General features: G+C 33.1%; 15 protein-coding genes, 5 long non-coding RNA genes and 2 other non-coding genes across 46 annotated transcripts; 11 read left to right on the top strand and 11 right to left on the bottom strand.

Moving 5' to 3' along the window:
* Window positions 1-4,671: 4,671 nt before the first annotated feature.
* Window positions 4,672-8,410, top strand: LOC108227601 (probable serine/threonine-protein kinase CST). The gene is made up of 6 exons (XM_017402842.2): window positions 4,672-4,953; window positions 5,091-5,422; window positions 6,880-7,015; window positions 7,128-7,264; window positions 7,350-7,473; window positions 7,785-8,410. The coding sequence occupies exons 1-6, from the start codon at window positions 4,887-4,889 to the stop codon at window positions 8,129-8,131; spliced, it is 1,143 nt and encodes a 380-aa protein (XP_017258331.1). The 5' UTR covers window positions 4,672-4,886; the 3' UTR covers window positions 8,132-8,410.
* A 1,547-nt stretch (window positions 8,411-9,957) lies between these two features.
* Window positions 9,958-14,867, bottom strand: LOC108227600 (protein NLP5). Of its 2 annotated transcripts, none has more exons than XM_017402840.2 (5): window positions 14,726-14,867; window positions 13,464-14,402; window positions 12,525-12,572; window positions 11,466-12,390; window positions 9,958-11,349 (listed from the first exon to the last, which is right to left on the bottom strand). In XM_017402840.2, the coding sequence occupies exons 2-5, from the start codon at window positions 14,337-14,339 to the stop codon at window positions 10,472-10,474; spliced, it is 2,727 nt and encodes a 908-aa protein (XP_017258329.1). In that variant the 5' UTR covers window positions 14,340-14,402; window positions 14,726-14,867; the 3' UTR covers window positions 9,958-10,471. The 2 variants fall into 2 exon arrangements, with proteins under 2 accessions (XP_017258329.1, XP_017258330.1); XM_017402841.2 differs by lacking the exon at window positions 14,726-14,867 and adding an exon at window positions 14,480-14,618.
* An 8,130-nt stretch (window positions 14,868-22,997) lies between these two features.
* Window positions 22,998-29,487, top strand: LOC108227841 (uncharacterized). 11 transcript variants are annotated; one of them, XR_010284056.1, is made up of 7 exons: window positions 22,999-23,266; window positions 23,459-23,604; window positions 25,311-25,462; window positions 26,165-26,491; window positions 27,184-27,606; window positions 27,702-27,805; window positions 29,125-29,486. It is a non-coding gene; the product is annotated as an uncharacterized LOC108227841 (long non-coding RNA). The 11 variants fall into 11 exon arrangements; XR_010284054.1 differs by lacking the exon at window positions 29,125-29,486 and adding an exon at window positions 27,884-28,273; XR_001808114.2 differs by lacking the exon at window positions 29,125-29,486 and having other exon boundaries at window positions 23,003-23,266; window positions 27,184-27,355; window positions 27,546-27,606; window positions 27,702-27,849.
* A 1,220-nt stretch (window positions 29,488-30,707) lies between these two features.
* Window positions 30,708-34,812, top strand: LOC108227839 (NADH dehydrogenase [ubiquinone] iron-sulfur protein 8, mitochondrial). Its single transcript, XM_017403204.2, has 8 exons — window positions 30,708-30,867; window positions 32,312-32,408; window positions 32,865-32,918; window positions 33,029-33,120; window positions 33,389-33,502; window positions 34,105-34,172; window positions 34,249-34,360; window positions 34,444-34,812. The coding sequence occupies exons 1-8, from the start codon at window positions 30,811-30,813 to the stop codon at window positions 34,537-34,539; spliced, it is 690 nt and encodes a 229-aa protein (XP_017258693.1). The 5' UTR covers window positions 30,708-30,810; the 3' UTR covers window positions 34,540-34,812.
* A 1,881-nt stretch (window positions 34,813-36,693) lies between these two features.
* LOC108227063 (uncharacterized) lies at window positions 36,694-39,008 on the bottom strand. Its single transcript, XR_010284838.1, has 3 exons — window positions 38,419-39,008; window positions 37,825-37,888; window positions 36,694-37,529 (listed from the first exon to the last, which is right to left on the bottom strand). It is a non-coding gene; the product is annotated as an uncharacterized LOC108227063 (long non-coding RNA).
* A 3,927-nt stretch (window positions 39,009-42,935) lies between these two features.
* On the top strand, window positions 42,936-45,486 carry LOC108225361 (uncharacterized). Of its 3 annotated transcripts, none has more exons than XM_017400206.2 (4): window positions 42,936-43,063; window positions 44,569-44,670; window positions 44,773-44,897; window positions 45,005-45,486. In XM_017400206.2, the coding sequence occupies exons 2-4, from the start codon at window positions 44,592-44,594 to the stop codon at window positions 45,236-45,238; spliced, it is 438 nt and encodes a 145-aa protein (XP_017255695.1). In that variant the 5' UTR covers window positions 42,936-43,063; window positions 44,569-44,591; the 3' UTR covers window positions 45,239-45,486. The 3 variants fall into 3 exon arrangements, with proteins under 3 accessions (XP_017255695.1, XP_017255693.1, XP_017255694.1); XM_017400204.2 differs by having other exon boundaries at window positions 44,569-44,676; XM_017400205.2 differs by having other exon boundaries at window positions 42,947-43,055; window positions 44,569-44,676.
* A 1,898-nt stretch (window positions 45,487-47,384) lies between these two features.
* On the top strand, window positions 47,385-50,952 carry LOC108225173 (AP-3 complex subunit sigma). The gene is made up of 7 exons (XM_017399992.2): window positions 47,385-47,546; window positions 47,639-47,681; window positions 47,818-47,879; window positions 48,397-48,493; window positions 49,859-49,929; window positions 50,376-50,467; window positions 50,556-50,952. The coding sequence occupies exons 1-7, from the start codon at window positions 47,478-47,480 to the stop codon at window positions 50,620-50,622; spliced, it is 501 nt and encodes a 166-aa protein (XP_017255481.1). The 5' UTR covers window positions 47,385-47,477; the 3' UTR covers window positions 50,623-50,952.
* Window positions 50,953-51,123: 171 nt separating this feature from the next.
* Window positions 51,124-51,195, top strand: TRNAQ-CUG (transfer RNA glutamine (anticodon CUG)). The gene has a single exon. It is a non-coding gene; the product is annotated as a tRNA-Gln (tRNA).
* Window positions 51,196-53,761: 2,566 nt separating this feature from the next.
* LOC108225477 (probable LRR receptor-like serine/threonine-protein kinase At2g16250) lies at window positions 53,762-60,183 on the bottom strand. Its single transcript, XM_017400345.2, has 4 exons — window positions 57,880-60,183; window positions 56,408-56,536; window positions 55,003-55,028; window positions 53,762-54,699 (listed from the first exon to the last, which is right to left on the bottom strand). Exons 1-4 carry the CDS (start codon window positions 59,820-59,822, stop codon window positions 54,098-54,100), a joined length of 2,700 nt encoding a protein of 899 aa, XP_017255834.1. The 5' UTR covers window positions 59,823-60,183; the 3' UTR covers window positions 53,762-54,097.
* Window positions 60,184-62,524: 2,341 nt separating this feature from the next.
* Window positions 62,525-69,426, bottom strand: LOC108192813 (uncharacterized). Its single transcript, XR_010284112.1, has 3 exons — window positions 69,189-69,426; window positions 68,324-68,642; window positions 62,525-63,971 (listed from the first exon to the last, which is right to left on the bottom strand). It is a non-coding gene; the product is annotated as an uncharacterized LOC108192813 (long non-coding RNA).
* Window positions 67,548-69,112, top strand: LOC108192815 (protein RADIALIS-like 1). Of its 2 annotated transcripts, none has more exons than XM_017359308.2 (2): window positions 67,548-67,981; window positions 68,727-69,112. In XM_017359308.2, the coding sequence occupies exons 1-2, from the start codon at window positions 67,741-67,743 to the stop codon at window positions 68,729-68,731; spliced, it is 246 nt and encodes an 81-aa protein (XP_017214797.1). In that variant the 5' UTR covers window positions 67,548-67,740; the 3' UTR covers window positions 68,732-69,112. The 2 variants fall into 2 exon arrangements, with proteins under 2 accessions (XP_017214797.1, XP_017214799.1); XM_017359310.2 differs by having other exon boundaries at window positions 67,549-67,969; window positions 68,727-69,091.
* Window positions 69,427-74,319: 4,893 nt separating the features above from the next.
* On the bottom strand, window positions 74,320-76,131 carry LOC108192814 (protein RADIALIS-like 4). Its single transcript, XM_064078944.1, has 2 exons — window positions 74,902-76,131; window positions 74,320-74,535 (listed from the first exon to the last, which is right to left on the bottom strand). The coding sequence occupies exons 1-2, from the start codon at window positions 75,171-75,173 to the stop codon at window positions 74,505-74,507; spliced, it is 303 nt and encodes a 100-aa protein (XP_063935014.1). The 5' UTR covers window positions 75,174-76,131; the 3' UTR covers window positions 74,320-74,504.
* Window positions 76,132-77,026: 895 nt separating this feature from the next.
* On the top strand, window positions 77,027-89,836 carry LOC135147354 (uncharacterized). 6 transcript variants are annotated; one of them, XR_010284906.1, is made up of 3 exons: window positions 77,049-77,563; window positions 78,340-80,509; window positions 89,555-89,836. It is a non-coding gene; the product is annotated as an uncharacterized LOC135147354 (long non-coding RNA). The 6 variants fall into 6 exon arrangements; XR_010284904.1 differs by having other exon boundaries at window positions 77,049-78,239; XR_010284905.1 differs by having other exon boundaries at window positions 77,058-78,514; window positions 79,475-80,509.
* A 6,316-nt stretch (window positions 89,837-96,152) lies between these two features.
* Window positions 96,153-98,829, top strand: LOC108225162 (transcription factor bHLH63). 2 transcript variants are annotated; one of them, XM_017399979.2, is made up of 6 exons: window positions 96,153-97,044; window positions 97,125-97,259; window positions 97,360-97,431; window positions 97,519-97,725; window positions 97,813-97,915; window positions 98,531-98,829. In XM_017399979.2, exons 1-6 carry the CDS (start codon window positions 96,490-96,492, stop codon window positions 98,566-98,568), a joined length of 1,110 nt encoding a protein of 369 aa, XP_017255468.1. In that variant the 5' UTR covers window positions 96,153-96,489; the 3' UTR covers window positions 98,569-98,829. The 2 variants fall into 2 exon arrangements, with proteins under 2 accessions (XP_017255468.1, XP_063934946.1); XM_064078876.1 differs by lacking the exon at window positions 97,360-97,431 and having other exon boundaries at window positions 96,353-97,044; window positions 98,531-98,776.
* Window positions 98,830-99,993: 1,164 nt separating this feature from the next.
* LOC108225371 (uncharacterized protein C167.05) lies at window positions 99,994-102,906 on the bottom strand. The gene is made up of 4 exons (XM_017400217.2): window positions 102,562-102,906; window positions 102,265-102,344; window positions 100,535-100,653; window positions 99,994-100,463 (listed from the first exon to the last, which is right to left on the bottom strand). Exons 1-4 carry the CDS (start codon window positions 102,788-102,790, stop codon window positions 100,373-100,375), a joined length of 519 nt encoding a protein of 172 aa, XP_017255706.1. The 5' UTR covers window positions 102,791-102,906; the 3' UTR covers window positions 99,994-100,372.
* Window positions 102,907-107,663: 4,757 nt separating this feature from the next.
* On the bottom strand, window positions 107,664-108,595 carry LOC108226717 (uncharacterized). Of its 2 annotated transcripts, none has more exons than XR_001807701.2 (2): window positions 108,283-108,595; window positions 107,664-107,968 (listed from the first exon to the last, which is right to left on the bottom strand). It is a non-coding gene; the product is annotated as an uncharacterized LOC108226717 (long non-coding RNA). The 2 variants fall into 2 exon arrangements; XR_001807700.2 differs by having other exon boundaries at window positions 108,377-108,595.
* On the bottom strand, window positions 108,247-108,325 carry LOC135147460 (small nucleolar RNA U30). The gene has a single exon (XR_010285034.1). It is a non-coding gene; the product is annotated as a small nucleolar RNA U30 (small nucleolar RNA).
* Window positions 108,596-109,375: 780 nt separating the features above from the next.
* On the top strand, window positions 109,376-111,960 carry LOC108226789 (putative pectinesterase 11). Its single transcript, XM_017401784.2, has 5 exons — window positions 109,376-110,368; window positions 110,455-110,614; window positions 110,694-110,882; window positions 111,121-111,356; window positions 111,611-111,960. The coding sequence occupies exons 1-5, from the start codon at window positions 110,205-110,207 to the stop codon at window positions 111,813-111,815; spliced, it is 954 nt and encodes a 317-aa protein (XP_017257273.1). The 5' UTR covers window positions 109,376-110,204; the 3' UTR covers window positions 111,816-111,960.
* Window positions 111,961-112,635: 675 nt separating this feature from the next.
* Window positions 112,636-115,954, top strand: LOC108227575 (probable pinoresinol-lariciresinol reductase 3). Its single transcript, XM_017402796.2, has 5 exons — window positions 112,636-112,921; window positions 112,992-113,126; window positions 113,262-113,499; window positions 113,686-113,889; window positions 115,526-115,954. The coding sequence occupies exons 1-5, from the start codon at window positions 112,718-112,720 to the stop codon at window positions 115,690-115,692; spliced, it is 948 nt and encodes a 315-aa protein (XP_017258285.1). The 5' UTR covers window positions 112,636-112,717; the 3' UTR covers window positions 115,693-115,954.
* Window positions 115,955-117,142: 1,188 nt separating this feature from the next.
* Window positions 117,143-120,170, bottom strand: LOC108227576 (protein RER1B). Of its 3 annotated transcripts, none has more exons than XM_017402797.2 (4): window positions 120,015-120,170; window positions 119,152-119,520; window positions 117,480-117,660; window positions 117,143-117,372 (listed from the first exon to the last, which is right to left on the bottom strand). In XM_017402797.2, the coding sequence occupies exons 2-4, from the start codon at window positions 119,499-119,501 to the stop codon at window positions 117,316-117,318; spliced, it is 588 nt and encodes a 195-aa protein (XP_017258286.1). In that variant the 5' UTR covers window positions 119,502-119,520; window positions 120,015-120,170; the 3' UTR covers window positions 117,143-117,315. The 3 variants fall into 3 exon arrangements, with proteins under 3 accessions (XP_017258286.1, XP_017258288.1, XP_017258287.1); XM_017402799.2 differs by having other exon boundaries at window positions 119,152-119,531; window positions 120,015-120,148; XM_017402798.2 differs by having other exon boundaries at window positions 119,152-119,554; window positions 120,015-120,124.
* A 203-nt stretch (window positions 120,171-120,373) lies between these two features.
* LOC108227574 (SNF1-related protein kinase regulatory subunit gamma-1-like) lies at window positions 120,374-123,281 on the bottom strand. Of its 2 annotated transcripts, XM_064079939.1 has the most exons (8): window positions 123,017-123,281; window positions 122,583-122,705; window positions 122,218-122,270; window positions 122,020-122,127; window positions 121,771-121,929; window positions 121,402-121,484; window positions 121,131-121,316; window positions 120,374-120,996 (listed from the first exon to the last, which is right to left on the bottom strand). In XM_064079939.1, the coding sequence occupies exons 1-8, from the start codon at window positions 123,231-123,233 to the stop codon at window positions 120,528-120,530; spliced, it is 1,398 nt and encodes a 465-aa protein (XP_063936009.1). In that variant the 5' UTR covers window positions 123,234-123,281; the 3' UTR covers window positions 120,374-120,527. The 2 variants fall into 2 exon arrangements, with proteins under 2 accessions (XP_063936009.1, XP_017258283.1); XM_017402794.2 differs by lacking the exons at window positions 122,218-122,270; window positions 122,583-122,705.
* Window positions 123,282-124,978: 1,697 nt separating this feature from the next.
* Window positions 124,979-129,080, bottom strand: LOC108224616 (glucose-1-phosphate adenylyltransferase large subunit 1). Its single transcript, XM_064080386.1, has 14 exons — window positions 128,680-129,080; window positions 128,470-128,592; window positions 128,162-128,332; window positions 127,743-127,835; window positions 127,518-127,601; window positions 127,385-127,440; window positions 127,064-127,157; window positions 126,523-126,708; window positions 126,311-126,391; window positions 126,115-126,201; window positions 125,936-126,040; window positions 125,736-125,842; window positions 125,581-125,641; window positions 124,979-125,464 (listed from the first exon to the last, which is right to left on the bottom strand). The coding sequence occupies exons 1-14, from the start codon at window positions 128,845-128,847 to the stop codon at window positions 125,363-125,365; spliced, it is 1,518 nt and encodes a 505-aa protein (XP_063936456.1). The 5' UTR covers window positions 128,848-129,080; the 3' UTR covers window positions 124,979-125,362.
* Between the last annotated feature and the right edge of the window lie 12,275 nt (window positions 129,081-141,355).

Genomic DNA, 141,355 nt, shown 5'->3' with positions numbered 1-141,355 from the left:
CTTACAGCCAAATGTAACATACTATTTGATTTTTTTATAGATTATATATATAATTATTTAAATAATCAGTTCGTTCGATTTTTTTCTGTTCGGTTTTAACCAATAACTGGAACCGAACCATAAGCCCGGCTCGATTTTTTAATAGTCACAGAAGTTACACGTCCTTTCTAGAGTGTAGAAGTTGTAAGTCTAAACCTTTGCAATTAAATTAGGTGGGATAAAGGTCTTATCCCATGATGATTACTTCAAGTATACCACTTGAAGCCTTCATATTCCATGTAAAATCCGAATAAATCCAAGTGATTTGTATATATGTATTAATTATCTCCATATCCATGATATTTATCTTAATTGAATAGACAAATACCAGTGAATAAACTCTTAATCCTTCTTTAATTATTGCTCCTAAAATATAGGTATAAGAGTTCGAGCAGGAGTCTGTCAGTCTAGCGGCAGTAACCCTATAGTTGAAGTCTTGACAGTTGTAATGTAGACTTTACATATTGGCAGCCCCTATTACAAATAACCTCTTGTCCCTTTTAATGCATCCAAATAAAGCCCCATCCATACAGAAGCCTTCCCAGGGTCTTTATTACCAACATGCAACTCTCAAAAGGAAGTTTTAGCAATCGTAAATTAGGGTTTCGCATAATGAAAACCGCAACTGAGGGGTAACCCCCGTAATGCTTTCAGATGAAATGCTAACCACATTGAAGCCTTCACAAGGCCTTCATTGCAGGCTTGAAGCCCTTCATATGCATCCTCCAGAATTCACCCTTCTAGTGTTGAAACCCTAAATCCTTCACCAAACACTCCAACCAAGCCCAAGTAAGATAATGAGCTATTAAATAAGTTCATAGGAATTTTATAGCACAACAACTACCCCATTTCCTTGAAGTGTTGAATACAAGAGAAACCTAATCAGTCGTAGCCCACCCTACTCATGCGTACGCCTTCCATTTGTGCAAACCATCTAACCCAGAAATTTACATGGGCGTATCCTGTGTTAGAAACAAGAATATACTAGGTAAATAGTGCACCCATCTTAAATTAATTTACATATCTACCTCTATTTATTATCATGAAAATCTGTACAAATGAACCCTAGATGTTCACCCCAGGCTTCCCTTATCAGGGATGTAGCCGTCGAAGCCTAGCAATCCTAAGGGGTGTTTGTTCTGGACTTAAAGACCCGGCTTCTTGATCTATACGTTGCAAGCACTTATTTGTACTGTTTGTGTAAAAAGTCAAAACATACTTATAAGAAGTTGAGAATACTATAACATAAATCTATTATAAATAATTTAACACTCAAATTTGAAGAAAAAAGTTTATTTTTGAAACTGATTCCACAATAGAATAATTCTGGATGATTATTATTTTGTTATAAAATCATGTTGAGATATGCATAATTTTAGATGATTTTTGGAATAAAAAAATTGTATAACTTGTTTTCAATTTAATAATCAAAATGTGTAATTATATTATAAAAAATAATATATATATATATATATATATATATATATATATTATGTATATATTTTTAGTGGTATTCTATGTAACTTCATATAAAAGGGTATGTGATGGAGTGCTACTCTATATGTATGTGTGTAATTACTTTAAGAGTGATTGACACTTTGCACCCTTTATGTTTAGACGCTTTTTCGATTTGGTCTCAAACAATTTTTTTTTGGCAGTATGCACCCTAAAGTTTGAAAGCGCTTCGCTTTGCACCCCTTTGACAACTCTCCATTTAATTGACCGTTAAAGTTAACAGATGTGGGGTTTTCATTTTGCACCCCGCAATTTTAATTTTTTTTCTTGAGTATTTTGAATTATTTTTTTATTATATTAATATTTTTTCATGAGTCATTGATATAATTTTGTTACTGTTATATTAATATAATTATTGTTATATTAATATTAAATTTGTTATACTAACTAGATCTTTCTAATGTCAAACTTCCACCGTCGTATATAAATAAATGGAATAGAGACTGAAAAATAATCAAGAGATCAATGTACTACAAAGACAGACCCAGCTGCACGAGGACATAAAGTTATTAACACACTTAAGGATGAGCAGATGAGAAACAAAGAAGTAAAGAAGCTGGAACATGTACTCAATACTTATACGGTTTTTCATTAGTTTCTTATTTGTTTGATTAATTTGGACCTCTTTCCTACTTGCATTGATTAGGTAAATTTGTCCTATGTACTGTAATTCTAATTATAATGGTAGTTAATTGGAGATTGCATAGCGACTTTTTCTGCCACACAGTTCGTATGTATCAAGTGTTTGACCTAATTAGTTGAGCTTCAGTAAGCTAGCCTCATTAAACGTTTTTCTGAGTAAAATATAGTGATCCAAACATGTGCATCTCGTTATATATATGATACTTTCTTTCAACAATATCCTGCAACTTTTTTTTGGTGGTGCTGATGTTTGGATATTCCATCTCCATGGCTTCTGCATACTCAGATTTATATTCCGGTAGTTCTTTAAGTGTGGATGACATATTTTATTCATCAACAAAATACACTAATATTGTGCTGAAGTACAATTTATGAAAGGAACTTCTATACGCAATTGCTAATGCATAATAGTCTTTCTTGTTCTATTGTCTGATTTTTCTGATTTTGGAGGTTGTAAATCCCTTATATTTTTCAGTGCTACTACTCTAATGCTGCTATAGCTAATGGATACTTCAGTGTTTTGGCCGAAGTCTACATGCATCAAGAGATACCGAAGTGTGAAATTCAGAGGCTATTGAGCCTTATCCTCTACAAAGTGATGGATCCATCTAGATAAATTCATGATGATGCCCTTTAGATGCTTAAAACATTTTCCGACCAGGAATGGGTTGAGGAGGGCATCGAGGGTTCGGGAAGTTATCGAGCTGCTGTTGTTGGTAACCTTCCTGACTCGTACCAACAGTTCCAATACAAACTTTCATGCAAACTCGCAAAAGATCATCCTGATCTGAGCCAGCTTCTTTGTGAGGAGATCATACAAAGACAACTTGATGCTGTTGATATAATTGCACAACATCAAGTTTTAACATGCATGGCTCCCTGGATGGAGTGAAAGGTTATTGAAAAGCCTTTACTATATGACTAGGGATGGCAACGGGTCGGGTCGGGTCGGGTTTTTTGAGATCCAGACCCGATCCATTATATTTTGGGTCGGTTCGGGTTCGGGTCCGGATCTGGAAAATGAAGATCCAGATCCGATCCGTCGGGTTTTTTCGGGTTTCGGTTCGGGTTCGGGTCTAATTCGGGTATTTAAAAAATAAAATTAATTAAATATTAAAAAGTATATATATCCATAAAAAAAAATGTGATGATTGATTTTTTTAAAATTTAGGAACATAAAAAGGGTTTTACAAGTTTCATCTAATACAATAAACACGTGAAACATGTTAACTTAACTGTATACAATCATTCAACTTATCATTTATATTTTATATTTTTATTATATTTAGATTTTTAATGCACGATAACTGAGAAAAATATTGATGAAATGAATATAAATTAAGTAAAATTTTAATATTCATACCTAATAATCCATAATATTTCAATACGTACACTTTACATTAAACACATAATATATATATATATATATATATATATATATATATATATAATATTTTGTATCGGGTTTTTATCGGGTTTCGGGTTCGGATCGGGTTTATATCGGGTTTCGGGTTTCGGGTCGGGTCTCGGTTCGGAATACCTGAGATCCAGATCCAGATCCAAACTCTTTCGGGTCTAAAAATAAGATCCAGATCCAAAAAAATCGGGTTCGGGTAGACCCAATCGGATCGGAACGGGTCGGGTATCCATCGGGTCGGGTAAAACTGCCATCCCTATATATGACATGGCGACATGGTGACCAGTTTCCAGATGAAATTGAGAAGCTTTGGAGCACCCTAAATATTAATATAATAAAAAAATATTTCAAAATACTCATGAAAAAAAATTAAAATTGTGGGGTGCAAAGTGAAAACTCCACATCTATTAACTTTAACGGTCAATTAAATGAAGAGTGGTCAAAAAGGTGCAAAGCGAAGCGCTTTTCAAACTTTAGGGTGCATACTGCCAAAAAAAATTGTTAGAGACCAAATTGAAAAAGCACCTAAACATAAGGGGTGCAAAGTGTCAATCACTTGTACTTTAATAATCGGTTCGTTTCGATTTTTTTCTAATTTGGTTTTAACCAAAAACCAGAACCAAACCCATGGTTTTTAATTTTCGGTTGCGGCTCTATTTTTTTCAGTTTGATTTTAATCGGTTTATACAAGTTTTGGTTCGATTTTGATTTTTTTCGGTTGTTTCTCCACCCTAGCTCGTACTATCCAAATTCCAACTAGGGGTGAGCATTCGGTCGGTTCGGTCCAAAATCGGACCGAACCCAATAGACCGACTCATCGAGGACCGAAATTCTAATTTTTTCCGAACGGAAATTCTATTATGGACCGAACCGGACTGAATCCTGATAATTTGGCCTGGTCGGTTCGGTCTGATTTTGCTCACCCCCTATCCAACAAATGACTTTGTCGCCGGGAAAGAGAAAATAAGCAAGGAAGAAACATTAATAATAGAAAAAGTCAAAAGAGCGGACCGAGCAATCCTTTGTTTAAAACATAAGAGTGAATTTCATGCATCACAAAGTGTGTGATCTTTTCACACGCAAACCACAAAAACCATTTCTCCCATTCTTTCCTCTGCTACTTGTTCCCAGAAACCTCGTGTATCCCCACAAAACAAAACAATCCATATTTTTCACTTAAAAGACCAACATAAACTCCAGAAAAAAGGCAGTTATTCCAACCCCTGGAGCTAGCTGCTCTCTCTAGTCAGAAGCTACATATATATAGAGAGAGATGGGCAACTGCTTTCCAACTCCAGTAACTAGTTTCTCCGCGGCCTACAAGCTTCGCACTGCATCAGGTAATTAACTAAACCATAAGCTGAGCACGATTGGATATCCCAAGTGGTGGGTTTATCCTCTGTTGTCCCAGGACACCCGGCCCAAAGCTGTTATTCATGCATCAACTTAACAGTAATACTTTAATGTGTATGTTCAGTTTCCAATGCTAAAGCTCAAGAGCGAGGCAAGGCAACGAGTCCACCCAACAAACAAGATGATGATACTGATGCTGATATTTTCCCGGGTCAAGTAGTAGACAGCACAGGCATGATTGTGAGGCCGAATTTGAAGATGTATAATTTGGGGGAACTGAAGAGTGCAACCAGGCACTTCAGACCTGATAGTGTGGTCGGAGAGGGTGGTTTCGGCCGGGTTTTTAAGGGTTGGGTTGACCCGACGACCTTAGCTCCGTCTAGGGTTGGTGTTGGCATGCTGGTTGCCGTAAAGAGATCCAGTCCAGACAGTGAACAAGGCCTCAAGGAGTGGCAGGTATGTTTTTTTCTCTTAGCTTTTCTCAGTATTCCTGAGCACCGGTACATGTGTAAACTAAGCGTTCAGGTACGCCTAGCTAACCCGTATTTTGGTTCGCAAGTCAAAATAAATTAACAAGTCAAGTCAAGCATTTAGTGGCGAGGTCAGACTATTGGACAAAAATATATGCGTAACATGAATTGAACTGTATTTATGCTTGACCAAGGCTGATTACTACATACTGTAAACTATGGCTCACGAGTCAGAGATGCACAAAAGATCTCGGGGCCGATCCAGACCGACCTGACCAAAAAAATTTGGATTTTTTTAAAACCAGATCGGGCCGGGTTTTTCCAAAAATACTAGGCCTGGTTTAGTTATAAAAAGTTGGGATTTTTCAAAAATCCGGATTTTTTTGAAAATACTAGACCTGTTTAAGGCCTTTGGACCGGGCCGGGCTAGACCGGGTTTTTTTTTATCGAGTTTTTCAGATTTTTTTTCAGATCAATCGGATTCAGATTTCAGATTTTTTGAACTTATCTCTAATCACGACTACGATGGTTCGTGCATTCTTATTTGTCACTCGCCCTGTATTTAGTTGAGTCTGGGAATTTTGAGGTGTGTTTTAAAGTATATACTGTATAATTTTTTGATTACTTTCTTATCTGATTTATATAAATTTTAAGTTTTCATATCTTGAGGTGTTTGTAAAATATAAAGAAAAGGTATCAAATTTAAATTGCATTAATTATGAATAAAAATTGTAATCAAAATTTAAATTCATAAAATTATAATTCAAAACAATAACTTTAATATTCAATTAAAATATATACACATTAGTTTTGGAGCCAGAATATCGAATAAAAACATGAAAATAATGTACTTTAAGATAAAATTCAAGTTTTTGTTTAAGAAATAAAATTTGAAAGATAGATTCTAGGAGTATATAATACGGGTAAATTGGGTGAGTAATTGTTCGCGTCTCTTTCCGACACAAATGATTTGTGAGAAAATAAAATTTGGAATTGATTGGAAGCAAAAGCAAGTGTTGACTAGTTTAGCTGGGCAGACTTTGTCCACGGGTAAAGAAATCTTTACGGTTTAATCCTCACAATGTCCTACCTGCCCGTCATAGACTCCCCTCATGTTCCAGAAGTTTCTTTACGTTATTTTTTAACACATATTTTGAGTTTTTTACAAAATATAGTTTCATAATATTTTTTTTAAAATTTTTTCTCCAAATAAAAGTTTGACGTTTAAACTTTTATTAATAAAATTAAATAAAAATTTTGAAATTATATTTTATAGAAGTCTAAGGATACGTGTAAGTAAACGTAAACAACCTGCTGGAACGGAGGGAGTATATAATAATCATCACTGACGACTTGAATTGTACTACTTGGAAACATTAGCAGCATTCATCTATGTGAATGATGCATGCATTGTAATCAGTACGTGAATCTGATTATGTGCAGGCAGAGGTGAAATTCTTGGGAAAGTTTAGTCATCCCAATCTTGTGAAACTCTTGGGATATTGCTGGGAAGACAAAGAGTTTCTGCTTGTGTATGAATACATGCAGAAAGGAAGCTTAGAAAGTCACTTGTTCAGGAGTAAGCAGATATCTAGCTAGCTAGCTCATATATAATCCTATTCTTCTTCAAGTGGAAAACTATGAATTTCTTCTGCAAGAATCTGCAGTGTTTCTGATATTTATATACACAGATGGTGCAGAACAACTTTCGTGGAAAACAAGGCTTAAAATAGTGATAGGAGCCGCTAGAGGCCTTGCTTTTCTTCACACAACTGAGAAACAAGTCATTTATCGCGATTTTAAAACAGCCAATATCCTTCTGGACGGGGTCAGTATCCCTTTATCCTGCCTCCTGGATTCTTGAATTATTCATTTTTAAGTCTATATTTATAATTTACTATGCAATATTGCAGGATTTCAATGCCAAGTTATCAGATTTTGGATTGGCTAAATTAGGACCGATAAATGGTAATTCTCATGTTACAACAGGAATTGTAGGTACTTATGGTTATGCTGCTCCTGAGTACATGGCTACAGGTATGTACAAATTTGCACTTATCTGTGTTTGAACATCAGAGCCCGAAAATAATTATTTACTTTGTGCCCGTTTGTTTAAGAGAAGCAGAAGCTGCTTCTAGCTTCTGCTTTTCTTAACCCGTTGATGTAAATAAGTAGAAGTACTTTTAAGAAGTTGAGAATGCTAGCTTTTCTCCTAGAACTCCTACTTTTTTTCCAAACACTTTATTGACTTATTTACATCTCACTTCTAATCCACTGTTTTACTTTAATCAAAAAGCCACTTTTTTTAAGCTTGCCCAAACGGTCTCTTTGTTTCAACAACTTGACAGGTCATTTATATTTAAGGAGCGACGTTTATGGTTTTGGAGTTGTATTGCTGGAAATACTGACAGGACGACGAGTAGTTGATATGAATCGTCCTCACAGGGAAAACAATTTAGTTGAATGGGCCAGACCGTATCTCCAAAAGAAGAGTACATTAAGGAGGATTATGGATCCCAAACTGGAACACAGATATCCACTTAAGGCTGCTTTTGAGGCAGCAACGCTTACACTGAAATGCCTTGAATCTGATCCCAAAAATCGACCATTCATCAATCATGTATTGAACACTCTTGAACAGATCAATACCATCGATATGTCTCCTAAGGAGGCAAAAACCAGCAATGTACTATAATCAATGTCGAGACTCCGATGGTGATCAATATGGGAGTAATTTATATGGAAACGTCGGTGCAGCTAGCTGGTAGCCGCGCTCTGGGTAACAGGACACCCCCGGTTAAGTCAAATTGGTAGTAAGAAGATGCAGGGGTGGTTTCAGACAATATATGCTCTTGGAAATTTATTTGATTTCACGTGTGTATGTAACAATTACAATACATATCTATTTTTCGTATTCTTGTAATTGTAACAATGTTCTCTTCTCTAAGAAGCCAAGCCATTCTGTTGTGGTATTATTTCAGCCTACCAGTATTATTGGCTTCTTGCACAAAGAAGACCATCTCCAACCATTATACTATTTTGGCATAAAAATTATATTTAAATTATTCACAAAATGTACTCCAACCAGCTTCTATTTTATATATATATATATATATATATATATATATATATTTTGTTTGTTATTACATATTTGTCGTGACTGTGAGCGGATTACTCTGTGATTTATCCTCTGAGTTATATAGCGATCACTCGTCACAGTGTAAGTGGGGCAATTGTCATTTCAATAACGGTCTTGTACAAATCTTGACGACTCAACTGATTATTTACTTGTTCTGTATTGTTGTAAAGCGACAGTGACAGGTGCGCCCTTCTTTTCTTTCTCCTACATCACAGCATCCACTACACCATATATGATTTTCAGCAACACCTAAATATGATTTTCAGCAACACCTGAAAAAATGTGTTCAAAAGCCAAAAAAACTGTTGCTAAAAGAAAAAAAAATTAGCTGACATGTCTTGTTAATATAATATAACTGCTATTATCCATGTCATATTTACTATTTTATCCATCAATTTGTACCACCATAATCCAATGAAAACAAAGTTCTGTCCAAACACATTCAACACATCAAGGCGAGTATCATGGTCCATGGAACCTCAACTGTGACCTCTCTGAGCAATTGAGAATTATCATCTCATTTTCTGAGAGTGTTGGCCAGATTATTTCACAAAAATTCCTTGTTGCTGGTTTATCTGCTACAGAATGTTTAGATCAAACAGAAAGCTCTTCATCCGTTTCTTTTGATAAGTAACTTTAGCTGTGATCTTCTTGCAAAAGTTGTTCCATATTGAGTGGGTAGCAGCATAAATGAAGTTTGTGCGGTGTATATGTGAGATGGCAATAGCTTAGGGTTGTCTCCTATCAAAGCTGCGCTCCTTTTTTTCCTGGCACATTTTCCTGTTTCCCGAGTAGCAACAAATCTGGTACAGATTCAAGTACATATTCGTCCACTGACGTTCAAGAAACAGCATGCAATAATGTCAAGGATTTCCATGGGACCAGCAATCATCACGTTCAGAAGTTTGACCAGACATATATAGCGGCAGTTTCGGGTAACGGATCGTGTTCGTGTCAGCAATCGGGTCGATTTCGGGTCAAGCTAAAATCACTTAAAATTGAATAAAACTGAAAATTGAAATTATTAGAAACGAAATTCTAATTTCAGGTCATGTGGGTCCATTTCGTGTCAAAACGGGTGATTTTCGAGTCACTTTCGGGTTTTGTCTCAGTAAATCGGGTTACGAGTTCGGGTCGTGTCTGATATTACCAGCCCCTACGTCCTATTTAGTTTTCACTGTTTGACACGCGTTTTGATACTTCTATAACAGAGGGAGTAACCATAGCAACAAAATAATTAGTTTTTAGAATTACCCATAGCAACAAAATAATTACTTTTTAGAATGAGTCCACGTAGTCACGCTAGAAAAACTTAACATAATGTAATTTAACAAATTTAGACCCAGAATGACTTTGAAACATGACATTAAACATGGAACAGATTTAGGTAATTGATGATATCATATGTCTATTTTTGAACTATAACCAAAACTACAGTAGTATATTTTACAAGACCACAAGGACACTTTGCTTTTCACATTGGCAAAAGTTCTAGTCCATCTAATTTCCTCATGTTTACATATTAATAAAAGTATGTTTATTACAATAAACAGAAGTTGCAGCTGCTCTGATTCACAGCATCCTTCAGTTTTCTTGGTTTATATTTACATAAACCATGCATTTAGAGCTGCTTAAGCAAGAGACCCCAATCTGCCAACAATTTATTGCACATTTTGGAGCAATTGTGCCACAGGATTCATTATCATGAAGTACCCCTGATGGCTTCCTTGGGCCTTTACATCACAATATTATCATACCATTTTAGATGTTCCTCAGCTCCAATCCACTTGCCATGAGTGTTCCTCCGCAACATGAAAGGCTGAAAGCCATTTATCAAGAGCCTGAGCGAGAAAGTCTGGGATGAAACTCCATAACATTACCAACGCACAGGGACAATCACAATTGACTACTACCATAAGAGCTTCCTAGGTGTTGTGTAGGATTTTGATGGAGTGAGAGCTTGATCGTTTGGCTATGAGCTGACTCGCATACCTCACGACATTCCTCTAGATCGTCATCACATGTTAATAATACCCACTCGGAATCATCATCCAAGTACTTGAGATGGAACCCAGTTCTGTCATCAATGCAAAACCGCTTTGTAATTTCCACCAGTAAGTCATCGTATGTCATGGAATTCAACATGCGGAACCGGATTTTTTCTTCCCCATACGTTACTTTTACTCTACTTGTACTATCCCCTTCTGGAATATTTTCCCCAATGTCATTTGGCAACCTTGAAGGAGATTCAGTTCTTGGCTGTCGAATAAGATTTTTGTAACTCTGGGATCTTGAAAGGACCTTTGGCACATCATGAGTGGAGGCATGCAAGTGTACTGCACTTGTAGCCCTCTTCAGAATCCCCTCACCAGGATTACACCCCACTTGATCTTCATTATTAAGTCCATTTAGATTGCAAGGTTGAGCTTGCGTCCCACTTGAGTAGCAATGACTTGAATTTGAACTCTGGCTGCAAGAAGAGGGTGGTGATTTGGATGCAACAGCTTCTGGGCTCAAAGCGCTACCCTCATTCTGACTACTATTACCTATTGGCTTCGAAGCTGTAAGTAGGATATGTTTCGACGAATTTGGGGATGCTAGTTCTGGGAAGTTGGAGTAAAAGGATTTAATTTGAAAACCACCAGAGGCACCTTGAACGGAATCAATCACACCTTGGATTTTTTGTAGGGAGTGACCAACCTTTTTGATCTTCCTAGAAGGCCAACGCGTTATCCCGTGTTGCCTGCATATCCTTTTTAAGGTAGTAGGACAAACTGCAAATGAAAAATACAAAGAGGAATGGAAACTAGACCTGTCAGCAAATGTTCTAGGAATTACAGAAAATGTTTAAACCCTTTAAAATTATGTAAAGAAGTAAATCATAACATACCACCAAGACTTTTTGCAGCATCTTTCAAGCTGCCAGCAAAATATTGCCTAAGCATATCCAATGTGATATTTTTATCCGTCTTGCCACGTCTTTTTTCTCCTGTCTTTCCAACACTTGAGTAACTACCTCGACCAGAAGCACAGAGATCTTGATTGAAGGTGACATGTCCGTCCGCAGAAATCTGTTGGTACTGGCTTGGACTTGAGGCACTTTCCGTCAACTCCCTTGGTTTACTCTCCTGCATCTCCATGTTACTGGATGTCCTAAATGATACTTCATGAGAAGATTTTGCTGAGTTTTCGACTTCTGCAATTTCCTGCTTGCCGAGTCTATCTGCTGAAGGGACCACTGCCTTACCAGCACGCATTAGCGTTTCTTCGTGCAACTCTGTGTCAGTAACAATCCGTAAACTATGACAAACCTTCTGAATAACAATGGAGAGTGCATTGAGTAGTATCTTCTGATCCTCTGGATCCCTGCAATTTACGGGTAAAAAAAACTCCAGAACAAAGTCAGATGTGCCAGTGTATATGCTCCGGAGGCGTATAGCTACAGCAGCACACAATCCGAACATCCTCGCATGGTGTGAAAGAGGGTATTCCGTCTTGCTATCAGAGGTTACATCTGGAGAAAAACTTGGTTGGTTACTCATGAATGCTTTTCCAACCACACCTTGACCTCTCAACAAGTGGTGCTCAGAGCAAGCTTCATGAAAACCTCTGATAGAGGGTTCCGCTATATAGCATGCAGAATCCAAGGTAGAAACACAATTTATTATGTTCTCATCAGAGTGGCGACAACCCTCTTTTCCCTGTTGAACACATGGGATCCATGTCTGAGCTAAAGGCAATCTATTGGTCTCACAAGTGCATCTTAGAACCTCCATAATCTCTGGTAGTGCAGATTGGTAGGAGCCATTGCATATCTGGTATCCATTACAGTATACATCTAATTATTTGCTAAATACAGTATACATATATTCAAGTACTCATAAAAAATACATTTGAAACTTAACCTATTTTACCAAAAATAATCAACAGTTTATGAAAACATGTTTACCTTCATACTGTGAGTGGAAGCCACTTCAGAACCCCGAAGATCAACAGCCTATGGAATAAAAATAAGATTATTTTAGAAACTCCTAAGCAATATGACTTCTCGTTGATTTACTGCTTGCGCGTCATATAGTAAGCATACTGTACACTCTTGTCAGACTCTTGTGAATTGTGCAGTTGTGCGAAGTCTAATTACCAACTGTTCAAGTATTAATGCAACCCATTTAAAAGCTTACATGAAAGTATGATAAGAGATAAGCAAACACTGTTCTATGCATCATGTTGCACCAACCCTGAAGCTGATTAACAGCTCCAATCATAAGAGGCCAACTTTTACAGGAAACAGTTGCATACCATAAATGAAATAAAGCAGGTATTTCATTTATGTTATATGATTTATATTGATGGTGATCTTAGAATCAATATAAAGTAAGCTTCAGTGCAAGGAAGGGAGAATAATAAAAGTGAAGTTCTTCTAAAGTAAAATTTTCAGATTAATTGATGACTTTGTACAGCTCGCTAGATTTGCCAAAAAGCAAGAAGATAGGAAAAGCACAGAAATTCATTTAGTAGCACACAGCAAAATTGGGATGATTAGAGCCAATTGCTTTTGGTCACATATTCAGTAATTTCTAGTTCAGCTGAGAGCTGCTGCTCAACAGCTATACATAAACAACTGAAAAAAAAATCATCACAAAAGCATAAAACCTAGTATTCGATTTCTTGGACCACATAAGCTTAATCGTTGTAATGCTTGTCAATTAAAACTGAACGGTGCAGATAACAAAAGACAAAAGTACCAAACATTAGATCCAAGTTAAGAATATAAAAAAATAAGATAAGATCAACTGTATTTCACTCAAAAAGACACATAAATATACATGGACTGATGGACATGACTGCAAACTAGAAAGAATACCTAGCAGCGAGCTAAAAAATATACCTTTAGAGCTTCACAAACACTTTCGAGTTCTGGTTTATAGTTGATCTTTTGAGAAGTTGTAACGATCTCAATAACACCTAAGCAAGTACCTTGTTCAAAAACTGGAACTGCAAGTGTTCCACGGACATCATACTGTTGAGCATGACGAACTCGTTGATACTCTTCCCTTTTATAAAATCGAACATCAGGAGTCCACTCAGGAACCTTACCCATGAAAACTCGACTAGGCATCCCTTCGACCTCTTTAGAGTCATGCTCAGCAGAAAATTGATACTTGACAGAAATGGCTCTGTAATTTGCAAGCCTTGGGCTGTTACTGTCAAGTGAGAAAGGTTGACCACAAGTACTCAAAACACGTCTACCGCCTCTATCAATAGGTACCCATAATTGGAGGAGGACATCTGTATCTCTTGTTGAGCTTTTAAAATACTCGAGTGCTCGGACGACTCTGTCCATGACAGACATTGCTCGACCATGAATAGGCCGAGGTCCAATCCACAAATTACTGCCAAGTTGAGAGCCTTCAACCGAATAATTTCCGATATGAGATGTAGAAGTGAGCATATCATTGCCAAGACCCTGAATTTGGTTTGGTGGCTGACTAATCGACAAATTCCCGGGATAAGATGATCTTTGCCTCTCCTCTTGGCTATCCTTGGGTACCGAGGTCCAATTAAAATCACCATTGTAATTCTCCATAGAACTCCAAAGAAACGAAGGGTCAAAAGGAGGAGGACTCTGATTGAAGAATTCAGATCCATCATTCGCCTCCAACCAACACCCATCAAAGAGTAGTTCATCTAAATCCAAATCCATAACCGGATCCGGAGAAGTATACAACATGTTATTGTTTGGCGGAAAAGAAGCATCTCCCATAAGTCGAAAATCACCAATTACAAAGCTTAGCCAAGCACAAAATCGTTCACCTCAAAACAAAATCTGCCAAATTACAACATCTCCATAAGAATAATAAAATCTAAAATAAAATCAACAAGTACAACTTTATTCAAACATACATCATCATCACCATCTTTTGCAGTACAAATCCACAAACAGTTTAAGAATAGTAGAAAAGAATCAAAGCTTTTGGTGGTGCCAGATTAAATGAATAATAAAAAAGATATGAATAGAGATTCCCAAATAAGGTCAAACCCATCCAGCTGCTTTAGATGGAGAATCTTTAAAGAAATGACTGACGGAAATAGATAGATATAATAATAAGAAAGCAGAGATAATAAACAAACACAATCTACAGTAGCAACCTCAGGAAAGCTTGAAAACAAGGAGCAGAGGCGGAGAAGATTACACAACCAGTAGCACAAGAAAGAAACGAGGCGAGTGAGTGAAGATTCTTGGATATTCCATCACACAGTTTCTATAAATTACCCAAAACTAGTTTCACATAATTACCGGGGCGGATATGTTCCTTTCAATTAAAAATTGATACTCCTCAATCACACTCAATGTTGAGGTTCCTCCAGTTACAACTTCTTAAAATGAGAACACGAGAACTTACTTAATTTATCATATTTTGACTAATCTAAACATCAAATTAGTAGGTACCCAATATAAAGAGTGTATATAAAACTAGTCTCTCCCTAACTAGTCAAAAAAAAATTCAAAAAAAAACGTCCACGGCCACGTCATCACTGATTTTTTTTTTTTTTCGGCTAGCTAGGTGGAGACCTTAATTATATACATTTTTTGTGAAGGTGCCCCTGGCGGGGCCCTTCAAATGAATGAGATATTGATAAATTAGAAAAGTTCTCACGGTTCTCATTTTAAGAAAATTCTCATTTGAGCAAGTGCCCGATTAGATATATATTAGTTACTGTATTTTTCGGCACGTTTTTCACACTCATTTAAATAATATTTTTTTATTTTTTTCTCTGAATAAAAATTTGATACTTAAATTTTTATTAAAAAAAAAATTTAGAAAAAAGTTCTACAACTATACTTTATAGGATTCTCAAAATGACGGAGAGAGTATCATGATACATTTTAGTATTATTATAAAATATAATTTGATAAAAATTCTCAAAAAGATTTTATTTTTAACAACGAAATGAATTTTGAACTTTTGTTAAAAAAAATTAAAATTCTTTCAAAAAAAATTAAAATAAATTACAATACTCTATTTATATATATATATATCTTAAAATACGTGTCGAGTAATATAAAATACCCGCAAAAGAATGAAAATGACAAAATGAGTAGTCATTTTTTGGTTTTGTCACTTTATCACATGTTTAAGAAAATATATTTTATACATTAGTTTTTCATTTTTCTATAAATAAAAATTATTTATTTTATTATTATTTATAAAAATATTTATAAATTATTATTTTCACTTGTGTAAAGAGTCAAATTTATTTTTTATTTGAGATCGACAAAACAATATATATTTGTTATGAATTTTGTATTGAGATGATAATTGTTTTTATTAGAATATCTCATTTCAATGTCCCATCTTCAGGAAAATTCATTTTAAACATTTAAATTATCATAGATATTACATGCTAAAATTTGATAAAAACCTAACAGAATTTTAATCACAAAATCAAATATCCTACATGTGCTTTATATAATAAAAACAAATCACAATTACAAACGGAGAAACATATTAATCCCATATAATGATTTTTAGTATTTGCTTGACACCGCAATTTTAATTTGATCTTAAATTTTGTCTTGTATTTAATTTTTAGTGATCAAATCAAGAAAATTCATGTATATCGTCTGGGGTTAATATTTTCGATCATATATGTCTAATACTAATTTATTAGGAAAAAACTTTTCAAATTATGTTAATTTTTTCTTGAATTAACATGTCTAAATCTAATCTATTAGGAGAAAACTTTTAAATTATGTCCGTTTCTATTTTTTAAATTTGACTAGATCATATTTATGGTATTTTTTAATGAATTTTAGTAAGGATCAAATAATGAGTCGAGATATTTTCATGAGAAGAGTGCTAATTTTAACAAATATATTAGTCATTGTTAAATTATGATCATGTTTGGATGAGTTTAAAATTGTGAGGTATAATTTAATGTAGTAAATTGAGAGTTTAAAATGTCTGTTAAGATATTTTTGACTTAATAATGAATTATGTGTTATTAACATTATAATAATGACTTATAAATAACTCATAATTTATAAATAATTTTTATCAGAAAAAAAAATTTAAAAAAATTAGATTACTGAGAAAAATTCAAACTTAACTTGAAATTCTAAGTGAGTTTATGATTTAGTTCTCAATTTTTTTTTTGAAAATGATTTGGTTCTGAATTGACTTAATACCAAAATAGATATTTTCATCTTAAATTCAGAAATACATTCTTTAATCCGCTTAACTTAAAGTTGTGCCAATGAGGTACTTTTCTAATTTTTTTTATTAGACGTTTTGATTCTTGACAAAAATATGTAAGTGGGTTGACTCGATATTAAAAATTATAACTTTTGGTTGATTCTTTTTGTGAATTAAAATTTTGATTATAAATTTCTATTTAGAAAAAGTTAAAAAAATAAATATTTTTAATATCTGTTCAAAATATTTAAAAATAAATACCAAAAATCAAAGTGTGAAACTGGAAAAACAGATGAAATAATTTCCAAAACCAATTACGTAGACAAAGGGCAAGTCAGACATATCATAATACTCCTACTACTAATATTCTGTGATTCTGTTATACTTTGGTATCCTATTATAAGGCCTAGTGTTTGTTGAGAAGATTCCCTCTTACCAGTCTTAGGACCCACCACCAACCATAAGTTATCCAGCTGTAAAGTCAAACGTCAGATACATCGCCTTATTTTCATTATTTTATGTCATTTTGGACGTTATTCATTTATGTGGATGTGAATTTTGAATACTCTGGTTTCATTAATATTAATATTAGGAGAATAATCCTTTACCGAGTCTTATTTTACTACAAACTTCAAATCTAACTAAATTTTAAAACTCATATCACTAATATTTACACTTCCCTCTCCATCTTCCCCACCATCTTCATCTTCACTTCTACCTCCAGCCACTTCCACTTCTGCTGTCGCTTCTTCCTCCACCATCGACTCCTTCATCTCCACCATTGCCTCCTCCGTCTCCTTCATCTCCACCGCTACTTTTCAATTGTAACCCCAGTTGTCTTCTACAATTCCGGCGACTACGCCGCTTGAAACCACAGCCTCTTCACGTTGTCTCCCTCCTCCTTCATCTCAGCCACCCACCTCCTCTGCTACCCCGCCCCATCCCCTCCATGCTATCGCTCTTCCATGTCCATCTCCTTCGCTATCTTCACCTTCGTTATTACCACCATAATCAATAACAAAGCACAAATCTGAATCGATAACAAGCACAAATATGGAGGTTTCACTAATTTTTACAACACAAATCACTAAATTCTAAAGTGAATATCTCTAAATTGTACCGATAATATCACTAACTTGTATTGATTTTTAGTTTTTATTTAAGTATTGGTTTATTTTTGATCACATGCTATATATATCAAATTATGTTTATAATCATTTTTATTGGATGATCTGTGTGTATAAAAGATTTTTTATTATTAATATGAATGGAATCTATTGTATAATTACCAATTAAAATTTGAGAATAAAATTGAAAATAAAATTTGAATACCTATCAATTTCCAACGAGGAACCACAAAACATCTCATTATTAAAAACCCTCCGCTAGAGTAATTAATACATACTCTATCAGTCCTCTCCAATTACTTATATAAAGAATTTGACACACATATTTTAAAATTTGTATGAAATATAATTTCATTAAATATTCTAAATCATTTTTTCTTATATAAAATTTGATATTTAAATTTTTATAAAAAAATAAATTTTAAAATAAGTTATAAACTTTTAGATACACTTTAAAAAGCATGTCAAATAACGGGAAAAAATTATAAAGAAATAGGTAGGACACAAGAAATACTATAAATAAAAAATAATGAGATTATATAAAAGAATCGACTCGAAAAAGACATTTTCCTTTTATATAATTTTAATCATATTCTTGTGTTAACTATATTTGGCTAACCTCGAAACACACGTAGTAAGATTTCAAATCATCAAATTATCATATAATATATTCTACTTATAATAATTTGAAAACATATTAATTTTAAAATAGATGATCAATCAATAAAGTCAGGTAATATTTAAAATTATAACTTACAAACCCAATAATATTATCATATCATTTATAATATTTTTAAAAATATCAACATATTATTTTTAAAATAGAATAATCAATTAACAAAATTCAGTCATTTTAACATTATTTTTCTAATTTTTTTTTTTTTGACAAAATGCAAATTCACTCCATTAAATTAGAACAAGTCTAGTCGGGATAGATCCCCAACTGACAATGCAATCAGGTTAATAAACAATAAAACGAGCTAAACAAATAGCCGCATTGTTTCCAGACTGCTTAACACAATGAATCCAATGATTCTTGAAATTGAAAATGAATACAAAGGCTTCTCGAGTAATCCGGCCTACATCAATCCCGAAAATGGTAGCTTCTTTCTAATTTAGTAGTCAAATACTTGTACAAAGTTTCCAGTGTGACGTGGTACTTCGTTCAACCACGTTCTTGAAGCCGTGTACAAACGGTGTGCTAATGTAATAGTCTAATACATCGTAGAATATTAAATCTAAGGTGAAAATTTTCGCAAACGTCACCTGTTCCAAATGGTCCGTGTCGTGTAGTGTACTTTCGTGTCGTGTATTTTCACGTTTCGTGTACTTGAAAGTAAAACCCATATCCGACCCGTTTCGGATCCGTGTACCTAATCTCAAACCCATATCGTTTCGAAACGTGTCGTGTACTTTTCGTGTAGTTTTCGTGTACATTCAATATAAATATAATAATTAAATTTAATTAAAATATTATTAAAATGTACATTTTTATATATTATATAATTAAATATATACATTATTTATGTATTATATAATGAAATATATATTAAATCTTTATATATGTATACAATTGTGCACAAATTTGTACATGTATATATATTACATATATAAATATATATACTTTTACATTAAAATATACTTATTTTTTTAAAAATGTATTTATATCGTGTACATTCGTGTACTTTCGTGTATATGAAATAAAAACCCGAACCCGACACTAAACTCAACGTGTATTTTCGTGTTCGTGTACTTTCGTGTTCGTGTACCGAATATTGAAAACCAAACCCGAACTTTTCGTGTCGTGTTCGTGTCGTGTTTTCGTGTCATGTACCAAACTGCCAGGTCTAGTCTGAACCGAAACTTGGGTTGATAATAATTTCATTTTCTTAAAGCTGAATTGCGATTGATTTAAAGATGATCATCGTGTTGGGTACGACAAAATTTATATTTCAATCCGAAATTTTATATATACTTAAATTCGAAAAATATTCAAAAATGAATACTCGAATCTAATGGATTTTAGATCGGATTCAGATATAGCTGCAATCTGATTTTTTTTTACTAGATATCAAAAACCCAAACCCGGAATCAGAAAATATTTATTACTCCCTCCGTTCCACAATACATGTCACTTTGACTTTTTTCACGTAATTTGAGGTGTAAATAAAACACATGTCTATATATTATTTTTCAAATTTTCTTTTTTATAAATAAAAATATGGACGTTATACTTTTATTCAGAAAAAGAAAATTTGAAAAATAATGTATAAAAGTATGTTTTATTTGCACATGAAATTACGTGCAAAAAGTCAAAGCGACATGTATTTTGGGACGGAAAAAGTATTATAAATTATAAATATTGCAAGCATTCGAAATTGAGCACCAAGTAGAGATGAATTTTAATATTTCAACTTCAACCATTATATCTCAATACCAGTTTGATTTATATATGTATAACAAATATTTTATTAATTAACCCAAATAACGATATTTATCCCTATAAAATATTTTATTCAACATATCACCCTTTAAATTATAATATAATTGAATTGTATCATTCGTCAATTTTTATCTTAAAGATAAATACATGTTTTAAAAAATTATAAAATAATATGTATATTATATAATGTCTGGTATATTATATAATATATAAGTATATTATATATAATTTAATATAATGTGTAATATATAAAGTGTTATATATAATTATATATGTGTGTGTGGGGAAAATATTATATATTCGGGATTCTTCCGGGTTTGAGGTTCGGCTCGGGTTTCGGGTTTCGGATCGGGTCTTAGATCGGATATCTGTCGGATCGGATTATTTTGTCATCCCTACATTGATTAGTTCTTATTTTTTTTACCGATTGATATAATCGAATTCTCAAAGTGATAACCAAATCATCGGTTATACATAAACTATCCCCATATTTTCAAGTATTTTTTTTTGTGAATAAAAGTGTTGATATAATATTTTTATTCAGAAAAATAAAATTACAAAAATAATATTTTTAACTATATAGTCAAAACACTTTAAGATGCGTGTCAAAAATCAAACGACAGATATTTAAGAACGGGGGAGTATCGTTCTAGAGTTAAGTTATGGAGTAGACAAAAATATTGGAGTATTGGAGTACGAGTTATACTTTTTAGTTTAATCAAAAATAATATCTTTAATTATCCAAATTTTTATGTAATTAATCATTTATAAGTTGTCTTAAACAAAATTATCAATTAATCAATAATATTTTTCAAACTTTAACAAGTATTAAATTCATATTTTGCGTATTAGTTATATTGCAGAACACAATGTTCTCTGATTTATAAAAAAAAATTGTTTTACGTTTTGATTGCAATATTTATATTGCAGAACATAATCCGCAGATTGCCAAATGTTTGCAAAATATTGCAGGACAAAAAAATTAAATTTAGATAACTAGATTATATTTTTTCAATTCTCTACTTCAATACTCCAATGTTTTTTGTCTACTCCATAAAATTTAACTCTATGGTTCTATATATTTGAGAAGTTGCAGCATCAGACTTTAACTTCTTGAACTTTGAGGACAAAGGTGTTGTATCCTCATATCATCATCTTTAGATTCTGAAATTTTGGCAACAAACCTCCTCCGTTCTAGTTGTGGAGGCTTCTTCTTGGAAGGAGAGCTTTTGCTAGATCCATCTTGTTGCTCCTTTTGTTTAGGTTTTCTAGGGGGAATCCTTAGTCCCGATGACCTTGAATGTCATCAAACTTTGCTGATTTCTTAACTTTGGCAACTAATGCTTTTTTAGAAGCACTAGAGTCTGGAGGTGGTAACTATTTTTGTCAGTGTTTGAGGTGTGGTATTTGGATTAGCTGCAAAGGGTTTCTCATCAACATTTGTCTGTAGCATAGTATCTGATGGAGAAGTACACAGTAGGCAAAACTCTTGTCAGAACTTATCTCACCTCTGTAGGTATTCTTAGATCCCTAAAAAAAGCTTTCTTGAAATCCTTAAAAATAAAGTTCTTGAAGGCTCTCTCATGCAGCTAAAATGTTTTAATTTTCTCATCATAAAAAAAAAAAAGCAACTTTAGGACAATAATATTTCAATATAAGCTGACAGAAATGAAAATTATAAACTACTGCCTATTCTCTGACAGCCTACACCAAAATCAAATTTTTAGTCAAATATAAGAGGGTACCCAATTTGTTGTGACATTATAGGCAGAGCATCAAAATAATTAGTACATTTGTTTGAGAATGCTCTTGTGATGCAATCAAAATAAAAATTTCATTCACTATGCAAGGATTGTCTTTTTAATTGTCCGAGTTTGTTCAATGGGCCTTCATACCGAATGGATGCCCTGAAATTACATATATGTGCATCTCCAATGATAATAGTGTAGTCATGAAATTTCACTACAGGGGATGATATAGAAGAATGAGACCTCTGCGAAGAATCTCGGTCCAAGACTACAATAAATTGAGACCTGTTTACACCAAATTGAAGAACACTGAAGGATTCTCAAATGTGGCTAGATCAGAGACCTGCAACAAATTTGCAGAAATTCAAATAAGCTAATATTCATCTGATTTTCTGCCATTGAAACTCAAGTCTTCCCAATACTGGTAAAACCATTCACCTCCGGCCATTTTGGCTAATGAAATTCAGAGATGAATAAGGAACAAGAACATTCTTCAGGATGGAAGCTCATACCAAAAAGGATGATATAGTCACATGGGTTGAACATAGAAAAGTTGTAACTATTTTTGAAGGTAAGCTATAAAAAGACTTGTTCATATATTGAAGAACTCAAAGTCTACTATTTCTAGCAAAGCAACCAGGAAACCATGCTTTCTGTCACAAAAAACAAATATTTTCCTAAAATGTGGGTACAAAGAATGGAGTATGAAGATGATGCTATAGACTAAAATAGAAAATAGCTAGTCTCTTAAATATAAATTTATGTATTGTATTTCATTGAAATGTATCATTAATCTATTATATATATAATGCTGCAACATGGGGTTCCGTTAAGGTTCTGTGAGCCAATTTATTCCAGGTCAGCTTCTGTTATAACTCTGTTACTATTTTCTTTTTCTTTTTCAATTTTTATCCAAGTCCGTCCGTTACTATTTTCGTTACAGGCTTACAGCTGATCGGCGAGGCTGTAGAAAAACCTCAAAACACACGTCTCTCTCAATAGCATTATCGTCTCTCACCACTCTAAAACCCTTCCCGTCACCGCCCTCTCCGGCCAGCTTAAACTCCCTCCCACCGCCACTATGTTCATCGATGAATACGTATCCAATCATTTCGTGACTCTTAAATCTCTGCCACACCCTCGGGTTACAGTCACTAAACAAGCCCTTACTTTACGTAAGTTCAAAGCTTTGATTTTTAATTCACCCCAGCAGAAATTGGATTCTGCTAATAGACTTGTCAAGCTTTTGATGTTGACAAAAAGAAACAGTCTTCCTTTGTTTGTTATCGATAATTTGAAATTTTATTTGGGCCTGCCTTTTAATTATGTTCTTGATTTCATTCCTGATCTTCCTGATTATTATTCAGGTTGTTAGTATGGAGAATTTTGGGTTTGAAGCAAGCTCCTCTGGTTCATCTCAATGAGGAATTGCTTGTCAAGAATAAACATTCTTGAGGAATTGCTTGCCAAGTAGTTCTAGAAATAAGAACATATTGGATAAGCCATTACCAAGGTATTATTTTTCTTTATTCTTTGATTTAAAATTTGGTGGTGGATTTGATTGGTTTCATTGGCATATGTACTCAAGCAACTGTGGTTAAATGATTTGTTTGTTAATTTCTACATGATTGTTTTGCATGTTATTTTATTCCCTCTTTTAGAGGTTAGCTTTGTGTAATATATGCTGAATACTGACTGTTTAATCTTGCTCACTTGGGGAATGGAAAACTAAACTTTTCCACCTGATGTTGGGGTACTCCACATTTTTTCAGTTTTGGCTGTTCATTTAACTTAAAAGTTTCATAGCTCCTAAAGACACCTGAACACCCTTTTGGCGTATAATTTCTATTGACGAGCACCTCCTTAGTTTGGCTTCAGCAGCTGAATTTGAGGGAAACTCAATGTGTATGGATAGCAAAAAAGAATAATGGTCAAGTATCGAGGGAGAAACATATAGAAAAATTAACGAAAAGTTCATGGATTATCTGATTATGAATTAGGAACCCTTAATTTAATACTACTATGTTCCAGAAAGTTTATATTTTAATTGTCAGCTATATGGTCATGGTTCAGTCAACGTAGGTCTGATAAGGAGGTGGGCAGGTTTAGTTTCTTTTGGGTTTTGGAGCACTTGGCTTCAGATTATATTAGGAAGGCAAGCATATGAATTTTAAAGGTGAAGAAAAAAATGGAATTAAGACACAACTAAGTATTTGTAGTACCGGAATTGACTTTTTAGTACCACAAGAAGAGATTTATATTCTAATTGATTATCGTATGAGGCAATGGAACATTTAAAGCATTATTTTCAGATTTTGTCAGGAAACATGAAAACAATATGCGGATTGATAGTATTCAGTAGAGAAAGAGATTGGTAGAGAAAGTGAAATGTATATTTATACATAATTCAATGCAATTATAAGAAGTATTTTAAGCCTCTATTTCTGGAGCAAAATGATAAATTTTCGCCCAAGTAACTATGAACTTGATGTCATTGTATAGACATTAGTCTCATCATGTTTTATTTTTGACGGTATTTGATAATTTCTATTGTGGCACTTTTCAAAAATTTGAGTTGATATTATATAAAGTGTGGAATTTTTGTGTGGTTATTGATATGCGTCCTTGTCATGTTCTGTCCCTTAAATTTGGCTTGGTGACTTGCTTATTTTTCAGAAATTTCTTGGCGACAATCTAGGCTTTTGTTAGCATCTGATCAAATTCAGTTACAATGCATATTTACAATAGGTATAGGAAATGGAGCATAAGCTAAACTGAGTTATCTTATCAGTTCAACTCAAGAATGTACTATTCCTCCTGAAGTTACAATTGAGGGGAAATACTATATTAAACTTGTTGCTTAGTTAGTGGGGCTTGTGCACATCTGAGAATAACTCTTTTTAAAAATACATTAATGTTTGTGAAAGATATAAGGATATTTTTCTAGCATAGATTCCTGTAGTAATGTTTTTAGGTAGTTTGAGTACTACTATTTGAGGCTTCCGTCAATTTGTTTATTGGACTAGAATTTTTCATATATAAACTTTTGAAGTAACTTTGTAGCGGGGGTCTAATATTTTCCAATGATCCTGACACATTAGATGTCACGGAGGTATAATAGCCGGACAACAATCTTCTCACGGATTGTTTCCTTTACTCATTCAATATTCAAAACTTGACTGCAAGCTAAGTTTCCAACTGTGCATGTTGTTTTGCCAGTAAATTTGAATATTAACATCCATGGGATTCTTATTAAATCTGTCTGACTCGTTTACGGGAGCAAGGGATGGTGGAGGGAGAACAAGTAGCTCTTGTGCAGAGTGGTAAACAACCCATCTGGCGATAACAGTCCACCCACAATATCCAGATCGGTACTATATCTTGTTCCAAATTTAACTTTTCTTCAAGTACCCCATTCTTTTATATACAGATTTAATTTTTCAACCTAACTTTACACAAGGATCCCACAATTTTCAGTTTTTGGCGTGGTGGCAATATTTATAGCCCCATCTATCTCTTCTTCTATATTTACAACAAACTAAGGCATTGTTCTATTTTATTACAAGACTTACAAGATATTAAACACCATTGGAGTGGTGATTTTAGTTTTGTTCTACAATATAGATATACAACAAAATATAGCACACCATTGAACTTGCTGTTAAGGTTCCCTTCTTTAGTCTGCTTCCTGTTTAGTGGGTTCTGGCACTCGTATTAATAATGCTTCTTTTAACATAATGTTACACTATAGTTAGTGATATATATTTTATTCATTTTAAAATCTTTTTGTTCCCTTCAGCATTGTTTCATTTCCATCCTTAGATTCATTGTATCCATTTTTTGCAATCATGTACTCATCTTGAGGTAATATGGTAATGCATTACTTTTTAAATGCCTTTTCTAAAATCACCTATAATTAGTTATTATGTTCTATTTGTTTTAATGCTTATGTTTCACTTTCATGTTGTTTTTTATTTTCTACCTTAACTTCTTTTCTTAATATTGTATACATTGTGTTGCTGGTATTTGGAATTTACATATGCATTATTTTCTAAAAAAATTATTTGATTCAGAAATATCTCAGGAACTGATCGGTATTGTGGACATAATATTACACGATTTCATGATGCTATATTGAGAAAGGTTTTAAAAGGGGAGAAGTATCTAAAACTCTACAGCTATCGCTATTTGATTGATGGATTTGCTTCTGGTTACCCCCCTGCACGTGAAATCTGAATGGGCAGTCTGCATGGTTCTTTAGGTTACTAGGGACTTCTCATCTGGTTCATGCAACAGAAAGCTTATTGGCGCTCGCCATTTTGCTGCATCTACTATAACACGAGGAATATTCAATGCTACTCAGGATTATGCTTCACCTTTGATGGTGATGGCCATGGAACGTGAGTAATTTCATTTTCTGGAAAAAATATTTTAAATTAAGCTGGTGTTGCTATATGATTCTCAGTCTGTCTGCTGGTTACTGTTTTTATAGTTAATTTATCGTTCTTGTTTGTTCCCTTGACTAGGATTACATTTGATAACATAATTATAACCTAACTAATGCAAATAAAATTTCAAAAAAATAAACCAAGAATATTATATTACAAACTAGAAAGGATCAGATCTGGTGGCACCTGTGAATCAACTTTGCATATGAAATTTTGTCTCACTAGATAACAAATTGATGGTTTTTTTTACGCCACACGGGGCATGGTATCTTAGTATTAGTATTTAGTGTGTGTTAGAATTCTATTTATCAATTTATTGACACCCATTAGCTGACATTGGCTCCGTGCCCTCAGTATAGTTCCTGGCATATGATCATAGAAATGTTAAGATGTTGTCTGTATGCTTGTTTGAATATGCAGAAATCTGGAGTCTGTTGTGCGATTTTGTTTTGTGTTCGTTCAAACTTATATTCATTACTGTCGTGGTAATTTTGTTGTAATTTGAAGCTATGCCTCTTGTGAAATGTATAGAATGTGTATTATGATCATTTGTGCTTCTTTTGTTACTGTTAAGCATACATTCTGGTACTATATTATATTTCTGATTTTTATCTTTAGTTGGTTGATGGTTTCTATAAATCTAGGTATGGATAGAGCTAATCTGTCCTAAAACACAGAAAGGCCGACAAGGAGGGTATGATAACAAAAACCTCTATAATTTTGGGACTTGGAGATTCTGAGGATGAGCTTAAGGAAGCCATTGCTGACTTGAGGGCTATAGATGCTGATATTTTAACTCTTGGGAAGCACTTACAAGTGAGTTAACATGCAAATTCTTTGGCACATTGCTTTTGTCATTCCACAGTTTCTAGCCATTTAGTCACATTTGTGTTCGGGGGCATTACAAATATACTGAATATAGGTTTGCAGAAGAGTTTACAACCGAGTATAGATTTGTGTGTGACTAATATGGCTTATATCCTTACAATTGAGTATCCGTTCTCAGAAATTCTCAAGGCAAACAGAGTCGAATCTAGAACCTGGGACAACAGAGGATGAACCCTTAAGTAATTATCTATATTTTAGTAGTATTCAAGCCCAATTTGGGTCAGTTCTTTCAGTATGCAATAGTTTATCGAATTCTAATCTTTTTATTCTGTAGGTTGTTGCAGAAGTGTGCGGCACTTATGTTGTATTATTTTCCGGGTGTGAATTGATCAAAGGGGTATAATTACTTAATCAAGTCATGAAGACTAACTGTAATGTGTATGATTTCTTCTGCTTCTCATATATTTGTCACTTTCCTTCCATCAGTCACTATAGTAACGTTTGTAATCTTAGCAGGTTGAATTTGTCATATTCATTATAATCAAGTAGAGCCGGCCAAACGGGCGGTTTGGCTCGGCCCGAACCGGCTCGAACCGACATTTAGCCCGTATTTTCACGTGCTGGTTCGAACCGGCACGAACCGGCACGAACCGGCCCGAACCGAGGTTTAACGACGAGCCGGTTACGGTTCACATATCTTCGATTCGCGAACCGTCACAAACCGGCCCGCCAAAACTGGTAAAATCCGCCCGAACCGTCTGGAACCGTGACCCGCGAAAGCCCGCTCGAACCGTTTGGAACCCGCGTGAACCGCGGTTCACGAACCGTGTAAACCTGTGATATTTAAACACATATTTTAATCAAATATTTAAACATGCTAATCTAGTGCCATTATGAATAAATTATTAACTTGATATATTTATTTTAAAAAAATATCATAACTAAATATCTAAATATATATTTTTTTTTCGAAACTGATCTAAATATACTTTTTTAATCCACTTAAGAATCTAAATTTATAACATTTTAATATTTTCTTTTAACTTTTTAATATGCTTATAGTTATATTATAAAAATGAAAATATTTTAAAATTAAAAATTTAGCAACTCACCATCATTTAACTGCTTAATTTTTTTAAAAACATAAACATATACTAATTTGTAAGGCATATAAGTCTGCATCATAAAAAATATTGTTTTTAAATATAAAATTGGGGACTATCAAATAAATTAATATTATATCACAAAAAGGATAATAACCACATAAGAGAATAGAGAATAATGAAAATAAAAAGGGGATATAGAAAAAGAAGAAGGAATGACTCAATGGGAATGCATGACACCTGTAAGGGCTAGTGCCAACCCGCGTGAACCGCGGTTCACGAACCGTGTAAACCTTGGACTGTTTTTAAATATAAAATTGGGGACTATCTCTCTTGCTTTATCACACTCTTGGACTGTCCAGATGTCCAGTGTCCAGTGTCCACTGAACCGTTCGAACCGCAAACCGTTGAACCGCGAACCGCCCGGAACCGTGTGACCGCATAACCCGTCAAATCCGCCAAACCGTATAACACGGTTCCGGTTACCTTCTACACCAGCCCGGCCCGGACCGGACCGGACCGCCAGTCTTGCCATGCCGGTTACGGTTCCAACAGGGACGGTTCGAAACCTGTTTGAACCGGCACGAACCGGCACGGCCCGCCCGTTTGGCCGGGTCTATAATCAAGTTTTGTTGATGTATGTATTCCTGACAGGAAAAAAAAGGGAAGAAGGAAAGTTTTGTTGATGGATTTTGGAAAATGATGAGACTGTTATAAAATTGCAACAAATTTTAGCACGTGTAATTTATATCCCCACATCTGATTCCTAATAAATCTTAGAAATTCTACTTTTAAGTAGCTATTTATTTTTTGTTCATCGTTTTAAGATCTCTTGTGCTTCTCACTTACGGCACTTTTCCAAAATCTACATTCATCATTGGTGCGCATCGTTAAAGATTATGAGTTTTCTAGCAGTGCAACACGATCAAAGTATTTTCTCACATGTTATACAAATTTATAATATATCAATTTAGAACTTGCCCGTGCCTTGCACGGGCTATAAAGCTAGTTACAGTAGTAATACAAATGCAACCCAGAACTCTTGAAAAGAAAATCCGTAAAGGTTAGCACTTCAAATTTGTTAGCTGCCAAGTAATTTTACTCAAAAAGTTAGATGGAGAAAAACAATCCAGCTCAAATTTTGAAAAGCCTCTTGTTTCTACATTTCTGTTTATGTAATTTATAATTCTTATTTTTCATTACATCCTTTGTTGAAAAAGTTGAAAATTTTATAGATAGTATTCAACTCACTTCTGCAATCTAACCTCATTGTTTGAATTGTTAAATAAAAAGACTTCATTCAAAACTTTTGTATTCTATAACATAAAAAATAACAAGTAAAAATCCATTGATACACACACAAACACACACATATTTAAAATCATTTAAAATAAAATAATTTGTTTATATAAGTTCTAATTTGTAATATATATTTTTGAATAATATATATAATATAATATAAATTATAATTTTAAGATATTTTATAATGTGGCCACAAAGAGCGGATTATTATTTCTTTGAGATATTATTGACAAAACCTCTCAAAACAGAGGTGAGGTATGAGTGAGCAAAATGAAATATTCAATCTGGTTACTAATAGTTCAGTTGTAATTTTCACATACTTTGTATTGTTCAAGGTGTAATTGTTTTGTTGCTGTGTACCCAGTTTGTGAAATAAGGGAACTAGTTAGCTAGTGAAGAGTATACTTGAGAAATATAGGTCTTGGAGAGAGTTCAGGAGTTTCGGCAAGCTGATAACAAGAACAAGGGTTGAAAGGAGATATTATTGAATCTATATTAATAATATAATCTATTACCAGTTGGCAGGGGATCAGGGCGTAGACCAATATGATTAGGGGTTGAAACTGGCTGAAATTCTTGGTGTTGATAACTTACTGTTTATATCTGTTTTGTATTACATATGCATTGTTAGCTAAGTGACAGTATATTTTGAATCTTAACATCAAGCTATACGTGACAGTTTAATTATTAATATTTAAAATTCGAGTATATTAGATATAACACCTATTCACCCGGTATAATTTCAAGTTTTCGAATATCGTACCCACTCCAAATGGTGACATGGAGGTGTAGTTTTAAAATTAGAGATGCTGATTATTATGTATTAATTGAACTAAAAATTTTGTATGTATTAATGATATTATTTAAATTATTTAATTATTTAATAGTTTAACTCTACATTAAATCTGATTTTAATTGAGGATTAACAGGCCCAACAGGGATTTTTAGAACCATGGGTGGGGGTATAAACAGCGAGTGAGTTGTGTCTAGGCGAGACGAGTTTTTATATCCAAAACGCAGAGAAATAAAATCCGAGAAATGGCCGCTGCCATCTTAGCTCGTAGGTCTCTCGCTGCTCTTCGTTCTCGCCAGCTTGTAAGTCCCTTTCTTCAGTATCTGTTTTTCTATATATCTCTTTCTGTATTACTAGCGAATTATTCTGTCCGGATGGATCATGAAATCGGATCCGATCCTTTAAATCCAGGATCCCTAAATTTTCTCTTTAGGGTTTTATTACCAATTATAATTTGACCCAATTATATGATGCCACGTCCAGGGTCAGGGCTGGGATAGAGCTAAATTGTGCTATGATTTCTGTATTAGGTTTTCCGTTATTGTTCATGGAGCGATTTTTAGTTTTACCTGAAGAAATTATGACTAATGAGTCTATGTGTTCCGGTTAACTAAATGTTACTTTGAGTGAGATTTTTAGTGATTTTCGAGTGCTTATTGGTTTTGTTTGTATATATTCTTTCCCACTTTGTAACCTTAAGAATTAAACTGTTTATGAAGAACAAGCATTCTTTTGCTACCCAAGAGTTATAGTCATTACTCATTAGTCATTACTGACATATTGTGTCAAGCTTTTAGTGACGGGTTTTCGCTTCTCATCGACATTCCTAAAAGATTAGGTTACCTGTTATGGAAAATGCTCTCCAAAATTTGAAGACCTTGTCCCCTCCAACCTTTAGATGTCTGCTTTGTATCACAAATGAAAATGGATGTGTATAATATGTCTGGTCGGGTGTTTACATTTGTAAGTGCTGGGCCGCTCAACCTCTTTTGAGGCCCATAGGCAACCTCAAAAAATGTACCTTTATATATAAATTCTTGAAACAAATCGTATTGAATTATAATTCTTGGAAGAAAGGGTGTCTTGGAAGTATTTTTATTTTTCAGCACAAATTCTATTGTCCTTTTTCAAAGTAATATATGTGTGTGGGTGTGTATTTAAGATAGTTATAAAGTTAGTTCAATTATAATTTATGAAGTAAAATTATGAGGCCCTTGTGTGAATGAAACCTAGTCGAAGGCCGACTTGGCCTTGTAAATGAGCTGGCGCTTCATAAGTTTCGCAAGACTTTTCTTGCATAACGTTTTCTTTTTGATGATTTCATGAGCAAAACTCTCCATGAGTGAATAAGTAACAGTTGTAGATGATTCTAAACCATATATAAGACATAGAGGGTATGGAAGGTTGAGAGAAGGGCTTGACATTTTGTAAAGAGATCTAACAGAAGGATGTATAAGTGAGAGCCAGAAACATGAGAGGTGTAACAATTTTTTTTGTTTGTGATCTCTGTTGGGGAAGTGGTGAAACAGAGGTATAACCATTTTTCTTGAAATAGTTATGAATGAATCTTTATGTAAATCTGCAAAATGGAAGGGAGAAGAGGATACACATTCCTTCATGCATGTTTAAAATTTGTTCCATTCTCCCACCATTTCATTTTGTCCAAGTAGTTGGAATCTGTGTATATGAAGTTGTTGCTCCTCTCATGGTGTTGAACTCTGCACAACTGACTATTTTCTCTGCTAGGTTGCAGCTGGGCAATCATTGCAGGGGACGAATGGTTATGGAGTTAGACATGGCACATGTTCATTTTCGACAAAGCAGTCTTTTTCTACTGACAAAGGTTATACTGATACACTTGACACTTCTTCCCTGGCTAATATGCATCACATAAATTATATATTAGGAAATATGTGGATTTTTACTTGGCAATATATATGTGTGTGTGATTATTAGTTCCTTTATATTTTTTCATTCATTTTTTATTAAGAATTGTACAAGTACATACAACTTTTAAATTCTTGGCTTTTGTTCAATTAAATTTACTATGAAAAAGAATTAACGTTATTCTATTTGCAGCTGCAAGGGGTTAAGAGAGAAATCTGAACTTCTCAGTGTTTTCTATCTGTTATGTTTGATGTTTGAGAAAACTGATCGCCTAATTTGCCATTGTCTAATTTAGTCAGAAATCTAGTATGCTACATCAAAAAATGGGTGTTTTCCTCCTTTTATGTATCATAATGACATACTATTATTTTCCAGTTCTTTTTCTTATTCCTTATGTAATTTTAAATTTCAGATGATGAAGAGAGGGAAAAACTTTCGAGGGAGATTGCTAAAGATTGGAGTTCTGGTACTGCATGAAATATATGCTCATTAAGTTGTGACATTTTGCTTAATATAATTGTTTATTTACTTCTCGAATCAAAAGGAAATTTTAAAATTAATACCATTCATTTGCAGTGTTTGAGCGTAGCATCAATACCTTATTTCTCACTGAATTGGTTCGGGGTCTGAGTTTGACGCTCAAGTACTTTTTTGAACAAAAAGTTACTGTAAGTGCCTTCGATAATTATTCAGCATCTATGTTACTCGGACTCGGCTAGAAGTGTCCGACATGGATACGTGTCCATGTGTCGGACTCGGTAATATTTTGAAAAATGTACATGTTTTTGGCCTAAAATAAGTGTCTGAGTCCAAGTGTCCATGTCTGAGTGTCAAGTGTCCGACACGGGTACTTCAAGGCAAAATGAAGAGTCCGAGTAACATAGTTCAGCATTACTTGTAGTAGGTCCAAGGCTCTAATGAATTTACCTGTGACAGATTAATTATCCATTTGAGAAGGGTCCTCTGAGCCCCCGCTTTCGTGGAGAACACGCCCTCCGACGTTATCCTACTGGGGAGGAACGATGCATTGCCTGCAAACTCTGTGAAGCTGTAAGAATCAATTTTATGGCTTCAACAAAATTTTGAATTTAAGAAGTAAAGCAGAAAATAGAAATGTATACTATGTGGGACATATTCATATTGCAAATTGCTTATATAGTACTAGTAATGGAATGACATATATTAAGTGATGGGTGTTGTACTATATGCTCCACTTATCGGACATAAGTTGATCGCATTTGTGATCTGAATAGCTATTACATGGTACTGTGAAAACTTTAATAGAACTGTCAATTTCGTTGTGTTTGACTGTATAGACCAAATCATATAGCATACTTAAAACCAGACGGAGAATGTATCAAAAAGAGTGTATTTCTCTCGTTACAGAATCAGGTAGAAAAGATATATACTGTACTTGATTGTTTCATCCTTTAAAAAGTCCAATTACATAAAGAAAGGTACTAGCTCTATATAATAATATGACATGTCGTAGGTAGGTCTTGTCTTTTAAATATTGCTATATTGTTTTCATACTTTTAACTAAGGGCAGCTAAGAACCCTTATATGTTGTGTAGACAGTACACACTTCGCTTTTTTTTTTTTTTTGATGATGATGCACACATCATTAAGATATATATATTTGCCTGCAACAGATATGCCCTGCTCAAGCAATCACAATTGAAGCTGAGGAACGTGAAGATGGAAGCCGAAGGACGACTAGGTAAAGTATAGTATTTGATGACTACTTCCCACGCATTGTTGTTTTCGAGCTGTCTTATGTGACTTGATTTGTATAGGTACGACATTGATATGACTAAGTGCATCTACTGTGGATTCTGTCAAGAAGCATGTCCTGTTGATGCAATTGTTGAAGGACCAAACTTTGAGTTTGCTACTGAGACTCACGAGGTCGGGGACTATTCCATCGCAAAATTTTCACTTCATAATTATATATTACTACCAGAATAATTTTATATCATCTCATTGCACAGGAGCTTCTTTATGATAAGGAAAAACTACTTGAGAACGGTGACAGATGGGAAACTGAAATTGCAGAGAACCTACGATCCGAAAGTCTTTACAGATGATCACTTTAATTACGTCAGTTCAGAAGTTCCTAGTTCCTATGTTGCTTATCGACTGAAATGTGATATCTGGTGGTACCATTGGATTATTGGTCACTAGCTTAATAATGGTCTGTTTAAAGCCTACAGAGATTGATGTACTTGCTACATAGTACATACTGCTTTTTGTTTGCGATATAATTTTCCTTGTGTATTACTTGGATATAAATTTGGATGGTGAACGTTAACAGTGGCAAGTTTGATCTGCTATGCGATTGTAATTTTTATTTTGTGTCACTGTTTGAATTATATGTCATTAGTTAATTTGTTGTCGACAACTAATATGCATGGATTTACTCTTGGTCCAGATGGATGACATGACCAGCTAATTTGTATTAAAAATATTCATTGATGAAAAAAAATATTTTTCAGCTCATTGACATTAAAATTATTTGAAATCATCACATAGAAAATAATAATAAATATACATTGAAAAGTTTTACGAGAAATGGATTAATTTTTATAATATTTTATATAAAAAAAATTTCCAAATTTTTTAAAGTTCATGAAGCAGTAGCCCCCTTTTCTCCTCCCATGCCAACAAGTAGGGGTGAACATAACCCCATCAAACCGCTCAAACCGAACCAAACCAACCTTATTTTAGGCCGATTAAACCGACCCAATCAAAACCGAAATTTGAATGGTTCGAATTTTAAAAAACCCTATTAAATTGGGTTGGGTTAGAGTTTGACAAATTTTAACCCTAAACCAACCCGACCCAACCCGATAATAATTAAAAGCCAATTAAGTAAAATATTCAACTTGTACTTATATAATAGCATTGCAGTTTTGACAGAATTTAACTTGAATTGGTTTATAAATAGCATGTGTATTCGTATTTGTGTGAGTTCACATTTTACACTCCTAGTCCTAGTGTGCCTCAAAATTTTATTTTGGTAACCATAAGTAAGTATATGACTAAAATTCTAGTCTCTCTCTCATGCTTCAGTGTTCAACTTGTATCTGAGCAAACTGCCTGGCCTTTTAATTGTTTTCATCTTCAATTCTTCATATAGTTTTATATCAGTGATCACTATCAGGTGTTAGTCCCAGTTGTATATGGTGATGCATTCTTCGACTAACCAACTGCAGATACCTGAAAATTATTTTAGCAACTGAATAATAATAGACTACGGATCATATTTCAACCCAACCCAAACCGACCCAAACTATAAATTGTAGAGTTGGGTTAGCCATATATTTTTAGATGATTGGGTTAAATTTTTTATAAACCGATTAAATTGGGTTGGGTCATTTTTTACCTCCAACCCGACCGACCCAACCCGTGTTCACCCCTACCAACAAGGCCACCTTGGGTAGATTTTAAAGGCTGGTTTTCGATTTAAATAGCATGGTGCATGAAATCCTATTTCACATCATCCTTTTCTTGTAAACGAGGCAGGTAGGGTTAATATAATTTGTAAATATAAATCTATGTATATTATAACTAGGTGTATAACCCGCGCTCCGCGCGGTTGGTGAGAATATTACAAGATAAAATCTAAAAAAATGTTGGGACATCTTTTAAAAAACTCTTCAAATATGATATCACTTAAAGATGATAACATCTATTAAAATTAGTACAAGCTGAAGTTAGAAAGTCCTCCAATGTCGAAGTCATTGGTCCTTTTTTTTCTCCATGAGAATCAAGGTATATCAAAAATTTATACACATATATTCTTGATCATATCACTTGCGTTAGGTTATATAAATTTTTCACGCACAAACTATTTCTTCTTGTTGGTAGAGAAGTTGAATCTTTTCAATATATCCTTTTTATTTATTTATAACATTGCATAGGTTATTATTTTTTTAGTTATCAAATCATTTTGACCAACATAATTCTTTTTAAAAAAAATACCTTTTTGACCTTTTTATATTTTTCTAAAATTGTTAAATCTAAAATTTATGCAATAAACTTATTCTTTACCACTTGTGTAATATTATATAAATATCTCAGTATCTCACACATTAATTATTTTTTCTTCCATGCCTATTTTTTTTGGTGGAGAGTTGGTAAAAATTATTTTTTCTTTCATCCCTAATTTCTTTTTGTGAAGAGGTAGAATCTTTTCAATATATATTTATTTTGAATTTTGTAACATTACAGTACCCCTAGCATGATCTGCAAGATGATGCCTTGCATGCCTTTCATCACTTTCTGCACCGTCGGCACGTGCTATATAGTTAAGCCCAAACTACAATATGAACAATACAACACAGCCTTCTGAGTTGTGAGCTATATAAACTAATGCTCATTACAAACTACAAAGACAATCCGGTCTTTGGAACACAGCTCACAAGTCACAACATTTTGTTGGCCGGCCAGGGAAAAATATAAGCATTCTGCTTATTACAAAAATTGTCTGAGCTTGCTACTTACAGGTTACAACATCAAGACTTCCACTTTCCGAAGTTTGCCTATGCTTGTGTGATTGCAAACTCCTGGCTCAGCCCGGCTATCATGATTCACAATGAATGACAATTTGTTTCCAAGTAGATCAAAACCAAAAAAAATGATTTGAATGAAGTTTTGTTAAGCTCGGATATGGCCAGCATAGCCATAATGTCTTAAAAGTCCTGCATCCAGCCTCCAGAGCAAAGATACCAATAAAGAGATTAATGATTCAAGCACTCGCAGAGATTTGTGTGAGACAAAAAGCAGCAGGAAGTTACATTGAATGGCTAGAAATGACATCAGATAACAATAACACAATCTTGTATACCTGGAATCTCAATTTCACCAAGACTGCCCTCAGAAGAAGGAGGATCAGCTTTATATGCCGCCTCATTTAGGCTCCTGCACATTGTCAGCATAACTCTCATACTAAATATTACCTAAGAGGTAACAATTTTTGCAGACATCCCAGTTCCGATATATGTGCATACATCTGTATATGTGAGTTGTTTTCAAGAATCATGACTCCCACACGGCATCTACAGGCCTTCCAAGACTTCGACATGTACGGTAATAAGAGGATTCAGTGCAAGGGTATATCGTATATATCAATATAATAGAAATGTATGTTTGATGATATGCATAATAACTCCCTACTTCTTAGTTCTTAACAGAAATGTATGTTTGATGATATGCATAATAACTCCTTACTTCTTAGTTCTTAACATAACAAACAAACACTTCATCAAAGTTAAAATCAAAGACATAACTTAATTCATGATAGAAACTACACATGAGTGGTAAGAAAAAATAAAACAGTTAATTCCGGAGAAATGGGATTAGAAACAGACCTTAACAGCAGCCCACCAATGAATCAGCCAAAAGAGTTCCAGCCACAACAACTCCTCAACCACCCTGTTAATCTTTTGGTAAGTAGTCTTCGAAAAAGTAAAATATACATGACAGACATAGACATGAGGAAAAACCTAAAGATGTTTAGATTAGCAATGCATAAGAAGCAAATAAGAATCAAACAACATCAAATAAGACTCCCCAATGGATCAGAGGTATCACAAGACTAAGTGTTCAATTTCTAAAATCACTGAATAGGCATCAAAAGACCAAGCCTTCAATTTCTAAAATCACTAAATACCGAATTCGTAGAGAAGCAGAGATAAAGAATGAGAGTAAAATATACATGACAGGCATAATATGAGCAAAACTTAAAGATGTTTAGATTAACATAAGAAGCAGATAAGAATCAAACAACATCTAATAAGACTCCCCAACGGAACAGAGGTATCAAAAGACCAAGGCTGCAGCTTCTAAAATCAATAAATAGATATCAAGAGACCAAGGCCTCAACTTCTAAAATGACTAAATACCGAAATCGCAGAAAAGCAGAGATAAAGATTGAGAGGCTGAGAAGGAGGCATACTTATCACCTTTTCATAGCTGGTTCTGAAATAGCAAACCGATGTGGAAGGATTGCCCAAGGAAGGCCATTTATAAGAAACTCCGAGGAGGCACAGAGACTTCAGTTACGATTTGGGGAAATCTGCGGAGCCTGTCCAAGTTCCAGCCAGAAAATAACTGCAAGGCAAGCGAAGAGCCATCAGGTTTGATCAGCACTGCATACATCAATCAATTAAAGGAGAGCTGATTTAGCTGAGCGAAGTTCGCTCAGAGAGCAAAGATTTGAGTTTAAGAGTCTAGGGAGCGACATGTCAGCCGCCCGGGATTTTACTTTATATAGATATATAGAATCCTGAACAGTGCCACGTCATCAATGCCACATATTTCAAAAAAAAGTCCACCTCAATGCCACATATTTTAGATTTTGCCATGTCATTATAATTTCCCTTATTTATTTAAGCGTATCAGAATAATCAATCACATATCTTTGAATTCTTAAAATTGAGCGTAATCAAAGACTGACAATTATATTAAATTTTAAATGGTAATGCAATAACTACATTCCATAATCATAGCATTTTTTGAATGTTAAATTTGTACGGAACTAATTAAAATTGAAGAAGATAATTATATTGAATATACTGCCACAATTGTTAAGCTTATCATGTATCAAATAACTAGCTTTAATTATATTAACTTATATATAAATAAATGAAGTGCTTAAAAATTGAAATTGAAATTTATAATTATATTTTTATTTAATATTTAATATCCGGAAGTCGTCTAAAATTTATCTATGTTACAAATATGTTGCTTTTTAATTTTCGGAATAATATATATTATATTTTCTAACATAGTGATATAAGTATTATAAAAAGTATTTTTATAAAAATATTACATCATCAATTAATATGTATTTAGCATTTTATGTATATTATAAATCCTGAACAATGCCACGTCATCAATGCCACATATTTCAAAAAAAAGTCCACCTCAATGCCACATATTTTAGATTTTGCCATGTCATTATAATTTCCCTTATTTATTTAAGCGTATCAGAATAATCAGTCACATATCTTTGAATTCTTAAAATTGAGCGTAATCAATGATTGACAATTATATTAAATTTTAAATGGTAATGCAATAACTACATTCCATAATCATAGCATTTTTTGAATGTTAAATTTGTACGGAACTAATTAAAATTGAAGAAGATAATTATATTGAATATACTGCCACAATTGTTAAGCTTATCATGTATCATATAACTAGCTTTAATTATATTAACTTATATATAAATAAATGAAGTGCTTAAAAATTGAAATTAAAATTTATAATTATATTTTTATTTAATATTTAATATCCGGAAGTCGTCTAAAATTTAGCTATGTTACAAATATGTTGCTTTTTAATTTTCGGAATAATATATATTATATTTTCTAACATAGTGATATAAGTATTATAAAAAGTATTTTTATAAAAATATTACGTCATTAATTAGTATGTATTTAGCATTTTATGTAGGTCAACTTAATCATAGTAGATATGTACTATTACTTAGAGACAGCAATCGGGTCGATCGAAAAGGATTTCGCAAATTCCAAAATCGAATTCAAACTATATTATAAATCCTGAACAATGCCAAATCATCAATGTCACATATTTCAAAAAAAAGTCCAAGTCAATGGCATCTATTTTAAATTTTGCCATGTCATATAATATTCCATATTTATTTTAGACCAATCAGATGTCCTAAGATTCCTAAAATTGTGCGTAATCAATGGGTCAGTCGAAACGGGTTTCACAAATACCAAATCGAACCCAAATCAATATACTTATATAAAGGAGAAGCGAGGGGCGTGTAGGTGGCGCCTCTCACATCGCTCCGTTCTATTTTTCTAATTTTTTGGAATTTTTGGATGAAAAATATCAAAAATTAGAACTAACTTTTTTAGTTTCGGATATATTAGAAGCAAGTTTGAGAATCTGATTTTGTTTCAGATTATTTATGGAATATAGTAGCTTGAAAGTTTTAATTTGATTTTGTTTCTATATAAAGAAAAAGCTTCTGATTTTGTTTCAGATTATTTATGGAATATAGTAGCTTGAAAGTTTTAATCTGATTTTGTTTCAGATTATTTAATTATGGGAAAGAGTAGCACACAAGTCTCTCTGCACATATAAATACCCCTATAGGCTGTAGGGTTTTGGATCTTCTAAACACAACCTACTCTCTCTCAATATCACAACCCTACCTCTCTCACCTACCTCTCTCTTTTGATAGTTCTCTTGCTCGATTTCTAACTCGGTGGTGCCGTTCTTGCAACGATAAGTGAAGGTTATTTATACGGTATTAAAAAAAAATATAAGGTTGTTGTAAGCAAGGTAGTTATAGACCGCTATGTGGGAGTCGACAAATCCAAACACGGGTGAAGAATATAGTCTTGATGTGATATTTATGGATGATATCAATAAATTAACTATTAGTGATGTATGTTTGTTGGTTATTGTTTTATAATATTTGTTTTGTTCATCGGACATGTTTGTTGTTGTTAATTTTTATATCATTTACTTTGTACACAGAAAAATATTATTCATGCATTATCTGTTTATTCCGTTCAAGCAATTTTTAACTGAAGACTGTTCGTACAGTATTAAAAAATAAAGGTTGTTAGAAGTAAAGGTATAGACCGCTATCTCATGGATTTTAAGTTAGATGTTTTTGTGCACAATCAATCCAAAAAAATTGGGGGAAGATGACAATATAAGAACATGATTACTTTTAAAAAAAAAACACAAATAAAATTAAGATTCGTCGTGCTTTAAATTGTTAATTACGTGTAGAAATTTATTTTCATATTTTCAACATGAATTATAGTCCAATTTTGCAATTTTATATATTAGTATTGGTATTACATCAAGATTTTTATAATATAAATTTATTTTATCCTACAAATATTAATTTTTAATCATTAATATACTTTTTATAGATAGCCACAAAATTATTACATTCTACACAAATATTAATATTGGGTTATTAATATAATTTTAATAGGCCGCCGCAACGCGCGGCTTCTCAACTAGTTATATTATAGATCCTAAACAGTGCCAAATCATCAATGCCACATATTTCAAAAAAAAGTCCACGACAAAAACACCTATTTTAAATTATAACGTGTCATATCATATTCCATATTTATTTTAGACCAATCACATGTCCTAAAAATCCAAAAATTGGGCGTAATCAATGACTGACAATTATATTAAATTTTGAATGGTAATGCAATAACTACATTCCATGTATCATAGCATTTTTTGAATTTTGAATTTGTACACAACTAATGAAAATTGAAGAAGATAATTATATTGAATATACTGTCACAATTTTTAAGCTTATCATGTATCATATAACTAAGCGTTAATTATATTAATTTATATATAAATAAAGTGTTTAAAAATTAAAATTGAAATTTATAATTATATTTTTATTTAATAATTAATATCTGGGAGTCGTCTAATATTTAGCTATGTCACAAATATATCAATTTTTAATTTTGGGAATGATATATATTAAAGTTTCTAACATAGTGATATAGATATTATAAAAAGTATTTTTATAAATTTTAATATTACATCATTAGTAGTACGTATTAAACATTTTATGTAGGTCACCTTGATCATAATAGATATGTATCACTGTTACAGATAGCAATCGGGTCGGTCGAAATTGGTTTCGTAAATACCAAAATTAAACCCAAACTTGAAAATTTTAGGAATCTTAAACCTGAACTTGAAGGATATTACACGAGTAATTATTATTTATTCAACAAATAATATTAAATATATATAAAATATAAATATAAATATCTTAATTTTGTTTTAATTTTATTATATATTAAATAATAAATATATTATAAAAGATATTATGTATGTATGTATGTATGTATGTATGTATGTATGTATGTATGTATATGTGTGTGTGTGTGTGTGTATTCGAGTTCGGGTTCGAAATGAGTTCCGGGTTTTCAGGTCGGGTTCGAATCAAACCCGATCCTGTCCCGAAAATTATTCGGGTTTAAAAACAAATTTTTATCCGAAACCCTATAATTTGGGTTTGGTGAAATACAATCCGCTCGGTACGAGTTAGACTTGGGTCAGGTAGAATTGTGACTGCCCAATACCTCATGAAACAAGAATGTAGTATAACTATCATTATAGTGGATAATCATTCAAATCTATTTATTCGATTTGACGTATAATTTTGATGTTGTTATTAACATAATGTTTTGTTTGATATATAATTTTAGTTTAATATTGTTTGACAAATGATTTCACTTGAATTTTCTTGATATATAATAAACTTAAGAGAGTTATGTCTAATATAATTTTTTTCTTCCTACTTTATACTTTATTTGAAAATTCAAATATAATTATTTATTAAATGTATTTGTGAAATAATAATAACAAAATTCAATAAAAATTTGAAGCCCGTGCGCGGAGCGCGGGCAAAAACACTAGTAATATTAATTAAGAAAGATACTCAGAAAAGAAAAAGAAATTCAGTGGGCAATGGGGGTAATCCGACCCGACGACCCATGTCTAGTCGAAGATGAACAAAACAAATCAAGCGAATGAAAACCACCAAGTTGCTAAAAACAATCCGCCGGTATAACTGTATGTTTTCACTGTTATGACGTTGTGTTTGCTTTACTGTTCTGTATTGCTATGAATCCAATATTTGTCATGTGATATGCTAGTAATTTTGCTCATTTCTGTTTCCCAGTTGTTCGCTTGCTTCTAAATGCATTACTTGAATTATATCTGACTCTGGATCTGTTTTGTTTGCTGATATCAAGTTTGATATGTTGACGTGCTTCGTTGTGTATCGTCTTTTGTGACTAGCCGGCGGACTTTAACCATATTTCACTTATTTATCTTTTTAAGTTATAAAATTTTTGGCTCTTTTCTAGTCGACTAATCATTGTTGTTTTTTGTTTGGCCCACCCACTAGTTTTCACTTACCACTTAAATTTTTGCTGGTAATGAGCCCGATTATCGAGAATCGGAGCCTCAGTCCCATGCATAAGTGTTTAGATTAGTTATTTGGTTGTATGGAATAGGAACCCTAGTCCTTTAGCTGGTTAAATCATATCCTTCCCACCTCGGGGTTTCCATACCATTTCCATTCCAGTTAACCGTCATTCACATACTCTCCATTGCCATTCTCGATTCCCAATCTTAATCCAAACGCCCCCTATGTATTTTTAAAGAGACAGTGAGGGGGTGTTTGGATCGGGATTGGAAATGAGAATCGGGAATGAGAATGAAGTGTATGAGAATGGGTATCTGAAGGGGAGTGTAAGGACTGATTTACCCTCCAAGTGGGATTAGGGTTCCCATTCCATGTCACAAAATTGTTAATCCCAACACCCACACATGGGTTTGAGGTTCCGATTCTCGTTAACCAGGCTCATTAACCATGAACCAAACGCCTCCTGAGTGTTTATTTTACAATGATGTGTGCCTTATATTTATGACTTAGTGACTGTTACTGTGTCACAACTACATTGTAACAACTTTTCCTGCCATGTTGAGAGCTGTATGTTGCTCCTCTGGTTCAGTGTCTATATGCTCTATAATCTATATTAACACATAGTTAAACACGGTTGTCTTCATTCGGTGATTCTAGTTGGGGAAAGGATAATTTGTGTGATCTAGTTTGGTAGCTTCTTAAAAATAGAACAAAGCACAAAAGAGTTTTCATCCATTTATACTTATGGTCTAAAATGTAGTTTTCATTTTTCGCTTGTTTAACAATCACTTGTATCATTATCCGTAGTTATAGGATTTTCTGTATCGGTTATGCATTCTGGACGCCCACTAGTTGCTTAACTTAGAATTTTCAGCTCACTTAGTGTCATTGTACTTTAAAAATGGAAAATTTGATGTATCTGATACTGTAAATTTTTAATTATTTTATATATTGCATGCTTTGGACTTATGTTGGTACTCTAGTTGTCTTTTTTATATGTAGCGGTTTGTTGGAAAATGCATTACTGTTATTAAGTCTAGCGCTTCTAGTCTAAAAGTGAGATATTGAGACTTTGTGATGGAATATCTATGATCATCGAACATTTGTCCTGATTGAATTTTACTCCACATGGATTTTTTTGTCACAGTTCTCTGATTTATATAGAGCAGCATGATGAATATTTCACTATCATTGTGTAGAAGATTAAAACTGAGTGAGCTTGTAGCAAAAGTTCCGGTCTACAGTTCCGGTAGTGGTATGCCTTATTATAAAACTTTTACTTTGCTTTTAAATTTTCAAGTTGCTTATAATGTCCGTATCTTATCACACGTCTCAATATTGGGATACATAGATGCATCTGGAGGGGGTTTTAACTTGATGTTAAGGCGTTGGGCTTCGAAGAAGACTGCAGGTTCCACAAAAAATGGTCGGGATTCAAAACCTAAGAATCTTGGGGTGAAAAAGTTTGGTGGCGAGGTACGTAAAGATGATCATTCTAGTAAACATAATCTCTTGGACAATTTATTCTATTTACTATACTCATTTAATGTAAGTGGTATAACACACTACCTATCATAATCCAGAGGGTTATACCTGAAAATATCATTGTTCGTCAGAGAGGCACCCGTTTTCATCCTGGGAATTATGTTGGGATTGGCAAAGATCACACTCTTTTTGCTCTAAAAGAAGGAAATGTCAAGTTTGAACGTCACAAACTTAGTGGCCGCAAATGGGTGCATGTTGAACCTAAGGAAGGCCATATGCTTCATCCTATATACTCAAATCTTTCAGTTTCTCAGCTGAAGACATCTGCTTAGTAATACCACTGTTCTTGGCCAGACAGTTATAATCTATCCATATTATTTGATGGAGTCAAACCCTTGCTTTTACTTTTGTGGCTATTAGTTCGGTTTAGATTTGATAAACACGGGCAATTTTTGTAAGTTTAAAATGGTTCTGCTATGAGCCCTGTGATTAGGCCTGTAACTGTAAATGGATCGGATATTCGATCCGATTCGATTCGATCCCTGGTTAAATAAATGGATATGGATCTTTATTAAAAAAATCCAATCTTCTAATAATCCGATCCGATAATAATCCGGTCCGATAAAGAATGAATATGGATATGGTCAAATCCGATCTGTTAACAATCTGATCCATACTTAACTATATTATATATTTTATATTATATTGTATTATAATATATTATATTATATTAATATATTACATACGAAATAAAAATTTCCAAAATAACAAGACAGACCCCTATATCATATTCTCTTATAACCAATCAGCCGCTCCTAAGTTTTAACCTGGCTCTCACTCCTATTATCCGGTTAATCTAATAATCACTCTGTTTTTTGTGTAGAGTGAGTATAAACACAAGGAGCTAAACTCTTCCACTTAACTCATTCTCAATCACTTGGTTTGTATTTAAGACATATTTATTGATTTTAATCCTAATTAATAGAGAAGAAGACATAATTTGCTTCCTCCAAAAGTATTAAACAATTTATTTATTATTTTTCTGTTTACTTGATACATTCCATGTTGATGGTTTATAGGAACAACCAACAAAGTTTTTCAGTTGCATTTTTATTAATAACATGAAGCTGCAGACTTTCTTTTACCGCTTTATTAGTTTTTTTTAACTTGTTACGTTAAAATTCATGAATTAATATAGCTAGAAAATATCATCTTTTTTCTGTATGGACGTTAAAACATTGTTCACGGTAAAAAAAATATTTCGTAATTTTTAGTGGATTGGATCTCCGATCCGATTATCCACGATCCGAATAGACCGGATATGGATTGACTTGGAAAATATCCGACTCGATCCGAATCCGATCAAATTAAATGGATTATGATATGGATTTAGTTAGATCCGATCCAAATCTGATCCGTTTACGGGCGTACCTGTGATCCAATCTGTAAATTCACTTGATAATGGCTTCCTTAATGTTACTACCAATTTCGAAGCGAAATCAACAATACGCAGATAATGATTATAAAGTAGGGTCAAAAAGAAAATAGCAAAATACAATAAATGTAGAAATGTTTAAAAGGGTTTTACAGTGAAAACAAATATGAACTACCAAATTTCAGTCAAATAAGGAACAAGGATCAAAGAGTATAGTTTAGGATTAACGTAGATAATTTGTAATGGCGTGCAAGTATGATTTAGACAAAAATATTTTATTTGGATTTTCATGAAAAATGAGCGTACGATAAATTTAATAGCATGGTATGATTTAGGCAAGGATAAGAAGTGTGCTCAAAATATATATTTGAATATATTTGGATTTTTGTCAAAAATGAGAATAGAGAATAAAATTATTTGAAACTGTTGAATACTCATTATGTCCTAAAATAATAGTCAATAAAATTTATTAACCGAAAAGAAAATCCAGATGAAAGACACAAGATTCGGGGAACAGAATGAACAGGGAAAAAAAAGATAAAAAGAAGAAGAAAGAATTCAGCACAGAGACTTATGCCAGCACCGAAACAAAATCATCAAAATGACACAATTATTAATTAATGACAAAATAAATCGTCATAAACGATAAAATACATCAACTATGACAATCGCTCAAAAAAAAACACAATGAGTAAAAGTGAAGATACAAACAAACTATAACACAATTTACGATATAAACTTATATGTCTAGCTATAAACAAAATGAGAGTTTCATTTTTTAGATTCTTATTTTTTTCTGTGTAGGATAATTTAGAAATAATAAAATTATAATATAAATAGTACAGATATTTATTAAAGTAGAATCTAAAATTTAATAGAACAGAGAAGGTACGAGTCTTCGTATATTTGAGTATAACATATATATTAAATTATAATTTAGTTTTTTGTCAAAAAAAAATTATAATTTAGTTATATCAAATTCTTTTACTAAAAACTCCTTACAAAAAAAAAGAAAAAAAAATTCTTTTACTAAAAACTGGACGAACTCCGGGCACTAAACTAGTTGTACACAACAAACACAACACGAGAGTTGAAAGAAGCTTACGAGGAAAATTGTAATAGTGATAAGAAGAATAATGATCAGAGCTGTGATTGTTATGAACGATCAAGGCAAGCCTCGCCTTCTCAAATTCTACCACTATCAGGTTTGCGCCTTCTTCCAATCTAATCTAATCTAATTTTGGTCATCAAAATCATCTGAATTCAATTCTGAATCATCAAATTCTTATTATATTAGCCTGTAGAGAAACAGCACGAGATCATTCGTACTATTTATGGTGGTGAGTCCTTCTCTACTTGTATCTATTACAATCTCCCAATTCAAATTTATTGTATTCGTCTCTGGTCGAATATGCACAATTTTTACTTGCTAACACTCATTTGGGCTTTTCTACTTGTTTATTTGTTTCATTGCAGTTCTATGCAGTAGAGCTGATAATGTCAGCAATTTTGTTAATGCCGAATCCATTTTTGGACCTGTATGTTGATTCTTTTGTATTTTAAAGCTTACTGTAACTTTTTTTGTTTTTTGTCTTGTAAGTATTGGGAATTTTTGTTCTTGGTCATAAACCACACAGCCAAGGCTTTTTACTAGACCGAATAGGTTATTACAATTTGTTTTATAGTTATTATCGTATGGATTAAGATTTTTGTTTAGTTGATTGAAGATTACCTCTTTTGAGAGCTGCCAGCTGGTAAGTTTCTCGGTTTGAGACTCCAGAGTGAGTTCCTCTGATACAGGAATCATAATTTTCCAAAACATGTTTCATATAGATTCTACTTTTTATTGAGACAAACGACAACTCCTACATGTGGGCTTAATACCCTTTTCTTTCCAGAAGTTTGATTCATAATCATTGAATTAGATAATTAAGTTAGCAACTCATTGCAGATTATACTTTGTGGCAGTTTTTTTCTAGATCTATGTTTTACTTTGTATTAAGATTTGGTGAGAGCTATTCGGGTTCACATTATTATGTTTATCTGTAAATGCAGGATGCTCGTCTTGTATACAAGACGTTTGCTACTCTGTACTTCGTTTTTGTATTTGATGCTTCTGAAAATGAGCTAGCCATATTAGACCTTATGCAAGGTACTTCACTGTTAACATTATGCTCAAGTCCTACAAAGATGTATTGTAGCTTTTTATGCTTCTTATCAAAAGTTGAAAATAATTATTAGAGAAAATGAAAGGGTGATTTTTGACATATTTCTTATATCCTAATGTTTAAGAGCTCATTTATGACGACTTCGTAAATCATTACGATCATTCACTAAATTTAAGCATATTCTTTCTATTCATTTAATGTCAAAACTTCTAGTGCCTTAAAAAATAATTGGATGAGTAAAAACCTTTGAACTTGGGTTACTTGAGATAGTGAATTGAGCAAGCAACTGTTGTGGAAACTTTGGATTATATCTTGTTTTACAGTTACCTTGTTCAGTATTAGTGTATCAAAACTGTAAGTAAGAGTTAAAAGGAAGTTCAAATTAAGAACATGAACATCAAACTTAGGGGCCGTTTAGGTTAGCTTAAAAGAAGTGACTTCTTGCTTAAACTAAAGAAGTGGACTAGAAGTGAGAAGTAAATAAGTTAATAATGTGTTTGGAAAAGAAGCAGAAGCTGTGAGAGAAAAGTTAACATTCTCAGCTTCTTAAAAGTGCTTCCAGTTATTTACACAAACGGGTCAAGAAAAGCAGAAGTCAGAAGCAGCTTCTGCTCCTGCGAAACAAACACGCCCTTAATCTATTTTGTTACATATGCTTGAAGAATATGTCTCTTTACCAGTCCAGACAAATTTGGTGCCCTAATTTAGAAATTATATATCTTTCAATATACCCGAAAATCACTTCAAGACTATAATTCAAGACATATTTTTTTTCAAATCAACTGTCTTCATCCATTGATAGGTTGAAATTAAATTAGAAACCCAAACTGGTTTTTTATATCTTTTAAATGTGTTTTTTACGAAATCATAAGTAATGCCTAATTATCTTACATAATTTCCAATGATCCATGTTGTTTGCGAACCTAACACAAGAATGAGTTTTATCCATCAAGAATGCAACTGTTTCGGTTCCAAAATTTGCACCCATAGTTGCACCCTTCAGTACTTGACTGCTTTTCGATTTTAGCATCAGTCTCTTTCTTTCTTTTCATCAAGTTGTCATGTATATTGAAAGATATATAATGAACAACAGAATAACATAATGAACTGGAATTGGTACTTGTTAGGGACGTGAGCAAAAATATGTGACAAATATCTTTACACCTTAAAGGATTCAGCAGGATACAAACATTATTTGTAATAATTATTCCTCCTATAAGATGACCTTTGAGTGTAAAATTCGTAGGCAAGGCTGCCACTGGACATCTGCTGAAATGGAAAAAGTTTATTTTAACAGTTCACCTTTTTATGGTCAATTTTGTTATTTACTGTGTTTATTTTGATATCAGTTTTCGTGGAGACGCTAGACAAGTGCTTCAGTAATGTGTGTGAGCTAGACATAGTGTTCAATTTTAACAAGGTAAACTTGATCCTTTTTGTCTCAAATTAATACTGATACCTGGATACATTCTCTAGTACAGAAAAATAACAGTTCCTTTTTTACATGTATATCTACACTGTAGACACTAACGATGTGTTCGTGAGTATAAGAAAGAACAGGAAAAGTGAACAATTTTCTTCTCTCCCAGTCTTTCCAAATGTGGAAAGAAAATTTTTGAGACTATTCTATAAGGAATTTTTTTCCCGTTCTCCAAATTTCTTTTCCTTTTTTCTAAAAACTTATCCATGAACAAGGTGAATATATTACTTCTTACACTTATTCTTTTCTCTCTCAAATAAACGTTGCGTGAACACAGTGTAAGGCTTGGGTGAGTAGCCTTGAATTTTTAATTTTAATCTTCCACTTGTTTCGACTAGTTCGGGTTCCTACCCTAATTTTACTCTTTACATGACTTTTCATGGCAGGTGCATACAATCTTGGATGAGATTATTGTAGGAGGTCAAGTTCTTGAGACAAGTTCATCAGAAGTTGTGAAGGCAGTTGATGAAATATCTAGGTTCTTCCCCATCCCCCACAACAATGCATCATGCTTATACAACAATTTATCCCTGTTACACAACAATGTAATAACTAGTATGGTGCAGGTTGGAGAAGGCCTCAAATTCCATCATGCGTGTTCCAAAATCGATCTCGGCGTGGCAAGGGCGGTAGAATGTTTTATGGCTTTATCATGGTACCGTTTATGCCGGCGTCCCTTTCGAGGAATCAGTCTTGGATGGAATGTTTGGTAACAAAGCTAGTAGTTCTAAACTGCAGAATTATAACATTTTTCAATTACTTTCAAGCCGTGCATAATTCCTAACATTTAGAAAAACATTTAGTCGTGGCGCAGCTATGTTGTTCCATTGGCCTGTATCATCAAAGAGACATTTACAAATATTAGTGTGTGGTGTAACAAATAAAGTAGTAACCATATGTTGATGACAAAATGTAGCAAAGCTTGTTAATTTGATTTGCTAATAAAAACATGTTTGCCGAGTATTAATGTTTTTATTAAGCTCAAGAGTATGGAATTAATGTGTATTCCTATGTGCTGCAAGTAGACTAGTATCCCCTGCATTTTCTACTGACTTGTGCGTGGGTTACATCTCCTGTGGATGGCCTCCAAGGAAGTAAATTCCTAAATCTTAAGCAATAATTACATACACAAGAGGTCCTATGGTCTAGTGGTTAGGACATTGGACTCTGAATCCAGTAACCCGAGTTCAAATCTCGGTAGGACCTTCTTTGTTCAGTTTTTTCATTCTAACGCAGGACAAACAGGTTTTCTTTCCAGCTAATGGAAACTGGGAAGCTGGCTTATACCCGTATTGGGCAGTAAGTTTAAAATAATGATTTTCATCTATTAATAATTTAATTAATAAGTATGTTTAAATAATTTTATATTATAGATGAGTTATGAGTTACTAGAATTGGATTTGATACATGAAACCTGATTAGATTTGGATTTGGATTTTAAAAATAATTTGAGTTTGAATTTGGATATATTAGATATTCGAACAGATTCGACCTGCTGCCATCCCTCGATTAAGAGAATTAATGTGCAGGCAACTAGTTACCGAGTCGTGAAAATTAAATAAAGATTAATTTTTGTAGACGAAACTTTTCGTATGTATTACGAAAACAAGGTCGAGAGGTTACAAGAAGTTTTAAGAAAAGAGTTAATAATTACATGAAGGTCTTAAGAAATATGAAGGGTCGAAGTGATGCTGATTAATAGTTATATAAGCAAAATTAGTGAGTCCATAATACACTTAACCGAAAATGTAAGAGATGTAAAACGTAAATATTTCTTTTCAACTTGAAATATAAAATACCCTCGATTGACTAACGGTAACAATCAAAGCATGACGGAAAAGTGTCTAAAATGTGGCAGATTTTGAAGTTAGCGATTTAAAATGCTTATCATAAAATTATTGAGTGTAAAGTGTATTCGGCTAAACAAAATGGGCGCAAAATACATCTAACTCCGACATGAAAATGATAAGATCAGCCCATTAGCTAATATACATTTATCAATCAAACTAGTGTTATACATTTAATAAGATATAATGTTAGTTGTTGTGACCGTCTAGCGGTCTCTTTATTAACCAATTTTCTTTTGTCATTTCTTTTCTTGATCAAAATTTCAACAACCGATACAATCTTATACTACCCGACTAATAGCAGGTCACAAGTCATGTCTCATCTCGACAGAGATGGCAATTGGATCGGTCGAAACGAGTTTAGTAAAAATTAAATCCGAAGTCGATTTTGTTTTACCAAATCCAAACCTGAATAAATTCCGAATCACTAAACCCGAACCCACCAGATTTGTTTGGGTTCGATTCGGTTTTGGGTTTGCACAGACTCTAATAAGAGATTATTAACATCTGATTCGAGTCCAAGAGCTGATTCGAGTCAAAAGGCTCCTGGGTTTGACGTTGAAATTGTTGAGATTGAATTAGATTTCAGAGAGGACAATAGATCAGCTTTCTAAGCAAAGAATTGTTGATTGATTAAAAACATCGAAAAAAAATACTAGCTCAAAATAACCGGTGTGGAGGAATATAATGATAAGAACTATTGGAGAGTTGAATAAGAGTTTGCAGTATCACAATGGCTAATAGTCTTTGATGATTCGAACCCACAAATTATAGTCCTTTTGAATACTAGTCTAGTATTACTAATATACTATAGAAAAATGTTATATCTCGAGCAACAGTTTTGTTTCAAGAGCAAATTTTCAGGGCAAATTCAATTATCTCTCCCCCTTGCATGATGCATCCACATAAAACATCCAACTTTAGTACAAATTTTCGCAAATTGCTCTTGATATAACATTGCCCTATACTATATTATATGTTATATCAGTACTAATTTAAATTATGAGACATTACATGTATATATAAAAATATTATTAATATATTAAAACGGGTTTCAGGTCGGGTTTGAATCGGAACAAAATGAATTTCGGATTTTCGGTTCGAGTTCGAAACGGTATGTCATAAACCTAAACCCGACCCGAAAATAGTTTGGATTTAAAGATCAAACCCGAACCTGAACCCAAATCTGAAATTTTCGAGTTCACTATAATCCGATCAGATACAGATCGGATATCTATTGCTTCGGTACAAATTGTCATCCCTTTATCTCGACCAAAATTTGAACAACTGACACTGATACACTACTATACTAGCTGATTAATGACCAGTCCAAGGTTTTTAACTCACAATTTTCAACTGACTATTACATGTTGAAATTATTATCTTTATATATTAAAGAAGTAGACGAATGATTTTACGTGATATGTCAAAATTTAGGGTTCAAAATCCATCTTGAGATAGTTGAAAAAAGACCATCTCGTTGAAAGGTTTTATATATCAGTCTTTTCTCAATGTATTTCTTTTAAAAAATATTCTTATTTTTCACTTTGCACGTGATAAATATTTCTCAGGCAATGAAGTGTGAACAAATCCACATTAGAATTGAAATTCGTAATTATTAGATATATGATATATCTTATATATGTAACTTAATTATATTTATGTGAATTACATTGGAGTGAAGTGTAATTATAGAACATGTTATTAATTATTAAATGAATAAGAATATATTTATAAACTGACCTACTAATATGAGACATTATACAAATTCCCTTTCATTTTGGGTGCAACGAAATTTGCTGACCAAGTTAACCCAAATTAAGACGGAAAGTTTATATATATCTTTATTTGAAAAAAAATTGTAAATTGATGGACTAGAATTCTATAACCTGATTTCTGATTTGTTTTATTCAAACAATGAGAAAAAAAAAAAAAGACTTCCATTGTTATCTTTCTCTGTATACCAGGCAAAAATTACAGCAATTACAATTTACTGCAATTTAATATGAGACCAGCAACTAGAAAAGTAACCACCACTTTCCACTCCACTAGCTCCATCTTAACCAGATCAGACAGGAAATCTCTGGGTATTTATACACCAAACTTAAGTACCAGTTACTCTGAGACGATCGTCTGAGCATTCGGACATCTCAAGTGACTATGAAAAATGGATTCCGACCCAGACTTTATAGTATGTGCATGCAAACTGTTCAACTAGCAATATCTTTATCACAAAGAATTAAGAACTATTAGCTTTTAATCTAGTCCCCATGTGGCCTCACCGTGTCTTCCTCAAGTGGTTCAGGAAATATGTCTCTAGATTGGTGTCCTTTGCTTGAGGATAAATGATCTACCCTAGAACTCTGAACACTTACCTGAGAACTTTGGGTTACCGAGCTCTTAAAACTGTTCCCACCTGCTTTGTTAAGAGGGACTGAAGGTACATCAGATGAGCTACGCCAGTTGCCAAAGAGACCAGCACTCCAGGACACTCTAGAAGAAACAGTCTTATGCCCTGCTGAACTAGGGCTCTCGTCTCTAACTACTTTCAAAGGATTTTCCAAAGCTTTAAGGATGTATCTCGCAAGGGGCCTCTTTGCAGGCCTTGGATTTAGACAGGACCTGGCAACAATAGCCATAGCCCAAACTTCCTCAAGTAAATCCTCATCAATTATTAGAGACGGGTCTATGATATTTGTCAAAAGTTCTTTATCATATATACTGATGTAACGTAGAGTCTCTTCTAACAATTCCTTCATGTTTCCCTCACTGGAAGCACTCAGTCCCATATTACCTGTCACCAGCTCAAGTAAAACCTTTCCGAAGCAATAGACATCATATGCACAAGTTGTCGTAGGTGTACCTGTCAATTTTAATATCACAAATACTGTTTAGAACTACAGTAGATTTGATGTGCACATGAGAACATAGAATTAAAAATGAAAGCAGAATTTGCCTGCCATCAAAAGAGTCACATGCACAATCAGCATATAGATATTTATTAATTTAACATCATCTAATAGTATGGAAGATATAATCATATCATGAAACAAGGTATAGAATGGACGTTATGGCAGAACTTTCCCCATTATTTCCATCTTGGTCAAAGTTATAAGCAGGCAACAACAAAATCAGTTTAAAACTGAAATAATATAAATGATAGTACCTGAAGAAGAGCCTTGTTTAGATGTCCTGCAATAGCCAACAGATTACTTCTATTATTACAATCTTTAACAAACAAAAATGTGGGAAGAGTGAGGGGGTTGGGGGGTTTCACATGTCATCTACAGTGCTTGCCATCTAGTAATAACATTTTACAAAAGATTAAAATACAGAAAAAAGGGAAAGTGAAAAAACATGAAGCGGATGGAAGGGGCCTTCACCTTCCCACTGATTTTCTAGAAGAACAGCAATATATTATACCAAATTCAACTTCATACTCAATAATAACTAAAAAGGGTGATCTGTCATCATCTACCATGTGGCAAACAATCTACTATTGGTGCCTGGTATTTGTTAGTAAATTTCAACTGGTCAACGAGTTACTGATATTCTACAGGACAATCTAGTTAAAAAAAATTGTGAAAGAATCCCACAATTTATTTCTGAACTGTCTTTTCTATTTAAAGGCTGCTGAGAAATATTGGAACACAAAATATTTGCTGCACATTATCATAGTCTCCTATTAACTTCACTCTCTTTTACAACAGCTAAGTCACATCTCCCTGATATATTCCAGATTAGCATATCTTATTTGTCAAATCTACTTGGTACTCAGGCTAATCATCTCAAATTTTAGCATATCTTATCTGTCAAATTCTACTTGGTACTCAGGCTCATCATCTCAAAATTCTGTTTTCCTGAAGATTCATAATTCTGCACGGGATTAATAATAATAATCCCCCACATTGTCTTGACTCTTGTCTCACGTACATGGGCATATTAAAAAAAACTCACTGCTATTTTCTTTCTAAATCAATGTATAGTGAAAGAGGGAGACCGGCCTTCTAACATTAAACAGCGAGCCTACATGAAAATGGCGTACAAGGGGGATCATTTCTAATTCAACTAAATTTTGTTGCAGATTTTAATTAATAAGAAAGATACCAAACAACAGAGAAAGTTCTACCTGTACTGTCACTATTATGAAAAAATACTTGTTATTTTTTAATGCTAAGAAAGGGCAGAAAACAGTAGAAATTTCCAATATAGCTTCTCTACTTCTTTATTTGTTTCTTTGAAAATTAAATTTTTGCTGGCCACCCAAATATGAAAAAGTTGGGTGGAAAGAATTAATGGACAATGAACAATTTGATTAGAAAAATTATTGTCTTATTGAACAGTTAAACCCTTAAATAAAAAGGATTAGAATTATAATTGCTTATTGTAGACCTCTCTCTATAACTTACCAACACTAGGCAATAAATTTATTATCAGACCCACTATATATTTCTTCCAATCACCTATACCTCAGCTCAACTTGCATTGAAAGCTAAAAACAGAAAGCAGAATGTAGAGTTATCATTTCTTTCCTAGAAGAAGTTTGAAACAACACAAAAAGTTTCACTTACTGTGGTAACTGCAGAAATCTGGTAATCCTGCTTTGATGCATATCCCCTTCTTGAGCACAAACCTCGCTCAGGCTTCCCAACCGCACTTCAAATTTATCATCAAGAAGGATACTGCTGGCTTGAACATTTCTTCAAAAGCCAAAGGACATATATAATGCACATAGTTGGTTTCATTAAATATATAGTAAAACAAGGTAGCAATCCGTCAGTTGCATGCCGACATTTTTTCAATGAGAATATCATTTTTTTTCCTCACAGGTTTATCAAAGCCGTTATTTAAACATATTCATTTACAGAATTCAATCTGAAATTCAGGCTATTAAGCTTTTGATACATATTAGGCTATATCAGTTCTCATTTCTTAATGTTGTCAGTTTGAATCCCCTTTTTGCATGCGGCTTTTACGATGTTTTAGCCAATGCACTATGTATATCTCACCACGTGGCGGAAAAGGTGTCATGCATTAAGGGGAGTCTTATGCTTAAGTACATAATTGAGTATTGGTTTATCATTCCACGTGGCGGGGTTCCACAGACGCAGTATCAAGCTTGATATACATATTTGGCTAAATCTTATTTTTTCTTAAGACTTGCTAGTATATTCATATTTCACTATATTCATAAATATTTGCATGAAACTTTTGTATGGCTTAATACAACTGTCTCCTAAGAGCTATTCAATAAAACAATTTCTCCGTTTGATGATTGAAAACGGATACAAAGTTTAAGCAAGATGCAACTTTATTAACAATTACACATATGGTGGGATATTTGGGAGAATTTTAAGAAACTTGAATGTTATAGGTGTTAATCTTTCCCAGCACCATCCAAATCTCGGTTAAAGTTCTCTTTTAGATCTGCAGGCAAATTTAACTGAAGTCTAGTCTTAATATAGACAGTCCATGTTAAAAACAAGCATTTTTGGTGGTATCAAAGATTGACATCCTTAGCAAGAAAACAAAGAACTAATAAAGAATTACTCCCAACAGAAGTGTGCAATGAAGGAAATATCAGACATATTTGCACGCTTTGGATATTTACTAAGAAAACAATGGGAGTCATAGTTTCATAAGTTTGAGGTTTTGCCAGTAATTTATTAGGTTATATCAAATATAGATGTAATTTATTCTGTTTCTAATAAATGTGAGTCATTTTAAGCCATAGATGAAAGCCACACAACAATGCGCTAAAGGAACATGGAAACTAGATCCACTAGCCAAAAACTTGCTACACAATTTTACATGATAACTGTTAAGGAGAATGTTCCCAGACATATTAAGATACATTGAACAGTAATTGCGCTGTAACTTCCACAGAACTAAAAACAAGAATTTATTATAAATGAGTAAAACTACTCTCATATGCAAAGTTCGAAAAGTACACCCCCACAACCAGCTCAGTTTAAGTAGCGTAACAGAAAAACTAGTTTCTATTAAAAAGGGAATAGGGGAAAATATGTAAACCCTTGATTACCTGTGAACAAAAGGAGGAGTACATTCATGATGGAGATAACATAGAGCCTCTGCGACTCCTGTCGCTATTTTTAATCTCGTTATCCAGTCCAATGACTGTAAACTGTCGCCATCTGAACTCTTAGTTCTGTACAGATTACTTGCAAGGTCTCCATTCAGCATATATTTGTAAATCAGAAACCCTTCGCTCTCATCATCCAAGCAATGTCCAAGGAGAGAGACAAATCTGGGATGGGAAACTTTGCTGTAAAAATCCAACTCTGGCAAGTAAGCTTCCTTCACAGGACTCAATTTTTTTTTTATGACTATGTGCACACCACCTTCCAGTGCACCTAGAAACAGGTCTCCAGAATGCCCATGTTTGATTAGGTTTAAATCACTGAACTCTCTAGTGGCTTGGAGAATCTGCTGATATGTAAATCCTTTCCCTAAGCTGGAAAATTTCAAGTATTCTCCAGGTATTGCTGGGATTGCATCTGAAGTAGCTACAGGTCCAACACCAGTGGCTCTTTGGTTTGTTGTTTGACTCTTACGAGTGCATAATATCAGGAATATTAGCAAAATTATCACAATAGCAGTTAACCCTACACCCCCCAATACTCCTAGGAATATGATTATGTCCCTCTGGCTCATTTCGTCAGATTTAAGTGGAGGAGGTTGCTTCACAGGCAGTCCAAAATAATGAAATGGCAGGCCTCTCTTGTAATAAAATGATGCACATGCTGCCACAGACCTCTGACTCGACTCACCTCGAAAGCAATTTCTATTTAGCACTGCATTATTGCGAGCATATTCCGAAACTTTCCCTTTAAAATAATTGTTCGACAGGTCTATAACCCTGAACCTCCTGACAACATATGGGAGATCTCCATAAAACATATTCTGTGAGAGGTTAAATACTGCAGGACTGGCAGTAACAGCCGAACTACTATTGGGAAATATCCCAGTGAACTTATTTCCAGAGGCATCAAGAAAACGGACACTAGGCATTGACCACAATATATCAGGAAACTCCCCACTGAAATCATTGTAACTCAGAACTATAAGTTGCAACTGAGTAAGTTCAGAAAACAAGTTACTCGGCAAAGACCCACTTAGCCGATTGTTCCCAATAACCATTTTACGCAGATTCGTTAAAACTCTCAAATCCAGGCCAAGAGAACCAGAAAAAGAATTGAAGCTCAGATCAAGAGCAACCAAACTAGAAAGATCACCAAGTTGAGGGGGTACCAAGGAAGTGATACCATTATGAGAGAGATTCAGTATCTGCAACTTGGTTAGAGTCCCAAGATAAGGAGGAATGAACCCAGACAAGTTATTCATTGACATGTCAAGCAAAGTAAGATTTCTCAAAGACCCAAAAGAAGCCGGAAAAGAACCAACAAGAGAATTCCTTGACAGATCAAGAAGAGACAAATTCGACAACTGACTCAAACTCTCCGGAACAACACCAGTAAGTCCATTATCAGATAGATTCAAAACCGACAAACTAGTCATATTTCCAATAGTATCAGGAATAACACCAACAATCGAACAGCCGCTAAGATCAAGAACTTGGAGTGCACTCAACCTCATACCAAACCAGTCCGGAATCGACCCAGGAAGCGAAAATCTAGAAGCATTAAAATACCCTAAAGAAGTAAAATTGGCAATAGAATCAACCGAGAAATGTGGGTTTTGACTACCAATTCTTGTTCTCCTAAACCCAGAAATATTAATCCCCACAACACTACCATTCAAGCATTTTACACCAACCCAATTAGCACAAGGCTCAGATTTTAAAGGCCATTGTTTATTTCTTATCCCTAGTGAAGATCTTAGTTGGAGTAAAGAAACACGCTCAGTGTAGGAACTCAATGGCACCACTTGATATTGTTGAAATGTAGAAACAAATAGTACATATAATATCAAGATAAGTAGTCTAAATCTTGTGAAAATCAACATAGTGTCAACTTACTGATGAAGAACGCGTTTCTACTCATGTTTTGATCATCTTCTTGGTGCACTTCACGAATGAACGGGACAGGGAGTTGAGTTGATTATGTACATATTCAACATATGGTCAAATCATTTTCCCGGGAGAAAGATTTTATTGGGCTTTTAGGGGGCAAAGTGGAAGCGGTATGTGTACCAAGTAGGTTGAAAAAACTAGCTACTCATATTTTATTTTTTTATAATAAAATTAATTTAATAATAAAAAATCGTAAGTCTACAAGTTATATTTACCCTATATTTATTAACCTTTTAGGTATAAAGGATAATAATTGTTATTGAAATTAGAAGTTGTTTTGTGAGCATGATATATCCCCACTTATATCTTGTGTTTTATATATCGGTATGGATGTGTTTATTATAAAATTAAGATATGACTATATTTGATTATAGTGTCTTTGTGCAGCACATTTGTAAATATCTATCAAAATTGTTGTCTCTGAATTCTGAATTATGGTTATCTTTTAGTTTGTCAGTTGTTGCTAACCTTTCTGTCCATGGATCTCCGGTAAACATAATCCAGAATTTGAGTGACAACAATTTTGGTAGATATTTACAAATGTTCTGCACATGAGCACTATAATCAAATATAGCCATATAGTTTGACAAAATATAATTTTTTAGTTTGTCTGCTTCTAACTTTTCTATGCATGGATTTTCGGTAAATATGTCTTCCTCCAAATATCTGCTTTTCATATAAATTATTTCTACTATTGTTAAATCGTTTTCATGCTGACACGTTTTATGAATAATCTGTTATTCTGTGATCTCGATTCTGCTAGATGAACTACTTTGCTTGACACTGAATGATGAACTTTGAATGTATCTTCATGTTATTCTTCTATATTATATTCAAGTTTAGAGCGATGCTGAACGTTGTAATGAATACACTTATGTTCCTGACATTTTTCATACCCTTGAAGTATTTGGTGACCAGTTCTGTTTTCTTTTTTATGCTTTTAACAAGTTTAACTGCATCTTGTTTATAATTGGATATAAATGACTATCGATGAACCTAAATACATGTTAGTACTTGAGGGACCTTAGATGAACATTCTACAGGTTTGGGACATTTGCAGTTGATGTACACTATGTTGATGTAACCAAACTTTAAGCACCAGCGGATCATCACCTACATGGTAAGAAGATATTTCTCTAAAATTTGCCAATTGTTTAATCTGCTTCCGTTCTGAGTTGTTTTTGACAAATATGGCTTATAGCCTTACAAATGAGTATCTGTTCTACGAAACTCTCGGGGTGAGCCAGGGTCGAACCCAGGACCTGTAACGACAGAGGATAAGCTCTTTACCACTGAGTTATCCAACCGTGCTCTCAGTCGAGAAAAACACCAAATGGTTGCCAAAGAAGTGCTTCATACTGTCACACTTTATCAATTGCTATTGTATGATTTGGTGGTGTAGGTTATTCATATTCAGTTACAAACCCTGTTTATTAATCAATCATTGCAATGGATAAAACTTTGAAATCATTGCAACAAGTACAGGTTCAAATTTACTTGATGACATTTTTATTTAAACACTAACAGAAGAATAGCAGCATTTTTGTTATTTAAAAGTAAGAAAGGGTATATTAGTAATTTCAAAACAACGAAAACGACTATTTTTATCTTTGGTTGATTTTTTTTATATAGAAATAGATGCAAGTTAAATGAGATTTTTAGGATTATAGAAATATGTGTTAAAAATAATTGTATAAGTTTAAAATTTTAGAGGTGTACCGTGTACATGACTATTTTGGGAGTGTATGCGTATAATTTGAGTTTCGTTGATAAATTTCATTGATAAAATATTTTATTTTTAATTGAGTCAGGGTGTTTATGCTCGCTGAGCTGCCAACAAGGTGTTGGTGGCGGGGTTGAGTTCCGGTACTCCTCGCCGGAGGTTAGGAGTTCAACTCGCCGGAGATAGTATTATGATCGGCTTAAAATACTGCCCACCCTCCAAAGCTACATATTACAATTTTCTTCATTTTCATTTGTGGTCTCAAGTTGTGGCATTATGAGATGCATTTAGTTGAAAAAACTAATTTTAAGATAGGAATAAAATGCCTGACGATTACTAAAATTGCTTATGCGTAGCAGAATCGTACCAAGTTATGAGACAGACCAAGTACATGAACAGCATGAGGATATGAGAAGTCCATGTCCCACGATATCTTCACGTCCTACAAAAGAATCTTGTAGTCAGAGTACGAAGTTGTTTGTGCATTCGAGCATGAGGTTAAATTTAATAATTCATTCATCTAACATACTATAAAATCTTCGAAACATCCAACTGAAGACGATAAGTGACTGGTGATATACACTGAATCACTCCATATCCTGTTGGTCCCCTCTTTGTACCTTGTTGTCATTATAATCGTGTAAGCCACATACGTATTATCACCATTTCTGATGAGCACCATCTTTCGTAAGCCTGTAGATAATTTGCATGCCCAGTAGGGGTGAACATAAACCCGTTCAACCCGCTAACCCAACCCAAACCGACCCTTTTTTAGGCCGATTAACCCGACCCGTTCAAAACCGAAAAATAAATGGGTTAATTTTTAAAAAACCCGATTAAGTTGGGTTGGGTCAGGGTTTTACAGATTTTAACCCTGAACTAACCCAACCCAACCCGATTATATATATATATATATATATATATATATATATATATAGAGTACTACTCCAATAGAAACCAAATTAGCCTAAAAACTAAAAACCAGTTTCTGGACAGTTTTTTATCACTATTTTTAACTACAGAAATCACTAATTTGTACATAACATATCACTAATTTATATATAGCATATCTCGCGAATATAAATATATATATACACATATATGCAACGTATATGACCATCATTTTCACCCAAATCGTAATAATGGACCTCTTACCACCATTACAAAACGTTTCTATGACTTGCCACCATTGTCTATCATCACCAATAGTCACATAAACTTTCCATCATAACTTACAAAACTAACGACTACTTACCATCATCATACAACTTCTCTTGCAGCTCCTACCACCAAGAACTTTCATACGGATGAAATTAATCATCTACAATCGATTATCAATAATTTAGATAAGTAGATTTTCTCAATTTTGATAATAAAAATCGCTGTTTACATACTGTATAAAAACAGTGATTAGTGCAGTATAAATTAGTGATACCCGTAGTTATAAATAGTGGTAGGGAAACTGGTTTCTAGTTTTTATTTTAAGAGTGGTTTCTATTTGATCATGAGCCTATATATATATATATATATACACACACATATATATAATATTTACATATCTATTTTATATTTTTTAGTTTATCTCAATCAATCTTTAACCTAAATTTGATTTATCTAGGGTGTGTCTATACATTTACAACAGCAATATGAATAATTTTAAGTATCTCGATAACTATAAAATGTAAATGATGACTTTTGGAATTTGAACATGGTTAATAATTTGTTAATGAACTGGTATACACCTTATAAATAAGAGTTCATAACTGAGTGTGTATACAACAATTTCCTATTATTTCACCATTGTTCAAATGTTTCACCAATGTAATAGGCTTCCCTCTTCGATTAAAAACTTACGCATCGACTAATATTGGTGAATGATTCATAGAAACTGAGTAACTATAAATATGTATGCCGACTGTTACTAGCTACCGGTGTGCGAGTGAGTATTTTTTTTTCCTGTCGCGATGAATGACTAAATTTTTATTTATTATGATTTTCGCAAGTTTAACCCAAACCAATCCGACCCAACCCGAATTAATTGGGTTGGGTAGGGTTGGGTTAGATAAATTTTTTTCAGTTAACGGGTTAAGTTTTTATTAACCCGAACTAATTGGGTTGGGTCGTTTTTTTCCAAAAACCCGCCCAACCCAACCCATGTTCACCCCTAATGCCCAGGCTGTTGATACTCTGGTTAACAAGAGGTTGGGTTTCCGAGTCTCAGCGGAGGTATGTAAGTCATAAATCTAATTGCTTAAATTCATCATTACCAGAATATACAGCTGGGCTCAATTCAGGTTGCTGTACAAGAATCTTACCTCCACATGAACCAAAATGCCTAATTAACTTGTCTAGTACAGTCCTGTTGCATGAAAACATGGTTAAACTCAAAGTAGAAAACATATTTCACAGTAAAAAGATCAATTTTAAACTCAAGCGTAATTCATGCAGGGTCAAGAGTGGCTGGTGTTCATTTAATTCATAGAATCTGCCCTCACGGACTATACAATGTATACAAGTTAAACGACTTTCTTCTGAAGATAAACCGATTCTAAGCTGATCAATGAAATTCATTCATATTTCAAGAGTAATTGTAATACATTGGACCATTGAGAATCCAAAAGCTAGTCTCCAAGTTTTTTCAACTTGGAAGGAGGACCACCAAAAAGAAAAGGATCCACAAACTAATTTTGAATTATACCGAATAATATGGATTCCAACCCCTTTTGTGTCGTACAGATTCCTCACAAATTGGCATACGTAGTTCTCAACTAATGATCAGCACATCCCCATTTGGTATGTGGTCAAGATCCATTGAATATGACTCCTGCAACTTGGTTGCAGAGGGATCATTTTAAAGTTTTCAAAGGTTGCTTTTATTCAGCTAATATAAAGCCATTTCTGGACCTCCTACAAGGAATCCTGAATTCGTTCTATCAACCACATTTACGTGTCCGATGAGCAACCTCAAAAGCATCATATCCTTATGTAATCATGTATCATTTTATAATCACAAAAAGTCTATATACGCCGTTATACGTTTTGTAACTTTTTTATTTCATAATGTCAATTCAAGTGGAGTCTATATGCAAGATCTTTGCCAAAAACTCTAATAGGTTGGGACTAATCTAGTCCACTAGTTTCAAAAAGCCACCGGCATTGCATCTCCAACTTTTAGGATTTGATGCTTTTAGATGTAAGTATTAGTATTACCCTAACCGGAAATGAATAATGGTTCACAGCACTATTATTGTTTGCTATGTTGTGCTCACATAAATAGATATATTAAGGACTTAATAACATCTCAAGCTGAACACAAAGACTCATCATCTGGGAATCTATCTCATCATATTTCCGACTTCTACCACTTAGACATCTGAAGCTGTATACAAAAGACTCCTCACATATTTGTGAGCTTATTCACTAATTAACTGAAAGAAAGGGTAAATGGAACAAGGATATCTAGGCCCTGTGCGATTTCAGAAAAACTGGGTCCTTAATTGGACCATGTGCCGTTGCATAAATTTCAGCTATGCCTCTGAAAAAAACTAAGGGGGTCATGATAATATTTCTCTATCTAGCTTATTGGAATTTAATGGTCAATTAAACTAGTTGACAATATGATCTCTTTTATAAGAAAGAGATGACACTGTCAATGAAAATTACTGAGACTTTAGAGGATTGCAGGCAAGCAGTGGTAATTATGACATTGAAAAGATAAGCAAAGGTTAGTTATGCTGTAGCAAATAACTGTCCTCAGAAGAATCTAACCAATATTACTACAGTATACACTAGAGAATAATTTAAGCCAACTGAGCAAGATAGAATGCTGCAACCAGTGCAGAAAAGATTCCTACAGAGTACTTGCCCATAATATTTCTTGTTTAAGCGCGGGCACACACACACACTAAACCTAATCTTAAACAAATCAGTAAAATAAAACTAGTACAAGGACATAACAAGATGTTCAACCACTAGTGTAATCTCCACATCAGTAGTATTTGTTACAGTCATAGAAAAATCCTATCCTTTCAACAGCTAACTTTATGAATCTTAAAATTATTTGAAATGTGCCATTCGAGCCTTATTTATACTAAATATAGACATTATTAAAATCATTGAAAAACTTTGCTCCCTGAACAACTTTTACTGGATTGGAGGATAGCATATCTCTGAAGGATGTGATACACATATCATAAAAATGTAAGATAATATGTATGATAAGAAGTACAAAATAATTCTCAGATAATGGATGGAAGAGAATGGTTTTTTTTTGTGGTAAAATCTACACCATAGAACACCTAATCAAAGAGGGGCCTGTTTGGAAAACTTTGGAGCACTTCTGTTGCTAGAAACACCATATTCAGGATAGGGTCCTTGATGATAAAGAGTACGGAACATGCTCAGCCCTTTCCTAATAGAAGTCATAACACTATTATTGTACGGAGTCAGCTAACCACCAACAGGCTTGACATGATGTTCAGGACACAGTACTTCAACTGCTACACGAAGAATATATCTCTGATTTATATAAGTGGAGCAATAAGATTATATTTAGTGTTTGCTAGCAAACTGTTCTACATACTTCTTATGGCTTGTAGCTGAGTTTTCTGAGGAAAAGAGAAGGAAGGAAACACAAGATTATAGCTTTCATAATTAAGTTAAGATTACAAGCCACAAGATTGGAAGTTTATTATGTGGCAACCTGGAAAAAACTTTAAAGTTATTTACTGGCAACACATAAACCCCTTAATTCTTAGGTAAGAATATAGTCTCGTCGATAAGAACGGAAAGGACAGAAATGGAGAGAGAGAGAGACCGAATCAAAATCCTAACAGATTAAGAGATTTCTACATCAAATAGATTCTCCGTCCGCAGAAATGCTTACCCCCAAGGCTCCTAACCACCAATGACTAATTATAGTGAATTAGGTAATCTCCATAAAACGCATGTGAAGAAATGTTGATAAGCTTGGTAAATATTATATATTTAATACAATATAGGAATAATTGATACTGCTGTTTCTATTATGCTAGCGGGTGACGAACTCAATTTGAGAGCCTAATTCAGTTCTTAATAGTTGACACGAGTGTTTTTGATGCATAGTATTTCTCATGCGACTTCAGTGTAACAGACACACTGCAGCATGAGTAGAATCTGTGTAACTCTAACTCTACTCTGACCCTATTTCTAATCGGACATACTAAACTTGATATAGTTGGAAAGGCGAACTTTACTGACTTGTTCTATTTTTAAAGTCTATTAAAAGATAACAAGCTATGGTGAAAACCTGTGATGCTCGGACTCTCCGGAAAACCCAGCCGTACCCGTGTCCACAGGACACGACACTGACACTGACACTGGGATCCGGATCCGAACATCATCCAGAAATCAGACTCTCCATCTTAGACAGCCTATCTTTAATTTCAGTGGCCTATCTCTAAGAGGAAGATAGGAATAAGAAAATATATGAAGAAACAGAGGTGAAATGGATGTAAAAAGAGAAACGAAGCAACTTTTGCCTTAATTTGTGCAATTGTTTGTTATGCAGTATAATAGAATGATAGGTATTTATTTATAAGAACTATCATATTAATTAAAAATAATAATTGCAGTGTCCAAATCCAAGTGTCGGATCCTTATAAAACGTGTCCCCGGGTCTTTAATTTTGTGGTTTGAAAGGTCTGACACCCTGATATGTGTCCGTGTCGGATCCTTCTAAAAGAGTCTGAGCATCATAGGTGAAAACTGAATGGGAACATAAATTACTAAATGGTTCCAAATTGAAAAGTTAAGCACCGGATATTTTTATTCTTAGACCTTTCCCCATATCTTTGTCCACTATTTTATGGTTCTTGAGAAGACAAATCATTAAAATTCTAAAAAGATTCAAGCTCTATAGGCTAACTGGCATGTCCCTACTACCCAAACTCCTCTACTCCTGGAGCTTATATAAGAACAAGCAATTCTCTGCAAATACCATCTCATGCTTAAGAGTTTTCTCACTGACTTCTAAGTTAAAATCCTTCACTCTTCTTCTCTTACATTCTATTCAGCGTCCGCTCCATTTTGTTAACTACACATCTTCTGCTCTTAACCATTTAATACAGATTACTGAGAGTTAAACTTTCATGGCATCGATGTCCTCCCATGGCTCATGGACAGTTAAGCAGAACAAAGCTTTTGAGAAGGCTCTGGCTGTGTATGACAAGGACACTCCTGACCGTTGGTACAATGTTGCCAAAGCTGTTGGTGGCAAGACCGCCGAGGAGGTGAAGAGGCATTACGAAATCCTCGTGGCAGACATCAGGCGCATTGAGAATGGCAATGTGCCCTTCCCCAACTATCGTACCACTGGAGGTAATATGCAAGGTACCATCAGTACTGAAGGGTGGATGTAGATTTTTATTAAATTCTGTTAGCGTAGGACTAGCATTACTAGCTACCAGGGCAAATTAGGTATACATGGCTAAACTATCACCTTTTTCATAAAAGGCATTCTATGTCTAAACATGTTCGCAGCCTTTGGCTAGAAGCAATCTTATTTCCCTCCAACCTTTTCTACACTATGCATTATATACCCCAACATTCTTTTATACAACAGAGAATTGTAGATTATTGCTGATTGCCTGAACTATCACAATTCTCAGTAAGATGGATCTGTTAAAAAATATAATTTGATTGAGATTCAAATTCACAGAAAGAAAAACATACTCTTTTAAATGACCACAAAGATGTACTTGCATCCCCGCTAGTGAGCATTTTTCCCTGCTCAACTCAAAAACCACTTTATGATGTTGTCAACTTGTCGGCAGCCTCCAAACTGACCTTTCCCGCCTTCCCTATATTTCATGTGTTCTATTAGATCATAAGCATTTCTTGCAGATACAGGTAATGAATCATGTAAAGATATGCTCCCACGAACATTAGTTGTGCATTTATCATCACCTGTGTGATCTTTGTTCACGGAATCTAGTGATACTAATACTATTACATACAACGCATCCTCCTTCTAGTAAGCCAACATGCATGCCTACAATCAAAAAAACTTCTAGTAAGATTTATTCATAGCATCGATTAAGCATTATTGTTAATTTTTTTTTATTGACTAATGCAGGATGATAAATCGCTGTGGTACGTAAAGCATGACAATGGAGCCAGTAGTCGTCCCAAATAAAGATGCATGCATCAAGTAATGCAGCAACAACTCAAGAATCACAAGATCCCATTCTTGTCTTTTATTACTTACTTCTCTTGAAATTTTTATTATTGGTGATATAAATTGATCACCAAGTGCTTGTTTATTTTTTCTGTTCTCATGTATTAACTATATAAAAAAGCTCCAAAGAAAATAATTGTCCATTTTATGTAAAATCATACGTGCGGTTGGTAATAGATCTGCAAGTACCAAGTATCTAATATGTAACTCATGAACAAACTGTTCTCAATTAAACTGAGATCTGGTGAAATAATTGTAACTAATAATGAGAACATAGTTAGGGAAAGGGGGTTCAAAACTGATATTATGTTGAACAAGAACAAATTGCATATGAGAACGAAACTGATAAAATTGTTTAACCTGTGGGTAGGGCTGTAATTCGAGTCGAGCCGGGCAAGTTTCGAGCCGAGCCAAGTTTAATCGAGTCGAGCCGAGCCAAAAATGAGAACATTGTGGGCGCGTGGAGGACTCGACCATCGGACTCCATATCCACTCTGGTCAGTGTTTGTACCAAAAATGGTTTTACTTCTGCTAATAGCTGATCGCTAAACTTGTGCCAAAACAAACACATTAATCCATTTCAATATTCACCTAAATTTTAGATGGAAAATGCTTGATGCACATAACTGTATACAAAAACATGTACATAATGACATGTTGTGGGTTTTAATTGGATGGCCCCCTGCATTTACACCAATCACCCCAATTAAAATCCACCACATCACTTGCCACATCATTATGTACAAATTTTCTGTACACAATTATGTACACCTAGCACTACTCATTTTAGATATCATACCCAGTCCAATTGTTAAACTACTAGTGGTATCATCAACGGTTGCACTACTTTTTACCCATGTATCCGGGTGAAAACGAGTCCAATACGCATGAAAAACAGTATGGTCGGATTTTGCTCGAATTTATAATTACTCATTAGGAATTGGTCCAAATTCAAACTAAAATTATATAAGTTTTTTCAGATTCGACTCGAGTTCAAATATTAATATTTGTACATAATCTGGCTCGGCTCGAATATATACCAAATTACTCATTTTTTGTATATTCGTATTCGAATTTATAGAAGATAATCAAAAAATTATGAATACTCGAATAATTATTTACTATAACTAAACTCAAATCATTTGTAGGGTATTATATTAATATAAATATTATTTTTATGATGTATATTATATATAATAATATATATGATTTACGAATTTGATTCGAGTATCTTTATAAAATATGTATATTCAAGTACTCTCAATTTAGTCAAACAACTCTAAATGAATATGTTCGAGTACCAGAATGGTAGGACCCGACTCGGTATTCGTTCGAATTATAAAACCGGATTCGAATTCGCTCATTATTTATACGAATACGAATTATATTCATTTTTAAGGAGTCAAATCCGAGTTCGAACCCGAATTACTCGGATTCGTTTTCAGCCCTACATGTATCATTATGAGCGATGTATTTTTAATTAACGGAGATTTTTGTGTATGCAAGGTTATTGAAATAAGAAAAATGCTAGGTAACTCAAAATATGTTCCCAAAATTTTAATAATAATGGGACCCCCTGTATGAACATCTGTCATTCAATTAAAATTAGTCATAAGTCTGCCACGTTATTTAGTAAACAAAATTTGAAATACGTAACACTACTCTTAATATAATTAGAGTTAATAGAAATCAGCTACCCCACTGACTAAAAGAGTGTATCAATGTATACATAATCACAAAATCCAATACGACAATCATAAATTTAATTTAAAAAGGTGTATCAATGTGTACATATCAGAATATCCAATACGATAATCATAAATGTAAATTGGTTTATCAATGTGTAAATATCATATCCGTCACGACAATCATAATGTTTTTTATTTTGTACTAATAACTCGAATAAAACATATAATTATCGATCAACATTAATAAAAATATTTAAAAGATTCTCAAAAAAATAAATATTAATCTAAATTTTATAAACGTTAATCGTTTAAGCAATTATAATAAGTAAATTGTCTCGACAAATATTTAGTTTCTAAGTTGTAAAATATGATATTAATCATATATTTTAATTTGAACTGCTTATGAATTTCTAACTAAAAGGTTTTTTTTGTATAAAAAAACTTTATATGAACTAGTGGAAACCATGTGAAGCTTTTCACAAGTACGTCTATTTTTATAATTTTTATTTAAATGGTATATATACATATTAGAGTCGGGGGCTCAGTGTAGTACACCATTTTTTTTATAGTCCATGTAGATCAAAGAATCTACCATTGAATTAGAAAAGTAATGAATGATTGAGATTAATTAAAGAAAAAACAATTTTAATTTCCAATTTAATACAATCATGTTACATTGTTTTATAAGTATATTCAGTAATCGTAATCATAGTAATCGTAATTATATAGTAGGTTCATCCCGTATATATCTTTAAATAGTCAGTTATATATCAAGCCTATCACTTTAGAGCGTTGTACCGTGGGACAATTAGCTTGTACATCAAAGCTCCGACGCGCTTTTGTTCACCAACTTCAGTCATATTTAGAGGTTAGTTGCAGAACATATCTTCATTCTTAACTTCTCCAGTTTTGACATTTCACTCTATCCTTGTATGCTGCATCAGATTAAACAGAGTAATGAAGGTGCAACATGATGGAGTTTGGTGATTTTAAGAAGGAAAAGAAGAACAATGTTTGGTGATGAATAACGAACAGAGATGTGCAAAACAATTGCAAATTTACGGAAAGACATACATGAAATATAAAACATAATTGATGTCCTTTATTGTAGTTGTTACTTGTAACTGTTCCAAAAAAAATGTAACCATCGCATATTCTAATGTAGCAGCCTCTACACATATTTCAAAAATTAATAAAATAAGATTAATAATGATCATAAGATTTAAAACAATGAATGACTAAGATGTTGTTCTACAATATTAATATTAAAATGTGATTCTTCCAACCTGTTAATCCTTAGTTATAGAAAGTATTTATGTTGAAAATTATTGAAAAAACATCACAATTTTAAAAATAACGCATAGGTAAATCGTGCATTCAACACATTTATAACTGGGGTTTAACACTGGATTTAGAACATTAATTATTATTGTGTTGAATATATTTATAAATATGCTTAAACCATACCTCTGGAATTTGGGTAGAGTCTAGAAAGATAAATATTGATTATATAGTACGTTTAACTTAGTTCTTACATTGAAAAATTAGTTTATGTACTTCTCCAACACAATTTTAATCGATGTTCAACAAAATATCTTAAAAAATGTTGAACTCAAGTTATATATGTGTTGAACAAAAAAATTTTGTAAGTTTGTACCAGAACTCTCCCACACACACACACACACACACACACACACACATATATATATAGAGTCCTGCTCCAATAGAAACCAAATTAGCCTAAAAACTAAAAACCAGTTTCTGGACAATTTTTTATCACTATTTTTAACTATAGAAATCACTAATTTGTACATAACATATCACTAATTTATATATAGCATATCTCGCGAATATAAATATATATACACACACATATATGCAACGTATATGACCATCATCTTCACCCAAATCGTAATAATGGACCTCTTACCACCATTACCAAACGTTTTTATAACTTGCCACCATTGTCTATCATCACCAATAGTCACATACACTTTCCATCATAACTTACAAAACTAACGATTATTTACCATCATCATACAGCTTCTATTGCGACTTCCTACCATCAAGAACCTTCCTACGGATGAAATTAATCATCTATAATCGATTATCAATAATTTAGATAAGTAGATTTTCTCAATTTTGATAATAAAAATCGTTGTTTACATACGGTATAAAAACAGTGATTAGTGCAGTATAAATTAGTGATACCTGTAGTTATAAATAGTGGTAGGGAAACTGGTTTCTAGTTTTTATTTTAAGAGTGGTTTCTATTTGATCATGAGCCTATATATATATATAGGGGAGGGTTCTGGTACAAACTTACAAACTTACAAACTTTTTTTGTTCAACACATATATAACTTGAGTTCAACATTTTTTTAACATAATTTGTTGAACATCGATTAAAATAGTGGTGGAGAAGTACGTAAACCAATTTTTAAATGTAAGAACTAAGGTAAACATGTTATATAACTAATATTTATGTTTCTAGACCCTACCCAAACCCCAGAGGTATAGTTTAAACATCTTTTTAGATATATTCAACACAATGATAATTAGTGTTCAACACCCGATGTTGAACCCCAGTTATAAATGTGTTGAAAACGCGATTTATTTATGCGTTATTTTTAAAAATTGTGATTTTTTTTGAAGAATTTTCAACATAGATACTTTATATAACTAAGGATTAACACGATGGGAGAATAAAAAAAAGTTTGTAAGTTTGTAACTTAAAAAAGTTTTTATTTGATCCTATCCCTATATATATATATATATATAGATACATACATACATACTCGCAACACTAACGATGACTACAGGGAAATATAATCTCAAAACATTTTGAATTTTCATTCATTTTCAATAATAGAAAATAGCAAACAAAATAATTGACTACAAAGAATTTAAAATAAAATTTCATACCAAGACACAATCAGCTAACCTTTCTAAACTATTTGATATTTGTACAAGGTCATTTTTTAATCATTTTTTATGCAAATAACTTTTCTTCAATATGCATAAACCCATATATTCCTCGTCATACATCAATAAAATATGTGTATCTTGAAAGTTTTGTAAATAGCAGCTCTAAAAAACATAAGAGTTTCTTGAGAGTTTTGTAACAATTTTTATACAGAATTCAATAAAAGATGTTTGATCTTTCATGCTTATATTATTGTTTTATATTGAATCATAAATCCTATACAACTGTATTCGATCCTGTTTTAAATTTGATTATTATTTGGGCATCATATTATTCTTGTTCAAATTTTAAAAAGAGCTCGAGAATTCATAATTATATTCAATCTACTGTTCTACGTCTATATGGTGATTTTATTGTGAATAAAAAATACATTATAAATTCAATAAATTTATATTTATCTATATTATTTTAATTAAATACTGCTCTAACATATATAATTGGGCTTCTCTTCCGGGATGTCTTATACTTAAAAAATGTATAAAAAAATTTGGAATTACATATTCTTTATTTATAATTTATGTGATCTTCGTGGCACAATAGAATGAAGAAAATGTTAACTTATGCCTTCTCAAAACCATAATTTAATGTAAATTATCAATAAAATTAACTAAATTAGAATGATAATTATATATATAAATTATAAAACATTAAAATATTTAAATATTAAAATGAAATTAATCTAGGTAAAAATGTATTTCCTAAAGCTATAATAGAATAATTTCAAATCTTTTAAACATTTAATTAATTAAACTGGTAAAAAACGACATGGCTTCTATTTTTGCGGCTGAAATAAGAAAAGAGATATATAAGCCACAACAGCAACAACATAAATTAACTATAATAAGATCACCATAGGTCCATAACACACCTTGCATCTCTATTTTGACATACATGAGTCACAGTACTGAAACAGAAAATTGATAGTAGAAGAGTGATCGATGGACACAGGCACAGATGGACTTGAAATTAGTAGGAGTAACTTGTAGAACTCTCCCCGGGATATTCACTGAAACCTGCAGAGATACTTCAAAAGCCTACAAATTTAAACACCAAGTACAAATTATTATGCAAGGAACACGACTAATGTGCCTAAACCATCCAGGTTAAAACGGACCACCGTTAGTTGGTCAGTTCTAGTTGTAAAACCAACCGTTTATATATGGACGTAATCGATCATTTCCGGCGGTCGGTTTTGTCCTTTTGTTTTAGTGGTTTAATACTTGTACTTCTTACTAGATGTTCATAATCCTAATATGAGTTTAATTATTTGCTGCAATGCAGGATATTAAAACTACACATGCACATATACACAACTAAATTATCCAGCACTTGGGAAAACAAAAAGAAACTAAATTATTCATCACTTGTAAGAAGGAAGTAAAAAGGGTAATATAGGTTACCTCTTTTCTTCATCTTCATTGGCGGTAGATATTTCAGTGTTCTGGTAACTAGGTATAGGAACATGGCCAGACTCAATGCGGCGGAGATCTTCAAGTAGAACCTCATAATGTTCCTTCACTTGTTCCGCGGTTTTGCCACCGCCAACTAGCTCTGCTATGTTCTGCCACCGCTCAGGAGTGTCTCTATCGAACTGAGCAAGTGCTTTCTCAAAGGCTTTGTTTTCTTCTGCTGTCCATGTTGAAAGACTATCTCTTACAGAACTGGAAGCCATAGTAACCAGCTGATTTTTTGATTAAGCAAATAGTAGTTAATAATGCTTTGATCAATAGAGAGTTAGTGATTAAGAAAACTGTGTTAATTAGATCTCATACCGGATCAAAATGTTTATGATAGATGTTGAGGGAAGGAGGGTTATTAGAATTAATAGGAGGCTCCTTTGAGATACTACTAGCTTATATATCGTGTATAGAGAAAAGTTGCAAGTCATCTTGTGAGAAAATAATGTGCCTACACATGTATTAATGTATATACTCTGTGATGCAAGAAATAATTGAAGAAGGTGAATTGGAAACATAGTGCCGTTTGGGCAAGACTACTTCCGACTTTTTTGGATAAGAAACCGGCTTCTACTTTTCTTGACCCGTTTGTGTAAAAAGCCAGAAACACTTATAAGAAGCTGAGAATGCTAGCTTTTGTTTAAACACTTTTACTTCCTTCCCAAACAGTTTAATCTTCTTAATTTACCTTTCACTGTTCTAGTCCACTTCTTTATTTTAAGCCAGAAACACTTTTTTTTAAGCTCCCAGTAGTCACCTTAAGGTCAAGTGCAAGAGGAGGAGAGGAGAGGGCAAGAGAAAAACATGGAGCTTGTCATGTTGCTATCTATTTTGTTAGTTTCTTCTGTAGCTACTGCAGGCACTTGCATGTAATACTAAATTTTGTGGTAAGTTTAATCATTCATGATCTGCTTCATCTGACATTTTTTATGCTGCTTCAGAAGATTTGTTAGCTAGCTGGTTGCATGAATATATATAATATAATGTGAAGAAGAAAAGCAACATGACATGGTTGGTGATGTTGAAAGGAGTCTGGAAATGCATGTTTGAGTAAACAAAAGTCCAAAGAAGATGTGTCTGTAAATAGTTTGGTTGCAGCAGAGGAGAGCATACACAAAAACAATTATCAGTATTAAACTATTTATATATTGGATTCTGGACTTTGGAATTGGGATGAAGTGGGGAGATATTTTCATAACCTGAACAACATTCCAAAAAGCTTCTGGCGGTTCAGCTGAAACCCGACTTACAAACACATGCATACTTCATCGCGCATTTCATCCTTTTCTTGATTTCTTTTATATATATATCAAGCTCTCAAACTTCTCTCTGTAACATTCGAGAGCTATCTTCATATGTGTACGTATATAATAAAAATCTCTAAATGAAAGTCATAAAAATAAATCAAAAAGGTTAATAACATTATCCACCAAAGGTCCATCCCGATCTCACTCAATGCCAACCCAACTCGAATCCTTCCTCGTGACTCATAAATCTTCTGATTTTTTTAAAATCATTGATTTGTATTTTATTTTGTATTTAATAATTTTAATAGTAAGAATATGTATTTGTTTATTTGTATAATTATCCTGCCAATTAATCTACTTATCTACTTATCTATGTATTATAGCAGAACAGATACTTGTCAAACCGTCCTGAGCAAATAAATTACCTGATTCCGAAGCAAACATGTAGCCTATCCGAGCCTAGGTTCGCCAGCCCAAAATCCAAGCCTGCCCAGTTCTGATCTCTCCTCCTAAGCAAACCTCGTCGACTATCAGCCTTCCCCAGCGTCAGCTCAACGCTGCACAAGACTAACAAACTGCATAGGTTTGTTCCAGGAATCTAATATATCCTGCAACACTTCGTTTCAGCCCTACCCAGACACGGTCTCTGCTCTTTTCCTGCAGTGAGGCGCGGCAATATCTGTGTTCCTCGTCTCTGTTATTGGTGTGTACAGTCCTGAATTTGAGCACCTGCTATCTGCCATTGCTCTGCACAGTCCTTCAATTCAAGCGCTTCGGATTGTGATCGGGCATATATATATATATATATGGCCAAGGTTCGTAAGATTACACCTTTTCTTGATTTCTGGCTTCAGCGAGTATTGCACGCACTTGTACTCCTGCAGTTTGGTCTAGGTATTTATAGTGTTGTGCCTTAAATTATTGTCCAGATAAGTGTGATGTTTAACACGAGTGATGATTGGGTTTAGTATGGTTTTGATTCGATCTAATAAATCGAGTTTCTTGGCTGTTGTTGGTAAGTCAGGGGGTGTTGGCTGTGGCTTTTGTAATTGATTTTTTTTGCGGTAATTCTGCACAGCTCTATGTGCAGGTGAAAACTTTGACAACCAACACTTCTACTTCTGCTTGTTTTTGTGTATGTATGTGTAATTTAGCTGGCCATGTCATAATTTATCCAAAAAATAGTGTAATCTTGATAATTTTCTCATTTTTAAAATTTGATTTCAGCTCGGTATTTGAGTTCTTGTAGCTTTATTATTTTTCTTGAATTAAAGTTAAAATCTTTACCTTTTTGTTGATTATTTCCCCTTGTTTATGTATTTAGGGTTTTGATCCATTGGGTCGTTTTGGCTCCCCAGGTGAGAATTTCTTGAAAAAGTTCTGTCATTCTACTAGGTGTTTGAGAAATTATACAAGTTGCTATTTTCTTCCAAACAGGATCAGGAAGACAAACCGCAACAACATAATAATTACACTTAATATTAAGATGAACATCAAGGACAACATAGCATGGTGTGTGCATTTTTAAAAATAGACAAACAGTCAAGTGAACTTAAAAAGTTACTTTCCAAGTTGTAATAAATGAAAATTCTGAGAGTGTTGTTCGGGGGAGGTTGTTCATTCTTAGTTCAAGGGATTTGTTGGAAATCCGGATTAGGGTGTGCGTGTGTGTGAGGGGAGATGATTACGATTTACTTTAGGATTTTTGTGCTTCATTGTGGCCTGTGTCGGTTAGTGGGTGGTCCAATTAACAGTGCTTCAGGTTGTATGTAGAAATGGCTTCCTCGAGTGGTTCGGGAAGTGTTGCTCAAGCCCTGTCAAATTTATCGGCACCACTTAAAGATTGAATGAACCAGTACATCTAATGCCTACCTAATAGAATTTGAATCATTCAGATTTCTCGATAATTATAGACTACAAAAATTACTTGCAATTTTGATACATTGTTTTGTAGTAACATTTTGTGTTGTTTCCTCACTCGGTGCTGCAATAATTTAAAGTCTGCAGGCTGTTGTATTGTCTTAGGCTTTTCTTGTACGACATTGTTCCCTTCACATTTCAATTCTTTGTCGGTTTTTAATAATGGTGAATTTTTTTGTTAAGTTTTACCTTATGAAGTCTGACTGTGGCGCAGGTTCAAACAATTCTGAGTTACCAACTAAAGAGGATATTTGTCCTCTCATCCTCATTCAGCATATTTAGCGTCTCAGAAAAAAGGGTCATTACAGTGTAGGCCAGGACCGAGAAATTATGTTGAGGAATGCAGTTTCTTTATCATCTACATATGATGATAAGTAACTTTTTTACAAGTGGGTTATTGTTCAATGTGGTGTTCAGCCTTAGGTTATTGTCCAGATATTACACACACTTGTACCGCTGTAGTTTATTGAATTTGGTCATAGGTGTTTTTGGTGTTCAGCCTTAAGTTATTGTCCAGATATCTGTGGTTCTTGATGTGAGTGATCATCGGGTTTAGTTTGGTTTTGAAAGTGTCTTCTGCTGGTATTATAGTAGAGGTTGTCAATCTGCAAATGGTTTTTAAACCCATATATTAGGGGAGGAGCCCAGGGAAGATGAATTTCCCTCCATTTGTTGTGTTTCATAAGCCTATATGGATTGCAAAAACTAAAATAAAGTGCTCCTTTATAAAAAAAATTGTTACATGCTGGAAAATAATCTGCTATTAGTAAATATGAGTCATTGGTAATTTAGTTGTCAATTGTTTTGTATAAAGTTTTCAAGGTATTTCACTGACAGTTTATATCAAGACTTGGAAGATATTTGGGCAAATATGAAATATCGTCAACAACAAAGTTCAAATCACAACCCCATATAGATATTTACTAATCAATCTAATAAATCGAGTTTTTTAGTTGGCCTTGCCATTACCTTACCTTCTAGCGTCTGAGGAAAAAATGTCATTACAGTGTGGGTCAGGACCGGGAATCTATGTTGAAGAATGTAGTTCCTTTATCATCTACATATGATAATAAGTGCTATTTTTACAAGTGGGTTACTGGTTGCAACCAAAAAAAACTATGTCGATGTTATTGTTAAATGTCAGGTGCATTGAAACTTGGGTTTGAGACCCTAAAGTGATTTTCTTTGCAAAGTTGTTGCTTATATGTATTTATGATATAGACTGATTTATAGCCAGATTGTTGCTGCTGCTTTGCTGAGAGTTGTGTCCTTCTATGTTGATTTGTTATGCTCTTAGTCTAGATATCGCTGAGTAATTTAATGAAGAAAGGCTTGATTTTAATCTGTAGGAGGACCTCTTCCATTACAAGGTGCCTGCAAGAATGGCACTTTAAACTTCATTGCCCAGGCTACTAGAGAATTGGGACGGCCGAAGCTGACCATCACCGAAGCTGTTGTGGAAAGGAGAAAGCTATCCAAGCAGAGGCAAAATGCTAGACGTACTAGCCAACAAGGTTTGTATGCTAAACTTGCATGTTTTCCAGGTGTAAGTATTCAATTACTACACGTATAGATGAAGCATCTACTTTTATATATAATATGCTAACGAAGGCCAAAAAGAGCTCAGAAAATATGAGTGAAATTTCCGGTTTCCTCCTAGCTATAACATTATTACAGAAGTGCCATGCTTTATATTATTACTCGTAACGCCCCGAATAGATCACTGATGAGGAAAATAATCAGCTCAGAGCCGGGACGATCAAAGAGACGCAACTTGATTTCACTGCTACTTGAAATCAATCAGAGACAAGCGTAAATATACTATTTATTTGATTACAAAGTGAGAGTTTGAGATGGTGAGGGGCCAAGACAAGTGTTCAAGGTTTATCAATTTATTATTATAGTTGATGAATGTATCTTCGGCGGTGATGAGGTTCGGTTATTACTGATTTTGTCATCTCATTTTTGTTCTATATAATGTTTTCTATTATATTTGTCGTTACGCAGATTGTGATTTATGTGTTCTATTATGTATTACCCATTTTTCTTTGTGTTGTAGTTGTCTGGGAGCGCAAGCAACTTGTGCTTGCAGTAATTTTAGGTTTAAGATGTTAGGTGTAGACATCTTAAACCTAAAATTATCTTCAAGGATTGCATATGTTGTTTGTTCAGGTGTGAGTTTCGAGAGCTATAGACTAAAGGTGATGTTTTCATGTTAATTCAGGTTCTTGAATGTTTTGCAGTTGTGTGGTATTTACTGGATTTAGGAAGTAGGGTGTGAGGTTTTTAGTTGGCTGATAGGCACCATGCGCAGGAGTTAGCTTAGGCTGTAATTGCAGAAAGAGCAAGGAAACCTGCAGTTTCTGGATAACACTGTCCTGGAGGTATGTACCTTATTGCATCTTGTTATTCACTTAATTCTCTCAGTATGTGTCTGCATGTGGTTCAGACTTTAGAGACTGGCGTATATGTTCTGCAGGTATTCAGTCTCAAATATGAGTGTAATAGAATAGAGAGGTAAAAAGGTTGGCTAAAAGTTAGGGTCTCTGTGTCAGTATCGTGCATGCAGTTTGAGATCTCAAAGCAACATGCCTTGTACTTCAGTTTAATATTTGCAATGACACTGTTCTTAAAAGTAAGACATTAAAAAAAATTGTCTTTTTTGTTGCATACTTTTATTCTTGATTTAGACGGATAGTTATGCTTTTCATTATCTGAGGTTATGGTTAAATATTACTCAACTATTTAGATGCGAGGCAATGTTCAATATCTTTCTTGAAACCTTTTTTCTCCACAACCAAAAGGATTTCCTTGATATCTTGCATGTTTACAGCTTAATTTGCCTAGGGCACCAGAATATAGATGCATCTTTTATTCGTTGTACAAAGATAATCAAAGGATTAATTGCTGGTAGAAATTTTGTATCCATTTTGTTGTCTCATTCATGTGCTGTTAATTTAATTATGTCAGGCTCAGGTCAAGGAAATTTAAGATATTAATAAATTGACTGCAAAATTAGCTTAGAACAAACAAAGAATGAATTAGATATTAAAACAAACTAATTTTAGATAAAAGGGTCCATGTTAAAGAAACATGGGGAAACATCACAATTTTTCAATTCAAATATGAATCTGCACTAAGCAGTTGTATTTGATTGAAACCTGAACACATTTTAAAAGTTCATACTGAATCAGACTACTAACAAAATAAAGATAAAATAGTGTTGTCGAGTATTTCTATGAGTATCGTTCGCAGGGAAGGACTGATATTAATACCAATTTAAAATCTTTTATCTCTTGCAATTCAGAAGTGTGGAGAATATATTGATGGTTTTTATCTATCAACTAATTAATATAATAAAAAAATAAATATAATAAATATGAGAGAAAGCAACCCAAGAATTAGAGTTCTTCAATGGCTATCATGAATGTCTAATTTGTGTCTCTTGTTTGCTAAAAACAATCCTTCTAATATTAATAAACTCCTCTCCCAAGGTAGATTATAATGCTTACAATTATCCATTAAAAGCCACTCCCATGGTCAATCAAAGAACACTTGTAAACTATTAAGAACCAAGGATTTTAAGTCTCACAATTCTCATATCCATCTCCCGATCTAATACTCAAATTGTGTCCATCATATCATGTACTAGAATTATAACTCCTCTCCCGATTCGTTATAAGTCCTATGAATACAATTACAGGTTCGCGACTCCTATAACTGTGTAAGCGCTCAATGACAGATTAACAAATCAAGAGAAAACACAATCCAACTAAACAAACATAATAAGCCAAAGAATACAAAAATTATCAAAACTAATGAGGTGAAAAGGCAAATAAGTGCACATATCTGCGAATCTGTATTGCAATCATAATGTGCAAATAAACCTTTGATTCATTAAATTTTAAGAAAAATTTTATGAACCTCACATGCTCAAGAGACCTGAAAGAATCAAAGTAGCTAGAAAAGTCGTCAGAATAATCATCATAAATATGACTCATAAACTCCTCCCAAATTGGATCCTTATAATCTAAAGCAAAATCATCAATTAGCACATCCTTCTCAATTAGAATTGGATACTCGTCAATTTCTATCTCGTCTACCAATTCATTAAGCACGACATTATCAACAAAATCTGGTAGAACTTCAGTTGCATCCAATTTGTCATTATTAAGCGCGGGACAATTATCATCTAAGCAAGTAGATTCATTAGACACAGATTTTTCATGAATTGCTAAATAAGTATCATGACAAAGTGGAAAATCGACACAAGGAGGAATCCTAAAACAACCATTATGCATCACAAGTTGAACTTCCATAATAAAAGTATTTCTTTTAGCATTCTCCTCGTACCAACTTATCGAATCTTGACATATTATATCAGTCATATTAGCAAGTTCAGATTTTGGTTCATCAATATGGTCAAAAAGTCCCAAAGATATTAAAGAAGGATTATATTGAATTAAGCTTTTATCAACATCATAACATGGATAAGGATCATAACATTGATTTTCAGATGCATATGAAAAATCAGTGTTAGGTGGGTATGGAGGATAATATGAGTTGCAACAATCAAACGAGTTCACCTGATACGCATTAAAATTCTGAAAAGAATTATAATCTTGATATCGTTCTTGATCATTGTGAAAATTCTGAGCGTTATTCCAACCAAAATTGTAATCCATGTCGTCTTTTTATCTCACAACTTTTTGGTGTCAACCTCAAAGAACCTGTAGACACACCAAAAACAACAAAAGAAGGGGAAAAAATAATAATATACAACAATAAAATCAAAACCACAAGAAATAATTAACCTAAAATCAGTATTGCTGCCTTCCCCGGCAGCGGCGCCAATTTGTTGTCGAGTATTTCTATGAGTATCGTTCGCAGGGAAGGACTGATATTAATACCAATTTAAAATCTTTTATCTCTTGCAATTCAGAAGTGTGGAGAATATATTGATGGTTTTTATCTATCAACTAATTAATATAATAAAAAAATAAATATAATAAATATGAGAGAAAGCAACCCAAGAATTAGAGTTTTTCAATGGCTATCATGAATGTCTAATTTGTGTCTCTTGTTTGCTAAAAACAATCCTTCTAATATTAATAAACTCCTCTCCCAAGGTAGATTATAATGCTTACAATTATCCATTAAAAGCCACTCCCATGGTCAATCAAAGAACACTTGTAAACTATTAAGAACCAAGGATTTTAAGTCTCACAATTCTCATATCCATCTCCCGATCTAATACTCAAATTGTGTCCATCATATCATGTACTAGAATTATAACTCCTCTCCCGATTCGTTATAAGTCCTATGAATACAATTACAGGTTCGCGACTCCTATAACTGTGTAAGCGCTCAATGACAGATTAACAAATCAAGAGAAAACACAATCCAACTAAACAAACATAATAAGCCAAAGAATACTACCTAACTCTTGGATCAAGAGATTAGCTACTCATGATAAGATGAAACAAATATATATTTATACCACAAACCATAAGCGTAAGAATTTAAGTACGAAGAATACAACTTGACGAAAGGGCTTGAAGTCCGGATGAATCCCTTCACTCCTTCTTTCAATCTCTCTCACAAGTGTCTCTCTCCCTTTTCTCTCTCCCAAGGCTATCTTTTTATTATTCTATATGATACAAAGTTAGTTCTCTCAAATCTCTATCAAAACCCTAATATATATAAGAGTTTTCTTAATTTACAAGAAAATAAAATAATATCCTAAAACGGGTTGGATTCTGATGCTGAAATTCGTAGGCTGCTGTTCAGGCCTGATTCTGGACTGATCCAGTTGCCTTTTGATATCTGGACCACCTTAAACTTGTAGAAAATTCCAATATCTTCGCGTGGGCTGTTAAATCGCCCAATTCTGACATCTAGAACTCAAGTTACGGCCCAAACAAGATTTGCTTCGCTGGCTATCCATAAAGTCCGAATTTCCATCTGATTAAGCCCAAATAAGCTTGATTTAATCCAACTTTAGGAATATTTATTTTCCTGAAATTAAACACTTAAAATCAATTAGTAACATCCCGATTATTTACAAAATACTAAAATTATGGGAATAAAATCATATAAAAACATATATAAATATATGCTCTATCAAATATCCCCACACTTAGTGTTTTGCACGTCCTCGGGCAAATAAAATAAATAACACTAACACCTAATAGATATATACCACTTCCGTAGGTGATCACGGTTGCATTTGGCATATGCAACAAGCCCTTTAAACCCCTAGGCAGCCCTAGTGGACGAGTAAGGTCTCGTGAGGGTTTATAGCGAATGTACCCACAAAATCCATCTAGCTCATATAATAATAATGTAGATGACAAAAAGACACAAGCATGGAATGCAACTACATGAATTAATGCACTAATAAATGAAAATGTATGGATCCCAATAATAATAGTGTATTCCAAGTTAGTGATAACCATCAGAATATGCAACAAGTTTAGACACATCAAGCTCACACCGCAATAAAACCACTTAGTGAACACAAGTACAGAGCGTGTGTGTGTGTGCTTAGCTTAACAACATGCTCTTCTTTGAATCGAGAACAGAGACACACAAGTATCAACATGACAAGTCATGCGAGTTAATAGCTCCCAAGTTGAGTACTAGAATAAATCTTAAACACTTCGTTACTTAGAACTAGCTATTATTCAAGTTTACGAAGGATTCCTATGTCTTCTTTTTATTGCTATAATACTACTATATATAATTTTTTTTTTCCACATGTTTGGTCTAAGGTCGGGACGCTCCTTAGTGTAAGTAAGTTACGACCACCAAAAGACTTCACAAGCTCTTTTTTTTTTCTTTTTTTTAAGTCAAGTAATTCTCCAGTAATCAAGGATAATGAAAAGTCACCAAGAAAATTATATTTCTAGTACAATTGCACTTAATACCAGCACAAGTACATGGATCGTCTTTTTCATTTTCGCCACCCATTGATCTCAAAGGAGTACTAGATACTTTATTTGCATTTTTTTCTTTTATTCTTTTTTTTTAAGAAAACATTTACACCCCACAATCACCTCAAACTCAAGCATTTACGTACTAAGCTCAAAAAGGAATAGTCAAAATTCTAATCATCAACAAGCGGCTACCCCTCAAGAAGCAAGTATATCTAAGTCTTAATTCGATATTTAGGAGCATAATAAGCTTGTGTCAATAAATAAGCTTTGCACTCGTGACACTACGCATGTAACATCGCTAATATGTGATCATAGCAAGAATTAATCAAAAACAAGCTACACATAGTATCATCATAGGTTACTAACTTGGACTATTACATGGGATCATGCTATGTTATGATATGCAATGAAACTAACATGTAATGCAACTATATGAACTAATGTAAGCAATGTATGAGTGTTTATCCTAGAGTGATATGATCATCTAACTATTTTACAAGGCTAGAATTATTTTTGATTTTTAAATTTATAATTTTTTTTTGTTTTTTTTTTAATCAATATAACACACTATTGAGAACACATCCCCACACTTAAATGAGTCGATGTCCTCAATGACGCACTAATACTCCTCCTATAAATAAAAAAAAAAGTAAGAATACTCCCCTATGCATACGCATGAAGTGCCGTTCGAAAAAATAAGCGAAGTGTGTTGCCTCTAAGTCGATGCACCGCGGGCACCTTAACCATGCCCATGGTGCCAATCATTCTGCCCGGATTTCATAAACTGACCTTCTGGACCTCAAAATCCGATCTCCACCGTTCAGAATTTAGATAATGGAGTCAGGAAGATGCTGTCCAAAATTCAGGACGATCCGACCGTTGAAACTCCGGGAAACGCAAAAATAAGGCAGCTGATGTCACCAGAAAAATTGCTGCGATTTTTTTGTTTTCAACACCTGTAACAGCCACTTCAAACAAACACATCAAGGTAACTTGTGGGAGTAAAAAAAAATCAAAATCTACCTAATATAATAATCATGGGTTGCCTCCCAAGAAGCGCTTGTTTATTGTCATTAGCTCGACTTATTTATACAAGTAGCAAAACTAATGTGGTGAAAAAGCAAATAAATGCACATACCTACGAATCAATAATATAATTATGATGTGCAAATATATCTTTGATCCACAAACATATAAGAAAATTAAAATGGACCACACTTGCTCAAGAGACTTCGAAAAATCAAAGTAGCTAGAAAAGTCGTCAGAATAATCATCATAAGTACGTCTCATAAACTCTTCCCAAACCGGATCCTTATATTCTAAAGCAAAATCATCAATTAACGCATCCTTCTCAATTAGAATTGGATACTCATCAATTTTTATCTCGTCTACCAATTCATTAGGCACAACATTATCTACTAAATCTGGCAGAATTTCAGTTGTATCCAATTTTTCATTATCAAGCACGGGACAATTATAATCTAAGCAAGTAGATTCATTAGACACAAAATTTTCATCAGTTGCTAAATAAGTATCATGACAAAGTGGGAAATCGACACAAGGAGGAATCCTAAAACAACCATTATGCATCACAAGTTGAACGTCCATAATAAACGTATTTCTTTTAGCATTCTCCTCGTACCAACTTATCGAATCTTGACAAATTAAATCAGTCTTATTAGCAACTTCAAATTTTGGTTCATCAATATGTGCAAAAAGTCCCATAGACATTAAAGAAGGATTGTAATGAATTAAGCTTCTATGAACATCATAACATGGATAAGGATCATAAAATTGATTTTCAGATGCATATGAAAAATCAGTGTTAGGTGGGTATGGAGGATAATATGAGTTGCAACAATCAAACGAATTCAAGAAGGATTAAAGAAGGGGAAAAAATAATAATATATTATTATTATTAAAGTCCCAAAGATATTAAAGAAGGATTATATTGAATTAAGCTTTTATCAACATCATAACATGGATAAGGATCATAACATTGATTTTCAGATGCATATGAAAAATCAGTGTTAGGTGGGTATGGAGGATAATATGAGTTGCAACAATCAAACGAGTTCACCTGATACGCATTAAAATTCTGAAAAGAATTATAATCTTGATATCGTTCTTGATCATTGTGAAAATTCTGAGCGTTATTCCAACCAAAATTGTAATCCATGTCGTCTTTTTATCTCACAACTTTTTGGTGTCAACCTCAAAGAACCTGTAGACACACCAAAAACAACAAAAGAAGGGGAAAAAATAATAATATACAACAATAAAATCAAAACCACAAGAAATAATTAACCTAAAATCAGTATTGCTGCCTTCCCCGGCAGCGGCGCCAATTTGTTGTCGAGTATTTCTATGAGTATCGTTCGCAGGGAAGGACTGATATTAATACCAATTTAAAATCTTTTATCTCTTGCAATTCAGAAGTGTGGAGAATATATTGATGGTTTTTATCTATCAACTAATTAATATAATAAAAAAATAAATATAATAAATATGAGAGAAAGCAACCCAAGAATTAGAGTTCTTCAATGGCTATCATGAATGTCTAATTTGTGTCTCTTGTTTGCTAAAAACAATCCTTCTAATATTAATAAACTCCTCTCCCAAGGTAGATTATAATGCTTACAATTATCCATTAAAAGCCACTCCCATGGTCAATCAAAGAACACTTGTAAACTATTAAGAACCAAGGATTTTAAGTCTCACAATTCTCATATCCATCTCCCGATCTAATACTCAAATTGTGTCCATCATATCATGTACTAGAATTATAACTCCTCTCCCGATTCGTTATAAGTCCTATGAATACAATTACAGGTTCGCGACTCCTATAACTGTGTAAGCGCTCAATGACAGATTAACAAATCAAGAGAAAACACAATCCAACTAAACAAACATAATAAGCCAAAGAATACTACCTAACTCTTGGATCAAGAGATTAGCTACTCATGATAAGATGAAACAAATATATATTTATACCACAAACCATAAGCGTAAGAATTTAAGTACGAAGAATACAACTTGACGAAAGGGCTTGAAGTCCGGATGAATCCCTTCACTCCTTCTTTCAATCTCTCTCACAAGTGTCTCTCTCCCTTTTCTCTCTCCCAAGGCTATCTTTTTATTATTCTATATGATACAAAGTTAGTTCTCTCAAATCTCTATCAAAACCCTAATATATATATAAGAGTTTTCTTAATTTACAAGAAAATAAAATAATATCCTAAAACGGGTTGGATTCTGATGCTGAAATTCGTAGGCTGCTGTTCAGGCCTGATTCTGGACTGATCCAGTTGCCTTTTGATATCTGGACCACCTTAAACTTGTAGAAAATTCCAATATCTTCGCGTGGGCTGTTAAATCGCCCAATTCTGACATCTAGAACTCAAGTTACGGCCCAAACAAGATTTGCTTCGCTGGCTATCCATAAAGTCCGAATTTCCATCTGATTAAGCCCAAATAAGCTTGATTTAATCCAACTTTAGGAATATTTATTTTCCTGAAATTAAACACTTAAAATCAATTAGTAACATCCCGATTATTTACAAAATACTAAAATTATGGGAATAAAATCATATAAAAACATATATAAATATATGCTCTATCAAATAGCAGATCCAACTGAAAAGAAACTGATCATATGAGTTCTGAAGTTATTGGCAGAAATAAGAACAGAGCAGAATGATAAGTCCCTTATGATTATATTAGTCTGATGTTTGTCGAACTCAACTGGCGTAAAGGCTATGCCTGTAAATTCAAAATAGTGTATAAGATTACAATTGCATTTAAGCTGGAAATGTGAGATCCTGATTAATCTGGTTAAGAGGAAGAATCACACTAAAAACATGTAGCAGTAACCTACCGGGATAGCTTGCTCTGATACAGTGACATCCTTGTCTCACTCTAAAAACAAGTAGCACTTTTCCCAGGATATGAGCTTTAAGTCCAACCACCAATTGAGTTAACCAGAATATTTTTGGGGCCTTGGATGTTTAATTAACCAAGTCATTTGTATTTTTTATCAGAATTTTGAATTTATATGGTTTGATATTGAGTTATAGCTTAGTTGGATTGTGTTTCAGCACATTAATCCTCTTTGGTACACTTGTCTGTCACTGCAGTCTGTCCCTAAATCGATGTTATCAATATGGTAGTGTCTCTGACTCGATCAAAAACCATGTGATGATCGATAATTCAAAAGACATCATTTATTAATATGCTCTTTTTTAAAGATGCCATGTCTTGTGTTAGCTGTCCATAGGCAGTCCCCTAATCTTTGGATGCTGACTTTCATCATCAAGAGTCACTTGCCAACTTTGCTGCTTCTTCAGATTTATTGTTGCCTTCGATTTTCATTCTTTTTATGTTGCATCCGTTTCTTATTTGTAAGCCAGTGTCTCTGCTTCAACTTTTGTGATGAATTTTCAGATGATCGCTTATAAGTTTTTGAAAAATGTCGTGGGTGTTGGTTTGTAGATATGCATGAGGGTGGCGGAAATGGGGAATATTGCTCAGGGTTTGGATTCTTGATAAGGACAAAGAAAGTTGATTATAAGGCTCCCCAGGGTTGTCAGCAACTGGCCAAGAAACTTACTGCTTTTGCTTTTGACCTCATTGTTGTTGATACACTGATCTGTTTTGCGTCCTTGTAGCAGTATATATTTTGTTGGACACATGGTTTTCTTATTTTACACCTTGTCAAATGTTTTGTGTTCTACTTTTTGCAGATAAATTGCTCTAAATGTGATTTATGTTTAGGGTTAATTATCAAGTTGGTCACTGGGGTGGACTTAATGTATCAAGTTGGTCACTGAATTCAAAATGGTATCAAGATGGTCACTGAAGTGACCATAAATATCAAACAAGTACTTGAAATATGAGTTCAAGCAGTAAAAATATTATTTATAAAGTTTTACACATTATTTTTAAATTTTACCAAAACCAAGTAAAAGGTTATTACTTCTAATATTTATGATAATATATTTAGATTTTATCAAGTTTATTTATTAGTTATTTTTAATTAAAACAAAGAAATAACTATATAATAAAATATAAATAATAAAATAACTTGATAAAATATAAATATATTATTTTAAATACTAGAAGTCATAACCTTTTAGTTGGTTGTGGTAACATGTAAAAATAATGTGTAAAACTTTATAAATAATATTTTTACTGCTTGAACTCATATTTCAAGGTATTTGTTTGATATTTATGATGACTTTGGTGACCATCTTGATACCGTTTTGAGTTCAGTGACCAACTTGATACATTAAGCCCACTTCAGTGACCAACTTGATAATTAACCCTTTATGTTTAGCTATATTTTTGCGTAGGTTCTGGTCTGGCCTAACTGCGTTGTTATAATTATATTAGATTTATTTTGCCTCGTAGTGGCGCTTCATATTTTTTTAAATACAGTACTTATTATTAATGTTATTAGGTTGCAAGTATTATATTTTCAAATTCAAATATTTTGTTCAAAAAATAAAAAAAAACAATATTTGTGATTTAAATAATATAATTATACACAAAAATATTATTTAAACACAATATAAACTAGAATCCGTGCCTCGCACGGGTTTTTATGCTAGTTACTCCCTATGGTCCTTTATACAAGGCACCTTGACTTTCTGCACATTATTTTAGGAACCTTGACCACATATTTAAAATTAATATTTTTAAAATTTTCTTTTTTTGAATAATAATATTTATGTTATATTTTTATTCAGAAAAAGAAAATTTTAAAAATATTATTTTTAAGTAAGTGGTCAAAGCTCCTAAAACAATGTGCAAAAAGTCAAGGTGACTTATACAAAGGACCAGAGGGAGTATTTGTTAAAAGTAGTTCTTCATTTTAAATCATATCCATTTTCTCCCAGATGCTACAAGACAAAATTTGCATCTAATTCAATTTTTTCAGTGTATTCCCTCCTAGATTTGTGTACATTCAATTGTTTCAAATAAACACAACTGAACTATTTGGACTTGTGAATCTGTATAATCTGTAAACAGCTTACACCAATAAACCTGCTGTATATTTGTGTCCTGTGAAACTGTCAAGTGTGCAAGTCACAGGCCACTAATGTGGGTTCAGAAATGGCCCAAAGCTCCTCTTCAATTCAGTGCACTGTGATTTGGAAATTATCAGCCCATTATACTTTCTTTTACATATCCAACTACTCAACAAGAAATAGCATACTAAATAAGTATGCATAAATTACTTTGTTTAAAAAAAAAGTATGCATAAATTACTTTTTCGTTTGATTATAAATTTGATTCTTATCCAAAAATATAATAATAAAAATTCTTCTCCCATATTATATTTCTCTAAAAATACGATGAGGAGAAACGAGGAACCAAACAAACTTATATATTGTTCACTACTTTAATTAACCTGTACTTTTGAAAACTTAAATTCAGTTATTAATCAATTATTCTTTGACTAGGCCGTGGGTACAAAGCTTGAAAACAATCTCTTTTCAACTGTGAGTTAAATGACATTTTTTGTCACTCATGACTGAACCGTACCTACGGTTAAGTTACGATTTAACCCTTTTTCAGTTTAGGGGTTTTACACCGGGGTTAATGATCAAGGTACTCACTGAAGTGGACTTAATTTGTCAAGTTGGTCATTGAATTCAAAACGATATCAAGATAATCACTAAAATCACCATAAATATCAAACAAATACCTTGAAATATTAGTTCAAGTAGTAAAAATATTATTTACGATGTTTTACGCATTATTTTTAAATGTTACCACAACTAACTAAAAGGTTATGACTTTTAGTATTTAAAATAATATATTTATATTTTATCAAGTTAATTTATTATTTATATTTTATTATATAGTTATTTTTTTGTATTAATTAAAAATAAATAATAAATAAACTTGATAAAATCTAAATATATTAACTCAAAAATCATTTAAAAGAACATTTCAAAAGAAATTTTAAATAAAATTACTTTGATTTCCCGAAAACAAACTCGCATACAGGTTATAATACTGAAATCAGAACTAAATTATTATCCATTACCACAACTTAACTACTTTATCAGCTAAACTTCAACTATTAACTATTACTTCAACTTAACTACATTATCAGCTAAATTTCGATGAGATGAATAGTAAATAACCAAAATCCACTATGCAACTCAATCAATATTAACTATAACTTATTACATCAGAATATATGTTAGGTCTGGAAGCGATTGTAGAAGGGGGTTGAATACAATCGTCACAAAATAATCGCGGAATAAATCTCATTTGAATATAACTTGTTAATCAGATTTTAATTAATTAATATAACAATGTTTGAAGTCGTTATATAATTAAATTGGTTCAGTTTTAATGTACAGTAATGTTCGTAGAATAATTTCGACATGATATATTCTAGATTAGTGATTAAAACAACCGAGTGATCAAAGTACAGTAAACTGTGGATGTAACAATAGCAAGTTTAGCACAACTTGAAAGCTTTACAAATGCTTTGAAATTCAAAGTGAATGAACACCTTGTAATGAAGAATGGTGGTCATATATATAGGCAAAACCATTAAACTATTAAGACAACTAAAGATAAGACAACTAAAGCAAGACATGACAAAGCATAAGCAAGTTTAGACAAACTAGTAGCTTTGCCATGACAAAACAAAAAAGGGTAAGACAAGATAAAGCAAGGTATGACAACTTTAGTGCTAGTCATGATAAAGTAAAGAAGGGAAAGACAACATAAAGTAAGTTAAGACAAGGAAGCTTCCTTGTCATGACTTCATTCGAACAACAAGGCATCACACATCCATTCGAATGACAAGGAAGCTTCCTTGTCATGGCTTCATTCGAATAAAGCAAGAAAGACATGCCATGTCTTTGTGCATGTCTTTGTATCATTCGAATAAAGCAAATGGAAGCATGTGGAAAGACATGCTTGTCTTGTACTCGGAGTGAATAAGCTTGTTTTTGCAAAGAAAAGAGTTGTCTTGACCATGTGCTTTAAGAACAAGGTAGGACAAAACTTTTCAGTGTCTTGGAATGTCTTTAAAGGAGCTAGACAAAGCAATTCTTTGCCTAACTAGATGTAGAAAGCTTTAAAGTGATTTGTTTAGTAAATAATAAATAGAATATAATCAACTTAATTAAATTAGTTGAGTATATTCATTAGATAAATTAATTCAAGAGTGAATCAATTTACTAAATAAAATATACAATTAATATAATTATATTAGAAGTGAATATATATAATCTATTTAATATTTAATCACTTTCCTTCTTTAGCAGAGCTTCTGTCTTCTTTGAAACTTTAATATCTTCGTCTTGAATTGTCAATCGATTGAATGACCACCTTTGTTTGACGTTGATTATTTAATCCGAGTAGCTGACACACAAATGTATTGTCTGGTTCATCTGTATCTAGCTGAATAAAATATTCTTCGTCATTAAAACAATTAAGCTGTGGCTCGTTCGTCGAGTCTTCGTCTTGTAAGTTCTTCTTCATAAATTGGAATCATCTGAATAAATAAAGTATAGAAACTTTATACCTTCTGAACTCCTGGACGTACCACAAAAGATTATTTGTGCACTGAGGTTTGAACATATTAATGAACTTCTTTCAGTGGTGTGTAGCAGCATTCTGGAATTTTTCTGACATAAAATTTCGATAAATCATTTGACGTTATTCGTACGGATTCCGGTGACTTGCTATTTACTGAGCTTTCTTATCTGAGTTGAGTTGTACCTCTTTAAATACAAATAGGCTAAACATATGTCTTTCAATATATTTATGATTGTAGAAATAGTGATATATATTTTTAATTTTTATTAATGAGATTTGAAGCTTATACTTGATAATAGTTAGTATACTAATACATATTAAAAATATAGTACGAAGATTATGGATTGGAATTCGTATTATATATTCTTTCTTGTTTTTTAAGCATATACTTTCATGTTAAATTAATGAGTTCTCAATTATAAGTTTTTGTCATTTAAATATACTGTGAATAATTAAATTTAAAAAGTTTAATCATTCAGAATCTCAATTTAACAAATGACTCAAATTAAGAGGGGTGTATTGGATTGGGATTTTAAAACATTTTTTTTTCATTCATGAAATCGGAGGATATTCAATTGGGATTGTTTGATATCCATTAAAATCTTGGAAAATCCGATGGTATTCAATCGGGATTGTTTAAAATCCATTATAATCTGACGGTGTTCAAATACTGATGGATTTTTTTGGATTTCATAATTGATGGATTTTGTTGCATTCTTCGGTGTATTTTAAGTTTATAAAAATCTCATCCATGGGATTTTGAAGCATTGTGCTTAAATCCTATCAACTCTGCGACATTTTATCAAGAATCCGCACAAAATCAAAATCACATACAATTCATTAGAATCCATACACTAAAAACAATCCATTAAAATATCAATTTAATACACCCCGTAAATCATATTGAATAATACTCATTCAGAAAATATGATTCATATTTAACAAAAAACCTCTTTAGTATTGTATATCTATATTGTTAATATCATATTACCAAAATTCGGTACTTTTGAAATATATAATATTTATATGTCACTAATGTATGTCACCCACTAAGTATTTAATAATTCCCCAAATTCCCTACAAACCACTTCTTGGATTTAATCATGACTCATAAGGCGTTTATAATTGTTCTTAGAGCATCTCCAATGTTAACATGTCTCTGTGTTGGAGTGGTGTTTTTTTTTCACATATTAGGCAAAGCCGGCTTTCGGGGGAGTCTCCCCAGTTATTTGCCTAGGGCCTCCATCAATAGAGGGGCCTCCAATATATATACATACATGTAATATTAATATTTATAATTATTAGTTATTAATTATATCCAATAAATTCATTAAAATAATATATATTCTTCTCCCGTATACACCAGTTTAGGAATATGGACAGTACTTTAACTTTAGGCCCATGTAATGATGTAATAGAATAAAGAGAGATAAAAGCCCAATAAATTATAATATTTTCCAATATTTTAAATCACTTTAAATTTTTAATATATTCAAAAAGGTAGAAAACCTAATACGCTCAATTGAGCAAATACAGAACCAACAAGAGCAGCAAAGGTAATATACATTGATCTCTTCAATTCTTTTATACTTTGATATTTTAAATTCAAAATTAATTTACTATACTATATACTACATATTTTTAATTCTTTATAGTGTATTTTTGATTCTTTGATATTTATGCTTTGTTTTTTAATTAAGAATTATTTTTACTACTGCAAATTTTTCATGTGATTTTAGTTCATCAAATTTTAGATTTTGGTTCAAAAATACTAGGGTCTCCGAAATCCTGGAGATGGCCCTGATATTAAGTATATGGGCTAACATGTAGATTTTAAAGCTAACATGTGACCTGCGTCGAAGATGCTCTTAGGATTGTTAAATGGAAATGATACTCTTTTAGTGTCACTTATTTTCGTATCTTTTTTCCAGCTTGACATATATTTTATTAAAAAATTAATTTTTTCCTGAAAAGGTTAAAATATAATTTTTTTTAAAAGAACACTTAAAATAAATAATAAAACTATACTACTTCCGTCCTACCGGATTCCTTACGTTTGGAATTGAGGACTCGACGCGTATTACAATGCTCTGGTTAATTATTAATATGCATGAGATGATATCATAAAGAGAGCAAGCTAAATCACCTACTCCCTCTGTACCCGTCATTTGTATACAAATGGTTGGGACACGGAGACCAAGAAATTGTGTAAGAAATGAGTAAAGTTGGATGAAAAGTGGGTATAGTCGTGGAACCCATTTATATTTAATAATAGATTTGAGATAGTGGAAAAAAGTAGTGGGTGTAATAGTGTTTATATTATTATAAAATGGAGATAGTGGAACAAAGTAGTTGGTGTAATGATGTTTTATATTATAAAAGTTCACTATTTTTGGAATGTATACAATTGATGAGACGTCCCAAAAAATAAACTGTATACAATTGATTGGGACGGAGGGAGCAGTAGTTTGCAAAGCAGCAGCCAAGCACTATATTCCCCCGGCATGTGCACGTTCCCGTCACGTCAGGGTTGGACCCACAGCCCATGGGCACAAAGATATGGTTACATTTTGGGTCTTGGCCTTCCCCAACCCCTCTATTTATTCCGGCCAGATTCCGGCACATTTTTTTTTCTTTATAAAATCCCCATTTAACCTTGTGTTTGAATCATTTCGGACCTAACTCTCTCCCTCTGTTATTAAACTCACACTTGGTGAAATAGTTGTTTGTGTTGAGAGGAGGTACCTAATCATTATATTTCACAAACTTGTTTATTAGTTTCACCAAAACACAAAGCACCTTAGTACTTTCGATCCTAACACCTTTTCTTTATCCGATTCTCTTGTTGTTGAAGAAAAATGAATGCATTACCGGACATGCTACAGTGCATGAGCACATCTAGAAATGCTTCGGAGATGAGCGTGTTGGAAAGACAACGAGCTCGAATCAAGTGGCAGCAACATGAACAACTTGGGTTTTTAGAGGGGAATATGTATTCTCAAGCTGAGGCTCTAGACTTTGAGTTGACGAGTAATGACAGCTATTTGAAGCCTGATCCTGGAATGGACAACGGGTGGCCTGATTATAGCAAGTTTTTAGATAATGATTATGTTAAAATCAACTCTGTCATGGGAAGAGATAGCTTCAAGAAGAGGAAAGCTGACAAGGCCCTTGCTCAAAAAGCAGGTGAGGCTCAGTCACAAAACCTAATAGTTGAGGATCAAAGTATTAAACAAAAGATGAGTAAAGGACTTGCAGAAGAGGGAGAATCAAAGATTACAGCAGGCCAAAGAGAAACATCTAATGATACATCCAAGGAGAATTCAAAGATTTCTGAGGTTCAGAAACCTGACTACATTCATGTCCGGGCACGCCGTGGTCAAGCCACTGACAGCCACAGCCTGGCTGAAAGAGTAAGAATTCTCAACTCCCTTAAATCTTTCCTCATCTTGCGCTTTTGGCTTAGTTACTTACAGCTTTGAGAATTACGCAGGTAAGGAGAGAAAAAATCAGTGAGAGGATGAAATATCTGCAAGACTTGGTGCCCGGATGCAATAAGATCACAGGGAAAGCAGGAATGCTAGATGAAATAATCAACTATGTTCAGTCTCTCCAAAGGCAAGTAGAGGTATGAGTTGTCTCTATATTACAAATAATTTTGTAACTTCAGATTTGTTTCCACACTGCAACTGTCCTTCTCGATGAAGTTAATTTTGTTATTGCAACAGTTTTTATCCATGAAACTAGCTACTATCAATTCCCGGATGGACTTCAACATTGATAATTTCATCGCAAAAGAGGCAAGTAGGATAAAAAATTTTAAAAATTGCATAAACAAAGATTCAATGTTAACTTATATATAAGTCTGTTTTGTTCGATTCCAACAGATGTTTCCAGCTTGCTTATCAAACTTTACGACCATTGGGTCATCATCAGAATTGGCTGGTCCTTCCTATCCACAATTTAATGCACTGCAACAAGCAGTTACAAGCGGACTGGATTTGGGAATAAACCATTTTGAAATGACACATAAAAGAACTGTTAGCGCACCTATATCACACCCAGAAGCATTAGTAGATTCATCCTGTTTCAATGTAAATTCTTTTTAGCCTTATATTACTCATTTCGGCAATAATCCTGGATGCTTTCGCTATCTGATAAAGATGATTGCTGTTCTGCAGACAATACATCCCCTTGCAACTTGGGATGCTGAGTTACAAAACCTATACAATGCTGAATTTCAACAAGCGAGCTCCACGACATATCAATCTCAACCATATGCAGGTATAAGAGTTATACTTCCACTCCAGCTTTCTGTCGATTTTAGCCTAGCTTCATGAGACGCAGATTAATATTCACCTACTCTAAATGGTATAAAACATGATAGAGATGACAACAAAAGAACCCCACCTTTCTGTTAATGATTTTCCACAATTGAAAGGTCCTCTTACTTTATTTAAGAAAGTTCCTAAGTTGGCATCTATCTTTTACCCTGTCTTCAACCCATATAGATAATGCATGACAGGAAAAAGAGGATAAAACTACTGAATAACAATAAATTTTCAAATCCAATCTTCATGAAACAAGTACAAATGTGATGGATGATGCAATGGCGTTGTATGTTGACATATAATGGCCATCTTATAATGCATATATAGATTGCGCACAGCAAGAATGTATTGAAATCCTAGCGGATTCCATTCTGTGCATTGACAATTTATTTTGGATAGCCATTCTATAAATCTGTCATTGTGATCATTGCTGGTAGTAACCATCAATTCACAGGACTTGACCATATAGAATGAGTGAAAATAACATGTCTAATTTTTGTTTCTTTATCTTTATGCCATGAATAAGCATAAAAAGCTTGTTACAAATTTCAGAGCATTGATGTTCCAGGTTGCACTGAAGGCAGCAATTTGAAAATGGAGATGTGAACCAATCGTTGGGCACACAATTCATTTCGGAGAGTTGGCTACAAATATCTTTGATCCTAATTCTTTTTTTACTAGTAGCATATACGGGAAAGCTATATGTAAATGTTTATTCGTAATATTATAATATATAAGCAGAAGTGATCTGAGTAACAGTATTCATCAAATGCAAAGTCTCTTGAAGAGCAATGTAGTATTGTGGTTTTAGTAATTTTTAGTACTAGTTTCTTGAGATGAAGGTTTACAGGGAAGAAAACACATGAATTCATATGGTTTCCGCCCAGTTGTTCACACTTTTCTTATGAGATGTTGATTTTGGTAGGTCTCACCAACTCACCCATCTTTTCTTCTATTTTCTTTACTTTTCTTAATCACTGAGTGGGACTGGAGGAAGTGATGCAAGGGGGCAACACTGAGTTTAATTTTTGGAAAGAACAAAAACAGTATATGGAGGGTGAAGAATATATCATCTGTAGCAAGATGAGTTGATGGTAGAACATTATGGCGCTGTGATATGCTGGACAGCGAAACAAAGACATCCTACCTTCCAGCAAGCGCACTACCATCAACCTATCATTACAAATATTTCCAGTAACATTCCACATCGGTTAGATAATGAATATTATCTTTATAAACACAAGCAAACAACTAATGTGTACTAATTTACTAGCACTTTTAGGCTGACCTATGCTCTACCTGGTCGGAAGTGCAAAGGCACTGTCTGGATTTCATAAGTTTTTATATTCCCAGTTATGAACAATCAGAGTTTAGATTAGTAATCATGTGACTGTCGTCATGCTTATGTCGTTAAAAATCATTTTTGCAACCGTCTAGAACTCTGGACAAGTGAATATAACAGAACACATGACACAAATATAGTATACTCAAAGTCAGTGCAGTCATATACATCATCTGGCCCTCTGTTCTGAGTCGTTTCCGAAGAAAAAGTAAACCTTTTAGATGTGTATTGTGTCAATCGACTGGATCATAAAATGCTTCTTTCCCTGCCTTTGCATCTTTCTGTTTACTGGGCAAGAGCCCTAGCATGTCTTCATTTTCAGATTTCAAGCTATATACAACGGGGATTTCGGACAAGGATTCATCTGAGCTCTCATGGGTAGAATTCATGATTTTCTTTGCCTGGTCGTCTTGTGAGATATGGTTTTGCCATCTCCAATGCACATCACGCTTGCCATAAATAATTTCTTATCCTATAAGTTTCGCTCTTAATGTCTATGGACTCTATGTTCTCTCAATAACAAGAGGTCGATGGTTCAAGACAAAGTGGAGGCACAAGGGAGGGTGCATATAAATTTCTGCATTTGACCACTTTCAGGAAATTTATTGTCACACTAGTACAGGCATAAGTTAGATATGAAGAGCATAGCAGATTAGCAGTAAAACAACACAAATAGAGACCATGACAAATTTAAAGAAAAACGTGGATCAAATAAATAACTATATTTTTACAAAATAAAAACATCTACCTTCAACAATAAAATCACATTATTACCTCACCAGGTAAAATAGAAATCATAATTAACAGAAAATACAAGACTATGATGATCAAAACAATGTAAAAGACACAACAGCTCTATTTTCTACAATGCAACCTGGTAAGCTTACACAAAGCAGTGACAGCTATTACATACAAACATATTCCAGAGAAACAGAGAGTCTTGAGAAAAATATCCATTTCACCTCATAATTTAGTGAGATCACCACTATTTTCATCAGCTTCTTTAGCCCCATCAAGTGGATCAAATATCTCTCACAAAGCACTACCTTAGCTCGTGTCTTGAATTAGTCAGTCATAAATACATTGTCCGGGGACGATAATAATAGCTGTAGCCTTACAGTTGTGGTGGCAGTACTCACTAACACTTCCCTGAAACACACTGAAGACACACCAAACGCTTTAGCAACAAAGATACCTGAGTAAAGATGGAGATAAAAATGAGTTGCATACCTCTGAAGATAGGTTCTTCCCCTGGTACCCATCACCAAAGCTGCAGGCTTTAACCTATCGACTTCTTTGCAAATTGCTTTACCTGCATCTCCTTCAACAATACGAGCCTTTGTCTCTACCTAATCATCGACAAATTATGCAAATTTCACTCTTCACATCTTCAATGAGCAATAATTAATGATAGTAGAAGTTTACAAGGCCTAACAGCATCTCCAAGTGTATAAAACTGTTAGCTATATTATTTATGTGGCATCTATGTGTCATCTGCTTGACTAGGATATGTAAAATCTGGAGCACTCCAACCATTTATTTATTAACAAAAAAATATAGATAATCATATTTGAATGAGTTATATTTGTTAAATATTGTATCTTTTAATCATAATTATAGCTAACCCTGTTGGAGTACATATCTTCACTCTTAGCAAAAAATTTACATTATCAGTATAACTAATGATTATAGCTAACCATTTTACCTATTCTCAAACTTTAGATGTATGCATCTCAATATAATGCCCCTCTTAGCCCCTCTGCCAAATTCAACACGACCTCTTTTATACTTCAACATAGTTCCCTGCATGTTCAGAGCAATGCTCTAATAGATTTTAACCGGATTTTTTTCGTTCGTTTTTGCCAAGAATATACCAGAAATATTAAACTCTTGGTGTGTTTGTTTTCCACGATCATGTTAAGTAACCAACTCATCTAACAACATCTAACATCTTTGTTGGAGGCGTTGCTGGTTTTTAATTACACCCAACAAATGTATAATGAAACATAGTCTATGTATATATGAATGCTATGATGAAACAAACCCAACACACTTTTATTTATATATGATAAGCTACAAAGACACCACCTGTGTGTATTCTCACTCCCGGAGCTATACAGCACTCTTTTTCACATACTCACTTCTGCCGTTAAAAGCCGAAACATTAAAAATTTATTCCGTGCATACTTGGGCCGAATTATAAGCCCTACTTATATAATTAATTATCTTTTTTAACTAAAACTATTATCTTTTTCATAATTTTAACTAAAAAACTCAATTTTCTACGGTTGCACTATCATATGTTTCACCTTTTTTTCTCTAAAAGGACATAGCTCTGATGTCACTTGTTAGAAATGTGACTGGTTTTTACACCAACAGATTTATAAAGAAATATAGTGTGTGTACAATGAAGCACATTGTGTGTTTGAATTCTCACTCCAGGAGCTACAACTCTCTTTCTGGCCTATTACAAACTCACTTCGATGTGTATTCTATGACATACAAATATGCTAATATTATATAGAAGTAAGACCGTGTGAACTTCAGCCAAAACTTCTACACCTTTTTTGACACTTAAATGGCCTACCTTATACGAGGGCATGTATTTGCTGTCAAAACTTCTAAGTCTTCATCTTTGACTTAAATTTTTCGTAACAACTGCGTAATCTATATCTCTCTATCTCTTTTTCTGGCTTCATTGAAGTACATGCACTTGACCAGTTATTTATCATTATATCTTCTAATCTTTGTCACTCCCCATCTTCTAACCTTAAGGTGTTAGAAGTAGCCTTTAAATCATCATATATTACTCGACACTTTCCTAAATTGTACGATTTGATAAATATCCAACAAACCATAACAAATAGACAAACAAACAATTAAATTAAACAGGCAAACAAACAAACCCATTTTCCCCCAAATTTTAGTTTTGCGCAACAAATATTGCATAAAAGGCTAACCATAGCAACATTTATAGCTTCCACAGCCAGCTTCTCAATACGCGCCTCTGCAGCTGAATACAAAACTTCATTCTTCAAATCTGATAAGATTAAAAAAACAAAACTTGAGCACGGTTGGATAGCTCAGTGGTTAAGAGCTTATCCTCTGTCGTTCCAGGTCCGGGTTCGACCCTGGCTCACCGATTAATAAGGCTGTAAGCCATATTTGTCAAAAAAAAACAAACAAAACAAAACATAAATCCACATAATAGACAATTTTACATGCAAATCAAAACAAAGTGATTACAAAAAACATACTCGAAACAGCATGAACAAGGTGAAGAGTATCAGCCAAACGACAAAGATGAACAATGGCCCAATCAAAGGCATATTTGCTTTCAGGACCATGATCAACGGCTATAACTATGTCACGCCCACGACGTCGTTCTCGGGTCTCTTTATGAAGTTCAGGTTTGCGTTCTAGTGGCGATAAATCAACATCTGACCAATTATATTCAACGTCTTCTTCTAATGTCTCCATTGTCATTTGACAAATTTTGAGTTACAAAATGGAATGGAAGGTGGAGTGGATTTTCATTGTACTAGCGGCTTTCGCGTCATCTAGCGTTGATCAAATGACAAATGGGGTAAGAAAAGCTACTCAAAATTTTCATCCACGCAACTTTCCATCATTTAAAGATAAATATTTTTTAAAAAAACTTTTTTATTTATAAAGTATATTATTTTATTTTATATTAGTTGTCTAATTTTTGAAAATTTATTTCTGTTTGACCGAATAAAAAATCGACCAATCGATTTAAAATCACTTAGTTGATGAAAATTAGTGAGAACGTGAAAAAATAATAATTTCTTGAAAACAAAAAAAAACAAAAAAAGATAGGAATATTATTCTTGTATGTTGATTTCATGTTCGAAATGATTGTTTTAAGTATTTTTATATTTTTTCTCAAATATAATTAAGATTTAAAATTTATATATATTATATTATATCAGTTTCATTTAAAAATTGCGTTTCGAATAAGACATACTTCAAGTAAATCTAACAAAATAAAAAAAAATTACCTTCATAATATGTTTGTTTTGCATTATTTCAAAATTCATTCATCTTAGGACTTAATTCGACAGACGTAGTTACGATCCTTCATCTCTTTTTTTTTTCATTTTTTGACTTGCATGCCAATAAAATATAATACCGAAAGAAAGAGTTTCTTTCATATATAAAAAAAATTTCATCTAACTAAAGGGCTGGCTGAGATGTCCCATGAAAATTTATATTAAAAAATTTTGAAAAAAAACACTCGCAAAAAACAAAATCCGTAAATCAAACAAAAAAAGTCTATCGACTAAGGACCATGTAGAGATGACCCCTGAAAGAAAACTCATCTAAAAGACACAAGATTCAGAAAAAAAAAAAAGAATAAATAGGGAGAGAAATCGGAGGAAGGAAAGAAGGAGACAAGAACAAAGGCTTATGTTTTGCACCGAAACAAAGTCATCTAAAACGACACGATCATTAATTAGTGACAAAACAAAATCGACATATACGATCAAAAAGCAATCAACTATGGCACTGCATAGAAAAGAATATAATAATTTAAATGAAGGGTTTGTCTAGTGTGTACCCATGAGCACATGCTAAGTGCGGAATTTTATATGTTTGGTAGATTTTGATTAATGTGTTTGTTGCATTTGCAGGGGGTCCACCATTATTAAGATACAAAAGCCAATCAAAATCTTCCAAATTTATAAAATTTCGCGCTTAGCATGTGCTCATGGCCACACATTAGAAAAACCGTTAAAGGAATGATACATAAAAATATTAACACATTTGCAATATAAAAAGTCTTGTATCTGGAAACAAACGAATCACAAGGACGTAATATATAACCAAGAACAAAGGATAAATATTACACATATTGAATATAATATTTTAAAGCATTAATACAAAAGATTTTGAATTCATACCATTATCGTGGGGTCAGTTTATACGATTCTTATCATACTGAATGTAAATAGATGTATATATCGAATGTGGCTTTATTTTTTGTTGATATCAATTGATAAATTTGAAAATTGTTTGATTGAATAAAAATACGACAAATCAATTTAAAATCAATTAGTTGATGAAAATTAGTAAAAATGTGAACAAATAATTATATTTAGTAAACAAAAATAATCAAAAAAGACAGGAAATTATTCCTGTATGTCGATATCATATTAAAAATGATTAATTTACATATTACTAAATATTCTGTTAAATTTAATAAAAATTTAAAATTAAATATATTAAATTTTATCACTTTTCATTAAAGTTGGGCTTAAGATAAGACATACTTCACGTAATTTTATTTTATTTTTGTCATAAGACTTTCACGTCATTGAATTGTATCGAAACACCATACCGAAAGAATCAGAGAGCTTTTTCATACATGAAAAACTTTCATCTAACCAAATGACATGTGGAAAAGCCCCACAAAATTAGATAAAAATTTTGATGTCTGAAAAAAACACTCGAAAGAAAAGCAAAGTCCGCGCAACTAAGAAGAAAGGAAAACTTTCATTCAAAAAAGTCTACCAACTAACCAAAGGTCATGCAGAGATGACCCCGAATATTTAGCCAATAAAACTTTAATGACTGAAAAGAAAACCCGGATGAAAGACAAAACTCCACGGAAAGGAGAAAACTAAAGAAGGAGAAAAAAAAGAAGGAAAGAAAGAATCAAGCACGAAAGATTATGCCAGACACCGAAACAAAGTCATCAAAAATGACACAACCGTTAATAAACGACAAACAAAATCGCAATACACGATCAAAAAGCCATCAACTATGGCACTCCTTCGAAAGGGTACAATAATAAAAATCAAGGAAACAACAAGTCTTATAAATCTAGTTATAAAACGAATCATAAAATCAAAAACCAAATATATAACCAATTACAAAGGACATATAAGACAAATATATTTAAAACCACTAAAAAAAAATTCGAACTCATACCATTGTCGTGGGGTCAATTCACACGATCCTTACCTTATCGAATATAAATCTATGTAATCACTGCTATGGCTAAGATTGAATCGCAATCGCTTAACCCGTCATGACTCATCACAATTGATTTATTATCAAATTAAAATCTTGAAAATCGAGTAGATCTAAAATCTTGAAACAGATCCGGTAAGGAGTATTATTGAGAAAACGAGAACAAATTAAGAAAAATAAACTGATTCGGAGCTTTTTATCGGTGAAAATCGATGAAATCTCCGACGACGGTTGGAAAAAGAAGGGAGAGAGGAGGCTAGGGTTACTTCACGTAAATCTAACAAGAGAAAAATATAATATCTTCAAAGTATGTTTGTTAGGCATGAAGGCACGAATCCTTCCTCTTCCTCTAGCCGTCCCTCTTTCAAGAGATTCACTAGCTGATGTTGTTTCTTACTCCTTTATTCTTTCAACATGAAGTTTCAGGAATTTCTCTTCAATTAAGTTAGGATCTTCTTCAGTAATGGTGGCTTTCTTTTCAAACAGCTTTACATACATGGAAACCACTTTTCCATCTTTAGTCTTGAAATTCTTAAAGAACTTGACAGCATCTTCAGGACTATCAATAATCAGCTCATCACTTTAGGACAGAAGTAAGTTGCTCCTCTAGTGAAAAGACAAACCAGCCTCACGATACATGGGATGATGATTATGAGAAATACATGGAAGCTCGAGAAACCGGGGGAATCGGAAAATCAGAACTTGATGTTTACTTGGGTGATGAAAGGGAAAGAAAAAGTGAAGGATTTGATATATTACTATGGTGGAAGTCAAATTCAACGAGATTGCCAATACTTTCGGATTTAGTTAAACATGTTCTTGGTATGCCTGTTTCGTCTGTTGCTTCAGAGGCTGCCTTTAGCACTGGTGGACGAACTATTGATGCATATCGGAGCTCACTTTCACCAAAAACAGTTGAATCTCTGGTTTGCAGTCAAGATTGGCTAAGGACTTCCAAAAATTTTATTGATCTTAGGGAGGAATCGGAAGAATATCTACAATATGAAAAACTGGAGAATGGTAATTATGTATTTAGATTCTATTTTCTTTTCTGTTTAGTTGATACTGGATTACTACTCTACTGGTATAATTTTATGAATACTTGTAAATTACAGATGAGCTAAAAGCTGGAAGCTTATTTCAGAAGTTGGACCTCGATGATTGAATTCTGAAATTAACTAGCTTCAGGTAGCATTTTAGTCATTTTGGTCTTATTTTCTTAAGGAGTTTGATGGTTATTTGTGATGGCTGATAGTTATTTTAGTTCCATTTATGTATATGCACGTCTGATTTTGCATTATGTGATTGGCTGCCTCTCTGTTAGATATCATATGATCTCTGTAATGCCTCAAATAGTTATCAGCTTAACTCCTGTAATCCTTGGATATTAGCTTAACTTCTGAATGATTCTGAAATTCTATTTGGCATTTCAAAAGCCATATATTGCTTCTTGATTTTAGATTCGTCCTTTTCTTACCAGTTTTAGGAGTTTTAGTTGACTGCTTAGACTGAGATTGAGAACTTGAAGAAGATTCATATTCAAATATACTCAACTTAAAATGAGTTGCCTGCGTTATTTTTTAAAACTTTTTTGTAAATAAAAATTTAATATTCAAATTTTTATTATAAAAAAAAATTTATAAAACCAAATATTCCTTGCTTATGAATAACTCTCAAATCATTTAATTTAGGATAACGCAAATTCCAACCATAAATCTCATCAAATTTAGGACGGATCTAATCCTATTTAATCTAAACATAAATCCAAATTCAATCATAATTATTATATTCATATATTTTGATTTTAAATATTTCAAAAAGAGATTAACTAATATCATCATTAATTGTAATATATTAGTAACTTGTCAAAAAAAAAAAACTGTTACAAAATAATGCTAAAAAGATAAAATAATACATAAAAATAAATTAGAAATATTAAAATACTCTATAAGTAATTCAAAGAATTAGTATATTCTTCCTCATTAGTGTATTTAAAGTTGTATTTATCATCAAATCATCTATCGTTATATTATTTTATTTGATATTTTTATTGTTTGAATTTAAAAATTCTATGTTTCTTAATTATTAATTTATATTTATTGATATCAACAAATTACTCTTTTTGTACCAATAAATTGTATACAGTTTCCTAATAAATTGTATAAACACTGTTACACCCACCACTATATTCTTTTTTTATCTAACTTTATTCATTTCTTACCCAATTTCTTGGTCTACGTGTCCCAACCGTCCCAACCATTTGTATTCATTTTTTATCTAACTTTATTCATTTCTTACTCAATTCCTTGGTCTACGTGTCCCAACCATTTGTATACAAATGGCTGGGACGGGGAAAGTAATAGATAATAATAATATTTTAATATTAAAAGGACTTGGATCAAGTATGTTTACAAGGTGTGAATTTTTTTATTTTTTTTTGTCACAACAACGTGTGAAATTAAAAACGAGGAACATCTTGAAAGAGGCAACTCAGAGAACGATGCAGTTACGGCCTGGCATCAAAATTCCCTTGCGGCCGTTATGCAGGAAAGGTTCGAAAAGGTTTCAATTTCAATTTCTGTACTTCTTATCCAGGAGGAGCAATGTTTTTCTCGAATCCTAAAACCATTTACTTCATTTGTTTATGGGTTCGGCTTCTGGCAAATCCTGACAATAATAACAAATTATCAGCAATCTTTTTATAAAGAAAAGAAGCAAAATAATGGATAATTTGTTATCGATAATCAATTAATTATCTTAAGAACATCTGCCATGACTTATTCAAATCAAAACAAATGACTAATCATAATATAGGGAGCAATAAAAAAAATAATTACATCAATTAAAAAACAAGAAGGTTAATTACAATTTACAAAGTATAAATCAACCACAAATAACAATTGAAAATTGGTTTAGGCAAAACAATTGTTGAAATAGAAAGGGGCGCTCAGAAACTGAAATGGATTAGAGATTATCCTCACAAATCAATCAGATTAACGAGATTATTCATTCCTCATCATCGCGCCCACATATATCAATAACAACAAAAATCCGTGTGATTACAGATTTACATACACGAATAAATAATGTAAGAGTAGTATCTGAACGTATGTATATCAAACACAATGAATCTCCCTCTAGGAAAGCATTCCACAAATACAATTCTATACAGAGAGTAAACAAGTGAGTGTGTGTTTTATAGAAAATGGAGGCCTGAGAAACAGCGGTGATTAGGGTTTAGCCCGGTTTGCTATGAATTTATAGAGTTTCAGAATTGATGGATGCAGTGTGTGATTACACAACTACCCTTGTTTCTTTTTGCACTCATGTGGTTTTATTTTCCTACAATTTTATTTGACAAGTCCGAGGGGTACAGAGAGTAAATTGAACCTGAGATTTAAAAATTAGTGAGGGCAAAGAATTTTTTTTTTAATTATTTGAGAAAAATATTGTGAAATTTTTTACTCCCTCCGTCTCAATTGGTCCAGTTTGGAAAAAAAATTTGTCCCAAAATACTTGTCCCTCTCTTCTTTCAATACAAATTTATCTACATATTAACTGTGATTTTTTTGAAACTCAACATTATTCTCATTTCTCAATGCACTAAATCCCTATATTTATTGTGATTTTTTTTGAAACTCAACAATATTCTCACTTATCAATGCACTAATTAATGATACATGAGATAAGATTCCATCTAACCAACTTTTTTCTTAATGTGTGTTTATTTCAAAATGGACTTATAAATTGAGACGGAGGGAGTATCTATGAAGGTGACTAATCAAACTTTCCGGAATTGACTCTAATACCATGTGACGACCCGAACCCGAATTAAATTCCGAGATTTTTTCAAAAATTGGTCAAATTGCATAATCCACAAACCTACCGCATGCTAATTAAATATTATAATTTGTTGACACAATTGATAATAATACTTATACATATAAATTTAACTAAAATGTCCACGCTCCTCCTCAACGACTAATATATTGAGGTTGTGTTCACTTCATGGAATGGAATGAGGAAGAACGAAATGATACTATATGAACAAGTTTTATGGAGATCAGAGGAAGTATGTGGTAATAATGATTAAATATAAGTGAGTTAAAATTTTTCATGAAAAATATGATAAGAAAATATGATGAACAAATGGAATCAACATTCCTTTCATAACATGTGGGTTAGATTTTTAGTTAAAATAGTTAGAATGGAACGATTGAAAGAATGAAAATTATAAACAATTTCACTAATCACTCACAATTAATAATACAAATTTCATTCCATTCTCCACTCTTTCCATTCCATGAAGTGAACACAACCTGAATCTATGAGTCCTGCCCGCCACTCATCAATGGTACTTTGATTTTCTATTTGAGTAGTGTTTACATCCACAAAATTGGATACAAATTTTTGCACAAAATCATGATAATTGAGATGAGATGTTTTAATTGGTGCCGGTAATGCATATACAAGGGCCCAATTCTAATAAAAACTTAACACATACTCATTTTTGTGTATGATTTTATACCCGATTTTGTGCATGAAGCATCGTCCTCTTTATTTTCCACACACCAGATTCTTTGCTTCACATAATTACAGCGTATTAATATTGCAGCACATATTTTACTTCTGTGTTAAGCTCTCGTACCTCTATCTCTTCAAACCTTGTGTTACAGGCTGTTTTATTTGACCTTGTACTCTATTGTGACTCTGGGAGAGTTTGAATTTCTAACAATAACACAAATATATCTGAAGATCAACTTTACTTAGTTTGGTGATAACTTGAGTTTGTCTTCGGCACCCCTATCGGGACAAGCAATTTGTGGAAATTGCACATGGGGGAATGCCTTCTTAAAGTTCGGTGCTTGTGTTATTTCATTCATACGAGAGACTCAATTCTGTGATGGCTGCCTCAAGCACAGAGCCTAAGGATTTGTCAACTGCTATTCTTATAAGGGTTGATCAATCAGGACATGGAGATTTCAGAAAGATACAGGATGCAATTGATGCTGTTCCATCTAACAACTCAGACCTTTATTACATTTGGGTTAAGCCTGGAACATACAGGTTTTATTTATAATACCAGCATTAGGCAAAATATGTTCTATGGTTAAAAATGTGATTAATATTGTTTGATATTGGTGTTTTGACAGAGAAAAAATTGTTGTTCCAGCGGATAAACCTTACATAACTTTGAGTGGCACAGAGGCATCAACCACCATTATAACCCGGAGCGAAGCTGGAGAGATTTATGATACTCCAACACTCTCTGTATTAGCCTCTGACTTTGTGGGAAGATATCTCACAATTCAGGTATTTTATTTCCTATGATCGAAGATTGACATGATATATAAAAAAAACACAACTTTAAAATAGAATCGCTGTAATGCAGAATGCATACGAGGGAAATGGTAAAGCTGTTGCACTAAGGGTATCAGGAGATAGAGCTGCAATCTATAGTTGCAGGATACTGTCTCATCAGGACACACTGCTGGATGATGCTGGGAGACATTATTACAAGAACTGTTACATTGAAGGAAGTGTTGATTTTATATGTGGAAATGCTGCATCCCTGTTTGAAGTAAGTGTTCCATCTAAAATTTTCACCTTTTAAGACCTGGAGGGCTCATTATAATTTCACACATAAAATAAGAAATTGAGAACTCAAGGATCATAGTATCCTTCACTCATATATTGTGATTCCGACTCCCTGTTGAGGAAGGACTATGGAGCGATGTATGGCCTTATATGTCACCAGTTACAATTTTATGATATCAATCTGATAAGCTAACATGTCTAAGCATGATGTATGTTTTTAGAGGTGTCATATGCATTCACTAGCAGAACGGACCGGATGGGTAACTGCCCAACATAGGGCTTCACCAACGGAGAACACGGGATACACATTTTTAGGTTGTAAGATTACCGGGATTGGAGCAACTCTACTTGGAAGGCCCTGGGGTGCTTATTCTAGAGTTGTTTTTGCTTTAACTTATCTGTCAAGTGTAATACAGCCAGAGGGATGGAATGACTGGGGTGATCCAAGCAACCAGAGGTAAACTTGTACTCAATTTTGCCCAAATAAATAATTTTCCCATATGTCCTTTATAATTTGTGTATAATGCAATGCTTGTCGCGATAGTCCTATATGCATGACAAATTATGGGTTGAAACCCCCAGAAACGACCTCTTTACCTTGATGCAGAGGCCTAAATCACTCGGACATAATTTTTTATATTATATTTTAAGCTAACCAGGACATTGTTAAATTTACTCCAAACCTGGCTCTCTAATTTGTTGATCTGACAGGACTGCATTCTTCGGGGAATACAAGTGCTATGGACCCGGAGCAGATAGATCAAAGAGGGTTACATGGTCTCACAGCCTGTCAAAAGAAGAAGCTGCACCTTTTCTTAGTAAAGGCTTGATTGGAGGTGGTGCTTGGCTCAGAATCTCTCCTATCCATTTCAGAAAAAGGCCTGCTCCAGCTACTACAGTGGAAGCTGATAGCTGATGAAAATAACTAAATTATGTACACTCCTGATTGTGCTGTGGCCATCAGTTTATGGCATCTCATTTCATTATTTCTTGATATTTCAATATATTGTATTATTGTTATCAAACATTTCCTTGCAAGTTCATGAAACTAAGTGGGTGTTTGGCAGCCACTTTTAAATCGGATTTCTCGGTTTATAAGTTAGAAGCACTTATTCGTACCGTTTGTGTAAAAAGTCAAGTTAGGAATGCTAACTTTTTTTTCACGGCTTCTACTTATTTCTCAAACACTTTAATCACTTATAAGTTGTTTCTAACTTCTACTCCACTTATTTTGTTTTAAGCAAGAAGCACTTATCTTAAATTCAACCAAACTGCCCCTACATATTCCATGTATTTGAGCGGTGAAAATTTTACATACTTTCTTTTGGTTTTTTTCACTTTTACACCGTTTAAGTGTAAGATACTATTTCATAATTTATTTTTAGTATTTTCTTTCTTTCTTTGAATTAATTATTAAACTTTTATCTATAAGAGAGAAATTTGAAAATAACTTATGAAAATATATTTTATAAATATGTTAAAATAAACACCGAACTTTCCGTCTTCAATGTAAAGAGTTCGGGAGTATAATAATAATAGTACATCCGTATACTTAAAATTGCGTGAGATTCAATTTTCAATAATAATATATTAAATATTAATTTAAAAAACATAAATAAATATAAATTTCAAAAATTATATTTTTATATTATCTTAAAGTATATAAAAATATAACAATTAAAAGTTACTAATACTTAAATCACTTAAAACAAAGCGAACAATAAGATAATAACAGTAAGGTAAAAGAGAGGTGTTGTGCAGGGGAAAATAAAATAGAGCGAAAATTTTGAAGCAGAGGAATCGAAGAAGGTGGATTGGATGGAGAAAGCAGAAGGGGAAGAGAAGAAGAGCCGAGTACTAATAATCGGAGCAACAGGGAATCTAGGGTTTGAGCTAGCCAAAGCAAGTCTCCAATCTTCTCATCCCACTTTTGCCCTCGTTAGAAATTTATCATCCTCTTCTCATTCTTCTAAATCCAACAAGCTTCACTATCTCTCCAATGCCGGCGCTACTCTACTTGAGGTTGCTCTCTTCACCTCTTTTTTTGCCTCCTTTTTCAATTTGCTTAATCCTTTCCTTTTGTGTTTCTTAGGGTTCACTACAGGATCAAGACAGTCTTGTTGAAGCCGTTAAGCTAGTGGATGTTGTTATTTGTGCTGTTCCATCCAAACAAGCCCTTCACCAGAAGCTTCTTCTTCAAGTCATCAGCAATTCCGGTTCGGTTAAGGTTGTTATTCTCTTTTTAAACAAATTCATTCAATCGACAATTAGGTGTATGTTATTAATTTAATGAAATAATTGGCAATGCTATTCATAGTGTCTCGTGATTTTAGACTATTTAAATATGCGTGGGTTGGTGCAGAGGTTCATTCCATCGGAATTTGGGTTGGATCCGTACAAAACTCAAGTATCAGACTTGGATCACAACTTCTATTCTAGCAAAGCTGAAATTCGACAACTTGTAGAAGCTTCAAGTATTCCCTACACGGTCATATCTTGCAACTTCTTCATGAGCTATCTACTTCCGTCTTTAGTTCAACCTGATTTAAAGGCTCCTCCCAGGGACAAATACACTGTATTTGGAAGTGGTGATGTCAAAGGTTTGTCGATCAGTATTATACTTTGCGTGTTGTTATGTTTGAAATATACTAGTTCTTTTCTTTCCTTTTCATTTCATATGTTTTTGTGTGGTTTATTTTCTATCGTCTGCAAGGATGCCAGATTTCGCAGAGTTTGTTATGTGAGAGTTACACTGTGTTTCTGCTGGTCCATTCTACTGTTCACAGGTGTCTTTATGAAGGAAGCGGATGTTGCCAGTTTTACCATCAGTGCCATGGATGATCCACGTACATTGAACAAAGTTCTCTATTTGAGACCCCCAGGAAATATGTACTCCCTAAATGAACTAGTCCAACTTTGGGAAAGTAAACTCCAGAAGACACTTGAGAAAATTTACATTCCTGAAGAAGAACTCCTAAAGAAAATAAAAGGTGTGCCTTTTTATTATATTTTTAATGTTGTGCGCATGAATTTTTTCTAGTTATTAAGTAATAATTTGTGCGAGGAGTTGCTACATACTATTATTCATTACTACATATTTCTGGATATGAAATTTTTACCTTGTAAAAGGTCGAGATCTTTACTCAGGACCAACATCGACTTTGGAAGAGAAAATTTGTTCAGGGATTTAAGATGATTCTTAAGTGGAATTTATACAGGCATAGCCTTTTAAAGTGCTTTGACTCTTAGTTCAACTCCAGTAGTTCCAGCCTACATGCTGGTTGAGCATCCCCAAGAGACTCTTAGAGCTCTTAAGTAAAAAAATAAAGAGCATTGGTTCAAATAGATCTTCAAGAGACTCTTAGAGGCTCTTTATAAACTTAAGAGCCTCTACTCTCTACTCTCTACTCTCTACTCTCTACTCTCTACTCTCTTTTAGGAGCCTCCCCATTGCTAATAACTTATTTTTGTTAATAGAAAAGTTCATTCCCTCCTATTCATCCACCACTTTCCCCTCTCTTTTTGTTTATATACTATGAATATAGCATAAAATAGAGAATGAGTATAAAGAGTATTGTTGGAGCTAACATTTTCAAAAATGTACGAACTTGCTAAGAGCTATATATTTATAATATTTTTAAGAGCCAACTAGGAAACTCTTGGAGATGCTCTAAGGTCTTGTTACGAATGGATAGTAAATCATATTATTACTTTTGGGAATTAGAAAATGTGTACCTATAAGCCTCAAGGTTAAATAGTATTTTATCAGAATGACACATTGTTACAGTCTTATGTCTTTCTGTAATAGTCTTGATGTAGTCCCTCCGTAGATCTATTTCAAGTTATGTACGAGACTAACATTATTAGGGTTGCTATTTAATTTTAATAAACAGGCCAGGGGTTCTATTATGATTAATAGAAATAGCATCTAATATATTAAACTAAATAATTTATTTCGTTTACTATTCATAATAAGATACTTAAATTCTGTGTTCTGACTGTCTTCTGTGTATCTTGCTGTTAGAAGTATTTACTAGGACTTTCCTTTAAATGATGACAGTATCTAGTGTGTGCCTGTTATTTGTGCTTCAATTGATGTGTGGATCAAAAGCCTACTTTAAGTTTGTCTGTGCTAAATTAATCTACATATATCATCAGTTTTGTTTCTTCATTAATCATTATGTATAATTTGAACAAATATTCTAGTATATTATCCTATTTTATGTCTTTTATTTTCATGAGATTTTTTAGTAGTGTTCAATTGTTAAATTATTTTTCCTTCAAGTCATCAGTTTTGTATTAATATTTCATTTGTTTTATCAGCTTTTGTTCATACTAAATATGTCTTCCTGTTTCAGTTAGTCATGATATATTTATAATAGACTCCTTCCATGTGTTGCAGAGACTCCTTATCCGGCTAATATGATTTTTTGTAGCTTATCTCTAAGAGAAATTGGTCATTATTGATCTATTATTATTTAACCAATCTTTCCCTTGAGTCTTCAGTTTTTTTATTTGAATCTCATTTGTTGCATCAGATTGTTAATACGGAAAATTTCTTCCCTGTTTCTCTGGTCCTGATATAGATATATATATACATAAGAGAGATAATTTCATGTGTTGCAGAGACTCCATATCCGGAAAATATGACAATGGTTTTTATATACTCGACATTTGTTAAAGGAGACCAGATATATTTTGATATTGATTCATCTGGCGGGGTGGAAGGGACACACTTGTATCCACAACTGAGATACACCACAATAAGCGAGTACCTGGACACCCTGTTGTAAGATTTATGCTCACAACTTTTCCATGTATTAGTTTTTGTTGGTATACAACACTGGTAGCCGGGCGAGAGGCACATGTACAATAAAATCTGGATGACCAACCCATCTTGGGATCCATTATCTTTTATATTGTTATCAGAGCAATGATAGAGGTCCCAAAATAAAATAGGTACCAAAAGACAAGTGCGTGTTTTAATTTGTGGGGTTAATGTATATGCTCCAACATTTCTCTTATCTTTTATATTATTATTATTGGTACAATAAACACTTGATTGTTCACCCCTAATATTGGGCAATAAAAGCTACCTGCCAAAGTACAATATAAGAGCAACTCCAACCGGGAGAAGCCCTTGTCTATATATTCCAGCTGGCAACCCGACAGTACACTTTTATAGCCAATATCTTACTTTTGCACCTCTCCAACCCATAAAAGCTGGCAGGTAAATATATAGCCAAAACCATTTGGATGGCTATATTTGTTGAAGACATAAAGATCTGTAGGAGCAGCCACATCATCTCCTGCTCTTCTCTTCCCTCTCCCGCTCTCAATTTGCCGCTTTTCTCTTCAGTCCCGCCATTTGCTGCTGCAAGCGAAGGTATGGTTTTTTCTATAATTATATTTTTTGCGGTGATTTCATTTATATGGAATTGATATACGAGGCAACTCAACTGTTTGATTGATCGTCTCAAAGAAAAAGTCTCTATTTCTTGGTGTGAAGATTTTTTCCTGCTGCTCATGTACTGAAGGAGTAGGATGAGGCTTGTATTTATATTCTCTTAATTGTGTTTTAGACGTCCTTTTTCTCGGATGCCCCAATCACAAGTCCCTGTTCTATATCTGATTGCAATGGGTCCTAATTTGTATCTTAGTTAAATATCTATTGTGATATTGAGTTTTCAATGTTCCAAATGACCTTTTGCAGAGTATTGATGTGTTGGAATTGTATTGATAAATATTCAGCAAATTTGAATTTAAAAGTATTTTAAAATAATAATAAAGTACTAGTTTCAAAATATTGCCAACTGTTATACGACACTTTAGCAAATTCTAGCCAACTATTATTTTTTGTTATTACAGTCAATATCATTGGAGATGCTTCTCATAATATGAGATCTGAAAATTATGAATATTGGATCCTTTTTTCTGGATTATTAGAATATAGGAGTACATTTGTTGAACATGTCTGCGGTCTGCGAGAGCAAAAGTTCAGGAGATGCAGACCATCTGCTTTGCTGCTTTTAACCAGCAACTCACACCACCTTTTTTCAAAGTATATCACTGTGTACATGGCATTTAAATAGAACCATGAAGGCATGAACATAGTATAAGAAAAGAAAGAGCTCTCAGTGCCGCTAAAATTAGAGCGTATAAAACCATCCTTGTTAAAATATTTAACTTCGGTCATCCCAAAAAAGAATATTATTCTACGCAAAATAGAATGACAAGTAGAGCTACTAGAATGACAGGTAGAGCTACTCGTTAAATGAACTTGTTTCAACAAATTCTTGTCCAAATTCTGGTCCAAATTTAATAAAATCTAAATACAGTAGTACATCATTATAATTGGCTCTAACAGGCTGCTTCATTCTTCATTCTCCGCTTGGCTGACATGAATTGCAGCAGTTTCAGTCTCTTCTGGACATGTTGCCCGTGCTTCCTGAAGGCTTCTTTCCCTTGTACTTCTGATAAAAGTCAACAAACACAGTAAGAATTCAAAGGAACAGAGCTATTACTCTTAATATTCCCCTCCCCAAAAAAGAAAATCATGTTCAGAAATTCTATAGCTCACCTGCTTTCCAATGTTGAAAGGAACATATTTGTACTTCATCATGTGCATAATTTGACGCTTCATTGTAAGGAGAAATAGAACTAGCCAGTAAAGTAGGAGTATAGGCCAAAACACGGGTACATCAAACATCGAAAAGAAGGTCATGACAAACGCTACACAAAATGCTTTTGTTATGGCATACCTGAAATAAGAATAGAGAGTTAACACAATGCATTGACAAGAAGTCGATTGTTGGCTGCAGTATGTTGCGGAAAGCCAAGTGTTTATGACACAATACAAAGAAAAGTATCTATCACAATAACGCAAATATCTAATCCATTAGAGCAACTCCAATAGTGTGCTCTATCTTGTTCTATCTCAATATTACAGAACAAACACTAAAAATCACCGCTCTAATGGTGTTCTTTATCTTGTGTTAAAATAGAACAAAAGATAGATGGAGTTACAATTGCCACCTTACCAGAAAGTGAAAATACTGGGGTAATTGGTGTAAAGTGAGGTTGAAAAAAATTAAGTTTGTATTTATAATAGTGGGGTACTTGGAAATAAGTTAAATTTAAAAAAAGATATAGAACCAACCAATGGAGATATAGTGTTAGTTTAGCACCAAAAATAATTTTTTGCTGCTAATATAGCAATAACTCCATATATTTTAGCAAAATTATTGGCATTGCTCTCATAGACAAAATTTGACAAAGCCAATTAGAACCGCAGCACTGATTAATCACTTTCTTATCATATGGTAACTAGCAATGAAATTTTAAAATTTTGCAACCAGAACCACTTTTAAGCATCAAATCTACTTTTAATAACATGCAATTTCAGAAATGTACTCACCTGCATAATTAAAGAATTTTTTTTTACACAAAATGGCTAAATGAGACATTTCGGAACCCAATATAGTTTATTTGAGTCCCTAGAAATATGATCACATGTATTTCTTTGGTACGGTCACCATTTGGAAAAATAAAAGGGTCGAACGCAAATTTGTAACCCTGTTGAGGATAATGCCAACAAAACTTGCAAGACTTCCTAACCCATTAGCAATTTTACTTATTATAAGAGCATCGCTAAGGATTATATCTAAATTCATTAGCTATAATGTGTATCTAAATGAATCATACAATTTTTTTGCTAACAGTAAAGATATACACTCCAAGAGTTTTGTGTATAATTATGTTAAGCTAAAATTATACCTAAAAGCTTTTTTGGTTCAACAAATATATTGAATGGTACCAAGTTATCTATATTGTTTTTGCTAAAGGGTTATGGTTGGAGTGCAATTATTTTTACATATTATCTAAAAAGGGCCACCTAGATGACACATAGATTTTTAGTTAACAGTTTTCAACCCTTGGAGATGCTCTAAGTTAGTGTGATATCCACAAATAGTAGCATCATGTGCAGTCTACGGTGAAAGAGATTCATGCGCAAGCAGATATTTAGCTCTTTGAACAAACTCTCATTTTATCAAATTTCAAAACAATGTAGATAATAATAATTATAATTAACTTTTTCAAACAGAAACAGAGACCCAAAAGAGAGAAAATGGTAACAGCAAAAATGTAGGGATCAAAGAAAGACAACATCCGTAGTCCAGTCAACAAATTTCATTGTATTTTTAGCGCTGTTATATATCAATATAAAAAGGAGGAAAAGTATGAATGAATACCAGAACTTAAACTCCGGGAGACGGCGAATGAAAGGCTTGAACTCATCAGAATCTTTTGTTGGCAGCAAAGACCCATTTACAGGTTCTAGTTCAGGATCAACAAGAGGGGACAAAAATCCAATCAACAAATTCAATAGATAAATCCCCAAACCATAGCTGACTATGTAGAACCCTTGAACGTAATAACATCGCAGTGCATAGAGAGATGCTAAAACTGCAGTTCCAACCCATCTATAAACCGCATGTGGAGTCGTCTTGTCCAAATAAAACTGAAAGCGTTTCCAAACATCATGTCTCCATTGATTAAGAGGTGCGGCAGCTGAGCCGCCTTCACTTCCAACACCCTCCATGTAAAAAAGCCTCACAACCCTGATAGATCTCTAAATAACCTCAATCAGCTCCACTATACAGATTCCCATTTGCATACAGAAAAAACAACCCCACACACATTATCACACCAAAATCCCAGCTTGTTACGAAAATTCAATTAGGTATAAGGTGGGCATCACATTTTTTATATAACATTAATATCTTCAACTCATAAAATAACAATAGAAACTTCTTGACAAGAAATCAAGGAGACGAGTCAATGCATATACAGAACTCTTTTACTTAAACTTCTTATTTCTCTATATTTTGTTTAAATTTCACCAACCCATCACATAAATACACAAGCAAAGCAAAAGAAACAAGAAAAAACAGACAACAAACATTCAACAAGAAGCAGATCTGAAATGGGTGAACCCTAAATACAGTTTCTTGTTTGTATCAAAAAAAAGTTCATGTTAACATCACTAAATTGAAGAAGTAAAGATGAAGAGAGTATATAGGCGTCATAAACTATATATAGACACAGAACCTACCTCCGGAGATTGTGGAGCAGTTGAGAGATTGAAAATCAGAGGGTCTGAAGAGTAAATTTAGGAAGAGAAAGATCTGCTTTATCAAATTTTATTTTAAGTTTTTGCTGGGAATATCCTTGATTATATCCAAAATACTTGTATTATCATATTTAAACATTTTAGTTACAACTATTATTATTGGTCAAATGATTTAAATAATATAAAGCATTGATTATATGTTGAAAATATTATATTATATTATTATCATTCAAATTATTATGAATAAAATATATTATTTTATTATAGTAAAATATTATATTATGTGGAATAATATTTTCATTTCAACAAATATAACCAACATTACTATTACTATAACACAATTATCACACAAAATAGGAAGCCACCTTGAAAGGTAAAACTAGTTCAAAAAACTTACACCACAGCTGCTTTGAAAGAAGAAAATGTATTGCAGCAATTTATTTATTCTTTTGTTCTGCTAAGTACAATAACTCATTACATTTATGCACACATATTCTAGCGATTGCTGTCAAAGATTAAGGTTCTATCTTTGACATCACAGCCACTTTGTTCAAGTGCATCGTCAAAGAATCTTCCTCCGGTGATTCTTGAATCCATACAAGGTGGAGCAAACTGGCTGATTATATCGCTCAACGTCAGCATTCCGGTCACTTGTTGCACATCATTGACTAGAAAACAGACGTTGGTTTTTCTACGTGCTAATGTTTCCATTGCTTGCTTAAGACTGTCAGTCGTTCGGAATATAGCAGGCTTGTTCATTCTTGGAAGAAGCTTCTTTCTCAAAGAGAGACTCTGTGTGGAGGTTGGACTGGATTCTGTTGTAGCTGTTAAAGCATCAAGATCACGATCAACGGTTTCATCAGAGTCTAAAGCAGGGCTTGTAGCAACTATTTTCTGGTCAACAGTTGGATCAGAATCTGCTGTAGAGGTTTCCAGTTGGATGAAGTGATCCATGGTCACCGTCCTGTGATTATGCTTTATATACATCATTATGTCATGAAGAATACCAAAAATAATATTCCTGAAAACTAATGCTACAAGAACATAATCCAAATGCAATGTAGTAATTATAGCTTGGTGTCTATGTACAAGACGTACTTTCTATTGTTGAATATGTCTTCGTAGTCTAGAAGATGATACACGTCGCTGGTCCTCACGCAACCTATGATACTTTCAGTCTGTCGCTGCACGACTGCAACTGCACATATCCGGTTTACCCACAGCATGTTCATTGCCTCCCCGACACTTTGGTCTTCATAAACAGTAGCAGCCTGCTTGTCAAACCTAGAATAAACAAACCGAAAGGAAGATATGAGCAACAAGTTGTTTGTATACTTAGAAAAATGTTCAAAATCATTAGCAACAACACCTGAAATCTAACATAGCTTTATCTGCTATGTTATCAAACCACTCTAGCCCACTTGATTGGAGAAGCAAGTCAACAACTGCGCTCTATACAAAGCAACCGATGATCAGAAAAAACCTCTTCAAATGACTGTATTCAATATCTTCTACTACTAATAAGATAATATTGCACTATTTCTTGCTGTTTCTCATATACGAAATCAGTTGTTGCACAGTTACTTTAAGAGGACAAAAAATCGATTTTGCACCAAAATATTAGTTTTCAGGTGCGTGATTAACCAATTTTTGCTTCTTGACAACTGTTCAGATGTCCAGTTACTCTTATTTTAGCGAATCTAGTCAAGTTGTTTATGCTGTAGCAAACGAAAACTACCTCGGTAATAAAGCCAGTTATATTAGATTTGTGTCCTTTCACAATAGGAACAAGGTGAAGCTGATGTTTTGAGAGCAGCAACAGAACATGAAAGAGCGTGTCATGTGAATTGATTGGGAAGAAAGGTTCCCACAGACATGACTTTGCTAGCTCACCAATCTAGTTTTGAACACAAGAACATGGATGAGTGAGTTAAGGAGCGGCAAGTAGTAAATTATGCACATTCGAAACAACTACAAAGCAGAACACCTTAGTTTCGGCAATGTGATCAACTTGTTCTAGCATGGAGAAAATCCCACTGGTGAATTCATATCTCATGTCATCATCTCTTTTATTCCTAAAGTAATCTTCACATTCCTGAAAAGTCAATTTGGAGCGAAATCATATATAATGCATAAATACATCATTGTATTACTCCACAAAAAAAAAAATGTTTCGAATCTGTACCTTTAGAAACCACAGAAGCATGCTAGCCAAATCAATAATACCAACATATGGATTGTTGAGTTTGTGTATAGAATTTAGGAATAATTTCAGTATACTAGGTGCAGAATAGAATAGTGAATCAAACAAGGAACTGTTTTGTGTTTCTAAATATTTCTGTATTCTTAATCTTATTCAAAACAATACAATCTTCTCCTTTATATAACAGGAGAATATAAAACATCATACATGAATCAAAATAGATACATCTTCCAAGTTCTATGAATCATAATTATTGTGTTCTCACATATTCCTAAATTCACTGAATATAACAGAGTTCCAGATTCTTCCTCTAAGTCCAAGAGTTAGTTTACTTATCCAACATGGATCAGAGTGGTTAATGTTGTCTGGATCAAACTCTACGGTGTCCGTGATAGGAGCAGCAAATACATCATTATCGTGCATAGTTCTAATCGCATAACGCAAGGAATCTTGAGTTGTTAATTTCAACACTTGCAAAACAATAACACTGTAAATTAGTATTCATTACTGGGCTGTTGGCTCCAAATGTCACTATTTACCACAAAAAGGCCTCTATTGTCATTTTCTGAAAAAATGACCCAAAATGTCACTTCAAAACGCAACTTTTGGGCCTTTTCTCTCATTACAGCTACAAATCAATAGATACACGGCACCCAAGATTATAGAAAATTCTTTGGAATCATGACTCCACCTAGTTCTATCTTTATCAAACTAAATCAGCTAGTAGCAATAAAGTTCAAGCCTTAAAGTTGATGTAAATGGCAATATATTAATTATTTACCAGGAGGGTTGGGGATGGCAGTAACTGAAGAAACAGGGATGTGATCAAGAAACAGCTGAAGGGCAGTGCCAGAATCAATGGAAGCTGATGAATCTGGGGTGCCATGTTCATCCACATCATCTGTACGATTGCTGAGGATGGAAACAAGAGTTTCTTTTTTCTCAGTAATACTACCCTCTGTCTCTTTCACTATCTTTTCTATCCCTCTCAAATCCATTTTTATTTCTTCAGCTTTCAAGCACTCACTGCTGCCAAAATTTACTTCTACTTCTACATTCATTTTATTTGTGTCTTATAATTTGATATTATATATAAAGAAATAATTAAAATAGAACGGTAAATTTGGTTGTAAATATATATAAATGTATTTGATGTCAAATTTATGTTTAAAATATATATTTATGTTTTTTCGACATCTCTTTTTTAATTAGAATTAGAAGAGAATAATTAATACATCTAGCCATCATTATGAGAGTAAAAAGTAAAAATAAATTAAAAGAGGATTTCGATTCTGGTTAACCGGAATGATGAGTTAAATGCCTACTCAAAATTAAAAAATAAAAATATGTACTTATGTACTATTAAAAGAGAGTTTAGATTCTCGTTAAATGAGCCAAATGCCTACTAAATATTAAAAAATTAGTTAAAAGCTAAAAATATTATTAAATTAGAAACTAACATATGCATAGTGCAAGTTTTATTTGGACAACAAAAAGATGTCATATTACAATTATTTATAAATCTCCCTTCCTTCCACGTATCAGATTTTTTAACACGTGTCAATCGAGCAGAGCACCAGCAAGTTTTTGCAGACATCGGCCGAAAACTGGTTATGGAGTCACCGGTCGATCCTAATGTGTAACGGCAGTAGATTATATAAAAAAAAAATTCTTCCTCTTAATATGCATCTCAACCGGTGTCGTAAAAAACGAGAATCGGACTTAATCGGTGAAGTTACGGAACAAGAATTAATCAGAGATTAATTAAATTGATCGGGATTTAATCGGATTGATCAGTGATTAATCGGAAATTTAATCAGTTCGACGAGCTACGGAATAGGGATTAATCACGATTAATCACCGACTTTTATAACAGAGATCTCAACATGAAACAAGTCATTTTTCTCGTCTTGTATTATTTCATTTCTCCTTCGGTTCCAAATCTTATTTTATTTAACTTCTTTTGTGTTAAATTGATTAAATTTTGGTTATCATTATTGTTTTATCTTTTATATTTAATAAGATTTAAAAAATACATCTTAATTTATATTTTATGGGTAATACTTGGCCAAAATTCAATAAATTTGATAAAAAGACAAATTATTTGAGACGGAATCAACTGATTTTATAATATAAAAATTAATCAAAAGAGTTGGATTAGAGGGAAATCCAAATATAGACTAGCAGTATTTTACGATTACAATATGTGATTTAATAAATAAAATAAAATTATGTATGTCAAAAACAGATTTATGAATGCTCTTTCTATTCAAAAGTGTGTTTAATCGACTAAAACTACGTATCTTTTTAGAAATGTGGCAGAAAGGAAAACCGAATTAGTGTAGGTTTTTTAATCGACTAAAACTACGTATGTTTTGATCCTCTATAAAAGAAAGTTACGTAAGCACATTATAGGCATTTGTAATTTTTGAGAATGAGAGATTTGCGGAGAAAATTCTAATTTTCTTTACAATCACGAACCCTTAACTTACAATCTCACTCACCACTATACACATCACTACCTCCAATTCCGATAAAGAGCCGTCACCACATATTTGGATTTCAATAACAACCTCAATCTTGTTAATTTTCACATTTCTCCTTTAACACACATAATCAACACGAGTACATGTATTGCAGCAAAATTCACCAATGATTTTGCATATTGTTTCATCTATGAAATATATTTGTGAATAACTTTTAAAACAATTTAAGGATTTTGGCGTTGCCAGCACAATATTCATTATTGACAGTAAAGACTTTTATATTTTGAAATGAAAAATGCTCGAAGGCCACCAAAGTGTTGAAGTAGTAGTTTTTATTGTCATTGTTCAACTCAAAAGTTCTGCACTGTTTATTTCTATTCGTAGCCTTGCACAGATATCAACTCTTCCCCGGATATACCCTACTCTGGCACTCCACAAGGAAAGGGAAAATATTCAGCTGGTGCAGCCTTTCAAGATTTATTCAAGAACTTCAGTTGTAGCCTCATCTTTACGGATGATCGGAGCTTCCACCCTGTGGCAGAACAGCAATTCAACTTGCTTTTGGCCAAAAAAGCACTGTATAACTCAAGACTAGTAAGGTTTTGATGTCCAAAGAGACAGTAGGTTGTCAAGGCTCATTATCATATAACAGTACCATCTTTAATAGTGGCATTCTCCAGTATGATCGTGATTCCTGATCTAATGTAGAAACCTTCTTCCGGTCTGTCCGCTTCTTGAACACCCTGACAAGACAAAAATTAATCATAGTGGAGTTAAGAGTGCAGATGAAAGAAGTTAGAAATACTGATATTTGCTTTGGAAGATTATGAGGCATCAGGGAAAGAAATAGAAAGCTTACCTCTTTGTTAGCGATTATCACATTACTGCCAATTTTTGCATTCTTGTCAATAATACAATTACTGTGATGAAAATAACAAGAACTTGGTGAGGACTTGATGTGCTGATCTTGAATACAAAAATAATGAAAAAAAAAAATTCAGTTATGTTCGTTACATGATCTTTGAGTTCCGACCAACTCCGATTGGGACTTTACCCTCTGCTGAAAGAGATGCAATCTCAGATTCTGTTTGATAGTAATCTGCTCCCAGCATAAGTGTATCCTATATTTTTTTCCGAATGAAAATCAAATGGGTCATTGATAATTTGTTTTACCCCGATTTTTATGCATGGACAATTAGTTTAGGATAAATAACCTTAAGCTCCACGCCAGAGTCTAAACGTGAGCGTTCACCCACGACTGAGTGTATAACATTACATTCTTGTAGAAAGCAACCATGTGATATAAGTGCATCCTTAATCTGCAGACTCATGTGAAGCATGTGAACTGAGACGTTGAACTTAAGCCATGATAGGTCTAAGTACAGTGACTTACCCGACTTCTTTCAAATTTAGTTGGTGGCAAGAACCTTGGAGAGGTGAAGATTGGTTTCTTAGGATCATAAAACTCGAATTTTGGTACCTGTATCGTATCACCCTTTAAAAAGTTTGCAGGTAAAGAAAAAACATCCACAAATTTCTAGAGCGGAAAATATGAAATAAAATAATAAATTTACGGTACTTAAACCAACCTCGTCTGTAAGTGCCAAATTAGCATCATAAAAAGATTTTATAGTTCCAATGTCATCCCAATAGTCTCTGAATAGATATGCCTATCAAAATAGGATTTCATTTACGAATAAGTTAAACATGCCTGTCAAGTGTCAATTTTAATTTAAACAGGAGTAAATGACATTTAGCATAAAACAAGATGTAAATGAACACATAAGTCCAGTATACATACCTGCACGTTATGCTCTGTAACAGCTGAAGGAATGATTTCAGATCCAAAGTCATTGGATGTAGGATATCTCCACCTAAGAAGCTTCAATAAAATATCCTTCTTAAAGACATATACTCCCATTGAAGCAATATATGGGGATTTTGCAGCATCTTCTGGAGACAACCCTAGCAGAGTGGTATCTACTTTCTGCAGTGAACCAACATGAAGATAATTACATAAAAGTTAGTATATAACAGTAGAAGTAGTGTTAATAACAATTCTTTCTGCCCGCAAATGAAGGCAAATAATTGTGAATCTATCTGCATGCCTAAACAAAATGGTGACTTTTTTTTCTTTTTTTTTTGAAAGCTGCATGCTGATTTGAAAATTATAATCAGCTTGCACAAAACTGGATCTGAAGCTAGGTAGGTATACATCATGAAAATATAGGTCTACAAAATGAAAAATCAAACCAATCATCTACAAACTAATCATTTTATCACTCTGATCAAATAAAAAGGACAGGACTCGCTATAGAAATATCTAGTATCTAGCTACTTACCATGGCTTCCAGATCGGCACCCCTGGGCTTTTCAGCAAATTGAACAACTTGCCCTAGGTTATCAATTTTCATCAATCCATAATCTGTTGCCCGGCTGATAAATATAGCTCACTTTGAGATAGTATGCAATAGCATTTGATTATAACATAATTGAGGATGTAGAATTTTATTTATATATTCTTTTACATTTGGCATACTACAAACAATATTTATAAGATATAAGGTAAATACGGAATAATATATAAACAAAATTTGTGAGTAAGGAAGATCGGATGGGAACCATGCCATTATAGTGGGTGGCAAATAGAAAGAACAACAAACCTGTCCCCTACAGGTACACATGAGACTGTAATGTCTGCATTCCTATCAACGTGATTCTGTTTGTGTAGTGAAACAGTTAGGAGCATCAAAAACAGGACTGTGCCATCAAATGTTCCAGAAAAAAGCAATATACCTGCACGAAGTCCATATAATCCATTCGATAAAGATGATCCCCTGATAGTATCAACACATTTTCAATGTCCTTGTTCTTGACATCCTGAAGTAGTTACAAATTATAACATCAGCAGATTAGAAGTCAATCATTATTTACAATAAAATGAACCTACAGAATTTAAATGTGCATCTAGTTATTTAAGCAATCATAAGAATAAATTGCAACTAGAATAATGGATTGGACCTCAAAAACCCATGTAAACTGCCTCACGGCATCTGCAGTTCCTTGGAACCAATTCATTCCTGCCTCACCTGGTGTCTGAGTGGCGGCAAGCACCTGTATCAGGAAGTTGATATGAGATCACCATTCACCAGATACATATTAATACCTATAAATTTTCTATTTGATATGCTATTTAGTTGTATAGTAGTCAGAAATATAATTAATAATAAACTACTAGTATATCGATATGTCTGACAAAATATACAACTAGACCACAAGTCTGCTCTAATTAACAAAATGTCTACACGAACATAATATCCATCAGTAATATTACCATGTAGCCCACAAGGGCAGAACTGATCTATTAAAATCTGACCTGCCTAAAATGTATATTCTGTAATTCACCATTTAGCATGCTAATGGGTTTTTTTGGAATTTACCTCAACAAAACCATCACCAAAGTTCACTCCATTTCCAAAATACGTACGAGCTAGATGACGATTCAAAGAAGCCGAGTTGAACTGAGTAAGAACAAAAATCTTGTTTATGCAGCTGTTAATACAATTGCTCATGGGAATGTCGATAAGTCTATAACATCCTCCAACAGGCACCTGTATTCAAACATCAAAAGAGGACCACTTAAACAATACCGAAAAAACAATGAATTACTTCTAAACTGAAGAGTTACTAAAACCATTGAACAATATAACAGCGTGAGTAAAGCCAAAGAAGTCGGTTAAATTCTTACTGCAGGCGTTGCTGATCTTCTTGTAAGAGGAAACAGCTGCGTCCCAGCACCTCCCCCCAATATTATAGCCGCCACATTTTTAGGCTTCGCCGTGTTCCTCTCTAAACTTGGAACCCTTATGGACTAGAATAATGCAAGAAACATGAAATGAGAAAGCATCAAATCACAATTTCAAAACAAAAATGAGTGAAACGAATGCATCTTACTCACCATTGTATTTGTGTCTATACCATTATTTGAGGTAAGCACAGAGAAAGAAACCCCTGGTTTGATCTTTCTTACCCTTTTCCCAAGTTTAAAACTTTTAACCATATAATCATTTCTCCCCCTCAATCTCTCCCCAAAAAACCCATTGAGGGGTGCAGAGCAACAATCCATTTGACAAGAAGAATGAATGAATGGTAGATTAACAATGAAGCATTGAATTTGTAAACCCAGTAAAGTATACAAGGTACGCCTCTGATCTAAGTAAGCAAGTAAAGTATAAATGACTTAAAGATGCTTACACTGCAGTGTTGTATTATTATAACAACTAGTTAATTAATGGTGAAATACAACAAGAGCCTGGTCCAGAAGATAAATCTAGGAATCCAAGACTAAATATGAGCATTAAAAGTGAAAAAGATGCAAAGTGTGTATTCAAGGGGTTCCAACAGGTGGGCAGATTAAGAGGAAGGAAATGCGTGAATGGGTGGGTGAGTTTAGCTTTATTTACTTCACGAGAATAGAAATCTAATCTAGTTGCACCATTGTTATTTATATTATCATTTCTGCTCCGCTTCCACTTCTCACTCTCATATGTCGCTCAGTCCTTTCTGTTTCGGGTTAAATGGCGTTTTGGTCACTCAACTGACCGGAAACTTGCAATTGGGTCATCCAACTCAAAAAGCTGTCAGTCACATCATTAAACTCTTAAATATTTTCATTCAGGTCACTGGCCGTTACACTCTGTTAAATATTTGACGGAAAGCTGACTAAGCGTCATGACTTGGCTTAAAAAAATCCACCGTGGCGTGTGCAGTCAGCTGAAGTGGCGATTTCGTCACTCAACTGGCTAAAAACTTGCAATCGGGTCATCAAACTCAAAAAACTTTCATTTAGGTCACTTATCATAATATCCGTTAAAAATTGAAAAAAGAAATAATTAAAAGCTATCATGTAACACCTTTTTTCTCTCTTGAAAATTTCGAAACTTATTAACAAAATAAACTAATACACACACATAAAATCAATAGCTTCACCCACAAAAACTTAATCTTTGTTTATCTCATCGTTGTATATATCTTGAGGTCATCTTGAAAAAACTCGTTATATTTTTTATGGACTTTTTCACGATGACCAAAAAATATTTTAAAATGACAATAGATTTATAAGTATGAAATTTTTCCAAAATGGCCTTAAGATATATAAAACGATAAAAGATAAATAAATATTAATTTTTTGTGGGTGAAACTACTGATTTTATGTCTGTGTATTTGTTTCATTTGTTAATAAGTTTAAAAAATTTTAAGATGGAAAAAAGGTGCTGCATGATAGCTTTTAATTCTTTCTTTTTTCAATTTTTAACGGATATTATGATAAGTGACCTAAATGAAATTTTTTTGAGTTTGATGACCCTATTGCAAGTTTGTATTCAGTTGAGTGACCAAAATGCCACTTCAGCTGACTGTACATGCCACAGTGGATATATTTAAGCCAAGTCACGACGCTTAGTCAGCTTTCCATCAAATATTTAACGGAGTGTAACGGCCAGTGACGTGAATGAAAATTTTTAAGATTATAATGATGTGACTGACAGCTTTTTGAGTTGGATGACCCAATTGCAAGTTTCCGGTCAGTTGAGTGACCAAAACGCCATTTAACCCTTTCTGTTTCAGCTTGAGAAGACGGACAAACAACTGCATATATTTTTTAAAATATATTTTTAAATATCGAATATCATGTTAATTACAATCTTATTTTTATATTTACATTTACATTTTAATTATAATATAATTATTTGAAAGTTGGGGAGAGAAGTGAATAGAATTGGAGGATAGCCAATATTATATTTAATAGTAATAAATTATTAACTTTAAGGAGGAGAAAGGAGATTTTTAAATTTATAAAAAGCCATTAGAGTCTATTAAAACACTATTTTTCACATGTACTTTTAATTTAAAATTAAGAATTTGAGCAAGTCGAAAATGCTACACCTTAGATAATACATGCTTGGGATAATTAATTCAAACGTCCCTGAATTATAGGCTTTTTATTGTCTAGGTCCCTATCCTATTTTTCTCAATATTGCGATCCTTAAACTTTCAAACTTTTCTGATTCGCATCCTTCCGTTAAACATCAACTAACAGACGTTAGTTAATGCTTACGTGGCAGATGCTTGTGGCTAAAGCTTACGTGGCTAATGCTTACACAGAATCCATAAGAGAAAAATATATACATGTATATATATGATCTTGTATGTCTGTACATACTTCATATGATAGAAGGATCGCTTTCAATCGAACCCCAGCTTAGTGAAGAAAGAAAATCCTCAATCGCTCTGGAACCCTAATTCTCGCGCACTCTGTGTTAATACGCAGCTTAGCGAGTGTAAAGTGTGGATGTTTTATTTTTAACTTAAATTGACTTAACTTAAATTGGTTTTAAAAGATTACATCTCACATTTTAATTTTTTTAATTTTATTTTTTTATCTGCCACGTAAGCATTGACTAACGCATGTTAGTTGATTGTTAACGGAAGGACACGAATTAGAAAAATTTGAAAGTTTAAGGATCGCAATATTGAGAAAAATAGGATAGGTATCTAGACAATAAACAACCTATAGTTCAGGGACGTTTGAATTAATTATCCCTACATACTTCTATGAAATATGTAGTACAAAATATATTCATTAGAGAGAGGAAGTTCTTTTGTTCAAAACTTTTAATAATTAAATACAACCACATACAATATATCTGAAAATTGATAAAGTTTGATTTAAAAATATGAATTTTGAATTTGAAATCACGTGCATCTCATCCTCTAAAATATATAAATTGTATTAAAAAATCTAAATTTGAAGTTTAATAAATTTGAAATATTAAACATAAAATTTAATGGACCATGTCAAACACTACATCTTTACGCGATTCAAAATTGCTAAAATAAAAGTACAAAATATATGCATGCAAATATGCAATTATGAAAAGAAACATTCAGCACGCAAAACTAAAAGGCCTAGTTGTTGTCATATGGCAGCTACTATTGCTTATCGAGAAGATATTATTATGATTAGTCTTTCCAATTATTTGTTCAATTATTTGTTGACTAAAATATAATCAGATCGAAATAAGCATCATTGGATAACTCAGTGGTGAATTAATTTTTTGTTGTCCCGGGACACCCGGGTTCGACTGTAACTCATCCAAAAAGTATTAAAACAGATATTAATTTGTAAGATATATAAACCTGCATTTTCAAGAAAAGAAATATTAGAAAATAATATAAATAAAAATTATAAATATTTTCGATAAATATTTGAATTCAATTTATATAAAGCTCTATTTGTAATAAGCCTGCATTGTCAAAAAAAAGAAATACTATACAATAATATATATATATATATATATATATATATATATATATATATATATATATATTTATATATATATATATATAAATTATAAATATTTTCGATATATATTCATAATCAATTTATATAAAGCTCTATTTGTAATTTAAATCTTGAGCGATGTATATAGGGAGCTGTTCCATAACTGAATGTGGATGATTATATAATTGTGTTCAACCAATCTTTAATCGTTCATTAAATAGTGAACGTCTAGGATGAAAAAGCTATACGTTATATAATATAGCGTATACGATATATAATAGAGTATAATTCCAGTTAAAATTGTTCTCTGCTTTATCTCTTTTGTCCTACGTTATATAATATAGCGGGTTGATTTTTTTCCAGCGGAACCGAATTCGTTTTATTATATAACGTATTTTGGATGTAAAATAAACCCGGCAAAACAAAACAAAACCACAAACCTAGCAACCGATGTTGAGGCGATTACAACCCAATTCAAACCAAAATCAACTCGATCTAATTGCCTCCAATTTACATATGTGTGTGTATATGTGATGTATGTTTTCTTTTATGTAAGTAAGTTTTGACTTTAGTTTATGAATTTCTATATACATACATAGATGTAGTATATATAACGTCAATACCTCTTATTAACCTACTATTTGAATATATAATTACTTGTACATGCTTTAGGATATAAGTGCACTTCTACCACTGCAGGTGCTTAGGAAAGTGGTTGTAGGTCGCGTACGAGGTTGCCATACTATTTGATTACAAAAGTAAATTCAATATGCATGCACTTAGGGATCACAACTTTTCTTTTTGGCCGAGAAAGAGATGAATATCATTACTTCAAATCATTCAATAATACATCTGTGAACTCTGGATAAATATTACCCATCGTCCAGACACGATCAGCTATAGAACTACTGCATCTCGCTATGAAATGAGCTACGTGGTTCGCAGACCGTTTAACAAACTTCATTAACACCTTCTTGCCTTTCAACTCTTCTACTAGCGCCTTGCAATCTTCTATTATTCTGCCGAAATATGATGGAAGAATTGAAGGGCCTCTGATAGCTTGGACAACAATTAGGCAATCGGTTTCCACCTCGACATCTATGTAATCCTTCTCCTTCAGTCAGCTTAAGGCCTCCCTGATGCCCATAGCTTCTGAAATTTATGGCGTAGTATTACCAGAGCAACATCTCGAGGAGCTTCCACCAAGGAGCCTTCATAGTTTCTAACGACAAAAGCAAATCTGTAGCAGTTAGTTGAAGAAAATAGTGCAGCATCCGTATTCACCTTAACCTTGCTAACTTTTGGAGCAATCCAGCAGTCATCACCATCATCCTGAGTCATCAAACCAAGATAATGGTCGAAAGATTTGTTCTGGGCACTATGCCATTGGTTAAGGACCACCTTAGCGGACATTACAATATCCTCTACCTCCAACCCTTTTTGCTTCCAGACCATATCATTTCGACACTTCCATACAGACCAACAGAGCAACTGTCTCTTTTTGTATCCCAGCCATGAAACAAGTTCATCATCCACTCTGCAAAAGAAAATTCTAAAGATTCTGCAGTATCGATTACTTAATTCTAAAGATTCTGCAATATCGATTATTGAATTTATCAAATCTATATATACCTCAAATTAATAATATTATATTATCCTAAAAATTGTACTCTGTTTCCGTATGCATAAAACTTAATTACACTATCAAACTTTTCAAAGCTGCAACAACAACAAAACTAGATTACCGCATAATTATCCGACTCATAGGCACCCCTAGTACTAGCATACCATTCAAAAAAGAAAGTATGGGTAACAATTAAAGAGGATACTCACCCGTTCATTGTTATCTTTGATTAGATTCCTTTCATTAATGAAGAAAAGATCATTAAGATTAATTGTATCCCCTTCTATATGAATTGATTGAAAGGATCTTGGATTTCATTTCTCGTATAAGTTTTGGGACCTTCATTCAGCATTGCTTCTTCTAAATACTTAGAGGCACTTCCTGTTTGAACCCAATTAAATAAACAAAAATCTTATAATCATCAACAATAATGTCGTTTGAGTTTGAAAGTTAGTAATGAAAAGTAATTATATATATATTAGTTTGAAGTGAGTACCTTCACACTTCCGTATTGGAAGTTTAGCGAATGAGCTCAAGTTTCTGATGTTGTCAGTGTTGTTTGTTGTTGTTGTTGTTGTCGAGATGTGCAAGTAATTAAGGGTGACTTCCTCGTTACCTAAACAATCTTTTCATACTCTTCCTCATCCTCCTTTTTGCACAAACAAATCTTCAAATTTGTTTTAGGGTTTGATCTTGATAGTAAGCAGGTCTATTTCCTATCCCAATGAGTTGTAATATCGAATAATTCACTTGTGCCAAACTAGCTATGTTTTTTTTAACTTAGTGATCATATTGTATTATATATGTACACACATCTACCCTCCATCTTCAGTTACCCCACAACCACAAGCCCCATACCACTCTACAGAAATAGAATCCACAGAAACACAAAATACACACCACCAAGAAGATGAAAAGACACCTAATGAAGCCTAAAGAACATTTCTCCACACAAGCCAGCTTGCACCCTCCCAGTCACACTGCATTGCACAAAATTCCACCCCTCCTCACCACTCCACTTACACCGCCAGATATGATCACTTCACTTCTCTTCGTTTCTTATCTCAATAATCTAGAGCCCAAGTACCTGAGAGTAGTGGCGGATCCAGCTCCGTAAGTAAGGGAGGTCGTATATAATATTTTGTGACGATAATTAATCGGAATGAACATAAAAAAAATTAATATTCATTTTATCTAATTATTTACCGTTGCACAGCATAAATAAGTCATGTTCACCTTGATTAGAATGGTGGATACCAAAATGATAAGATAGAAAACACAATTTTAATATTCATATTATGTGATTTTTTACCGTTTTCACGAGATCGTGTAATTATATAAATTTAAGCATAAAAATTTAGGGGGTTGCCCTATCAGGGTCTGCCTCTACCTGAGAGTAAGTTTTCTTTTTTTTTTTTTTTATTTTCTTGTATTATGCAGTATATGTATTACTTTAGAAAAGAGAAGCTGTTTAGGTTTTAAAAAATGGGTACCATAAGGGTTAAAATTATACATACGTTTAGCTTTGCTTGTCCTGTCATGTTTTTTACACATATTTTTAACTTTTACACTAATAGTTGGATTTACTAACCCTAATTCTCTCTAGCCTCTCTCTTGTCGTCGCCGCCTGAGGCTTCCATCGGTTTTCACCGGTGGAAAACCCTGAATCAATTAATTGCTTTGTTTTCTTCTTAGTTTTTGAATAATACTCTTCTCAGGAAGTTTAGATCTAAAACCATCGGAGATTTGGCTGTCTCTCTTCCAAGCGGGTGGGTTTCAGTCCGATTTCTCTTATTTTTGTGGTTCTGCTATTCTCGAGAGAATTCTTAGATCTAAAACAATCAGAGATTTTGCTGTCTTTCTTTTTTGTTTCAAGCGGGTGGATTTTCAGTCCGATTTCTCTTATTTTTGTGGTTCTGCTTCAGATCCAAGGTTGTTTTCTCTCCCTAGTGAGAGCTTTGTTTTTCGCTTCTTAATTGTAAGCGGGGTCTTGATTTGGTGATGAAAGTTTGTATGGAATCGCAATTTTGGTCGATAGCTCAAACGATAGCTCTATTAAGGCATGATGAAGAGGGTACCAGTAATTCAACGAGGATGCATGAGACGGTACTTGTATTTGTATATACATTTTCTTCAAAATATCGTTTAACTGTCTCTTTATGAGAACATGCGATTGCAATTTACTGTTTGTTCGACTCGATCATTGGTGTAGATTTCGTATGACTTTTTATTATTAGATTAACACCTTTGTTTCAAAAAATAGTTGGATTTACTATCAAAATTAGGATTATGAACTTTTAAGTTAAAAATCTATTAAAATTTAGAAGTACTAGTGGTATAAATCGTAGTAATAGATAATATGTATTTACTCTTTTTTTCTTTAAAGATGATCTAAATTATTGAGAAAATAATACGACCCAATGGATAGATTAGAACAAATCTACTTTGTCTTGCTTTGTATTTGTGCATTTTTGCTTTATACTAGTAAAATGTGAATGTAAATCTATGATTATTGCCTTATTGAATTTGTGCCAAAAGTGACACTTGCGTCACATATTAGATTTTTTGGTTGTTCTGGTTGTTTTCTCATTGGATGATAGTTTTGATTCTGATTCTACTCTTGCTAATCGTTTGTGAATTTTTGGTCTAGTACTAATTGTTTTCATGTAATGTCGTTTCTAGATTATTATCAGGGTCATTTGAATGAGGCAACAGTTGAAGGAAGATAATTAACAAGTATTTATGATCAGATATATAAAATACTTTTGTAGCTGATACATATACCATGATTTTTGTATGTGTTTATACTTGTTTTTTCTAATAATCTTTAATGAGAAGATGAGTATGCTCATGACTAAAAATTAAGTCCACAATTACATCATTGTAATTTAAGAAAGCTTTCTTACAGTAGGGCACTTGTTTCACATGTATTATTAGTTCATTGTTACATATAGATTTGGCTGGCGTGATCATTTGAGTAAAAAAAAAAATTGTTTAAAGAGGTATGTGTCTAACTAGTTCAAATCGAAATAATATTTATTTGAAATTCGTTATTTATAAGATATCTCAAAACCTATACAATTCTATCTAGAAATACTAGACAATAATATAAATAAGAATTATAAATATTTTTGATAAATATTTAAATTCAATTTATATAAAGCTCTATTTAATTTCAATCTTGAGCGATGTATACTGGGAGCTGTTCATAACTGAATGTAGATGATTATATAATTTTGGCCAACCAATCTTTAATCGTTCATTAAACAATGGACGGCTAGGATGGAAAAGCTATACGTTATATAATATAGCTTATACGGTATATAATAGACTATAAGTCTAGTTAAAATTGTTTTCTACTTTACCTCTTTTGCACTACGGTCAACGCTATATAATATAGCGGGCTGATTTTTCTCCAGCAGGATCGAGTTCGTTTTATTATACAACGTATTGTATTGTATAACGTATTTTGGATGTAAAACAAACCCAGCAAAACAAAACAAAACCACAAACCCTAGCAACCGATGTTGCGGCGATTACAACCCAATTCAAACTGATATCAACCCGATCTAAGAGTATTGTCTTCAATTTACATGTGTGTATGTATATATGTGTGTGTATATGTGATGTATGTTTTCTTTTATGTAAGTAAGTTTTGATTTTGATTTATGAATTTATATATACATACATAGATGTGTGTGTGTGTGTGTGTAGATTTTAGCAAAGTTTGATTTTTTTTATTCGAATTTTTAGTTTGATTTGAATATTTAGGTTCAAATTTTGTAGTTTGAATTGTTAGTTAGATTTAAAATTTTGATAAAATTGTTAGTTCCAATTTTTAGTTCGAGTTTTGAGCTTGATTGTGTAGATTTGGATAAACTTTGATTTTTTTTGGAACGGGAAACAAATGGATAAACTGCAAATATGTCAGAGTACCTTCCATCTCAATCAATGGAGATTACATTATTATCAAGTGTATCTATCTCAACAATGGGGGTCTGGGATGTTTACAAAACCCGCGAGCGATTATGCAAAATAATGTTTGCTTAATCACATCTTTGTTGAAGTCTTGGACGCTCAAAACGAACATATTTCACTTCGTTTTTGGGGAGATGACAGTGACTCTAGAAGATGTATAAAGTTTGATTGGTCTACCGGTTGCTAGAGAGTTCGTCAAACTCGATTTTGATGTTGCGGTGACAAAGACATGATTACTTATAAGACCCAATCCAGATCTTTCATATGAATAAAGGAAGTCGACTTGGGGACCGTATTGGTGTAAAATTAAATTTTTTGAGAGAAATGTATTGTGGATGCCCTTCGGATACGGATCAGGCCATGATGGAGACATACATCCAAGGATATGTTTATGATTGTGAGGGGCGATATTGTTTCTTACGAAGTCCAATAATATCGCTCACCCTCAATCAGGTTTCTACTTAATTCGAGGAATATTTGGATATGTTTGGTGGCTAGCAGTGCTTGCTTATTTATACAGAAATTTGAGAGAGGCGAGTAGCAAAGATGTCAAGTCCATAATCGGTTGTATATTAATATGATATTTAGGGATGGGCGCGGGGGCACTTCGGGGTCGGGGAGTGCTATTTCCGCCCTCGATCCCCGAATTCAAAACTCATCCTCGAACCCGCCCCGAACCCCGAACGAGGATTTTTATTCTCCCCGATCCCCGCTCCGAATGGGGACGAGGATCCCCGCGGGCATTTGGGGAAATTTATTTTTTAATAAAAAATATAATGACTTTATAATATATAATATAATTTTCAATAAAAAAAGAAAATACTAACTCCTAATATACTAATAAAATTATATTATCATATATTTTCAATATCAAATCATATTAAAATTGATTTATAATCTATACTTACTATTATATACTTATATATAATAAGCGTAAGGGAGATAATTTGGTCGCATGGTCCAAAAGCTTATCATCCGTTGGATCGTATATTGAACAAATAAATACCGTTAGATTAGAACATAATTAAATTCTGTTCTATAAGGAAACTGATATCTACTTGGATGTTTATAATTCCTTTTCTGAATCCAAAACAAATTCTGTTTTTCACGTGTTTTTGGTTTTTTTTTAATCCAAAATAAATATTTCCTACCAATTTTAATTGTAGAATTGTATAAATCGCACCGTCACAAAATTATTTTTATCCATTGAATCGTATATTGAACAAATAAGCACCGTTAGATTAGAACGAAATTAACTTCTGTTCCATAAGACAACTGATATCTACTTGCATGTTTATAATTCCTATTCTGAATCCAAAACAAATTCTGTCTTTCACGTGTTCATGATTTTTTTTAATCCAAAATAAATATTTTCTACCAGTTTTAGTTGTAGAATCATATAAATCGCACCATCACAAAATTATTTTTATCTCATATATTTTAAAATTAATAAGCCCGATATATGTGAGTAACGAATACAAAAACTTTTTCTTAATCCAAAACAAATTCTACCATCTTATTGCATGTTTATCAGTTTATGATCCATCTTCTTAATTCAAAATAAATTATGTTTATCAATTTTAGTCTCGAACCATAAAATTTTTTAGAAAAATATTTAAATCACATTATAATAATTCTAATATAAAATACATTTATAAATATAATCTAATAGGAGTTGGCGTCACATATTCTACTTAAAATAATTTAAAATTTGATAGAAAAAATTTAATACTTTGGCATGATACATACAATTTTAATTTAATATTTATATATTAAATTTTTCACACTATTTAAAATATATTTAAAAAGTTTATAAATAATTGAAAAGCTCTCGTGCCTTGCACGGGCTATAAGCTAGTACTATTAAAGCCGAAACATTAAAAGTTTGGTCGGTCGGTACTTGGGCCAAAATACGGGCCTATCTATATACCTAATTATTCTGGGCCAATCTATATAACCAATTATTCTTTTTAATTTGAGCTAAAGTATGGGCCTATCTATATAACCAATTAATAATCCTTTTAAAACCGAAACATTAAAATTTTGGTAACTCAGTACTTGGGCCAAAATACGGGCCTAACTATATAACCAATTATTCTGGACCTATCTATGTAACCAATTATTCTGGAGCTATGTATATAACCAATTATTCTTTTTAATTTGGGCCAAAGTACGGGCTTATCTATATAACCAATTAATCTTTTTAATTGAAATATATTACTTTTTTTATATTTCTGACCTAAAAACTCAATCTTTTAAAATAACATTGATAAACATGGTAATTACTTTTTTAACTAAAATATATTATCTTTTTATAAATTTTCAAACTAAAAAAATTAATCTTTTACAATTAATGAGGAAATGGGCGACATATTTATACGTAAAGATGTGTGCCAAAAGTCTAAACGTCAAATAATAAAAAATAAAAAGAGTATTATTGTATTGGTCGGGAGGTCAGTACTTGGACCGAAATACAGGCTTATCTATATATATAACCAATTATTTTTTTAACTAAAATAAATCATCTTTTATATATTTTTTAGCTAAAAAAACTCAATTTTCTAAAATAATATCGAGCAACATAGTAATTGCCTTTTTAATCAAAACGCATTATCTTTTTTAGATTTTCTAACTAAAAAAACCAAGATTTTACAATTAACACGGGCGCCATGTATAAAAAATATAATATCATTAAATATAATTATTAAATAACATGTGATATTATTCAACTAAAATACATTAATAACATTATTTTTAAATATTCTAATGATCTCACATTAAAAAAAATATTACAAATCTATCATATACTATATATTATTACACTATTAAAGTCGAAAATAAAAAGTTCACTTGATTGGTCAGTTAGTTGAGTTTGGTGAATCGATTGGTATTCGACCCACGGAGCTCTTGAATTTATAACATTTTATAGTATATTTTTTATTATCTATTAAACCAAAACATTAAATTTATGTTGGTTTCATGCATCTCATTAAATTATAATATGTTTTATATTATATTATTAATTATTAATAACAAAATATCAAAAGGTTGATTGGTTAGTTTATATCTCAGTTTATAGTCCTTCTTAAATTATAACATGTAAAAGATTTAACATTCTCATTAAAATATATATGTTCGACCCAATTTTTAGTTAGCCATTTGACGAACTTAATTATGAAGAATTTATCCAACTGTTAAATAAAACATTTATTAAATCACATTATTCTATTATAATTTTATTTTTACAATAAAATTAGATAAATTTAAAATATATACAATAAAATAACAAATATGTTAACCGTCCGTGCATTGCACGAGTTATAAGCTAGTATATATAAAAGACGATTTTAAAATATATTATATTAATATTACAATATAATTATGATCAACCAATAAGAATAAAGATTGTTTTTAGATTTCATTAATATTATAAAAGATATCTATTTTTAATAATTTATTTAGTGTATATATATATATATATAAATATATATAAATATATTATTATTATTTATATATACACAATCGGGGTCGGGGAGACACAAATCCCCGACCCCGCTCCGATCCCCAAATTTTTTATAGAACCTTCCCCGTTCCTCCATAAATTTCCCGAATCCCCGACCCAAACGGGTCGGAGATCGGGTCGGGGTCGAGCGGGACGGAGTAAATGTCCATCCTTAATGATATTGTCTG

This window comes from Daucus carota, chromosome 6 (genome assembly GCF_001625215.2).
Source record: "Daucus carota subsp. sativus chromosome 6, DH1 v3.0, whole genome shotgun sequence".
Classification (NCBI taxonomy): Eukaryota; Viridiplantae; Streptophyta; class Magnoliopsida; order Apiales; family Apiaceae; genus Daucus; species Daucus carota.
This window is presented reverse-complemented; position numbering and strand designations above follow the sequence as displayed.

Bases quoted from the DNA above. Each gene is read 5' to 3' on its own strand.
- LOC108227839 (XM_017403204.2), top strand. From the start codon at position 30,811: ATGGCCGCTGCCATCTTAGCTCGTAGGTCTCTCGCTGCTCTTCGTTCT. The intron at 32,919-33,028 runs GTACTGCATGAA...ATTCATTTGCAG, and splicing joins TGCTAAAGATTGGAGTTCTG to TGTTTGAGCGTAGCATCAAT. The intron at 34,361-34,443 runs GTCGGGGACTAT...CTCATTGCACAG, and splicing joins TTGCTACTGAGACTCACGAG to GAGCTTCTTTATGATAAGGA.
- LOC108226789 (XM_017401784.2), top strand. From the start codon at position 110,205: ATGGCTGCCTCAAGCACAGAGCCTAAGGATTTGTCAACTGCTATTCTT. The intron at 110,369-110,454 runs GTTTTATTTATA...GTGTTTTGACAG, and splicing joins GTTAAGCCTGGAACATACAG to AGAAAAAATTGTTGTTCCAG. The intron at 110,615-110,693 runs GTATTTTATTTC...GCTGTAATGCAG, and splicing joins GAAGATATCTCACAATTCAG to AATGCATACGAGGGAAATGG.
- LOC108225361 (XM_017400204.2), top strand. From the start codon at position 44,592: ATGATGAATATTTCACTATCATTGTGTAGAAGATTAAAACTGAGTGAG. The intron at 44,677-44,772 runs GTATGCCTTATT...TGGGATACATAG, and splicing joins GGTCTACAGTTCCGGTAGTG to ATGCATCTGGAGGGGGTTTT. The intron at 44,898-45,004 runs GTACGTAAAGAT...ATCATAATCCAG, and splicing joins TGAAAAAGTTTGGTGGCGAG to AGGGTTATACCTGAAAATAT.
- LOC108192814 (XM_064078944.1), bottom strand. From the start codon at position 75,173: ATGGCTTCCAGTTCTGTAAGAGATAGTCTTTCAACATGGACAGCAGAA. The intron at 74,536-74,901 runs GTAACCTATATT...TTAAATTTGTAG, and splicing joins AATGAAGATGAAGAAAAGAG to GCTTTTGAAGTATCTCTGCA.
- LOC108227576 (XM_017402797.2), bottom strand. From the start codon at position 119,501: ATGGAGGGTGTTGGAAGTGAAGGCGGCTCAGCTGCCGCACCTCTTAAT. The intron at 117,661-119,151 runs GTATTCATTCAT...TTCTTATTTCAG, and splicing joins CTCCCGGAGTTTAAGTTCTG to GTATGCCATAACAAAAGCAT. The intron at 117,373-117,479 runs GTGAGCTATAGA...GACTTTTATCAG, and splicing joins CTTTCAACATTGGAAAGCAG to AAGTACAAGGGAAAGAAGCC.
- LOC108227574 (XM_064079939.1), bottom strand. From the start codon at position 123,233: ATGGATTTGAGAGGGATAGAAAAGATAGTGAAAGAGACAGAGGGTAGT. The intron at 122,706-123,016 runs GTAAATAATTAA...TTGTTTTGCAAG, and splicing joins TGCCATCCCCAACCCTCCTG to TGTTGAAATTAACAACTCAA. The intron at 121,930-122,019 runs GTGTTCTGCTTT...GTTCAAAACTAG, and splicing joins ATCACATTGCCGAAACTAAG to ATTGGTGAGCTAGCAAAGTC.
- LOC108227600 (XM_017402840.2), bottom strand. From the start codon at position 14,339: ATGGGAGATGCTTCTTTTCCGCCAAACAATAACATGTTGTATACTTCT. The intron at 12,391-12,524 runs GTAAACATGTTT...AATGGATACCAG, and splicing joins CTTCCACTCACAGTATGAAG to ATATGCAATGGCTCCTACCA. The intron at 11,350-11,465 runs GTATGTTATGAT...TTTCATTTGCAG, and splicing joins TGCTGCAAAAAGTCTTGGTG to TTTGTCCTACTACCTTAAAA.
- LOC108192815 (XM_017359308.2), top strand. From the start codon at position 67,741: ATGGCATCGATGTCCTCCCATGGCTCATGGACAGTTAAGCAGAACAAA.
- LOC108227601 (XM_017402842.2), top strand. From the start codon at position 4,887: ATGGGCAACTGCTTTCCAACTCCAGTAACTAGTTTCTCCGCGGCCTAC. The intron at 4,954-5,090 runs GTAATTAACTAA...GTGTATGTTCAG, and splicing joins CAAGCTTCGCACTGCATCAG to TTTCCAATGCTAAAGCTCAA. The intron at 7,265-7,349 runs GTCAGTATCCCT...GCAATATTGCAG, and splicing joins CCAATATCCTTCTGGACGGG to GATTTCAATGCCAAGTTATC.
- LOC108227575 (XM_017402796.2), top strand. From the start codon at position 112,718: ATGGAGAAAGCAGAAGGGGAAGAGAAGAAGAGCCGAGTACTAATAATC. The intron at 112,922-112,991 runs GTTGCTCTCTTC...TGTGTTTCTTAG, and splicing joins CCGGCGCTACTCTACTTGAG to GGTTCACTACAGGATCAAGA. The intron at 113,500-113,685 runs GTTTGTCGATCA...TACTGTTCACAG, and splicing joins TGGAAGTGGTGATGTCAAAG to GTGTCTTTATGAAGGAAGCG.
- LOC108225173 (XM_017399992.2), top strand. From the start codon at position 47,478: ATGATCAGAGCTGTGATTGTTATGAACGATCAAGGCAAGCCTCGCCTT. The intron at 47,880-48,396 runs GTATGTTGATTC...CTGTAAATGCAG, and splicing joins CCGAATCCATTTTTGGACCT to GATGCTCGTCTTGTATACAA. The intron at 49,930-50,375 runs GTAAACTTGATC...TTTTCATGGCAG, and splicing joins TAGTGTTCAATTTTAACAAG to GTGCATACAATCTTGGATGA.
- LOC108225477 (XM_017400345.2), bottom strand. From the start codon at position 59,822: ATGTTGATTTTCACAAGATTTAGACTACTTATCTTGATATTATATGTA. The intron at 56,537-57,879 runs GTAATCAAGGGT...TGGCTTTTGAAG, and splicing joins ACTCCTCCTTTTGTTCACAG to AAATGTTCAAGCCAGCAGTA. The intron at 55,029-56,407 runs GTAAGTGAAACT...TGGCTATTGCAG, and splicing joins AGATTTCTGCAGTTACCACA to GACATCTAAACAAGGCTCTT.
- LOC108224616 (XM_064080386.1), bottom strand. From the start codon at position 128,847: ATGGATTGTTGCTCTGCACCCCTCAATGGGTTTTTTGGGGAGAGATTG. The intron at 127,602-127,742 runs GTCCAATCCATT...TAACTACTTCAG, and splicing joins AGTTTACATGGGTTTTTGAG to GATGTCAAGAACAAGGACAT. The intron at 126,709-127,063 runs GTAAGTAGCTAG...GGTTCACTGCAG, and splicing joins GTGCCGATCTGGAAGCCATG to AAAGTAGATACCACTCTGCT.
- LOC108225162 (XM_017399979.2), top strand. From the start codon at position 96,490: ATGAATGCATTACCGGACATGCTACAGTGCATGAGCACATCTAGAAAT. The intron at 97,045-97,124 runs GTAAGAATTCTC...AGAATTACGCAG, and splicing joins GCCACAGCCTGGCTGAAAGA to GTAAGGAGAGAAAAAATCAG. The intron at 97,260-97,359 runs GTATGAGTTGTC...TTATTGCAACAG, and splicing joins CTCTCCAAAGGCAAGTAGAG to TTTTTATCCATGAAACTAGC.
- LOC108225371 (XM_017400217.2), bottom strand. From the start codon at position 102,790: ATGACAATGGAGACATTAGAAGAAGACGTTGAATATAATTGGTCAGAT. The intron at 100,654-102,264 runs GTTAGCCTTTTA...GTCGATGATTAG, and splicing joins AAGCTATAAATGTTGCTATG to GTAGAGACAAAGGCTCGTAT. The intron at 100,464-100,534 runs GTATGCAACTCA...GTGTGTCTTCAG, and splicing joins GGAAGAACCTATCTTCAGAG to TGTGTTTCAGGGAAGTGTTA.